The 144,179-nt window shown below is 42.9% G+C and overlaps 3 protein-coding genes across 3 annotated transcripts in view; all 3 read right to left on the bottom strand.

Annotated features, from left to right (window-relative positions):
• LOC134059790 (NLR family CARD domain-containing protein 3-like) overlaps positions 1-16,136 on the bottom strand; it is a 20,953-nt gene extending 4,817 nt beyond the window's left edge. The window contains exons 1-8 of the mRNA XM_062516293.1: positions 15,985-16,136; positions 13,632-15,426; positions 10,662-10,835; positions 10,482-10,519; positions 4,853-4,988; positions 4,137-4,174; positions 892-1,027; positions 45-101 (exon numbers count right to left, since the gene is read on the bottom strand). Of these exons, the coding sequence (XP_062372277.1) occupies positions 45-101; positions 892-1,027; positions 4,137-4,174; positions 4,853-4,988; positions 10,482-10,519; positions 10,662-10,835; positions 13,632-15,426; positions 15,985-16,045 (2,435 nt within the window). The 5' untranslated portion in view covers positions 16,046-16,136. The remainder of the gene's footprint in view (positions 1-44; positions 102-891; positions 1,028-4,136; positions 4,175-4,852; positions 4,989-10,481; positions 10,520-10,661; positions 10,836-13,631; positions 15,427-15,984) is intronic.
• A 17,453-nt stretch (positions 16,137-33,589) lies between these two features.
• Positions 33,590-96,250, bottom strand: LOC134059630 (NACHT, LRR and PYD domains-containing protein 3-like). Its single transcript, XM_062516072.1, has 14 exons — positions 96,182-96,250; positions 95,869-96,088; positions 93,932-95,714; positions 93,604-93,777; positions 85,386-85,559; positions 85,069-85,242; positions 84,617-84,790; positions 83,379-83,552; positions 46,937-47,110; positions 46,262-46,435; positions 38,213-38,386; positions 37,670-37,843; positions 37,234-37,407; positions 33,590-34,895 (listed from the first exon to the last, which is right to left on the bottom strand). Exons 1-14 carry the CDS (start codon positions 96,248-96,250, stop codon positions 34,712-34,714), a joined length of 3,996 nt encoding a protein of 1,331 aa, XP_062372056.1. The 3' UTR covers positions 33,590-34,711.
• Positions 96,251-119,461: 23,211 nt separating this feature from the next.
• The window catches only part of LOC134059629 (NLR family CARD domain-containing protein 3-like), a 130,091-nt gene continuing 105,373 nt past the window's right edge, over positions 119,462-144,179 (bottom strand). The window contains exons 16-28 of the mRNA XM_062516070.1: positions 143,386-143,559; positions 142,826-142,954; positions 140,590-140,763; positions 140,019-140,147; positions 135,800-135,973; positions 135,227-135,355; positions 133,497-133,670; positions 132,926-133,054; positions 131,198-131,371; positions 130,625-130,753; positions 123,484-123,657; positions 122,545-122,673; positions 119,462-119,645 (exon numbers count right to left, since the gene is read on the bottom strand). Of these exons, the coding sequence (XP_062372054.1) occupies positions 119,462-119,645; positions 122,545-122,673; positions 123,484-123,657; positions 130,625-130,753; positions 131,198-131,371; positions 132,926-133,054; positions 133,497-133,670; positions 135,227-135,355; positions 135,800-135,973; positions 140,019-140,147; positions 140,590-140,763; positions 142,826-142,954; positions 143,386-143,559 (2,002 nt within the window). The remainder of the gene's footprint in view (positions 119,646-122,544; positions 122,674-123,483; positions 123,658-130,624; positions 130,754-131,197; positions 131,372-132,925; positions 133,055-133,496; positions 133,671-135,226; positions 135,356-135,799; positions 135,974-140,018; positions 140,148-140,589; positions 140,764-142,825; positions 142,955-143,385; positions 143,560-144,179) is intronic.

Here is a 144,179-nt window from a genome sequence, read left to right as displayed (position 1 = left end):
CATTTCCTCTGAGATCAAGCTCTCTGAGGTATTTGGGATTTAACCTCAGGGCTGAAGCCAGACTAGCATAACCCTTCTCTGTGATACTGCAGTCAGAGAGCCTAGAAGGAAAGGATTTAGTCAAGCACCAGAAAAGAATAAGTAGTTTAACAAGTGTAACACTACGTTGTGCCAGTGTTGTTCACAATAGAGAATCTACTACAACCTGACAATCTTGTGTGAATATAATCTGCAACATCACTGCTATATGATAAGACCCCCCCACCCACAGAACAAATGCTCAACAGGCTACAGCGCCCGTGCCATGTACAGGTCCGAGTGCCCACGGGGTACAGCGCCCGTGCCATGTACGGATCCGAATGCCCACAGGGTACAGCGCCCGTGCCATGTACGGGTCCGAGTGCCCACGGGGTACAGCGCCCGTGCCATGTACGGATCCGAATGCCCACGGGGTACAGCGCCCGTGCCATGTACGGGTCCGAGTGCCCACGGGGTACAGCGCCCGTGCCATGTACGGATCCGAGTGCCCACGGGGTACAGCGCCCGTGCCATGTACGGGTCCGAGTGCCCACGGGGTACAGCGCCCGTGCCATGTACGGGTCCGAGTGCCCACGAGTGCCCAGGTTTGAGTCAGACCTGCGGTCATGTCCCGATCTCACTCTCCCACTAACTTCCTGTTTCTCTCTACTTTCCTATATGAATAAAGGCAAAAAGCCCCAAAAGATTATTGAAAAACAAATCAAATAAAGCCACATAACTGACTACTATGTGTTTGCCGTGTTACAGTGCGAGTGACAGACTGACTCAGTGGTGTGTTTGAATGAGAAAAAGAGTGGAAAACACACTGTCATTCACTGATAGCAACTCAGTATTTGGTCTTGTGATACTCACTGTAGTTTCTCCAGTTTACAGTTGGGATCCTCCAGAAGAGAAGAAAGATGCTTCACTCCTGAGTCTCCTGCTTTATTCCCACTCAGCTGCAGCTCTCTCATGTGTGAGGGGTTTGATCTCAGTGCTGATGCAAGAGCTCTGAAGCCTTCCTCTCCAATACTGCAGTTATCCAGGCTGTAGAGAGAAGTAGGAGAAATACTTAATCTTCATTTCCTTTAGGACAATCAACATAACTGTCACATTAACAATACTCTTTGAGTGTGTGTGTGTGTGTGTGTGTGTGTGTGTGTGTGTGTGTCTGTGTGTGTGTGTGTGTGTGTGTGTGTGTGTGTGTGTGTGTGTGTGTGTGCATGTGTGTGTCGTGTATGTGTGTGTGTGTGTGTGTGTGTGTGTGTGTGTGTGTGTGTGTGTCGTGTGTGTGTGTGTGTGTGTGTGTTCATGGGCGGTGCCAGGAGGTAGCTAGGGGGTGCTACAGCTTTGTGTTTTCTCTGTTGGTATGTCTGTCCCTCAGAAAACTTTCTTGAAATGGTGTATTTCGCAGTCAGAATGTATTATTGGTTTTTACTGCCAGAAACAAATCTCTAGCGCCGCCACTGTCTGCATGTGTGTGTGTGTGTGTGTGTGTTTGTGTGAGCGTGTGCGTGTTCTTGTGTGTGTTGCAAAGACTACTGCCAGGACGTGAAGTAGCATATAGTGTACATTCAGCAGTTTTTAATGTGATGTCATCTCATGAAAACAAATCTTATTTCCATTCAGTGAGATTCATCACTCACCCCCCTTTACAGCTGCTGCTACAGCTGCATTATCATCACTGATACACATCAGATTCATCACTCACCCCCCTTTACAGCTGCTGCTACAGCTGCATTATCATCACTGATACACATCAGATTCATCACTCACCCCCCTTTACAGCTGCTGCTACAGCTGCATTATCATTACTGATACACATCAGATTCATCACTCACCCCCCTTTACAGCTGCTGCTACAGCTGCGTTATCATCACTGATACACATCAGATTCATCACTCACCCCCCTTTACAGCTGCTGCTGCTACAGCTGCATTATCATTACTGATACACATCAGAGCATCTTACAATGAAACAGCCTCACTGTAGTGAACACACAACACTGTGTACATTTCACAAAACTGCACTTCTATATGGCAAAAGAAAGGACATGGAATAGTCTATTTATGTTGGTGTGATTAAGAAAACAATGATGATTGATTTTGTATCAACATCAGCAACACCACCTTCAACCCCAGCTGTGTTATGTGAAGTGAATGCACCAACAACCACTAACCGTAATGACTGCAGTGTGCAGTGGGGATCCTGCAGTAAAGCACACAGCTGAGTCACTCCCAAGACTCCTGGTATGTGTCCACTCAGATCCAGCTGAGTCATGAGTAAGGGGTTTGAACCCACAGCTGAAGCCACAGCAGCACAGGCTTCCTCAGCAGCACTACTCTTCAGGAACCTGGACACATTAGGAGGACAACACACCTTTTATCTCACCTGACATAATCATCACTGATGTGGGCATAGAAAGACACAAAGACTTTTGGCAAGTCAGGCAATCGAGTAATAATGAAATGACGACTGCTACATATGCTGTTGTCAGAAAGAGTGCATTATGTATGCTACTCTTTTGAGTGTGTGTGTGTCTGTGTGTGTGTGTGTGTGTGTGTGTGTGTGTGTGTGTGTAACTTATTTATCTGCTTGGCCTGGTGCTGCAGCTTTAAATCTCACAGGTTCAGTTTTCTCTGCAGGACCTTATCTTATCTGGTCTCTTCAAATATCATGTTCATTTCTGGATAGTAGAGACTGAATCTCTACACAATGTGCTCCACCACAAGACGGTCAATGGCACACAGTCTGAAGTTTCACAATCTTACAGTTTTTCTCAATTGTTTACACACAATTTCTGGTACTTGAGACACAATTCCAATAATATGTAGCTTATGCACCAACCTCCTGAACCGATTCTGCTGAACTATAAGCACAATTTCTGCTTTACACTCAAATTGGCGTTCTAAAACACACTGTTTTCAAAACACTACACACAATTCTCTGCATTTGACAATTTTCATGAAGAAAATGTCTTGTTCTCTCAAGGAACATACTGCCATTCAAATTCTAAAGCTAACTGCCCTACCATGCACACTGACTCATCAGATGGGCAAACACCTGTCACACAGTTTTATTATCAATCACAGCTTCAGTATACAGTAGTAGTACAGGCAGAGGCAGAGCCAGAGGAGTGAGAGTACTGTAAGAGGAGGAGGACGGGGAGGCCAATGACCATAATCTCCGTTAAGATCCGAGGCACTAGAACATTGCAGTGCTGCGTATCAATACAGTACAGTACCGTACAGTACAAGCTCAATGAGCACAGTAGTACAGTATTGCCTGTGGGCTGTTCTGTAGGACTGTAAAAATAAAGTATGTTTCAAGTATTTGGGGAAAGTATTCCTACACAGTTTACAGTATTTTACTATTTGTTTGGCAGCTGAAAGATTACCAACACAAGGGCTTCTGTCTCCTGAACAGGAAACTGAAATCATGAGCAAGAAAACGCCATAACATTATGGCAAATACAAAGAAAAATAATAGAAAACAATGAGATATTTAAAAATATTGATAGGGTAACCATATCAATTTACTGTATCAGCTTATCTACTGTTTGTAGTACTGTTTGTAGGGTAACACTGAACAAAAAAAGGCCCACGTCATTATGATGAATGGAGAAGAAGTGTTTTCAATTAATTGCAGTGTTTTACACTGAGCACATCAGTGTTCAACTGGTCCTTATAAATGTCTTGATATATGATGGTTTGTGTGTGTCTCTTGAGAACAAAAGAGCATTTTGAGGAGAAATTACATTGTTTTAAAGGTAAAGTGTCATTTTGCAGGAGAATTGCAGGGTTCTGCCTATTGTGTGTGTTGTTTTGGATTTGTGTGTAGAGTTCTGAGAGTATGAGGCATGTTTTCAGAAAATGTGTGTTAACAATCGAGAAAAACTGTAATAACATATCTCCATGTGAAGCTTTTGATAATCATTGACACACAACTGGACGGTAAACTGTTCTTCCAGAAATATACTTACTGGACATTTCTCAGTGTACACTGTGGATCCTCCTTTATGTCTAAAAGCAGTTTGACTCCAGATGTTCCTGGATCATTTCCTCTGAGATCAAGCTCTCTGAGGTATTTGGGATTTAACCTCAGGGCTGAAGCCAGACTAGCATAACCCTTCTCTGTGATACTGCAGTCAGAGAGCCTAGAAGGAAAGGATTTAGTCAAGCAGCAGAAAAGAATAAGTAGTTTTACAAGTGTAACACTACGTTGTGCCAGTGTAGTTCACAATAGAGAATTTACTACAACCTGACAATGTTGTGTGAACATATAATCTGCAACATCACTGCTATATGATGATAAGACCCCCCCACCCACAGAACAAATGCTCAACAGGCTACAGCGCCCGTGCCATGTACGGGTCCGAGTGCCCACAGGCTACAGTGCCCGTGCCATGTACGGGTCCGAGTGCCCACGGGGTACAGCGCCCGTGCCATGTACGGGTCCGAGTGCCCACGGGGTACAGCGCCCGTGCCATGTACGGGTCCGAGTGCCCACGGGGTACAGCGCCCACGCCCGTGCCATGTACGGGTCCGAGTGCCCACGAGTGCCCAGGTTTGAGTCAGACCTGCGGTCATGTCCCGATCTCACTCTCCCACTAACTTCCTGTTTCTCTCTACTTTCCTATATGAATAAAGGCAAAAAGCCCCAAAAGATTATTGAAAAACAAATCAAATAAAGCCACATAACTGACTACTATGTGTTTGCCGTGTTACAGTGCGAGTGACAGACTGACTCAGTGGTGTGTTTGAATGAGAAAAAGAGGAAAAAACACACTGTCATTCACTGATAGCAACTCAGTATTTGGTCTTGTGATACTCACTGTAGTTTCTCCAGTTTACAGTTGGGATCCTCCAGAAGAGAAGAAAGATGCTTCACTCCTGAGTCTCCTGCTTTATTCCCACTCAGCTGCAGCTCTCTCATGTGTGAGGGGTTTGATCTCAGTGCTGATTCAAGAGCTCTGAAGTCTTCCTCTCCAATACTGCAGTTATTCAGGCTGTAGAGAGAAGTAGGAGAAATACTTCATCTTCATTTCCTTTAGGACAATCAACATTACTGTCACATTTACAATACTCTTTGAGTGTGTGTGTGTGTGTGTGTGTGTGTGTGTGTGTGTGTGTGTGTGTGTGTGTGTGTGTGTTCATGGGCGGTGCCAGGAGGTAGCTAGGGGGTGCTATAGCTCTATGTTTTCTGTGTTGGTATGTCTGTCCCTATAGCCTGGCTAGCGCCTACAACTTCTCAAATGAGACGTGGTCTGGCAACCAGACGTTCATTTTCTCGTATTTGAAAAAATGCCCAGATCCGTTCATTGGGCGCCACGGATGTCCATCAAATGCGTCTGTGCATAGCTCATCATGGTCTTACTTTCTCCCCTGTTCTGTGATTGGTCGCCAACATCCGGCGAAAATGTGGGCGTTAGTTTCCAGACTGCCTTAGCAGCATGAAAGAAATCCCCGCGCAAGGCAGTATGGGAACACCCAGGCTACTTGTCCCTTAGAAAACTGTGTTGAAATGGTGTATTTCGCAGTCAGAATGTATTATTTGTTGAATGAATGAATGAATGATTTTATTTGACATTCTCAGTTCTTACATATAAAATAAATACATGATTCAGTTATTTAGTATACCATACCACATACTTAATCTAAAAAAAAACAGAGAGTCAGGATAACACAATAAAGCTTAAAAGCTTATTTCCATTGTGGTCCTTTGATGTTGTATGGCAGCAGATGTAAAAATGACAAGAATGGCACTGTGGCATTACTAAAACTGTAAAAAAAACAAACAACACTTACATTAACAGTATTCTTCAGCTATACATATTCTAAGTGCAAGCCCTACACTACCTGATCTCTAAGCCATGTTTTCGTAGAACGTTTAAATCCATCCAAGCTACTGCTTACCTTAATGTTACCTGGTAACTTATTCCACAGACTAGTCGCAACATATAAAAAGGAGTTCTTCCCTACTTTTGATTTCACTCTTGGAGGAACAAAATCTGTGGAACTCCCCCTAGTGGAGTAGTTATGAACGTCCCTCACTCTACTGAAGAAATTATTTAAATATTTAGGGACATCTCCATGTACAATCTTGTATACCATGCTCAACTCAATTTGAGAGACTCTATCCTCCACCCTCAGCCATCCCAGCCTCTCAAAATGATGACGATCAAGGTGAGTTCTTGGGGGCAGATCTAGAATGGTCCTGACTAATTTATTTTGTGAGGTCTGGAGTTTATTCTTGAGATACTTAGTGAGGCCATTATACCAGGAGCAACAGGCATAATCATAGTAGGGCTGAATTATAGCGCCTGCTAAGGTCAGCATAGCCTTCTTATTTAAATACTTGGAAATTCTGGCCAGAAAACGCACTCGTTGATTTATTTTAGTAATTACTTTCTGGGCTTGTCCAGCTCCAGACAACTGGCTATCCAGTACACACCCAAGATAGGTGACTGAATCCTTAGCAATAAGTACAGAGTCACCAGCTAATATTTCAAAACCTGGGTTTTTGTTTAACTTAATTCTTGACCCAAACAAGATGGACTCTGTTTTACCTAAATGCAGAGATAATCTATTAAACGATAGCCAATGGCTGACTTCTAAAAGCTCAACACTTAAGGTTGATTCCACAGTGCGTTTGTCCTTATGTGAAAACACTAGTGCGGAATCATCAGCAAATAAAAACAGTTCACATGAACAAACTGATTTAAGATCATTAATATATAAAAGAAAAAGAAGAGGACCTAAAACACTCCCCTGCGGGACTCCACATTGCACAGTTTGTGGCTGGGATAAATTACCCCCAACATCCACCACTTGCTTCCTTTCCCTCAGATATGAGTCAAACCATTTAACTGCTATGTTGTTAAAACCAATTGCCCTCAGTTTAGACAATAAGATACTATGGTCTACTGTATCAAAAGCCTTTTGCAAATCCAGCATTACCATTCCACAAAAATTGCCCATGTCAACCTCCTTCCTGATATAGTCAGATAGGTACAATAAACATGTGTCGGTTGAGTGTGATTTACGAAATCCTGATTGGAGTTCGTATAATAAATTATAAGATAAGAGATATCTATTCACCTGCTCCAAAACAAGTCTTTCAATTATTTTTGATAGAGTACACAGAATGGAGACGGGTCTATAGTTACCCTGATCCATTTTGCTCCCCTTCTTATAAAGTGGAATCACTTTTGCCAACTTGAGCTCCTTAGGGAAGTAGCCATACTCAATAGACAGGTTTATAATGTGAGTAATACTTGGAGTGATGTTCTCCGCAGCATCTTTCAAGAATTGAGGTGGGATATTATCTAGACCTGTAGCTTTAGAGCTATCTAGTTGTTTAAGTTTCAAAAGTACCTCTTCCTCTGATACCTTCTCTAAGAAAAATGAAGAGAAGTTTTTACTGCCTTTACTGTGTGTGTGTGTGTGTGTGTGTGTGTGTGTGTGTGTGTGTGTGTGTTTGTGTGAGCGTGTGCGTGTTCTTGTGTGTGTTGCAAAGACTACTGCCAACGACATGAAGTAGCACATAATGTACATTCAGCAGTTTTTAATGTGATGTCATCTCATGAAAACAAATCAGATTTCCAATCAGTGAGATTCATCACTCACCCCCCTTTACAGCTGCTGCTACAGCTGCATTATCATCACTGATACACATCAGATTCATCACTCACCCCCCTTTACAGCTGCTGCTACAGCTGCATTATCATCACTGATACACATCAGATTCATCAATCACCCCCCTTTACAGCTGCTGCTACAGCTGCATTATCATCACTGATACACATCAGATTCATCACTCACCCCCCTTTACAGCTGCTGCTACAGCTGCATTATCATTACTGATACACATCAGATTCATCACTCACCCCCCTTTACAGCTGCTGCTACAGCTGCATTATCATCACTAATACACATCAGATTCATCACTCACCCCCCTTTACAGCTGCTGCTACAGCTGCATTATCATCACTGATACACATCAGATTCATCACTCACCCCCCTTTACAGCTGCTGCTACAGCTGCATTATCATCACTGATACACATCAGATTCATCACTCACCCCCCTTTACAGCTGCTGCTACAGCTGCATTATCATCACTGATACACATCAGATTCATCACTCACCCCCCTTTACAGCTGCTGCTGCTACAGCTGCATTATCATCACTGATACAAATCCGAGCATCTTACAATGAATCAGCCTCACTGTACTGAACACACAACACTGTGTACATTTCACAAAACTGCACTTCTACTGTATATGGCAAAAGAAAGGACATGGAATAGTCTATTTATGTTGGTGTGATTAAGAAAACAATGATGATTGATTTTGTATCAACATCAGCAACACCACCTTTAACCCCAGCTGTTTTATGTGAAGTGAATGCAACAACAACCACTAACCGTAATGTCTGCAGTGTGCAGTGTGGATCCTGCAGTAAAGCACACAGCTGAGTCACTCCCAAGACTCCTGGTATGCGTCCACTCAGATCCAGCTCAGTCATGAGTAAGGGGTTTGAACCCACAGCTGAAGCCACAGCAGCACAGGCTTCCTCAGCAGCACTACTCTTCAGGAACCTGGACAAATAAGGAGGACAACAAACCTTTCATCTCACCTGACATAAACAACACTGATGTGGGCATAGAAAGACACAAAGGGCAAGATGTACTAAGATTAGCGATCGTAACATTTTTTGCGCCAAGGCCAACACACAGAAAGCACACGCTATGATACTTCAGTTTACGTCCTATTTACCAATCCTGAAATTCGCTGGGTAATCTGCGCCATTCTCCGCCCCTTAACGCAGTTTGCGAAGGACAACAACTGAACGACACTTCAATCAGAAGCGCAGTTGAATGAAGTTAACTGATGACAACATTAAAAGGAATCCAACGTTTAGTGATCATGAAATAATACAATGCATAATGTCAACAAGCAGGAAGATAATGAAAAGCAGTAGTTCCCCTCAAACTAGGCTTACTTGTGCACGTATGCTATGGTAGATTTATCAAATCTAACAAGCAGGAAAGTTTAAGCGGATGGCGTGAAAGTGAAAGTAAACATTTGAAAAGCCACCAAAAATTAAGGTTGCTTTTGATGTAGTACAAAGACACAAAACTGGTGGTCTAATTAGCGATTTTGTTGTCTTTGAATGATTCTCTTATAGACGCATTTAACAGCAAACTGCATTTAACACCTGCTTTTACAAGGCGGAAATATTTGGGCGCAAAATAGATGTGCGCTTTCATGGGCAGTTTTAGTACATACAGGGGAATACATAATTAGGCGCATTTAACACTTCTCCTCCCATCTTTTTACACAAACCTACTATCAGCTGACACTCCCCTAAATCCATATGCATGAGACGGAAAAGCGCAATTTGCCATTTTCAGCTCCCGCGACAGGCAGTCTGCGCCTTCACCTCATTGCGGCTTGTTAATACATACCTCGCCATCTTTCTATGCGCAGATTGCGAAATAAATCCGCCTGAAGTGGGCGCAAAAGCGTTAGTACATCTGCCCCAAAGACTTTTGGCAAGTCAGACAATCCAGTAATTCTTAAATGATGACCTACTGTACTGCATATGCTGTTTTCAGGGGAAAGGGTGTATTGCTACCCATTTATGTGTGTGTAATTCATTTATCTGGTTGGCCTGGTGCTGCAGCTTTAAATCTCACAGGTTCAGTTTTCTCTGCAGGACCTTAGCTTATCTGGTCTCTTCAAATATCATGTTCATTTCTGACTATTAGAGACTGAATCTCCACAGAAGGTGTTTCCACCACAACAGAGTCAACGGCACACAGTCTTAAGTTTCACCATCTTAATAAAATATCTCCACGTGAAGCCTTTGATAATCATTGACACACAACTGGACTGTCCACTGTTCTTCCAGAAATATACTTACTGGATATTTCTCAGTGTACACTGCGGATCCTCCTTTAGGTCTATAAGCAGTTTGACTCCAGATTTCCCTTGATCATTTCCTCTGAGATCAAGCTCTCTGAGGTGATTGGGATTTACCCTCAGGGCTGAAGCCAGACTAGCGTAGCCCTTTTCTGTGATACTGCAGTCAGAGAGCCTGAAAGGAAAAGGATTATTTAGTCAGTGCACCAGAAAACACACAACATGTAATTGTCCACGTATACCACTAAGTAATTATGATAAGACCCCCCCCACTGGTCAACAGCACTGCTACAGTATGTGATGATAAGACCCCCACCACAATAGACAACATCACTGCTGTATGATCTGTCTTATTGAGGAATACTGAAATGTCTTATTGAGAAATACTGAAATGTCTTACCTGAGTGTCTCCAGTGCACAGTTTAGGTTACCCAGTCCACTACACAATTCTTGGACACCATTATCTCCAATGCTGTTGGCACTGAGGTCTAGATGCTTCAGCTTTGAAGATGATTTGGCGAGGACATCTGCCAGACCTGCACAGCTCCTCTCAGTGAGCCCACAACTGTTGAGCCTTAAGAGGAAAACAAGAGTAAGTGAGTGAGACAGTGACTAACTAACTCAGTGGTGTGTTTACATTTGAGTGAGAAATGGAGATTAAAACACACTTTCAAATTCACTGATATCAACTCAGTATTTGGTTTTGTGATACTCACACTAGTTTCTCCAGTTTACAGTTGGGATCCTCCAGAAGAGAAGAAAGATGCTTCACTCCTGAGTCTCCTGCTTTATTCCTACTCAGCTGCAGCTCTCTCATGTGTGAGGGGTTTGTTCTCAGTGCTGATGCAAGAGCTCTGAAGCCTTCCTCTCCAATACTGCAGTTATCCAGGCTGTAGAGAAGTAGTAGAAATGCTTCATCTTCACTCTTTTTGGACAATCAACGTTACGGTCAATGTGTGTGTGTGTGTGTGTGTGTGTGTGTGTGTGTATTCGAGTGTGAGTGACTGGGTCAGTGGTGTTTGTGTGTGTATGTGTGTGTGTAAGCAAGTGACTAACTGAAAGAGTGAGTGGTGTGTGTGTGTGTGTGTGTGTGTGTGTGGGTGAGAGTGTGCGTGCATGCGTGTTTTGAACGTATTGCAAAGACTACTGTCAACTGAAGACGTGAAGTAGCACATTCAGAAGTTTTTAATATGTGATGTCATCTCATGAAAACAAATCGTATTTCCATTCAGTGAGATTCATCACTCACCCCCCTTGACAGCTGCTGCTAGCTGCATTATCATTACTTATACACATCAGAGCATCTTACAATGAATCAGCCTCACTGTACTGAACACACAACACTGTGTACATCTCACAGAAGTGTACTTCTATGTGGGAAAAGAAAGGACAGAGAATAGTCTATTTTCAGATTTCTCCAGTTTAATGTTGGTGTAATTAAGAAAACAATGATGATTGACTTTGTAACAAAATCACAGCAACCTTCAACCCCAGCTGTATTATGTGAAGTGAATGCAATAACATCCACTAACCATATTCTCTGCAGTGTGCAGTGGGGATCCTGCAGTAAAGCACACAGCTGAGTCACTCCCAAGGCTCCTGGTATGCGTCTACTCAGATCCAGCTCAGTCATGAGTAAGGGGTTTGAACCCACAGCTGAAGCCACAGCAGCACAGGCTTCCTCAGCAGCACTACTCTTCAGGAACCTGGACAAATAAGGAGGACAACAAACCTTTCATCTCACCTGACATAATCATCAATGATGTGTTCATAGAAAGACACAAATACTTTGGTGAGACAGACAATCGAGTAATAATGAAATTATGAGCTGCTACATGTGCTGTTTTCAGGGAAAAGGGTGCATTGCTACCCGTTTATGTGTGTTATTATTTTATCTGTTTGGCCTGGTGCTGCAGCTTTGAATCTAACAGGTTCAGTTTTCTCTGCAGGACCTAAGCTCATCTTGACTCTTCAAATATCATATTCATTACAGACCAACTGAATCTCTACAGAAGGTGTCTCCACCACAACAAAGTCAACTGCAAGCAGTCTGAAACTTCACCAGCTTGATGAAATACACTATATTGGCAAAAGTATTGGGTCACCTGCTTTGATTCACAAATGAACTTCAGTCACATCCCATTCTTAATCCATAGGGTTTAATATGATGTCAGTCCACTCCTTGCAGCAATAACAGCTTCAACTTTTCTGGGAAGGCTTTCCACAAGGTTTAGGAGTGTGTTCATGGGGACTACAGTATTCTTCCAGAAGCGCATTTGTGAGGTCACACACTGATGTTGGAAGAGGAGACTGTCTCTCAGATTCTGCTCTAATTCATCCTGAAGGTGTTCTGTTGGGTTGAGGTCAAGACTCTGTGTAGGCCAGTCAAGTTCAACCACACAAAACTCTGTCATCCTCTTTCTTTATGGACCTTGCTTTGTGCACTGGTGCACAGTCATGTTGGATCAGGAAGGGGCCATCCCGAGCTGGGCTCGGCCCCTTAGTTCCAGTGAAAGGAACTCTGAATGCTACAGCATTAACAAAGAGATTTTGGATAATTCCATGCTCCCAACTTTGTGGGAACAGTTTGGATGGCCACTTCCTGTTCCAACATGACTGTGCACCAGTGCACAAAGCAAGGTCCATAAACACATTGATTTCAGAGTTTGGTGTGGATGAGTTTGACTGGCCTGCACAGAGTGCTGACCTCAACCTGGTAGAACACCTTTGGGATGAATTCGAGCGGATCCTGAGAGCCAGTCTCCTCATCCAACATCAGTGTGTGACCTTACAAATGCAATTCTGGTAGAATGACCAAAAATTCCCATAAACACGCTCCTAAACCTTATGGAAAGCCTTGAACCAGTTCTAGCTGCAAAGGGTGGACAAACGTCATATCAAACCCTATAGATTAAGAATGGGATGTCACTGAAGCCTTTAGGGGGGCCAAGGCAAGTGACCCAATACTTTTGGCAATATAGTGTGTATCCATATGAAGCATTTGACCATCTTTGATGGACAACTGGACTGTCCACTGCTCTTTCAGAAATATACTTACTGGACATTTCCCAGTTTACACTGCGGATCCTCTTTCAAGTCTATAAGCAGTTTGACTCCAGTTTTCCCTGGATCATTTCCACTGAGATCAAGATCTCTGAGGTAATTGGGATTTAACGTCAGGGCTGAAGCCAGACTAGCGTAGCCCTTCTCTGTGATACTGCAGTCAGAGAGCCTGAAAGGAAATGATTATTTAGTCAGTGCACCAGAAAACATACAATATGTAGTTTTCCACGTATAACATTAAGTTATACGCTCCCCAATAGACAACTGCTATGTGAAGACCCCCCCAGACTGGACAACATCACTGCTGTATGATGTGTCTTATTAAGGAATACTGAAATCAATGTCTTACCTGAGTGTCTCCAGTGCACAGTTTGGGCTACCCAGTCCACTACACAACTCTTGGACACCATTATCTCCAATACTGTTGCCATTGAGGTCCAGATTGTTCAGCTTTGAAGATGCTTTGTTGAGAACAGATGCCAGACCTGCACAGCTCCTCTCAGTGAGCCCACAACTGTTGAGCCTTAAGAGGAAAATATTCCACCAGTTAACAGACTCTTGAGAAAGGACATTTCCCCCCCGCCGTGCCATTTTCTGCCCATTACTATTGCTATTCTACTTACAGAGCCTTTTGGGATTCCTCCACTACTGGCTGGAGCCTTAGGAGACATTCATCAGACATGCTGTACTTCTTCAAATCAAACACATCCAGCTTTTCTTCTGATGTCAGAAGCACAAACACAAGAGCTGACCACTGGGTGGATGAGAGTTTGGCTGCAGAAAGTGTCCCTGCACTCAGGAAGCTCTGGACCTCATCCACTAAGGAGTGATCATTGATTTCATTCAGACAGTGGAAGAGGTTGATAACTCTTTCTAATGATGGCATCTCCCGGATCTTTGTCTTTATGTAACTGGCTATTTCCTCTTTGCTTTCATGTTGTCCTTTTTTTATCAGACCTCTCAAGAGTCTCTGGTTGGATTCCAGAGAGAGGCCAAGAAGGAAACGGAGGAACAGATCAAAGCACCCATCTTCATGTTCCAATGCTTTGTCTACAGCACTCTTCTGTAAGGTGGTCATGGATTTGCCCGTTTTCGTTTTCAGACGTTGAAACACTGGTCTGGGGGGTTGTTGTGGGGATATGAGATCTTTCCCCTTAGTTATTAACATCAGGATCACATACAAAGCTGCAAGGTACTCCTGGATGCTCAGATGCACAAAGCAGTACAACTTTTCCTGATGAAGGCCTGACTCCTCCTGAAAGATCTGGGTGCAGATGCCACAGTGTACTGCTGCCTCTCTGACATCAATACCACTCTCTCTCAGGTCTTCTTCATAAAAGATCAGGTTGCCCTTGTTCAGCTGCTCGTAGGCCAACTTCCCAAGAGCAAGGAGACCAGCCTGGTTCCACTGTGGATCTGTGTCATAAACTCCTTCAAACTTCAGACTCCTCTGCTTGGTTTGAAAAACAAGGAAATACGTGTACATCTCTGTCAAAGTCTTTGGAACTTGCTGACTTCCTTTAGTCTTGAGAAGTAATTCAATAACAGTAGCAGCAATCCAGCAAAACACTGGTATGTGGCACATAATGTGGAGGCTTCTTGATGATTCTATGTGAGTGATAACTTTGCTGGCAAGATTCTCATCACTGATCTTCTTCCTGAAGTACTCTTCCTTCTGAGCATCGCTGAACCCTTGTACTTCTGTGACACGGTCAACACACTCAGGAGGGATTTGATTGGCTGCTGCTGGTCGAGAGGTGATCCAAACGAGAGCAGAGCGAAGCAGATCACCTTTGATGAGATTTGTCAGCAGAACACCCAATGAAGTGGCTGTTGTCACTTCAGTCAAAATTTCATTTTTCTGAAAGTCTAGTTGGAGTCGACACTCATCCAGACCGTCAAATATGAACAACACTTTGTATTTCCCCTGGCTGGGAAAAGTCAACTGCTTTATTTCTGAGAAAAAGTGGTGAAGAAGATTCATCAAAGAGAATTGTTTGCTTTGTATGCTGTTGAGCCCCCTAAAAGGCAGTGGAAATATGAAGTGGATATCCTGGTTTTCTTTCCCATCAGCCCAGTCCAGGATATACTTCTGAACTGAGACAGTTTTGCCAATGCCAGCTACGCCCTTTGTGATGACACTTCTGATTGGTTTGTCTTGGCCAGGTAAGGGCTGAAAGATGTCTGTGCATTTGATTGGTGTCTCCTGTCCAGCTGGTCTCTTGGATTTGGACTCAATCTGCCTGACTTCATGCTCCTCATTTACTTTTCCACTTTCTCCCTCTGTGATGTAAACCTCTGTGTAGATCTTTTCTAGCAAAGCAGAGCTGCCTTGCTTGGGTATTCCTTCAAACACACTCTGGTATCTTTTCTTGAGATTTCTTTTCAGCTCTCTCTGCCACACTACACAAAGTTCAACTACAGAAAATAATGTCAAAAACAAAATAATGTTGGCCAGCCACCAACACTAAAGACAATATGTCCAATGTGTCTTTTACACCATGCCTTTTAGTGCCGTATTGATGTTCAATTCAAATGGAAATAAATATCTACATATCTACATACAATGCAAAAACACTGACATCAGAAATAGCTGTTTTACAGTAAGACAATTTCTAAGACAAATCTATTCCCTACACTGGACTATTTGAACTTTATGACACTAAAAATGACCTTATTGTACTACAACTGACCCTAGGCAAATGGGCTGGGCCCTTGAGTCGTGGATCTGTCCGAGGTTTCTTCCTATACTGTATGTATCTCCAATTCTAGGGAGTTTTTCCTCGCTACTGTTACTCATGGACTCTCTCTGTTTGTTTAACACTCTGTAAAGCACCATGAGACATGTGTAATATTTTGGAGCTCTATAAATTAAATCAAATTGAAAAATTGAAATTATTTTCTGTTTCTCTAATGTAGCTCTCTGATTTTATTGATCAAAACCATAGGAAATGCAATTAAAGGAACATGTCTTACTTTCTTGCAGTTTGTCAGCAATACTATTCTGTTTCATGTTCCTCAGGAAGTGCAGTGCCATCTTAAGAGCCCCTTCTCTGGCATCACTCTCATTCTGCTCTTTACCCTCAAAGTGTTCTTGGTAATCTGGACTCAGAATCTTCTCAAATCTCTTCAGCTCATTCTTCACAAAGGTGATGATCTTCTCCTCAAGCACCTGGTGTACACATATCTGGTTATAGTTTACACTACAATACCCAGCTTTTCAATAAGACCATATTATTATTGTTCTGCATTGGGAATGTCAAATGTCATTGTGAATGTCATTTTGTCAAAGTGTGTATATCAGTGCAGCATGATATAGCTGCATCCAGACCTGGAATATGTGCTTGAGGTCCCCCTGGCTAAACTGGTCACTGACAGCATCTGGTTTGCATTCTTCCATTTGACCACTGAGTAATTAAGACAAAAAAAAAAACACAAACAGACTTCCATTAGTTGTGCATGCAAGCATTTGTAAAACACTGATATCTGCCCGATGCCTAAACTTCAGATTTTGATGATCTGGACCAGATATCTATCTACTGAAAGGAAGTTGGAATTAGCATTATAAGATGTATAACATCTGTATCCTACATATTGAAGACCATCCTGTTTGATTTAGTTTAGATTATGCTGTCAGTGGCACCTTATATTTCAGAAATGCTGATACTAAGGGCTGATTTGAGGGTGTTTGCATGACAGGCTTGTTAGGCTGTGGAACTGACCCACGGCATGAATACCCAATCAGGTTTGATGCACCTGTCTTATAGGGGTGTAAATCGGAGCCTTCATGCCGATTCGATAAGATATCGATTTCCTAGGCCAGCGATTCAATTCTTTTCGATTATTTAGAATTCCCACCGATACGATTCGATTCGATTAGATTTTTACATGATATCTATTAAGTTTATAAAATCTAGAAAAATAGAAATCATTTGCCTTTTATTGAGAATACAGAAACAGTAGCCTATTCTATTCACATGATGTGTATGTTACATTACATTAATATACAGGATTAGATGTTAAAATCCCTTGTGCCAAAATCCAAGGCAAACACACATTAAGAAGCCCCTGTCCAAAATTAGCTTAAAGAAGCAGGCTAACCACCAATCTGTTAACCAATGGTCACAAACACAAGACAGATGGCCAATCCCACAGCAGTATATGGTATACAGCATGTCATTGGAGTTATCAAGTGGGCACCCTCATTCACCGATGTTTCGTTAAGTTAGGCCCACGACACCTCATGAAGGCTTAACAGTGAAACCAGCGTCCTGGAGACACTCCCCTCCATGCTGCCACCATACTACCACATTGCAACAAACAAACCAGCTAGTTTAGCTTGTGCTACGCTACATGCTGCTACCACCACATGCTGCCTCCATACTACCACTAGTTTAGCTTGTGTTACGCTACATGCTACCCCCACATGCTGCCTCCATACTACCACATTGCAACAAGCCACCTTGCTTGTCTTAGCTTGCGCTACATGCTACCACCCCCATCACAAAATAACCACATACTCTTAACTATCCTAGGCATGGTCCGTCCCGTCGGTGTGGACTGAACCATACCCTTAAAACCATAAACCTAGTCACCGTGTCTCAAACACAGAACAAATAAGCCAGCTAACTTACCTTACCCCAGGGGGGTATTTCACAAAACCAAGATAGGGGATTTAGACAGGCTTACTGGGTTATCCTGGATGAACATAGCCTTGACTTGGTTTCACAGAAGAGATCACATATAAGTTACCATGGGAATTTATACTTGGAAGCTAGCTTCTTCTTCTTCTTCTTCTTCTTTTTTATTGGCGGTTGGCAAGCAACGAATGGTGTGCATTACCGCCACCTTCTGAAAAGGAGTGTGGGTCTGGAGTAACTACCCTCTTAAATCAAATTAAATTAAAAAGGGAAAAAAAAAAAAAAAAAAAAAAAAAAAAAAAAAAAAAAAAGGGGCAAATAATTATATTCTGCATATAAGACCTGTGTCTCTTAGAAACTGAAACAGATGACTAATGCATGCTTCTCCTGATTGTCTCTGTAATATTACCCTAAGTCTCAGGGGTACTTCCTCAGCTTCAAGGCACCTGGATAGTTCCTGTCTCTCAGGCTGGTACTTACTACAGGACTCAATGGCATGCTCTATGGTTTCTTGAGTATTGCATTCACTACAGATGCCATCAACATGTTTTCTCATTAAAAACAATGTGCTGTTCAAACCTGTGTGGCCTAACCTCATTCTAGACACCATGTCTTCTTCCTGTGTGCATCTACTTGTAGTTCTACACCATCCCACAGTCCTTTGAATACTATAAAATTGTCTCCCAGTGTGTTCACTGTCCCACATCTTCTGCCACTTCTCTCTCAGCTTAGCCTTAGCAATACTCCTAATTTCAGCCTTGCTGTACTTAATCTCCATGTCTACATTAGGATGTTCTGTAGCTTTCTTAGCATGCTGATCTGCCAACTCATTCCCTGTTACTCCAATGTGCGCTGGAACCCACAGGAGTGCAACACTGATTCCTGAGTTCTGCAGACTGCTTGCTAGTTGGACTATGTCTAAAACAATGTCCTGCCTTGACTGAGACTGAACATTCTTAATACTGCACAATGCTGAGGAAGAGTCAGAGGCTATAACTATATTTCTTGGCCTAGGCCTATTACTCTCACTCCATGAGAGAGCCAAGAGGATGGCAACCAGCTCTGCTGAGTATACTGCCAGGTCATTATTTAGCCTCTTCCTCACAGCTATTCTCAGTTTAGGGATGACAAAAGCTGCCCCCACATGTCTGTCCTCTCTTTTTGACGCATCTGTAAATATAATAGATCGGTCCCCGTATGAATCCTGTATAAACCCTTCCACATAAGCTTTATCTACTTCTTCGCCTTCCTCTCTTGCCTCTAGGAGGCCAAAGTCAACTGAAGGCAACTCAAGGGTCCACAGAGGCACTACTGGATAAGGCACTGTGGCACACACCGCTAACTGGTCTACCTCCACTTCTCTTGCTTTTCCTTGAATGATCCAGCCAAAGCTTTTGATTTTTGTGCTCACTCTCTCTTGACAGTTTACCAAGGTGTTCAAGCCTATGTGGCCGTCCTGGTGTCCCTTAAGGTTAGCCCAGTATACCAGAGCTAATTGATCTCGTCTGAGGTGCAAAGGCATCTCCCCCAATTCCACCAGTAAGGCTGCCACAGGAGTGGTTTTCATGGCTCCACTACATATTCTTAACGCTTGATGTTGCACAATGTCTAGCTTCTTTAGTGCCGTATTAGCAGCAGACCTGTACACAATACATCCATAATCAAGTACTGATCTTATTAACCCAATATAGATGGTCTTTAATGCAGGCCTACTAGCACCCCACTCTATACCCCGCAGACACCGCATTACATTCAGTACCTTTTTACACTTCTCTCTCATTTTTTGGATATGCACTGCCCACGTTAATCGCTTGTCAAACCAAATACCTAAGTACTTGAAATGGTCTGTCCTTTCCAGCTCTTGCCCACAAACTGTAATTTTTAGGTCCTGACTTATAGTTCTTCTTGTGAAGAACATAGTCTTTGTCTTCTCCACAGATATCCTAAAGCCCCATTCAAGAGCCCACTTTTGTACAGTGTTTACTGCTTCCTGCATCTTGTTTACAATATGATTTATATTCCTTCCTCTCTTCCACATTGCTCCATCATCTGCAAATAATGCAACACCTATGGAGCTATCTATGTTCTTAAATACACCGTTTATCATAATAGTAAAAAGTAGAGGACTTATTATACTACCTTGGGGAGTACCATTTTCAACCTCATACTCATTGCTAAAAACACCATTTATTTTTACTTTAATTTTCCTTTCTGATAGGAAGCTTTTAACCCATTGCAACATTCTTCCTCTTATACCAAGCTGAGACAGTTTAACAAGCAATCCCTCCTTCCACATCATGTCATATGCTTTCTCTATATCAAAATATACTGCTATAACAGACTCTTTATTTACCTGCGCCTTCCTTATGACATCCTCCAGGGCTACTGCTGGGTCCATAGTGCTTCTGCCTTTCCTGAAACCTGACTGATAGTTGTGTATTAAACCTTTGATCTCTAGAGAATATACCAACCTGTCATTCCTTGGAAGCTAGCCTGCTCCCGACCAGGCTAACAGCCAAGCTAAGTTAATTCTAATGGTAATTACATTATCTGATTGGTTCTGCTAGCTGTCATTCAAATCAGACCTCCATGCGATTTTTTCAAAGAGCTGTATTCCATTTATATATTATTTGCTACTTGCATTTACTCGCAAAACACAGCAGAATGTCTGCCTAATACCATATGGATGTTATTTAAATTATGGTGGCCTTATAATTAATAACATACTCGTTGTTTGCTTATTTTTTGACGGACTTTTGATGAATAGCCTAGTAGTTTATTGGAAGTGGAGGGGACATTTTTCAAAGGTGTTTTCAACTAATTCGACAAATTAAGATATATATAGTCATACTGTGTGCATCTTTGCGGTGGCAAAGCGCTTTCTTAATGACGTTGCGTGCCGAGACAAGGAAGCTCTCACACGTGGGTGCATACGTACATTTGCATTCACTTGGTCTGCCACACCTACTCCCGCTATGTAACAGAAATAATAATGATTCCCATCCAAAAAAGTACAACTTTACCTCGTTGTTAGTCTATATCAAAAGCGGTTGTTCACTTTGTGTGCAAGACGCTATTTTTCGCGTCTTTTTTATTCCAACCGTGAGTTATTTGGGGGAGAAACGAGAACGCGCACACATACCGAATAACTTACACCTGGCTTGACCTAGCCGCCTCAACTCATCTGCGCTCAGCATTAGTGAAACGTGTTTTGCATGTTTACTTTGACCAGGCTTGGTCAACCGCGTGTGTCGTCACTTATCTTGGATCTACTTACTCTGGTTTTGTGAAATAGGCCCCGGGAAGTAGAGTTTCTCCTTACCCACAACCATTCACTTGCTCGTTCTGCTGCCAAATACATGTTACTAACCACTTGCCTTAGACTTCGTCCACGAATGCCCAACTCAGACAGCAAGCCAATAGCAGATCTGGCCACAAACCCTCGTGCACCAATTTCAATAGGCCTTAATCTCACACTCCAACCTCGCTGCGCTGCCTCCTCTGCTATTTCAGTGTATTTTGCTCTCTTTAACTCATTGGCCTCTTCTACTCTGTCTTCCAAAGGAACAGTTAACTCGACCAGGATAACCACTTTATCTCTATCTGTCCAAAGCAGAAGGTCGGGTCGCAACCTAGTGCTCACTATATGCGAAGGTACTAAAAGGTACTATTAACTAAAGAGCCGTTTTTACACCTGGCCTTCGTGGAACGCTGTTGACCCCCCTGACGTACAAAGTTAATTTGCTTAACATCCTTACTTGCTGCTAATGAGTTAAGTTCTCTCCGCTTATCCTCAATTGCTGCTGCTAAGCATTTCAGTACTTGGTTGTGACGCCATGTATAGCGCCCCTGGGTGAGGCTTACCTTGCACCCTGATAGGATATGGTGGAGGCTGCCCACACACGAACAAAGTGTACATTTATCATCCTCACCAAACCATTGACTTAAGTTCTTGGGAGATGGGAGCACATCATATGTAGCACCTAACATAAATCTAATCCTGCCAGCATCCATGCCCCATAGATCTTTCCATTTAATCTGCTTTTTTTCCACCCCTTCCCAGTTTACCCACTGCCCTTGTCTTGCCTGTGATACTGCCTTGGTACATCTAACAGTCTCCTCCTGCCTATGCATTTCCTCCACAACCATTTTCCTCCTTTCTCCTGCAGAAGCCTTGCTCCACAAAGGTTTACTTATGTCTAAACCTAGACCCCCCCGCCCATGCTGCACATGACCCATTATGTCTCTATGCCTCAATGCTGATTGAGCTTGCTTAACTGCCTGCTCTGGATTCCACTTCCTCCCTGCCTTAACTGTAGGTGCAACTTTCCTCACCACTGGGTCCTTAGACTGAGTAAGAGTCATTTCCAATCTAGCCTTAGCACACTTAAATTCTTCTGTCAGACTAGATATTGGCAACTCTACAATGCCCTTCCCGTACAAGGCTACACTGCTTAAGCAGCGAGGCACTCCAAGCCATTTTCTCACAAAGGAATTGATCATTTTTTCTAACCTTTCAACCTTTGACAGAGGAACTTCATAGACTGTCAATGGCCACATTAGCCGGGGCAATAAGCCAAACTGCAAACACCACAACTTAAGCTTACCTGGTAGTCCTGACTTGTCAATTTTTGCAATACCTTGCCTAGTGACCTGTCTTAATTCTTCAACCTGTACCTTATCATTAAGGCTTGCATCATACCATCTTCCCAAACTCTTCACTGGCTTATCCATAACTGTGGGCATCACCTCCTTATCAATAACAAACTTCTTATCTACTACCTTCCCTTTGACAATTGAGAGACTCCTAGACTTACTAGGCTTCACCTTCATTCTAGCCCACTGCAGATTGCTATTTAGCTTATCCAATAACCTGTTGGTGCATGGGACGGTAGACGTCATAGTTGTCATGTCGTCCATGAAAGCCCTAACTGGGGGGAGGCGTAGCCCTCCCTGCAACCTCTCCCCACCCACTACCCATTTAGATGCCCTAATAATGACCTCCATTGCCATTGTAAAAGCAAGTGGGGAGATGGTACATCCCGCCATAATCCCTATCTCAAGCTGCTGCCACCCTGTGGTGTACTCCGAAGTAGTAAAACATAGTTGAATATCCAAAAAGTATGCTTTACAGTATAAACAGGGCCAAATTATCTTTCTACCAGCCACAAAACTTTTAGTGCAGTTTCTTCCTCCACACTCTGTGACAGAGGCTACCAGCTGACTGTGAGATAATCTAATACAAATTGTAGGCCCAATATATCTGCTATTGCATATGCATTTTGTGTGTAATCAATATTAGAAGATCAATTAGCTAAACGTTTAACTTTAGGTAATTTAAGTCATAGGCAGCCTTCACTGTATTGGCGATGTAAGATAAAATAGGTGTCTGTCACTTTAAGGACGTGAACTTGCGAAAACGTTCTGAAGTTGGAAAGATTTCCTGGCCGTGTCGTGTATCGGTACAGGCTGACAGTTGCAAGCTATAGATGTCACTGTTAAAAATAAATCAGTCCACAACTGGAGGACTTTTTGAATCTAAGGAACATGCTCAGCCAAGACAGTATGGGAAACAAACACAAATCATAATCTGAAGCTTGTTTAACGGGATAAACGTTTCCCCAAAACTTTAAATTGATTTGTTTGGACACTCGTTCTCCAATTCCACTTCGTCCTAATAACTGTTATTAAATAACACCTGCTACTCAGAACACAGAAATGTTCAGAACACGTAGCCTAACTTGTAAAACGACACAGTAACTAAAACATGATTAAAATCAAGATTGAGGTCTCTAGAATGCATTGGCAAAATGGCATTGCGTATAATAACTAGAAATGCAATTCCAAGGAATTACCAGTGCATGAAAATGCAAAAAAAATTATAGATAGATAATGTAGATATGGCTACTAAGGTGTAGCTAGGGTAAACATGGTGGTTGCATAGTTTAAACAGAGTTGATAGTGTTTAGGTAGACATTTTAAAGCTTAAACATTCCTGTTCTAACTTAACTAATGATTTCTAACAGGTATTCTAAAATGTTAACTATGCTAACAATGATAACCAGGTTGATTGGTTTACTTGGCTAATGATTTCTAGCAGTAATGCTAAAAATGCTAACTATGCTAACAATGCTAACTATGCTAACAATGCTAACCACGTTGATTAGCTAACTTAGCTAATCATTTTTAGCAGTTATGCTAAAAATGCTAACAATGCTAATAATGTTAACTATGCTAACAATGCTAACCAGGTTGATTAGCTAACGTAGCTAATCATTTTTAGCAGTTATGCTAAATATGCTAACTATGCTAATAATGTTAACTATGCTAACCATGCTAACTAGCTAACTTGGTACTGAGGACTTTTATTTTGAAACATTTGTTGATGGGGTATCCATGGCTGCCACTATCAGGAATAAAGAAGTTACTGTAGTAAAATCAGGTTGGTTGCTATGGAAACGGTCATAAACGCTTAATTTTGATGGTTGCTATGTTGGTTGCTAGGTGCATGGAGGTCTCATGTAGTTGACTGGAGGCATAGTTGATGATAACTGACAGTTGGAATGGTTGAACAGTTAAATAGTTGAGTAGTTTCAATGGTTAAATGATTTAATAGTGTATTATTGCAGTGAGGACTTTTATTTTGAAACAGTTGTGGAAAGAGGAAACAGTTAACAGGATATGTAGTCTTCACAGAGAGATGGTATGCTTAAAGCCTGAGAGAGAGAGGGCTGCTGCAGGTGGGGCTGGCCACCTGGCATAAGATTCTAATTGCTTAATGATCCGATTGTGATGTCATAGAGGCCAATGTTAAGTCTATGGGGAAATTTGTAATAGTTTTTAATTTATAGTTTAAAAAGTATAAAAGTTGCAAAGTTGAAAAATACCTAGCAGCATTCCCCTATTTAAGACCTACGTTGCGACGTTTGAATGAAGTTTCTAAGTTAAACGGTTCAAGCTGAATAGAAAAAATGAATTTGATCAGCGGAATAAGAAGAAGAAGAAGAAGAAGAAGAAGTTTTGGAAGAACAGTACAGTGCATTTTCATGCACTGTAATGAATGACTAGCGTCACTGTTAGCGTGCTCACTTGATCTGACGAATCCATCAGCTGTTTTCCACAGGGAAAAAACGTGTGCATCAGGTGAAGCTATGGTAGGCCTAACAGTGCGGGTCACTAAATGCAAAACGTAGTCCACCAACTTATGCGATGATGACAAAATTCGCAGCCTATAAACGCTTTGTTGCGGTGCAGAAAGTTTACAGTGAAGCATGTCAACAACCATTTGGCGAGTGGCAGAGGGTGCCAATTTTAAACCCCTACTATAAAGTAGAAGACAATAATGAGGAAAGCGCTACCCGCAGATTAGGAGTAGGTAGTAGGCTACGCATACGAGCGTATGCTGAAAATAAACAGACGGAAAAATACTAAAATAAATACATTAATCGATTATCTTGCGGACGTATCGATGCATTGAATCGTCGGCTGTAGAATCGATGCATTGATACAAATCGATTAATATTTACACCCCTACTGTCTTATGTCCATCATATCTGTACGACGCCTCACAGTCAAAGCAGATAATACAGTCTGTGACTGTGTCATCACATAGGACGACCAGCCCAAATCTCTCCCAAACCTTAATGATTTGGCCTACTTGCTGCACAGCTTTTGCAGTCAATACGACAGAAAGTCGTATGGTAGTATGGTAAACACATCATATAAACTATTGTGTGGCTCTTAAGGGAAAGGGAAAACACATGTTTGGTATTATGGCGTAAAATGTTTCTGACCCCTGATCTAAATAGAAGTACAAAGAGTGATGCATCCAGTAACTGAGTCTTTACCAGCACAAGAAGTGATGCATGATGGGGAAATAAAGCATGCATCTGATTCCATACCACCTGCTCTGTGTTAAGGGCTGTGTCCAGAAGTCAAGCGTGCACGCTGGATAGTATGATGAATCAATGATTGGTTTTGATACTTTTTTGGGTGTTTAGCCCTCCAGTATTCAAGTGCTTGTCGGATATTCAGCTCATTAACACAGCAGAACTCTATTCAAAATGCAGTTTTGTTTCTATAGAAGAAACTATATGAATTTAACCAGAAAATGGCACAGATATTAAATTGATAACTGTTTTGTTTCCATTATACTGTAAGCTGTGAACATTATCAACCACAAAGTGCTCATTGCATGAATGTTTTATGGACTTGCCTTGATCCAGCTGTGACATCATCATGTTGGAAGTTTATGTAGCGAACCTCTGACTCGTCACTCTTCATGGACACACAAGTGGGCACAGGTGATGGAGGCCTCTCATGATGGAGTGAGCTGTAGTGTGAAAACAACAATTATTTGCTATAGACATTGTAGGGATATTCTTAAAAAGTAGGATAAATGAAACAGTGTTAACTGTTTCATTTATCCTCTATCACACAGATGTGCAACGTGTTCATATACCTGTTGCACAAATAAACAATAGCTAAGGAACTACTGTATACAGTATACAGCTACCTTTAAAACACCACAAAATTACAGTTAGAAGTCTCTATGTTTTCTTTCTAAAAGTGACTTTAACACCTGTTTAACACCTTTAAACTAAGAACAGAATGGAACATCTTTAAGAAGCATAATTTATCATGTGCTAAGTAGCCTACCTTTGCCCCTTTAGACTGCTGTCCTGTTTTGTGTTGACTTGTTGTTCCATGTTCCAGCCACTCCTCATATCATTCAAATGAATCTCATCATGACAAGCTACAATACAAATAACACAAATTACTTCATTACTAAATTACAACAATTTCTCCATTTTGCTTTCTGTTGACTTGTTTTTCCATGTTTCAGCCATTTGTCAGAGCACCCAGATGAATCTGATCATGACAAGCTTCAATGAAAACAATCAGAATGTGTACTAACATTTGTCTCAATGCTGCTGCTGTTCTCACAGTATATTTCTAACGTACAGTACAACTCTTTAAACACTTTAGAGCTAAGACTAAGAGACATGTATTTTTGTATGCATAGTATCTTGGAAATATATCCCACTTCAAATGCACTGTTGTGATTTTCACTACATGCATTAAGATGACATTACATGGCAGTACAATGTACATTTTGTTCATTTCTATATTTGTTAGATAATGTGGTTTAAGTAGCTGTTGATGCAAAACAAGTTGTACACAAAATTAATATGGCATATTCTACAATAAAACCAAAATGACAGGCCTACAATCTGATGGCCTACTATACATACTAAACTGGATAATGAGAAGGACTAGAAGACCAACAGCCAGTGCAGAGTGCAACACTACTACTGCAGAGGTGAGGTGGACATCCCGGGATCAGAAAGAAGTCTTCAACCATTTAGTAAACCAGCTGATCCTAATTGGCCGAACTGTTCAGTCAGCTAATTGGTGATCACACAACAAAAAGTCGGGTCAGATTTCTTGCTCAGAGTCTAGTGGTGAAGTCTAGTGTCCCAAGGTATCGGACCTCATGTCACTATCATATTTTCAAACCACGGCGGATCAAGAGAATGAGAGGGGTGTTCTACAAAGCCAGGCTACTGCTTATCCGGCTCATTCAAAATTTGATTAGAGAAGATCAGAGAGAAGCTAGGCTACTGCTTAATGCAGATACTTACTTATGTAACCTCTGATATCTAAAACAACATTGCACTAAGAATCTGTTTTAGAAGACTCCTGAAGTTGGATAAGTTAAACTAAAAAAAAAACCTATAGCCCTCAGATTTGGTGTGTTATCACAACCTCTAGGATCATCTGAGGACATTTAAGTAATTTGAGTTACTATGGAATGTGAAAGTAGTCCATCCCCGATTCCCTGATGTACTGGCACATGTTAATCACAGATTCCAGTGCACAGAAGGAGCGCAACTTGGCCAACCTCCTCTCCAAGAGAGCTGTACAGACTACAAGTCAAACCTGTTCCTGTCCTTACAGAGAGGAGATTATGGCTTTAGATAGTGAACCACACATTCCAGTGAACCTGGAAACCGGTTAAACTTGAACTTAGGAAAAACAAAGAGACTGTCTGCATAAAGCGTATACCAGATAAGTAATCGCTGTAGATACAATTTAAAGTTACAATATTTTGGAACTCACAATTACACATCATAGGTTATCTTACATTTGTCAGAAAATGGAGAAAAAAGAAAGACCAAATGTAACTTACACTGTTCTACACGGACCACTTCACACACTTGAAATAAATTCAAAGTTAATTTCTTCCCTATTTGGACTATGCTTGCATTGGATATTGCGCTTATTCAGATAACTATGGCCTGACCATCGACAAAGATTCAAACAAACTTAACGCTAATGACTCACCTTTGTGTTAGAAGTTTTCTATTTGATTATGACACATCCCCACATTGCCTTCTTCAGGTGATCAGCGTCTTCTGTTTGCTTTCACTTCCCCCTTGGCTGGCTCATACCTATTCCCCTCCATCACACCTGTGTGCTGCTGCCTCACCTTGATGTGACGCAATTCTCCACATGACTTCATTCCATTATATCTGATGAATTATCAGAAATGCACATCAGTTCATAGTTTTTCATGCATGAACAAAGCATCAACTAAAGCATTATGTACGGAGGGTACATCATTATGATTTATCATTTATTAAGCAGTTACATGGTCAAACCCTCCACCTTTACACTTCAAAACTGTTAAGACAAATGCCCATCCTCAATATTTTTTTTTTCTTAAACTGGATTTTCAGCAAATGTTCACTGAGTCCACTGAGTTATGAAATCGTTTTGCTTCGTTTTCTTTTGTTTTGTTTTTATATTAAATGTAATCATGAATAGCTCTGGAGCTACAGTATCTGAGCTGCCCTGAACTCTGTATTTTCCATTGTTTGATGTATTGTGTAATAACTGCTATTGCGTTTGCTGGGCCAGTTCCTTTGTAGTAGACACCAGCAGTGAAATGGATGTGTGCAGTGCTCTGAGTGAAGCAGGTATTGTACAGTCATACACGCTGTCCATATTGTCTCCAGTATCTTACACTTTGTACGGTATCTGAGGACAGTGTTTGGTTTTGAGTACAGGTATAGCCTACACAGGTACAACTGCTTGGAGGTGATTCTTCAGTTTTGAAGAGGTTTTGTGAATGTAGCTCGAGAATTGGGGTTTGTGTTTACAGTTTTGATCAAAGGGTGGCAGGTTTCTAAACATGTGTCTGAACATAGAGCTGTAGATTCTCCTGCACTACCTGACTGGGCCAATGGTCTAAGATCAGTGAGTGTACATTTTGACATTGGAGACACACACACACACACACGTTGACATGGGAGGTTGCAAGGTGTTGGCAGGTGAAGACATAACCAAGCTGTGTCATATTCTCAAAATGATTGCAATATTCCAGCAATACAATTTGTTTCCTAAAATCGGAAATGGCAGTCAGCAGCTTTTCTCAGCAAAATGTTCAACGGAGCGAATGATCCTGCAGCCCTACAGCTACAAGCACCAGCACCACCTGCCACTGGGCAGCAACTACACCTACTCCTGCTTCTACTACACCTACTCCTGCTTCAACTACACCTACTCCTGCTTCTACTACACCTACTCCTGCTTCAACTACACCTACTCCTGCTTCTACTACACCTACTCCTGCTTCAACTACACCTACTCATGCTTCAACTACACCTACTCCTGCTTCTACTACACCTACTCCTGCTTCAACTACACCTACTCCTGCATCTACTACACCTACTCCTGCTTCAACTACACCTACTCCTGCTTCAACTACACCTACTCCTGCTTCTACTACACCTACTCCTGCTTCAACTACACCTACTCCTACTTCAACTACACCTACTCCTGCTTCTACGTCTGGGACACTACAGGGGTCCAGTGATGGTGCTGGGCAGCAACTACACCTACTCATGCTTCTACGTCTGGGACACTACAGGGGTCCAGTGATGGTGCTGGGCAGCAACTACACCTACTCATGCATCTACGTCTGGGACACTACAGGGGTCCAGTGATGGTGCTGGTGGTGACCAATGCAGACTTCAACACTGTGTGGGTTCAGCTCCAGCAAGACCAATGCAGAATTCAACACTGTGTGGGTTCAGCTCCAGCAAGACCAATGCAGACTTCAACACTGTGTGGGTTCAGCTCCAGCAAGACCAATGCAGAATTCAACACTGTGTGGGTTCACAGCAGCTCCAGAGAGACCTGTGTGTGTATATGTGTGTGCGTATATGTGTGTGTGCAGACTTCAACACTGTGGGTTCAGAGCAGCTCCAGCAAGACCTGTGTGTGTATATGTGTGTGCGTATATGTGTGTGTGCAGACTTCAACACTGTGGGTTCAGAGCAGCTCCAGCAAGACATGTGTCTGTGTGCAGACTTCAACACTGTGTGGGTTCTTCCAAAACCACGTAGCACCACAAAGCAACTCGCTCAGGGCATCCAAGTGGCCAGCAGCGTCACTGGGCGTTGAGCAGAGCGTCCACCCCAGGGCAGGCAGGCCCGTGTAGAAGCCGGTGATCAGAAACACACACACACACACACGCTTATCTGATCAGCCGTCAGCACACTCCCAGAGGTGTCTGTCAGGGGGTGGTTTTGAGCACAGATGCAGAGGCAGAGAATGATCAGAAATTAGTCTTTTATTCAGACAGAGGTGCAAGGCAAAAGTTCAATCACGTCAAAGAGTCACTAGAGCACAATCCACTAAAGATAAGTCCAAGCTTCAGGATACAGTTCAGCGCACAGACAGATATCCACAACAATAGCAGAGGGGCCACTTACGATGAGAATTCACTAGTCCACAGAAAAGTCCAGAGAGAGAAGTCACCAGGAAAACTCCATAAGAATTAAATCCAAAATCCAATAAAGTCCAGATGCAAAGAGTAATCCAAGATAGCTCCACATAGAAAGCCAGTTACGAAGAGTTCACCTTGTGAGCTTGCTCAGGCACAAGATCATGTCACAGCACTGAAGTCAGTTTCAGCTCAGCTTGTGACCACCAGGTGAATCCACTAATGAAATCACAGGTAGCTCAAAACTTTACAAAAGACCAGTGTTATATTCTGCATGTCCTACTAATGATCGCAAGGAAAATGATTACAATGTGTTGGATGCAGCCTGAGCCTCCTACGGTGGCTCAATGGAGACTGAGGTGTAATCAAATCCAAATGATGGAGAACATGACTGCCATCCTACAGCTAAAATTACCCCTATTCCTTAGGAGATGGACACCTGTTATTCTATATATGGGTTAAGCATATACTTATAATATATATTTATATAAAATTAATGTAATAAGCTCACAATCAAGGTGAACCCCCTTTTGTTTTATTTTTATGTATTTTTGTATTATTATTATTTATTCATTTATGTATTTCATTTTATTTTATTTTCATTTCTATGTATGTTTATATGTATATTAGTTGTATTGTTTCTTTGTGTGTGATATGTTTGTATGTATGATTGTGATTGCCTTTAAGTTCTCTATTGGCAATAAAGTTAAAAAAAAAAGAAATCACAGGTAGCTGAGAAAGGCAGGTAAAAGGTTCTTGAAAATAATGTCTCCCCCTAGTGGTGACTATGAGGAACTGTGTGAGGTCTGACAGTGTCCGAGTGGCTGTGAAGCTGATCCATCTCAAACAGGGAACACATGGTGATTGTAGCTTCTGCTTCTATTCCCTTCCACACACACTGAGCTGTCATAGAGCAGCGCACAAGAGGCTTTCAGCTGCTGATGTGAATGTGAGTGTGTGAAGGACAGCAGCATGCTATGGAGAAGGAGAGGACCAGGGCACTGAGGGCCTGTTGCTTTCTTTTCAGCTTTGTGCTGAAATTACACACACACACACACACACACACACACACACACACACACACACACTGAGCTGTCATAGAGCAGCGCACAAGAGGCTTTCAGCTGCTGATGTGAATGTGAATGTGAGTGTGTGAAGGACAGCAGCATGCTATGGAGAAGGAGAGGACCAGGGCACTGAGGGCCTGTTGCTTTCTGTTCAGCTTTGTGCTGAAATTACACATTTACAGGCCATGAGGTTCAGCTGCGCTCACACAACTTGCTGAACAGTCAGGCTGGTGACATGTGTGGAGTGAGCACACACACATACACACACAACACACACACACACACACACACACACACACACACATGCACACACACACACACACACACACACACACACACACACACACACACACACACACACACACACACACAAGCACACACACACACACAAGCACACAGTCAGGCTGTTGACATGTATGGAGTGAGCACACACACACAAACACACACACACACACACACACACACACAAGCACACAGTCAGGCTGTTGACGTGTATGGAATGAGTTTGCCCTCAATTGAGAGGACTTTTATTTTGCATTAAAGAATGATGGAGGTAAGAGTCAATAGTGTGTGTTAATAAGGGCACGTGATGCATGTGTATACAACCGTGTGTACACAACAATAAATTCTCTTTGCTGAACTTCCCACAAGTGCTGTTCCTCCATCATCAATATTGAACAGTTATTCTTCTGGGCTATTGGCATGAGTCTCCGTTTTATGAACTCTGTATTTGGTGAATGACCAGCAGGAGCCACAGCCAGCAGGGCAACAGCAGCATAGTGCTGCAGCAGCAGGAGGAAGAGCAGCAGAATGAGGGCATTGGTGGTGATAGTAGAGTACTTCCTACTCTTCTTACAGGTTCAACATCTCAATACTAATACATGAGGGCATTGGTGGTGATAGAAGAGTACTTCTCTTCTTACAGGTTCAACATCTCAATACTAATACATGAGGGCGTTGGTGGTGATAGTAGAACTTCCTACTCTTCCTACAGGTTCAACATCTCAATACTAATACATGAGGGCATTGGTGGTGATAGTAGAACTTCCTACTCCTCTTACAGGTTCAACATCTCAATACTAATACATGAGGGCATTGGTGGTGATAGTAGAACTTCCTACTCCTCTTACAGGTTCAACATCTCAATACTAATACATGAGGGCGTTGGTGGTGATAGTAGAACTTCCTACTCTTCTTACAGGTTCAACATCTCAATACTAATACATGAGGGCATTGGTGGTGATAGTAGAGTACTTCTCTTCTTACAGGTTCAACATCTCAATACTAATACATGAGGGCATTGGTGGTGATAGTAGAACTTCCTACTCTTCTTACAGGTTCAACATCTCAATACTAATACATGAGGTCGTTGGTGGTGATGTTCCTACTCTTCTTAGGTTCACTACTGCAATACATAACTGGGACACAAAGTCAGTGTATCTGTTCAATGCTGTCTAAATGTTATGTGGCTGTATAAGCAATTGTATTTAAAAAAAATAAATTGATGATAAATTACCATTTACCTTTGCAATTTGATTAGCCCATTTTACCTGAAACTGCTCGTACCAAAAAAGTTTTCACAGCTGATGTTTCAAGAACTGTAGGGCCTAAATACTTGAAAAAAGTATTGTCCCGGGAATCGTTGACCAAAACTTTAGGAAGTAAATGACGGGTGGGGGTGTTTGTGTGTGTCTGTGTGTATTTGTGTGTGAGCTCATGCATTGAATGTTTGCAGATCAGCCTTGCTCCAAACCATGTGGTAGAGAATGCAAGTGTGTGTGTGTGTGTGTGCACAGTGTGTATGTGTGTTTGTACAATGTGTGTGTGTGTGTGTGTGTGCGTTTGAGAGTTTGTTTGCACACCAGAGAGAGAGTGTGTGTCGTGTGTGGCGCAAAACTGTGGACCTGTCGTGCCATGTGTGCTATAAAAGTCTTCTTTCAAAGCAGGAGGGTAAGATAACTCATGTCTTCTGTGGTTCTATTCTGTGCATTAGGTCTTTATCTCAATCCAGAGCAAAAGCGTACAATACAACCACTTCAGCTGGCTTCTGAGACCGAAATACTCTGAGCGTTAGCCATCTGTCAAGTCAAGTCAAATTTTATTTTTATAGCACGTTTACAGACGGCTGAGCTGCACCAAAGTGCTTCACAGTAAAAAGTGCAGAGAATAAGTAAAAAGGCACAAAACACGAAAAAATGAATAAATAAAACATGAAATGAATACATAAATGGGCTCAGTGTACAGACAAAGACTGAAGGACTTAAAATAAACAAAGGGAGAGACCATAAGACACTATGCACAGGTGCTCAAAAAAGGGGAACCCTAATTAAAAGCAATAGAAAAAAGGTTTTTCAGTCAGGACTTTGGTGGATTACAAGACTTCTACTAATTAATTTAACATCTTCCTAGAATTCCCAGCGGAATACTGATCACCTTCCAAAGGACATTCTAGTAGTAAAAACATAAAAAAGTAGGGGTCTTAGGTTATATGCACTGGAGAGGGAAGACACTCAGCTTTGTCTGACAGAAGGTCTCTGCAGTTTACTCAGTGTAGTACATTTGAACTGCCTTGGGCAAGGGGTACAAACTTGATTCTGCCTGTCTACTTCCGCTCAATTTCTTTTCCCCACAGTTCACAGTTCTGTCTAGAATAGTTTGATCTGCCCTTGTTTACAGAGAGTCAGGCTACAGTGTACGACCTCATCATTCTTTATGACCACTAGGATGTGCTATAATCACAGCAAGGTGTACGACCAGAGAGAAAAACTAGAATCGTACAGGTCCCAGGGGCTACCTGCAGGGGGCGACACCACGTGTGTGTGTGTGTGTGTGTGTGTGTGTGTGTGTGTGTGTGTGTGTGTGTGTGCGCACGCGTATGCATGTGTGTGTGCGCATGTGTGTGTGTGTGTGTTTGTGTGAGCAGCGGGTCCAGGATGGAGGGCATTACCCAGCCGTCGTCCCATTGGTGGGCACCCTGCGCCCGCAGCGCCCAGATCACCGTGTGCAACCCCACGCCATGATTAATGATGCTTAAAGTGTTACCATGTTTTTATATTCAAAACATCCTTTATACAATATTACTTACAATTTTTGTATTTACGTAAGTCACTTTAAAACATTACTTCAAATATGAATGTGCTGCAACACTTATTTATGCACAGTGTAAAAACATGATTCAGGTGGAACACAACAGGATGGATTCATTAGGGTCCATATATTTCTAGATGTTTACAGTTTGGATGTGTCTTCAGTTCAGAGAGCAGCTGCTGTGTTGAGGGTCCAGGATGATTCCCCTTCAGCCAGAGCACTCTGAGGGCTGATGGGTTTGATCTCAGTGCTGATGCTAAAGCTCTGAAACCTTCATCTGTTATACTGCATTCCTGCAGGCTGTAGGAGAAAGAAGGGAACACTTCATCAGATCAGCTGAAGGACACACAGACCAATGAGGGAAGCAGTTATATCTCATGTGTTCTGTACATTTTGGACATACAGTTAGTGGTGAATCTGTGTGTGTGTGTGCTTGTGTGTGTGTGTGTATGTGTGGGTTTGATTGAGTGACTGAGTAAAGGAGTCGACGGTGTGTGTGTTTGTTTGACTGACTGACAGAGTGTGATCTGTGTATTAGTGAGTGAGTCAGTGAGCGTAAGTGGTGTACAGTATATACTGTATGGGGGGAATTCTCCCATTTGCGCGTAAATCGCGCGTAAGCTTTTTTTTACGCGGTTCTCTTGCGCGTCTCTCTGTTAAGCGGATTCTCCCATCTCAGCTCCTGTCACACCCACACCGTGCAAAGTCGGAATCAAGGCGGGCTTATGAAAGAGGCGTGATTTATTTAAAAAAAGAACCAGACTAATCTATGAAGGTATAATTGGGGCAAAAGTCACGAGCACATTTAACTGCAGATTTCGCATTCGCACACTAAAGTCACAAATGTGTAACCGTACATTTGAAGTTGTACATATTTTTTTCATACCTTGTTAACACAAAATAGGGCTACGGGTTCACGAATCCGTTTTACAAGTTCACAAAACCGTTTTACAGATACACGAATTCTCACCTGTGCATCACAAGTTCCTGGCCTCATCCCCTCGAGACTTTTGCCCCACTTACACTGCAACGATTGGGGCAAAACACATTCGCACATCCGTGTTTCATAGTCTGAGAACATGCACAACATTCGTGCATTTGTAAACCCAAATGTGAACTAATGCAACAGAAGTTGTGCATCTGTGAAATATTTTCTCATTAATAAAAGTCTTGCACGACTACAAGTGAATTGATAAAAGTGCTTGAGTCTACATCTGCGAGTTTCCGTCGCTGTTTTCCGGGGACGAATACTTTTGCACCAATTATTCCACCTAGCGATGTGCAAAACCGATTTGTACTTGTGCACACAGACAGCATCGATCGAAAACAAAACAAGGCGGCCGGATCTGGATCTGGATCGCGCCCAGACATCCCTGCTCATAAGTAGCCTAACCTCCGCTTGTTTCCTCATCAATATAAAGGACAAGGACGCACAATTTGTAGTTTTTCTTTTCACAGAGTGAGAAAACATATTTCGGAGTGATTATTTGCACCCGGGTGTAGCCTAAATAGTGATATGGAGGCATTTTCTTATTTGCACCCAAACCTGTAGCCTAATGCGTGCAGAAACAGATGGGATGGCCTACCTAAATCTAACAAGTTAGGATTTTTAAAAACAATCTTTTTGATGGAAACGTGGTGCTAAATTCCCATAAACTTGTTCAGTGAACGGGTAAAACCGTCCGTTTGTAAGCGAAATCAAGAATTACGAGTTTGTTTACCGTCACCTAGCAACCAGAAGATAGACAAATATTAGTAGTCCATCGTGTCAAAAATTAGAATTTGTGTAGGGAAGCGGGTAAATGCATACACCGGGACTTTGAGATTGGCAGTTCAAATCCTACCCAAAGTTTTCCCACTTGTTTTTTTTTTGCATGCCTAAATAGTTGAAAGAGTTGTTTTCTGTAGAGGAGTTGACTAGAAGCGTTCTACTCACAACGGTAGCCTTTCTATAACTAAAATAAAACTAGACCATTTTGACAGGTTCATTAAGCACTAACTCTTATTTGCCGCGAGGTAACGTCATCAAAGAAAAGAGAGTCGTTCGCACATACTTTCACAATATTTTATTTTGGCATGCAAAAAAAAAAAAGAAGTGGGAAAACTTTGGATGGGATTTGAACTGCCAATTTCAAAGTCCCAATATGCATTTACCCGCTACCCTACACGAATTCTAGTGAAACACCATGGACTACTAATATTTGTCTATCTTCTGGTTGCTAGGTGACGGTAAACAAACTCGTAATTCTTGATTTTGCTTAAAAACGGACGGTTTTACCCATTCACTGAACAAGTTTATGGGAAATTAGCACCACGTTTCCATCAAAAAGATTGTTTTTAAAAATCCTAACTTGTTAGATTTAGGTAGGCCATCCCATCTGTTTCTGCACGCATTAGGCTACAGGTTTGGGTGCAAATAAGAAAATGCCTCCATTCCACTATTTAGGCTACACCCGGGTGCAAATAATCACTCCGAAATATGTTTTCTCACTCTGTAAAAAGAAAATCTACAAATTGTGCGTCCTTGTCCTTTATATTGATGAGGAACAGTGGTGTGTGTGTGTGTTTGTGTCTGAGTAAGAAAAACAGGAAAAAAACACACTGTCATTCACTCAGTATTTGGTCTTGTGATACTCACACTAGTTTTTCCAGTTTACAGTTGGGATCCTCCAGAAGAGAAGAAAGATGTTTCACCACTGAGTCTTCTGCTTTATTCCCACTCAGCTGCAGCTCTCTCATGTGTGAGGGGTTTGATCTCAGTGCTAATGCAAGAGCTCTGAAGCCTTCCTCTCCAATACTGCAGTTATTTAGGCTGTAGAGAGAAGTAGGAGAAATACTTCATCTTCATTTCCTTTTGGACAATCAACATTACTGTCAAATTTACAATACTCTTTGTGTGTGTGTGTGTATGTGTGCGTGTGTGCGTGTGGGTGGGTGTGTGTTTGTGTGTGATACAAAATCAAGTTTGACATCTGAAATAATTTGTGAGTGCATGAGATTTTGTGTTAGAGAAAGACAAAAAACACACTGTCATTCACTGATAGCAACTCAGTATTTGGTCTTGTGATACTCACTGTAGTTTTTCCAGTTTACAGTTGGGATCCTCCAGAAGAGAAGAAAGATGCTTCACTCCTGAGTCTCCTGCTTTATTCAAACTCAGCTGCATTTTTCTCATGTGTGAGGGGTTTGATCTCAGTGCTGATGTAAGAGCTCTGAAGCCTTCCTCTCCAATACTGCAGTCATACAGGCTGTAGACAGAAGTAGGAGAAATACCTCATTTTCATTTCCTTTTGAACAATCAACATTACCGTCAAATTTACAATACTCTGTGTGTGTGTGTGTGTTTGTGTGTGTGTGTGTGTGTGTGTGTGTGTGTGTGTGTGTGTGTGTGTGTGTGTGTGTGTGCGTGTGTGTGTGTGTGTGTGTGTGTGTGTGTGTGTGTGTGTGCGTGTGCGTGTGAGTGTGTTGGTGGGTGTGTGTTTGTGCGTGATACTAATCCAAATTTGACATCTGAAATAATTTGTGAGTGCATGAGATTTTGTTTGAGTGAGAAAGAGAGACAAAAACTCTGTCAAATTCACTGATAGCAACTCAGTATTTGGTCTGGTGATACTCACTCTAGTTTCTCCAGTTTACAGTTGGGATCCCCCAGAAGAGAAGAAAGATGCTTCACTCCTGAGTCTCCTGCTTTATTCCCACTCAGCTGCAGCTCTCTCATGTGTGAGGGGTTTGATCTCAGTGCTGATGCAAGAGCTCTGAAGCCTTCCTCTCCAATACTGCAGTGATCCAGGCTGTAGAGAGAAGTAGGAGAAATCTTCATTTCCTTTTGGACAATCAACATTACTGTCACATTTACAATACTTTATCTCTCTCTCTCTCTCTCTCTCTCTGTGTGTGTATAAGTGATTGAATAAATGAGGGACTGACTGAGTCAGTGGTGTGTGTGCGTGTGTGATTGTGTGTTAGTGAGTGACTAAGTGAAGGAGTGACTGAGTGAGTGAATCAGTGGTGCATGTGTGTATGTGTGTGTGTGTGTTGCTTACCCTGTGTGTGTGGTGTGTGTGTGTAATGAAGTCTGTCTGTCTGTCTGTCTGTCTGTCTGTGTGTCTGTGTGTGTGTGTGTGTGTGTGTGTCTGTGTGTGTGTGTGTGTGTGTGTGTGTGTGTGTGTGTGACTTATACTGTGTGCGTGTGTGTCGCTTACCCTGTGTGTGTGGTGTGTTTGTGTAATGAAGTCTGTCTGTGTGTTAGTGTTGTTTTTGGCGGCCTGTTTTGGTTTTAGTTTTAGTCTAGTCTTTGTGTCAAGCTGTCATTTTAGTTTTAGTCACGTTCATACTCTTTTAGTCCAGTCAAGTTTTAGTCGACTAAAAGTATGAGCATTTTAGTCTTATTTTCGTCTAGTTTTAGTTGACGAAAACGAATGACATTTAGTCTTATTTTAGTCAATGGAAATTGGATTTTAGTATCTTTTCATTATGCAATACTATTTAAAGGGGTTGTTCCTCCATAGACTGGGTAAGACTGTTTTAGTGGCATTCTGGCAAATATTGTTGACTATAGCACCAGCAAACTCTGAAACTAGAAGGACTGGAGGAAATGTGCAGATAGCGGTCTCCACTGATAAATATCACCTGGAAATTAGGTCCTATATCCAAAATTCTGAACTACACCTTTAATAGGAAATTATACATTTTGGTTAATTTTCATGGATGAAAAAAATCAAAATATCATAGGTTAAATTATAGCACTGAACATTGACTGTGGAATCAGGTATGTTACACACAGTTTGGTCTCCCCCTGTCACCATGAAAGGAAACTAGAGTATTTGGAATATTCTGTAGACCTGCTGTTCCTTTTCTGAGAACAATTTAACTGACTGATCAAGTTTTCCTTAGGCTATTATATGCTTTAAATGTGGATGCTATTTCACCATTAACTAGGTAGCCTAAGCGTGGTTAGCCTACACACAGTTGTCATCTTAATGCAGTGTATAGCCTATGAAACACATTTCACGTTCATCACTCAGTTGTGGTACAGGGCTACTGTATGCCTTGAGTGATCGCTGCCCCTTTAAATGCGTGGGACTTTAAATTATGTTTTAACTCCATGCTGATTTTGTTGATGAACAGCGCCGTCTTTGATTCAATTTTCCTACCGTTTAAATAAACGACACACGTGCACTTGTATTGTTTGTAAGGGATTGCTTTCAATAGTTTTCTTGCAATTCCCACACAACATTAGATAGCCTACTAAGCCACGGTTGCATTAAAAATGTGTCCATGATTAGAACTTCGTTGCTGATCGTTTATTATCGATTTATTATTGTAGGCTAGTAGATGGCAGCGCCAGCATCAGCTGGACAGATGCTTACACACTAATCATATTTGCAGTTGTCTGTTAACATTTTCTTCTGAATTAGATCTACTGTACATGCGGAGGTGAGATAAGCAGCCTATGTAAAGTTGAACTGAGAGAGTTGCCTAGGCGGACTTAACGTAGCCTATATTTTCTTAGCTGCTATTAGAACGATAGGCTATACATCTACCACTCCTTTGCTACATGATCAAATATTATCAGATGAGTGACAGAAGCACCGGATATGACCAACAAGCCCACGCGAGAAACGCTGTTCCTCTGGTATAATAATCAGACCATGCAACCTGATGCGCCACTGAAGTGAGACGCAGGAAAATAGACTACTAAAAAATAATAACCGACTCAAAATAATGCTATGACATTCCTGTCCTTTTGGTCTTCGAAAATGAAAAGACATGATAGCATGGTTTTTATTTTGTAAACCACATTTAGTCTTGTTTTTATTCGTCAACGATATTGCATTATACATTTAATTATAGTCATCGTCACATGGCCAGCATTTACGTTGCGTCTCGTCTCGTTTTCGTCACGTGATAAAGGTTCGTTGACGACGATATTTAGTCACAATTTTCGTTGACGAAAGCAACACTACTGTGTGTGTGTGTGTGTGTGTGTGTGTGTGTGTGTGTGTGTGTGTGTGTGTGTACTGTATGTGTGTGTGTGTGTGTGTGTGTGTGTGTGTGTGTGTGTGTGTGTGTGAGAAGGAGTGCATGTTTATTGTGTTATACAGATGGTACGGGTTGAGAATGCTCCTTTCTTTCCCGCACATCGGGACTCCCGAAGCATCGGGACTTTAATTAAAAGTGCAACCGCAAGGGGGCAACATAAGACCGCCCTAATAAAATGAAGGTTCGGCTCATACCGGAAAACACGGAAAAACCCGAAGACACCGCGCTGGTGACAAGCAGAGAAAAGAGACATCACGCTCGGCATGTCAGATTGCAGTTTCAGAGTTTTCGAATGTTTTACAGCGTACCTCACAGCTGGCTCTCTCACTCGACGTAGCCTATAACTCAGTCAGTCCAGCAGAGATGCCAGAGCAACGTTTTGGTCAATGGAGAGGGAGAGAAATGCTTCGCATATCCGTCTCATTTAATCCGTCTCATTTAATCATTAAAATGAAGGTGATGACTGGCGAAATTATAATCAAACGACGTTTCAATAAACCATTGTTGAAATTAATGAAAATGGTTTTAGAAGCCTTCAATTCAACCTGAAAGACTCGATAGGCAACCTTAGATTAATTAATTAATTCATTACGGTTACAAGACCGCATTTCCGTGAATAGGCTATTATTGTCAAGGCGAAGACGAAAGAGATGGACAAGATGGACATTTAGGCTACATTTATGCTAGGAATACTTAGAAATGTGTAGGCCTATAGGCTATTTTAAAACGGAGGCATGTTCATTTTAACCGGCGACGCTGGGTAGCTTACCCAGCACTTTATCACAGATTTTGTCCCCACCACTTTTGACAACTGAAAATAAAATGTATTTAACAGAAATATCTTTAATAGGCCTACATGCCTATCATGTCACTTTACTTATAACCGTAGGCTACATGCATGGAGAAGATCGCGCATTTTGTAACATTGTAACAATGAATGGTCAGATATGCGATAGGGCAGTGAGGGTGATTCATTGTAACCATCGACTAGTAGGCCTAGCTCCGCAAAAGAAGTTTCTAGCAACTTAGAATATATGGATCTCGTTATGCATGTTCATGTTGATTCAGAGATAGACATAGACTACCGTGGGCTACTGTGCGTCAATATAACAGCATTTTATCATGTGGTGAATTAATGACTAACGTCAGTTTAACATGTCAGAACTTTTGATCGGCGTCTCAAGTGCATGCCGCGAATAAATGAACTCGACTGACTGAATCCTTTATATTTCTTGGCTAAGTGCGAAGAGATTGACATTCGAACTGTGGCATAACTGGTTGAGGCATCTTAATCATACGTCAGCGACCGGGGTTCAAAACTTACTCTACGAACCTCCGGAACCCATTAAGACAAGAGGCATTATTTTATTAAAAAGTTTTGATTGCGATGTCTGCTGAAAAGAAAAGTTAATATGTGAATTCGTGGTTCAGCGCGCGCACACACACACACACACACACACACACACACACACACACACACACACACACACACACACACACACACACACACATTTTTTACATTTACATAATAGGGCTCGGGCACACGCCTTGCATTCTAGGAATATCGCCGCCATTTGGTAGCGCACTGAACGTAATATCCATTCATTCAGATGCACAAGACAAGACGCAGAAATATAGTAGCGATTTATTCTTTTCCTCTTGCGATCGTGGGTTGCACTGTTACACCCCACTACACAGCAACATACTACCAAGAAGGCAAAAACTAAGTAACAGGAACACACTAAAAGGCGGGAGTAAATCCATAGTAATCCATAGTAAACTAAGGAGTGAAGCTGCCAATGTGGCTGTGCCCGCGAAGTTTTGATGTCTTGATCCCGAGCCCTAGTGTCAGGAAGTGTCTGTCGAGAGAGAGGGGGAAGGGAGGCAATCGTCCTCAATGCCGCATATAGGTAGGCTATAATGTCTAGTGAACTGGTTAGACAAGTGTGGGGGAGGGGGAATGATCGCACAAGACAATTGCTCTTCATGAAATGGGCAGTCTCACAGACGTTTGTCGATGTTTAAACGTAGCCTACTACATCCCTTGCGAAATCGTGAAAAGACGTGGCACATAGAATTATTAGGCTACTGGATTTAATATAGCAAGTCCATAGACTTTGTTCATCCTATATTAGCCTATATTAAAATGTAATGTGCTGCGGGGAAGCATTGGGGAAGTCAGTTTAAGTTGTCCTGTAACAATTTGCCTCTTATTATAATCAAGAGTATGCATGCAGCCACTACGCACATAATAGCCTAGGTTATTACCCCATGCAAAAGAAGGCCTTAAGTTAACGGACTGAAGGCCTGTTTACATGTCAAACATGCATTAAATCTAAGAAACGAAAAACACAAATATCATGTATTGTGTCGTAAACAGTTAATGACTTCGTGGCTGGCCACTATGCGCAACTGCATCGCGCAGTGAGCTGAAGGATAGGAGGACCGACACTTATTAACACAAAGCTTTGTAAAGCACTAACAACCACCCCTCAAAGTTCATTGTCCATAAGTCCAAACAATAAGTATAAAAATCCGACAATCCAAAACGATAACGAGATCTCCCAGAAACGAAAAACAAGTTTGTTGAGTAGCCTAGTCCTTCCAACAATCTCAGCTTTTGCGTTTGTTAGATAAAAGGCATTCTGTCCTGCTGTATTCCAATGAGAAAAAATCATCCACAAGGTAGGCTAAGGGTCACGGTAATGCAGCATGCAGGAATCTATATACGCACAAAACGAATGAATGGGTTATATCGGCCAAAACGAATGAATGGGTTGGGAGAGTCGTCTGGCTGTGTCAGCAGACTGCAGTCGGTCTCGAGGGGTTAAATAGCGCACGTACTTGAATTTTAATCTGAAGAAGACCACACGGTCGAAACGTCATTCCTTTGTGATAAAGAAAATAAAATCAAATCAAAAAAGAAGGATTTCAAGTGTGCGAACCTTTTTCCATTTTTTATGATTTAGCCTACTCTTGTTCTGCACCTTGCCCGGGGATGTGCACAAACTTTTTTACTACACTTGAATTTTAAACCAACTCTTCTCTAGCCTATATCCTATAGCCATACTTTAATAATCAGATGTTATGCTCATTTTTGTAGGCTACACCTCACCGGCAAGCACGCACGCAAATGCTGCTTTTGCACATCTATATTGGCCAGGCTATATAGAATAGGCTTTTAGGACTGTATTTTGCCTTCGTGCAACTTTAGTTGTGCTCGAAAATTATTTAGGATATAGAGTCGTGTCCATTACGCATGCAGTTATTTGTTAGGCTATTGTTTTATTTGAGTGTTTTTGTCTACCATGGCAAACATAGTTGAAACGTTCGCTCTAAACTTATGTATTTCCAATCGGCTTTCACAATCAGCTTCAGCTGCGCGGCGCGGCGCAGATGATCGCCATGAAAACTTGCAATGTCTTTACAGAACTGCTTTCACTTCCCCGAGCCGCGAACGCAACATGCACAACAACCGATATTTAGCAAACACATGTATTTCCAGCTCTCAAAACCGATGAGGTCCAGATCTCAGTGTCCTCATAGCTGCCTACAGCCATGCATAGTAAGCCTAATGATAGCCTAATATGACATTAATAGCCTATTAATGACCTCATGTCGGAATGGCACGTTGTTTGAAAAAAAAAAAAAAGTTAAATAGGCCTAGGCCTACCGCCGAGTGGGGATATGTCGGAATGAACAGCGGATACCAGCTGGGTTGTAAAACATTACTGTAGGCTATTCGTTGATCTTATCGATGCAGTCCTTGCGGCCACTTCTCCCCATCGTAGGAAACTTTCTGCTTAGTGTTGACAACACAAAGGCCTTCACGTTGTGTGGCAGTGCTTGCTTGCCCTTCGATCCATCCCAGTTGGTGGTTTTGCACCTGTCCCTGAGTTATAGTCTATATGAGTAAGCGCTTATGCTCTAACCGCATAATAAAAGAAGCACCTGCAGCAGTGCTTATGGCAAGGCTATTAACACCTGTCACTGAGCTATGGACAACCAGTTATGCTCGAAAATTATCATAATAACAGACACACCTAATTGTATGGCTCTACGTTTAAACACATCAAATTAGCAAGCATTTCCGCAGCAACGTTTGCTTTCTTTTTCTGTCGGTCCGCGGTTGCTTGGTCAATTGCGCAGCAAATTGACCATTACATTACTTATATATTTCTTATAACGAAACGCGAAGATAAAAAATACGAGGACTGACCATCTCGTTTCTCCGCGTTTCCCCCAATACCATGGCGACAAAGAGAAATAAATATGATTTGACATTTAAGCTGATTGCTGACAAATTTGCCACACAATTCGGGAGAAGCAGCGGACAGGAGCGCCACCACAAGCAAGCACTTCTAGCCCAAATTAACATGGCAACGTTGCCTATGACTAAAGTGTCTAAGTAGGCTAGTCCTACTAATATTACATTTGATTGGTAGCATGTTTGTAGCGCGCCAGTTTACCCATCCCCTACATCAAAACAGCTTAGAATCAATCAAAGAATCAGCTGTGTCGGCGTTAGGCTGTAGGCGATTTTCTATAACCATTTTCATTCATTTCAACAATGGTTCATTGAAACGTCGTTTGAATAATTTCGCCAGTCATCACCTTCATTGTAATGATTAAATGAGATTAAGGAGTTGACTATTGACGGATATGCGGTCTTCATCATTTTGAAATGCGGGATGAAACTTTCTGCCACCTGGTGGTTGTTTGGGTACATTGCCTTAGCCTCGAAAAAAATCGGCTTGACGGCCTGCGGGATCTCTTCGGGAGTCCCGCGGGAGAAGGTGCATTCTCAACCCGTACCCACTGTAGTGTCAGTGATTGGATACAGTAAGTGAATGAGATAGTGACTAACTGACAGTAGTGTGTGTGTGTGTGTTTGTGTGTGTGTGTGTGTGTGTGTGTGTGTGTGTGTGTCTAATAAAAAATCTAATTTAACATCTGAAATCATGAGATTTTTGTTTGAGTTTGAGAAAAAGAGGAAAAAAACACACTGTCATTCACTGATAGCAACTATTAGGGAAGCCTGGTCTAGCGAACCTCGTCATACGTCTAGGGAAAGTACCACGTTGCTCAGACCTTGAAACCCCCTAATCTGAGTGTATGCAGAGAACGTGTTAGTTTAAGTTTTTGAGCTAGGTGTGAATGCAAAGCCACAGGGGCGGCCAGCTTACCTTGTCCTCGGGCCACCTCGCGCTTGCCTTTCCAAGGCGTCCAGCTCGCTCTTGATATAACCACCGTGCGGGAAAACCCCACAGTGATGCAGGACGAAACCGAACAAACAAACAAACTAACTAACTAACTAACGAAACGATATCCCCGCGAACCCGCACAAACTCAGTCCAAGTGCGTTCGGTTCAGGTGTCGCACGGCGAAACAACTGAGAGGGTCACCACGTTGGCTCAGCAGCTGAGTTCCTCAGTTCTCCAAGCCTCCCATTGACTGCCATTCCACAGGTCTTATAGTCAATCATACAAGACCGGAAGTAGCTGGCGCCCCTTGTGGATGGAGGATGTTTGTGTATGTGTGAATGTGGGCTGTCTGCTCTAATGCAGGTCTGAGCAACCCCCCAATACATAACACAACTCAGTGTTTGGTCTTGTGATACTCACACTAGTTTCTCCAGTTTACATTTGGGATCCTCCAGAAGAGAAGAAAGATGCTTCACTCCTGAGTCTCCTGCTTTATTCCCTCTCAGCTGCAGCTCTGTCATGTGTGAGGGGTTTGATCTCAGTGCTGATGCAAGAGCTCTGAAGCCTTCTTCTCCAATGCTGCAGTTATTCAGGCTGTAGAGAGAAGTAGGAGAAATACTTCATCTTCATTTCAATTAAATTTTCAATTTCAATTTAATTTCACTTATAGAGCGCCAAAACATTACACATGTCTCATGGCGCAACATTCAAAGAGAGCCCATGAGTAACAGGGGCAAGGAAAAACTCCCTAGAATTGGAGATACTGTACATATAGAGGAAACCTCAGACATTTCCTTTTGGGCAATCGACATTACTGTCAAATTTACAATACTTTCTCTCTCTCTCTCTCTCTCTCTCTCTCTCTCTCTCTCTCTGTGTGTGTGTGTAAGTGATTGAATAAGTGAGAAAGTGACTGGGTCAATGGTGTGTGTGTGTGTGTGTGTGTGTGTGTGTCATGTTATAGTGTGAGTGATTGTGTAAGTGACTGAGAGAGTGACAAGCTGACTCAGAAGTGTGTTTGTGTTTGAGTGAGAAAAAGAGATCTAAATACACATTCACTGATTGCAACTCAGTATTTTGTCTTGTGATACTCACTATAGTTTCTCCAGTTTACAGTTGGGATCCTCCAGAGGAGAAGAAAGATGCTTCACTCCTGAGTCTCCTGCTTCATTCACACTCAGCCACAGATATCTCAATTTTGAGGGGCTTGATCTCAGTGCTGATGCAAGAGCTCTGAAGCCTTCCTCTCCAATACTGCAGTTATACAGGCTGTAGAGAGAAGTAGGAGAAATACTTCATCTTCATTTTCCTTTTGAACAATCAACATTACTGTCAAATGTATAATACTTTACTGTGTGTGTGTGTGTGTGTGTGTGTGTGTGTGTGTGTGTGTGTGTGTGTGTGTGTGTGTGTGTGTGTGTGTCATGTGATAGTGTGAGTGATTGAGTAAGTGACTGAGAGAGTGACAGGCTGACTCAGTAGTGTGTTTGTGTTTGAGTGAGAAAAAGAGATCTAAATACACATTCACTGATAGCAACTCAGTGTTTGGTCTTGTGATGCTCACTGTAGTTTCTCCAGTTTACAGTTGGGATCCTCCAGAAGAGAAGAAAGATGCTTCATTCCTGAGTCTCCTGCTTCATTCACACTCAGCCACAGCTCTCTCATGTGTGAGGGGTTTGATCTCAGTGCTGATGCAAGAGCTCTGAAGCCTTCCTCTCCAATACTGCAGTTATTCAGGCTGTAGAGAAAAGTAGGAGAAATACTTCATCTTCATTTCCTTTTGTACAATCAACATTACTGTCACATTTACAATACACTTTGTGTGTGTGTGTGTGTGTGTGTGTGTGTGTGTGTGTGTGTGTGTGTGCGTGCGTGCGTGCGTGCGTGCGTGCGCGCTGTTACGACTGGCTCTAGCCGCAACATAAACGAGGCAAACACGCAGATTCAAAAAAGATCTGAATTTTATTGTTAGTAAGAAATATGTCTAGGGAACACTATGTGTGTGTTGAGTGCGTGTGCGTGTGCTTCAGTATGTGAAAAATGTATGAATGGATGCTGGAGATGAGAGAGAGCGAGGGAGGAGTCCAAGGCCATTTTATGCCCTTAGTCACCTGCCGCCAGGTGAACCACCTAATGAGGCCTATCCACTGCCACTACCCCAACAACCACGGCACTGCCACCGCCGGGTTGAGGGGGGCGCAGGGGGACGTAACACCTCCTTCCCCAAATGAGACTCTCCCAAGAGTCTCAAGCCGGAAAAAAAAACAAGGCCATCCATCTCACGTCCACTCCATTCCTTCCACTGGAACCTGGGCCGTAGGAACATACAGGGAAAGAGGAAAAGGAAGAGAAAGAGAGGGAAAAAAAACACTTACATGGCTCTAGACAAAGTGTCTGCAACCACATTGTCCAAGCCACGTACATATTTAATAATAAGGTTGAAAGGTTGTAGGATTAACGACCACCTCAATTCTCTGGTTGTGATTTCTCATCCTATGAAGGAAAACCAGAGGGTTATGGTCGGTATGAACAATCACTGGTTGATGTCCCAAATAAATCTCAAAATGCTGAACAGCTAAGATAAGGGCAAGAGCCTCCTTCTCCACAGTAGCATAACGCTGTTGCCAACTGTTGAACTTTTTGGAGAAGTAGGAGACAGGGTGGTCTACCCCATTTTCGCCCACCTGCATAAGTACAGCACCGGCCCCAACGTCACTAGCATCAACTGCTAGACTGAATGATTTCCTAAAATCAGGAGCAAGCAAGACCGGTGCATTTGCCAACAAAGCTTTAATAGCATCAAAGGCATGCTGACAGGCAGGAGTCCATTGAAAAGCTAGCTTTGAGCTAAGGAGATCCGTCAAAGGTGTAACCACCGTGGCAAAATTCTGGCAGAAAGCAGCACAGACAGCCTCTACTTTGGCATTCACTGGGCGGACCTGACCACCTCCAACCACTTTCCCAAGGTAAGTGACAAGGGCCTTTCCAAATTCACATTTGGAGAGGTTGATGGTAAGATTTGCTTTCTCCAAACGTATAAAGAGCTCCCGCAAAAGGTCTAGATGTTCGGACCAAGAAGAACTATACGAGACCACATCATCCAAATAGGCCTCACAAGAACTCATTCCATGAATCACATGATTGACAAGCCTTTGAAAATTGGCATTTCGAACCCCAAAGGCATAACTTTATATTGTAAGAAATCATCCGGGGTCACAAAAGCAGACAGCTCCCTAGCCCTACTGGTCAACGGTACTTGCCAGTACCCTTTTAACAGATCTATCTTTGTCACAAACGTGGCAGACCCGACACGATCAACACAATCGTCAATCCTGGGTAGAGGATAACAGTCGGGCTTCGTTACGGCATTAAGCCGTCAATAGTCAGTACAAAACCTGTGTGACCCATCTGGTTTGTTGACCAACACACATGGGGAACTCCACGAGCTGTAGCTGGACTTCGCAAGGTCGTTTGTCAGGAGGTAATCTACCTCCTTCTTCAACACTTCTCTCTTCATGGGGTTTACCCGATAGGCATGTTGTTTGATTGGCTGAGCAAGCCCCACATCGTCATGTTCTATAACACTGGTTCGAGATGGAACATCAGGGAAAAGTGATGGAAACTCCCTAATCAAAGTCATAATGTCTTCCTGATTACTGCCATCTAGATACCGCAAGAATGATGGCAAATCAGAAAGAACTTGTGAGTTCCTAAATCTTCCCTCAACAACCCCCTCGGAGGGAACAACTACTCCATCACAGTTGCAGTCGGCCGTACACAAGGTGCTGGCAGGCAAATGGTAAGAACCTGAATTCTCAGTAAGAGAAGCAGTGACCAGGGCGACAGAAGTTTCAGAAGGAACATAGGCTTTTAAAAGATTAATATGGCATACCTGAACCTGATTACGGCGAGCAGGGGTATCCAACATATAATTCTGACCAGGCAAAGAACGCACAACAGTGTATGGACCAGAGAACTTGGCCTGAAAGGGCCTAGTTACAAAAGGCAATAAAGTAAGCACCCGATCACCAGACTTGAAAACACAAACTGTTGTCTTCCAGTTGTATAAGTTCTGCATTTTCCTCTGAGCTTTACCTAGCTTCTGCTGAGCCGCAGCCTTAGCCTCATACAAGAGGAATCGAAATCCACTAACAAAATCAAGAACATTCTCCGGAGGTTCGGACATCTTCCACTGATCTGCAAGAACAGCTGTTGGTCCACGAACAGTATGGCTAAACTCCAACTCATTAGGGCTAAACCCAGTATTTTCCTGGGATACTTCTCTGACTGCAAGAAGCAGCCATGGCAGTCCCTCTTCCCAGTCCGAAGCAAGCTCCACACAATATGACCGTAAGAGTGATTTAAGCGTTTGGTGGAACCGCTCTAAAGCACCTTGACTTTGGGGGTGATAAGCACTGGAGATATTGTGTTTAGCTTTTAGCTGTCGTAAGGCTCGAAAGAACTGTCGGGACATGAAGTTAGACCCTTGATCGGATTGGATGACCTTGGGAATCCCAAAGGTGGACATGAAGGCGCTCAAGGCTTTGAGGACTGACTTGGTGGTTATGGACCGCAGAGGATATGCAGCAGGATAATGTTTCGATTGACACATCACAGTCAACAGATAAGAATATCCGGACTTAGACCGTGGCAATGGTCCTACACAGTCGATCAGCAGATGTTCAAAAGGTTCAGACATGGCAGGTATAGGCTGCAACAGTGCAATAGGCAAGGACTGGTTGGGTTTCCCCGTCAATTGACAGACATGGCAGTTTCTCACAAAAACAGCCACATCACGTTTCATGTGAGGCCAGAAGAAAGAGCGTAAAACACAATTGTAAGTCTTACTAACTCCAATATGACCAGAGATACCACAATGAGCCAAACTTAACACTTGCTGTCTAAACATCAGAGGGATGACAACTTGGATAAAGTGACTAGTGGCAGTGTCTCTCTCACAGACCCACTTACGACACAACAATCCATCTTGAACAAAGTAATATGACCCACCCCCAACTTCCTGGCCTATTAAAGCAAATAAAGGTTTAAGAGAATCATCCAACCCTTGTTCCCTGATCAGCTCTTCACATGGGACGTCGAACAAACTAGACAATGTACTAATGCCCTCATCACCTTTAAGGTCATCCCCAAACTCATCAATAGCAGGTGAAACAGGACCAGTACATTTGAAGTTACTCTCAGGTTTTGTGATGGCAGAAGCATCAACCTCAGGAGAAACATTTACTTCAAACACAGACTCAAGACTGACTGGAACTGACACCTCTAGAACTGATTCAGCAGACACAGGAACTTTACAAACTGGAATATCTTGACCATCAACAGAGATGATAGAAGTCTGTCCAGTCTCAGACCTCTTTTCATTCAAGGCAGAAAGTTCCTTCATGGCCCGTGTGACTGCTCACGCTGGAAACACAGCTGGAAATTTCCGGCCACACTCATCAGGTCCTGACAAATCTACATGCACTGGACCTACAATGAGAGAAGGTCTGACCTCGGATGTCGCCCACACATTCCCCCCAGCCAGATCATTCCCAAGAATGAAAGTCACACCAGGCACAGGGAGTGAATGGTGCACACCTATGACCACATCACCCGTAACCAGATCAGATTGGAGATGAATTCTATGTAGGGGAACCTCCACAAAACCCATTTCGAAGCCTCTCACTAGTACATTCTGGCCAGTAGCAGTCTGTGAAGAAAGTGGCAAAATCCCATGAAGAATAAAGGACTGAGCTGCCCCAGTGTCACGCAGAACACACACTGGAGCACGCTCATCACTGCAGGGAAAAGACACAAAACCAGTTGCAAGAAAAGGGAAATATTCAGAAGAAATAACTTCATCTGGTAGGGTCTGGCAACCAGAGGTCGCCATGGGAACAACATTCCCATTTTCTTGTGGCACTAGAGATGGAACGCTACTAATCAAACCAATGGGTTTAGCAGACTTGCCTTTCTTATACAGAGACCACTCAGTAATCTTATGGCCTGGCTTCCTACAAAAGAAACAAACCATGTCAGGCTTCCTTGGGAAAAAGCTGGGACTAGTCCGTGAAGAGGACAAAGGCGGCGAGGGTGACCAAGTTGAAACAGCATCAGGAACAGTAGATTTCCACTTATTCTTTGCAATGACACTCTTATCATGCTCTGTATTCCCCCTATTCACAGAAGAACCTCGGTGTGTCAAGATGTACTCAACCGCCAGGACAGGCTGCATTGTTCAAAGAAGTCACTTTTTGTTCATTTAAGTAGGCAGCAACAGAGGTAGGAACACAATTCTTGAACTCCTCCAAAAGCATAAGCTCCTTCAGCTGTTCAAAAGTCCTAACCTTCTGAGAGAGACACCAACGACTGAACATAGTTTCCTTCTCTCGTGCGAACTCAACAAATGTTGAGGTATAAGCTTTCCTGAAATTGCAAAATCGTTGCCGATAAGCTTCAGGTACAAGCTGATAGGCAGTTAAGATGGCATTTATAACAACATTATACTGTCCACACTGATCGGTACTTAGAGCAGTAAACACTTCCTGTGTTTTCCCTGTTAGGACACATTGCAATAGCAGTGTCCACACATTTTCAGGCCATCTAAGAGTAGTGGCTACACGCTCAAAGTGTGCAAAGTATCGATCTAGCTCTTTGTCAGAAAAAGGAGGAACTAGCCTAATGTTCTTTGCAACATCAAAAGGAGGGACATGTAACGGAGCCTGAGGAGAAGCAGGAAGCGTAGGTAATTTGCTAATTCGGCATCTGCCCGCATCTTATAGGGTCTAGCTACCTCGGAGGGAGGGAGATAGAGAGAGCTATGCTGAGCAGGCATAGGCGCGAGAAGTAGCCTAATTAAAATGATGAGTGAAAGATAGGCTATTCTCCGTTTTGCAAATGTGTTTTTGCGATCTCTGCTGAAAAAAAGCTATAAAGGCCTATTGTTTCTACAATTTAAGCTAACTTTTATGTGAATTCGAGATTCAGCATTGACACACACGTTTTCAATTAGAAGTAACGCAGAGCTGTAGCCCACTGGTTAGAGCTTCGGCTTCTTACCCAAGGGTTGCTGGTTCGATCCCCGACCTGTTCATGGCTGAAGTTCTTTTGAGTAAGGCAGTGGTTCTCAAACTTTTCACAATGAGTACCACCTCAGAAAACATTTGTCTCTCCAAGTACCACCATTATTAGCAGCATTAAGAAATGTTAAATACATTTTACTACAATGCGTATCTAATAAACAGAAGGCCATTTTTATTCCTAACATTAAGCCTGTTTATTATTGGCTGTTATTCAAAGGCACAACTGCACTTACACACTTGATACTCATCAAGTGACAATGATAATAACTGTGATGTTACTGCACTAAAACAACTGCACTGAAGGTCATCCTATGAGCCCGACGGACACAAAGTGCGTCAAAAAGCACACCCATTCTTCTCTGTTATATTGCTCCGCGATTATTAGTCATAAGTCCCGGCATCGCAAAGACATGACAAGCATATCAAATGAAAGAGGAGAAACAGAGCTTTCCATTGATACCAAAGACATCGATCCTTTTGCTTTATGAAAACAGATGAAGTGACAAACAAATAATAATGTCATATAGCTACCATTACTCTCGTTTGATTTAGCCTACTCCTGAAACCGCTATCAGAAAGATATGGAACGCATGTCAGATGAAAGAGGAGAGCTGGAGCTATCCACAGATACCAAATACAACCTAACTAAGCCATAAAACCGACGAAGTGACAGCAAAATAATAACTTAATTTACCTCTTCCCTTCGCTTGCCATCACTGTGCAGTTTAGCTATCGCTCACGTTAAATCTCGGAAACTCCTGGCGTACCACTAGAGGGAGCCCGCGTACCACAGTTTGAGAACCACTGGAGTAAGGCGTCAATAAAGTAGGCTATAATCTATTCTATTCTTTTCTATTCACACAACTACATGCACGCTGGCGAATTCGAACATTCTGAAACGCGCATATGCGATGAAACATGATTGCGCATTCTTCCACGAGTTGCCTAAACAGTCTACAGCCCATGCAGGGGACAGAGATAGGCGGTGGGGGTGGGGAGGCAGTTAATTGTCCTCAATGCCGCGGTGATGTCTGTAGCCTAAGTAGCCTAGACGAGTGTATGGGGGAGGGGGAATGATCGGTTTCAAATAGGCTATGTTTGCAATGGATAGTGTGTTATGTATAGACCCCGAAGCCATTTGCTTTGAGAATAACGGCTGGCTGATGAAGTTGTTGGCTGACTAGCTGGCTCAGCAAAAACCTAAATGCTAGCAGCCGCCAACGTTTTCATGACTGAAAATGGCTTTAGTTGCCACTTCATATTACAGATGTCTATATTGTACTAGATCTCAACACACAATGCTATTGTATTGTTTTGGACAACGTTCTGCACGTTTCACTTCAATGTAGACTGCATGCGTTGTGAACAGCGCAGCAATCTCTGGAAAGGAAACGGTGGAAGTCGCAGTAGCCTAATAGCCAATCGCGTTCAAGCCTAAATCCGTCTGTTCCAGATTTGGTTCATATCATCAATCTTTGGTGTTTGTGCAACCGGGCCCTGAAGATTTAACAAAAGTCTGAGTAGCCCTACGTAGGAATTAGGAAAGTAGGTCTATGTAAGGCGAGATCAACATTTGGCTCCGTTGTTTGCTTCTTTCCCCCATGTCATTTTAATTGGTCGTCAACTCACTTTGAGTCCTGTGTATCGTAGCAACGAGCACAATACTGATGTGGTGTAGGCTATGCAGTGGGAAAATCCATGGGAAAATCTCATGTAGGCTAGGCCTAGTTTCTAGGCTATCGTTTATTTTTTGCGTGTGTCTCTATGATATAATTATTTTTAGATGCAAAAGGTCTAACTGGCTTGTCAGATGGCGGCTCAATTTTGCTCAGAAAATTATTGGCTGGCGAAATTATTTTTCGTTAATGGTAAACCGTATTGTGATTCATCCGTTTATTTCAGATAGTTTGTTATTAAAAACAATTAACAAAAAATAATTGTTCGTCAACGTTTAAAAACGGTCAATGAATTCATTTCGCTCGTGCCGAGTTGTGAACCTGGGTCTCCTGCGTCTTAGACGAGCGAGTTAACGTTGCGCCACTTACCGTTTTATAGACAATGCTGTTCAATTGGAAATAGGTAGGCTATTTGAAGCGACGCAACTCAGTTAGTCCAGCAATTATGTAAGAAAATGCTTATAGCCTACATTAATCTGAGCTTTAAAAGATAGCAAATAGAGGATAAGATATACAACTATGAATGTACGTAGGCATACGCGCCCTACGTACATAAATAGCTACGACAAACACACGTACACACGTTGGCCTGCCTAATAGAATAACGTCGCAACATTTTCAAAACTTGCATTTTACCACTGTAAATCGCCTCCATAGACTATGCCATGTAAATGAAAAATAGTTATTAAAATAAATCACATATAATACATATTGAACACATATAAACTATATGTTTTATGGTAAAATATTATTCTCATGCCCGACTGACAGGAAACCCTTGCGACATCTGCTGTGAGAAAAGAGAATAGCAGCCTGGACAAACATGGCCGAAAGTGAGAGAACATAGTGTTGTCACATAAGTGAGCGCAAAATAGCTCTAAACTAGCTTGTGCGGTGTGCTTTTGATCATGTAAAAATTCTGGGTGATAAAACACGCGTATTTAGGAAAAGTCGTGAACGTAGGGTCCTGGAATTTAATCGAGTGAAAAGACCGCGGCCCGGCAGTTCTAGGTATATCTAGGTCAAACCTACACGGCGCTTCTAGTAATACGCGTCAGCGGTCAAATGACTGGCGCTTGGCGCTTCTAGTGTTAACTTCCAGCTCCAGATTAAGTCTTTTTAGGTATAGTTCCTTTAAACGGACACTGTGTAAGCCTGAGAAAATGTCATTGTGAAATTCTCCCATCTAGCGGTTAGGGATTATATCGCAGTCTATAGAGACTACGGTAGCCATCTCAAGTCAAACACATAACTCAAAGATCTGCGACGAGACAAAACTGTTGCAGAGGTGTGAATTAAATGAAATTATCTTTTACTGTCTATGATTAAACGTTGCACATCGTTGCCAGCATTTGCAAGCCGTTGCAAAGCATTCAGGTTGTTGTAGCATAAGGTTCATCTTGTGAATCTACCAAGACAATTTCCCCTTGGGAATCAATAAAGTATCTATCTATCAATGGCCCTAGTTCCAGTCTCCTAGTTTTCTCCTACTTTTCTCTATTGTCGTTGCTTGTGTGTGATGCCAATAAAGCACACTTTCGGACACGTAAATTATTTCACTTTGCCTGTTGCTAACCGAGCTAAGCACAATAGCTAGCTAGCAGTAGCACAGTACATAGAAAGTTAATGTGAAGGGCTAGTCAGGCTGGCTAGCTAGGTAGCTAAGGACTGTGGTTAAACTTGTTGTTGCAAACTAACCTGAAATAACATAAAATCGAAACTTCCCCATTGTCGTTACTTGTGTGTGATACCAATAAAACACACTTTCAGACACAATAAACCATTTTATTTAGACTGTTAACCGAGCTAGCTAGCTAACGTTTGCACCAAAGGCGTTAGCAGCTAATGGGTAGGGATGTTCGCTAGCTAAGCTAGCGGTTTTGTACACGCAACCTTATAAGTTGGTTACAGCTCCTCGAGTCACGGTAAAATGTCATGTTTGATACATAGCTAATTTAGATACACTTATGATGTGGGTGCTTGCGTTTCTTTACGAATCTGCAGTCTTAATTTGTATAGAAATGGCCGTCTTCACGCTGCTTCTCTGTGCAACGTGAAACGCGTTTTCCCCAGCGGTATTAACAGGTAGTGTGTCCCTCTCGGCCGTTCATACACCGGAAAGACATGGAAGTCTTCCGGTAACGTCCCTTTCAATGTAAATGCCGGGAAGTGATTCTTCGGCCAGGAGGACAAGTCAGATCATTGGCATATGTTATTTTACACCAAAGAGGATCTTTTTATGAATGAAGACGTTGATTTGAGGTACTAAAACACTTAAAATCCTACATAATGTACCTTTAAGGCATATTCTGCTTCCCACTCTTTTACTTTCAATGCCATCTCTCGTTCCCGTAGAGCCAACTGTGCTTCACCATCAATCTTGTTTGCCTCTTTAGTCTTTACCACTTTTAGTATGCCTTTTGTCACCAATTGCTCCTGAATCACATTGAACACAGTCTTTCTAAGTTTCCTCTTATCACTGCTGGTCAAAACAATATCATACAGCTGCATTATCATTACTGATACACATCAGATTCATCACTCACCCCCCTTTACAGCTGCTGCTACAGCTGCATTATCATTACTGATACACATCAGATTCATCACTCACCCCCCTTTACAGCTGCTGCTGCTACAGCTGCATTATCATCACTGATACACATCAGATTCATCACGCACCCCCCTTTACAGCTGCTGCTACAGCTGCATTATCATTACTGATACACATCAGATTCATCACTCACCCCCCCCTTTACAGCTGCTGCTGCTACAGCTGCATTATCATTACTGATACACATCAGAGTCATCACTCACCCCCCTTTACAGCTGCTGCTACAGCTGCATTATCATCACTGATACCCATCAGATTCATCACTCACCCCCCTTTACAGCTGCTGCTACAGCTGCATTATCATCACTAATACACATCAGATTCATCACTCACCCCCCTTTACAGCTGCTGCTACAACTGCATTATCATTACTGATACACATCAGATTCATCACTCACCCCCCTTTACAGCTGCTGCTACAGCTGCATTATCATTACTGATACACATCTGGGGCCGGTTTCCCGATAACGTTCACTCTTAGCGAGCTACGAAAACTCCAAAGGTATAAATTACCAAAGTTGTTTACCTTTCTAGTCGTGGTTCCCGAACTATCACTTAGGAGTCTTCTTACGGAAAGCTCCTTACGTCCGACGTACAAGGCACTGTCCACCAAGTAGGTGCTGAAATTGGTTGACATCAATTGCTCAGAAATCGATTTCTCACACACGCGGAGCTGCTTGACAGCGTTAAGACAGTGCGCTCCTTGCACACGAAAAACATTGCAGAAATATCGCCCCCAGGAAAATGTCATTGAAGGTGCATAAACTTACATACGATGATTTATAATAATAATAATAATAATAATAATATGATCTACCATGAATTTAGCAGTAAAGTTTCCAGGAGGGGACGCGAACCCGCAATCTGCCGATGTGACCAGCTATAGATACCACTCTCTTTGCCTGCTACGCCATCCTTCATCACTTCCTACAATGAAAGCTAGGACATGATTTTAATCTGATTTCATAATAGTATTTAATCATCTTTAATCACAGCTGATTGACCAGCAGACTCAATTAATTACTGATGTAATTCAGTGTTTAATGCCATTGGTTAACATTATCAATATAAGCCACCCCCCCCTCCCCACACATTAAACATTGTAAAAGATGACAGAGAAAAAGAACAGGAAAAAGAGAGCACCAAGCTTCACGGTGGATGAGACGGAGGTTTTGTTAGAGGAGGTAAGCCTAAACAAGACTACCCTGTTTTCAAGCTTTAGAAACACGGTCTCTAACAAATCCAAAAGAGACCTATGGGAGGGAATAGCCCTACAAATGGTAGCCTCTGGCTCAGGCGCGCCAAGAGACTGGCACGAAGTCAGAAAAAAGTGGCATGATATGGCCAGCAACGCCAAAAACCGTAGTGCAATGGTCCGCCGGGAACGGGAGAGGACGGGTGCTGGGCCCAGTTCAGTACCCCAACTAACCTCCCTGGAGGAGAAGGCTCTCAGTATTTTGAATGAGGAGTCGATCCATGGGGTGTCTGGAGGGATTGATGTACGAAGAGGTGATGCTGAGCGTGCATCTTGCTCCCGGGCCAGGCCATCGACACCCCCAAGTGCGTCAACATCCCAGGCCCAGCCTGCAGCAGTCTCCCCAGCCAGCACGGAGTCGCATGGATTCACCACTCCTCCACTAGCACGCACGGCCTCGCCGGAACGCCGTGGGCGAAAAACACACAGGTTGGCACCCTGCCGATGCAGCGAGGAGTTGGTGGACATTGAGAAGGAGAAGTTGTTGGTGCTCCGTAACATTGACCAACAGTTAACGGAGGCGAATGAAATCGCGCGCCAAACGCTCCAGCTGAAGAAGGCGAAACTGGAATTGGCCCAACAGCAGCATGCACTGGCAGAGGCGCAGTTCCAAAGACCCTCCATCTCGGTCCCAATTATACTGTCAGCCAATGGTAAGTCTGTTGTTCGTTTATACATTCTGATGTGTTTGGTGTCCTCCCAGTTGCCAAACATTCACATTTCTTTTTTTTATTATTTCTACAGATGCTGAACAGCCATAGTGACACCACCAGTCACTGTGTGTGTGTGTGTGTGTGTGTGTGTGTGTGTGTGTGTGTGTGTGTGTGGGTGGGTGTGTGTGGGTGTGTGTGGGTGTGGATTCTAATAAACAGTCGAACATCAATGAGTTGTATGTCATTCTTGATCTGCTGAATATCTGATTCCCTTTTGCAACAAAACAAGTGTGTGTGTGTGCGTGACGTTAAATCTGCGCATTCAAATGGCAATCTAGGGGCACATTCATTTCTAACGACTGAATTTGCAAGAGTGTAGGACCTGCGTTTACGATATGTTTGTTGCTGAGCAGTGCGAGAAAAGTTAAACGTTAAGTTATTGCACATTTACAGACGGCTGAGCCAAAGTAACGTGCAGAAAGAGCGAAGAACAGATAAAAGCCCTTAAGGCACAAAACAAGGAAAAGGGCTACAGGATGATGAGTTAAAATAATACAAAAAGGACAGACCATGAAAAAGGTAACCAGAGGACACTGCACAGGCACTTAAAAAGGCAGATCCTTATACTCAGTAGAAGTTTAAAATCACGTGTAATCAAATGGAGCAGTGGAATGATGCGTGGACCGGGCTAATATGTTTGTGCTGTTTTGTACAGGTGAGAGAGTTGGGCGGCTGAGTTCTGTAAGGTGGCGGAGCTGAGATTGATCAGTGCCCGCTTCTAGAGCATTGCATTAGTCCAGTTGAGATGTGATGAAGGCATGGATGACTCTAGTGTAATCTGGAGCAGGTACAGTAGGCTTTGGTCTACTCTTAGCAAGGGTTCTTAAAAACTAAAAATATTTCCCTAACCACTGCACTGACCTGCTGCTCCAACTTGAAGGCACAAACTTGTAGTTCCAAATATCCATTACAATCATCTTTTTATATAGCACCTTTCCAACGTTTTATAACAACTATACATCACTTACACATAGAAAAGGGAAGAAGCTAAATATTCAATGTAAAAAACGATGCAAAGAATAATGCAAGTAGGAAAACTATACTTGAGTAAATCTTTCTTTCTCCACTCAGGCCTACTTCATTACAGCACTCACAGAAGCTTGAAAGACTGTGGGGTTTGAACTTGTACTTGTATTCATTAGTAGAATAATGAAATAAGAAAAACAAGGAACACGTGTCAAACACGATTAACTGAAGTGTGGCAGAGTTGATGAAGGCCAAAAAAAAACAAAACAAATTAACTAAAAACATTTTCAATAAGCAAGCGCCTTGCTTGAACCCCGGCAGCGTGGAGAGCAGCCCTGGGATGATTAACCCCAATGTGCTCCTCATCTTCCTCGTCCTGGTCCTCCTCCTCCTCCACCACCTCCACCACCTCCTCCTCCGGCAAAGGTGCACCTCTTCGAACAGCCATGTTGTGGAGCATGGCTGTTACCACCATGACTGCGCAACAGCTGTGTGGCTTCATCCGCAGTCCTCCTGCCGACTTGTGCAGGCACCGAAAGCGCAGCTTCCAGAGGCCGGTTGTGCGCTCTACCACGAGGCGGGTGCGGACATGAGCGGCATTATATGCCTCTTCAGCCTGTGTCTCTGGATTGGCGACGGGGTTGAGGAGGTAGGTTCGGAGGGGGTAGCCACTGTCCCCGAGGAACACGTTCTGGCCAAAATGCCCTCTTTCAGCTTCTTCTCCCACCGTAGAATTGGCCCAGACAAAACTGTCATGGGTGCTGCCAGGCCACTTCGCCACCAGGTCAAGAATCACACCCATGTGGTCCACCACCAGCTGGACATTAATGGCCACATATCCTTTCCGGGACATGTAGGTCTGGTCGACCACTGATGGGTTGGCGATGGGCACTAGAGTTCCGTCGACAAGGCCAATGACTCTAGGAATGCCAGCGATGGCATGCAAGCCCTGGTGCACCTCTTGGAGCTCCTGGCGTGTTGCAGGCATTCGGATGTACTCACTGGCGTGGCGCAGAAGGGTGTTGGTGACCGCATGGACGCATCTCCACACCGAAGCCTTACTGAGGCCGTAGCCATCGCCAACAACTTCGATGAAGCTCCCAACAGCGTAAAAACGCAGGGCTGCCAACAGCTGGACTTCAGGGGCCATGGCAAAGTTGCGATGGGTTGGTCTGGCAAGGGTCGGCCCGAGCAGATCGAGGAGCTGTATTATGTGCTGCCGTGGTAGGCGAAACTTCTTTAAAATAGCCACATCTGACAAAATATCCAAAGGGCAGAAGTTTTGCCTTATAAAATAATGCGCGTTAACTAAGCGGCTCCGCGGACGGCGCCGTCTCTGATTGAGCACAACAACACGTTGTATCGCTGCCATAGTTTAGCCTTGCTGGCCACCACCGTCATTGTTCTTTTATACAATGTCCCATTTAGACCCTAATTGTGAGCCACTTGAATCCCATTACGTTAAGCTTCTATTAATCAAGCTTTTTATTTGCAAATGAATGCAGATTATTATTTCGTTGATGTAAATAACTATTTGCAAATTAATGCAAGTTGTATTATTTGTGTGAACACATTACCAGAAACTATGTTGTTAATAAACCTACTTTTTTGCAAAAACAATGACGCGCAACAGAGATTTCCAAGATTGCTGTAAATTGGCGGCGCCTAGCGGCGCGAGCCGAAACATTACTAAGGTGCAGCTAAGAGAGCTCTGAGAGTGCTCCAGACCACTCTTACCAACGAACGACGTCCGAAAGACATTCGTAGCAAAGAAGCTTTCGGGAAATGCGTGAGGTACTTAAGGTACAGCTTAAGATAGAGGTTACGAACTACGTAGCGTTAAGAAGGCTTCGGGAAACCGGCCCCTGAGCATCTTACAATGAAACAGCCTTACTGTAGTGAACACACAACACTGTGTACATTTCACAAAACTGCACTTCCATATGGGAAAAGAAAGGACATAGAATAGTCGGTAACACTTTACATTACGGCTCACTAATAAGGTGGTAATTGTATAGTAATTTCTATGTAATTTCATGGTAACAATCCCTTGTTACCACTTGTTACCACTTATTACCAGTAATTTCCATGCAGTTTCTAGTGCAATTACTCTGCTGTTTCTAGGTAATAGCAATGCAAACAGGATTAATTAAAGTGGTAATTTCTATGGCATTTTGATATCATTTTATGAATAATCCTTTGTAGCCACTTATTACAAGTTATTTCCATGCAGTTTCCAGTGCAATCACTCTGCAGTTTTTAGGTAATAGCGATGCAAACAGCTTTCATTTTAAGTATAATAAAATGGTAATTATTTTAAACTCTACTTATTGTTTTTGTTTAATTACATGACAAACAAGGAGGTAATTTCCAGGGGCCGGTTTCCCGAAGCCTTCTTAACGCTACGTAGTTCGTAACCTCTATCTTAAAGGTTGGGTACGGAATTCGCAAAACGCCGTCAGATTTTGAATACATACAACCTCAAGTCCCGCCCTCCATGGACGCACATTCATGCACCAACGAAAATTATGCGCGAGAGCGAGCCAGTCTAAATGAAATGCCAGCCTGGCGTCTACAGCACTATGAGCTCTGGTATACATACAATCGCTCACATCAACTTCCCCAATTACATTCTTTATTCACCTCCAAAGGGTTGTAGGTAATAGTTCCACAAATCAGACAAGGTAGATGATTTTATAGCCTACATTATGGTAAAAGCACCTTAAAGGGATAATCCGGAGTGAAATGCACTTTAGATCAATTTTTCGGACTATTGGGAGTACATACGTTGAGTTGACACCAAAATCATGTCATTCGGATGTATTTTGAGAAAGTTCGAGTTCACCGTTTTTAGCCAAAACTCGTTAGCCTGTAAGTGACCGGGGCAGGTCCTTTCGCCACTACAAAACGCTATTTTTATACCTCTTCTACTGTTCCAAACAACACTACACTTACGTGGTAGTGAGTAGAGGGTCCCTAAAGCCAAACCGAAGTATCCCCACGTCTTTATGTGGTCGGATAGAGAGTCCAGAATGAATTTAATCGAGTCAGTACCTTTCCGGAAATGTTAGTAAAGTGTTGTTGAAGCGTTGCGCAGCTGCCGCCGCGACATTTCCGGAAGGTACTGACTCGATTAAATTCATTCTGGACTCTCTATCCGACCACATAAAGACGTGGGGATACTTCGGTTTGGCTTTAGGGACCCTCTACTCACTACCACGTAAGTGTAGTGTTGTTTGGAACAGTAGAAGAGGTATAAAAATAGCGTTTTGTAGTGGCGAAAGGACCTGCCCCGGTCACTTCCAGGCTAACGAGTTTTGGCTAAAAACGGTGAACTCGAACTTTCTCAAAATACATCCGAATGACATGATTTTGGTGTCAACTCAACGTATGTACTCCCAATAGTCCGAAAAATTGATCTAAAGTGCATTTCACTCCGGATTATCCCTTTAGTTTGCCAGCCCTTTCGTGCGGAAATTCTAAAACAACGATGCATTTTAATACACCAAAATAACATTTGATATAGCCTACCTTACATCTTTCAGTAGCCATAGGTGTGAATATTTGAACAGAATCTGGTTTGGTTCTTACCAGGGCGTTTATCTTCTGAAATATCCGAGTTTAGTGCTGGCCCGTTGGTTCGCCTATTCCACTGTAGCTCCAAGCGGTTAAGTTTCGGTTTCATGTTTACAACACTCTTCGAGTCACGGTAAAATGTAATTTTTGCTACATAGCTTATTTATTGCGTGGGTGATTGAGTTTCCGTAGGTATCCGCTGCCTTATTATGTATAGAAATGAAGTGTGACACATACAACTTGAGGGGAACATTATGGGACATGTAGCAGGCCTAGTTAGTTTCGTTTTAGCACTGACTCGCGGTCAACAGCTTTCTTACTATGTGCACGAAAGGTCGCGCGTGCGGGGGGGAGGGGGAGGAGGAAGAGGAAGACCGTTTGATTGACGAATGAGCTGTGAAATGATGGTATGGGGTTTAAAATACTATTGGCTGGAGTTTTTCGAGCCCTGCCCGTTCCGCAGATGATTGACGTGTTTAATTTCCATTTCAGTGCTTCCAACTCAGTAGCTGAAAGTGGGTTAGGAATAGGATTTCAAGTGATTTTGCAAAAATGACCAAAAAAGCTAATTCCATACCCTACCTTTAAGCTCTACCTTAAGAACCTCACGCATTTCCCGAAGACGAATGTCTTTCGCGCGTCGTTCGTTGGTAAGAGTGGTCTGGAGCACACTTAGATCTCTCTTAGCTGCACCTTAGCAATGTTTCGACTCGCGACGCTAGTCGACGCCACTGTATCCTACAGCAATTTTCGTTACGCATGCAACTCATATGATACAAAATCACTATTTTGGTTCGCCAATGATTTTATGTAAGTATGCTAATTTAGAAAATAGTTTCTGGAAATGTTTTCACACAAATATGAAACGTGCACGCATTTGAAAATAATTAAAAGCGTTTTATTTTTTGCTTCCCCCCACCGTCCTACAATGTTTAGGCCTAATGTGCGGGTTTGCTTTCATGTTTAATGTTAACCAAAGGCACACAATACTGAATGAGGATGTTGGTCAATCAGCTGTGATTAAAAAAAGTCTACATAGCCTATTTCAACTAGAAAAGCACAATCCTCCCCCAAGCAAACACATGTAGCCTACGCCTCCTGCATTCAGACGGTGATACGAATCACTCACAAAATTAAATAGTTTCTTCCTTGGGTCATTTCAGATCTTCCCTGGAAATTTAATCAAAATCCATCTTTAAATTTTAGAGTTAGCCTATCTTGCAAACAAACAGACAGACAAACAAACAAACAAACTAGAAAAGCACTCAGAGAGCGCAGACCTCTGCTTTCAAACATGAAGCGTTCGAATCTTTTTATCCATGCGGGAAACAAACTAACACACCAACAAACAAACCCAGATGAAAACATAACCTACTTGGCGGACGTAGATCATTACATTTCTAGACTACTTTTTTATCATTGTGTGCTAATAAGTTCATCCACGTTGAAGTTGCGTGAATGTTATGGGGGCGATAGGCTATTATAAGCAATGTTTTTTGGTGCAAAGAACGCTTTCATAAGACTGTCAAGCCTCCGCGTGAAATAAAAAATCGATTTCTGAGCAATCGATGTCACCTAATTCAGCACCTTCATGGTGGACAGTGCCTTATACGTCGGACGTAAGGAGCTTTTCGTAAGAAGTCTCCTAAGTGATAGTTCGGGAACCACGACTATAAAGGTAAACAACTTTGGTAAGTTATACCTTTGGAGTCTTCGTAGCTCGCTAAGAGTGAACGTTATCGGGAAACCGGCCCCTGGAAAATACACAGCATCAGGGCCGTAAAATACATTATCACTTATTTCCACCCAATTACTTGGTTTGTCTCCTTCTTAGTAGGCTAATAACTAAGTCATTGTCGTTGTAAGCTGGTAAAGAAGACATTATGTGCCTGTAACTAAACTGGAACAAGTAATTTTATGGAAACTATATGGTATCAGAGCTGTAAAATGCACTATTGCCTCTTCCTATTTAATTACCTAGCTGTGTTGATGAACCCATCAATTATCCTTGTAACATTTTTAGTGTTGTTTTTGTTTAATTACCTGAAAAACAAGGAGGTAATTTCTAGGAAAATACACAGCATCAGGGCCGTAAAATACATTATCACTTATTTCCACTCAATTACTTAGTTATTAGCCTATTATCTCTGATCTGAAATAGGCAACACACAAACACATATTGAGTACGACCTTTATAACTTTGTTCTGCGAAAAAACATTGTTAACATTTAACATAAAACATTTAAAGTATAAGCCTGGCGAAATTTTAACTAAGCCGTGGAAGAAGCATTTGTCGTTGATCACGCTATTGAAGTAAGAAAATTAAGTATCAAGCAGACAAAGGCAGTTTCAGAGATTATAAAGCATGTTAAGACATTTATTAGCTAACAAACAGTTCAAGACTACGGCCGGAGACCCAGCTCTGCACACCGCTTAGGGCAATGGCATGTACTGGGCCTCCCGATAAGTGTGTTCTCTCTGCATTTAAAGGCCTTGCCTCCTCTTGATTGAATCAAGAAGAAAGGCCTCATCAACAATGATCAGTCACACGGTCACAAGGTTGCATCATCAACATATGTTCAAAAGGTCACATGGTTAGTTGGTTGACAAGTTTTGGCGTGAACAGAAGCTGATGTTCATGTTTAAAGTAAATGATAAAATATTTCTACTACATTTCCCCCATTTGAAAGTTTCACACTTTCACACAATACGTAAATCAAATGCAGGTTGCATGAAGCACAATAATGACAATACATTGGTGATATTTAAAGCAATTCAAACATAAAACACAGGATAGCTTACATGTGGAAAATAAAACTGGTTAAAATAAAAGCTAATGTGGCTTATCGATAGAGGCGACCGACCCCTCACAGAGGAGTTGTGTAATAACACATACAGCTATTTCTAGGACACAAAAGCAATTCTCCTCACTCAATGTTTTGTCAAAAAATCGGGGAAGCACGTCTGTGTCCACTATTAAAGTACGATTTATGTCAAAACGTTTGGATCCTTGCTGTTTGTTCCACAGATATCGACTAGGAAAGATGATGCATTTGTACAGTACAAAATCACTGGCAATTGTCAGAATTGTTGCCCAGTTATAGAAAATCAAAAATCAAAACCCTAACTTCTTCGGCAGTTCTTCTGTTAAGAATTTGTCCCAGGCCACGGCTAAAATAAACAAAAAAACAGAAAATAAACAAACGTAGCGTTGTTCCAAACTTGAGCCTTGTGAGTGCACAATGTGAACGTGTAGCCTTGATGTTGAAATGTTCATGCAATGTTGCGATCCTTGATGAATCTGCAGCGTGACAGTTAATTCAAAAGTCTCTTTCTGTGATCCGCACGGTCGTTGGTGGTTGATGGTTTCATGGCCCGCGTCATCTTCCTTGATTCCAGTTTTCAACTCAAGTCTTTCACGAGCGCTCAAGCACTTGGGTCAACTGGGTGTGTTGTTGGGCAACGCCAACCGTCGCAAGTTGTCTCCTCTTCGTGTGGTGCATACTGTAAATGTGGAGAACGTGTATAGGAGTGGGAACATTGTGTTTGTCTCTTCCTCTTCGTGTGGTGCATACTGTAAATGTGGAGAACGTGTATATGTGGGAACATCGTGTTTGTCTCTTCCTCTTCGTGTGGTGCATACATGTGGAATGTGTATGTGTCAAATCAGTGTATTTGTCTGAAAACCAGGGTAGACCACCTGGCTATCTGGATCCTTGCTGTTTGGGGTTATTCTGCCCACAGCAAGTCCACTACTGTAAAGTAATCCAATCTTTCTTGTGATGTTGTGTCCAAGATCCTTTGTGGAGAGGTAAACAGAACTTCCAAATGTGTTGCAGCTCTCCCAAGGATACGGTGAAGTGTGATGAGGTCTTCAGGGTGTTGTTTGGGATCAAGGGTTTCGTCCTGTCCCCCTTTTGATAAGCTGTGCCTTTCACCATCGTACTTCTCTTCCAGCCATGAGGGGCCAGCGGAGGAGGTGGGATGTGCGTCCAGGACGTCCCCGGGTCTCTGGCTTTGCTGAATGTCTGGAACAGATCTTGAAAAATATTCTGGAGCAAAAGGTTTTAACTGTAACACTTTTTCAAAGCCGACCTCAGCTGCAGTTAGGCCCTTCTTCTAAGTTATCTAAAATTCTAAAACACTCAAACAATACACTACATGAACTTTGAGGCTTGTCCTGCCTCAGGTTATAATAGTATTATTTAGTTAATTTAAATTAAATGGTAATAATGTAAACACTCCCTGTGATAGTGGTAACAGTTCTAGTGATGGCAGTAATAGTGTAAGCATCTCATTAAGTTAAAACATCTCATCCATATTATCTTGTGAAGCAACACTCCTTGAGGAGCCCAAGTCCTCAATACTAATTCAACAGGCAATCTAAACACGTCATTGTTATCAATTATCAACCATCCCCCTTCGGATCTGCGGCACACTCTTGTCCGCCAGATCCGCTTCTGAATTGATAACAAAACAAGCAAGTATATAACAATGTCGTTGTGTGAAAAAAAAAAATAGGCCAAACATTGGGAGGTTCTGGTTGTAGACATTAAATACCATCAGCTTGTAAATGAAATAAAATAATCACAAAATAACAATCAATCAAAGAAACGACATAACACTGAACTGTTCAATTGTTTTCCAATGAAAGTAAAATAAATCAGCAGTTAAAAGGGGCTTGCCCTGGTCAGGATGACAAGGACACATGAAAGGAAAGGCAAATGGGACAAGTGTAAAAAAAAAGAAAAAACAATTGTCAGTCCTCAAACAAAACCTGCTTTGACATGGCAGAGATTTATAAAAAACAGTATTCAAACCCATTATAGAAAAACAAAACAAAAAACGTGATTGTAGATCACTAAAGAAATTAAATCCGTGTTACCCATTTCAAACTGTACCCACGGTAGCCTAATTGAAAAAATCCCTTTAGTACAAAACTGTGTATTACTATTTTAAACCAAATTTCCACATACACATGTTCTGCACAAACACTCACACATTCACACACCCTGGGCCCATATTGACAAGAAAAATGACAAGACAACAAGACAAGACACACTTATCATGTTAGTTGCAACACATAACACTGAACATAGAAAACATCAGGCAATAAAATAGAAAAGATGGAATAGATGTCTATGGGAAATAGAAATCTTTAGTCAATGTGTTATGTGTTTGTTGAATAAAATGAATGTGTTGTGCATTGCTCTGGTGCTATTCACCTATGTTCTCTCTCTCTCTAAAACTAAATATTTTCCATGTTAAAATTATTGCTATCATTCTCTAATTTAGGGTAAACATGGCAGTCATAGAGCAATTGACATTAAATGGCTCTGAGTATGGGTATTTTAACTCTAAACTATAAAACAAAAGGTGAAACAACAGTCTGAGTGCTGACGCGCAGCATTCAAAGGTGTTAAAAAAAATCGCTGTCATAAGATGATTGAGTAAGCTAATGAGCTATCAGTAGTGATACGATGACGCAATTGTGTTTCTATTGACATAGGCTGACAAGTTTCATCCACTCAAAGATGTCGTGTAGTTACAATTCTCAAAAAGCTTTTGAAGTAAAAAGAAGATTAGCGCTAAAAGTGAAACTTGATGTGATCAGGGCATACTCAATCAGTGGCTAGAAGACCCATACCCAGAACAATGCCACTCTGAGTGATCTCTATCACTCACTAAATTAATCTACGTGTGGTCCACAATTACAACAAATTAATCAGACAAGGTTTGGGCTATAGCCTACTGTTGCAGCATAGTTTGTTTATGCTTGCAAACTGTTTGAAATATGTTAAAAAGGGTGAAAAAAATATAGGTTACCATCGCACAGTGTCAACATTCGAAAAACTCATATCTGAATCAAACTCTCGTCTACATTTCCCAGAAATGTATGGGCACAAATCACAGACACTAAGCGTAACGTTACACACACTCACACACGAACATACACCGGTACACTCTTTCTGTGTCTTAATGACACAAATGCCCGTCGGCATTACACTATTGGCAGTCATCAATGAAAGCCACAATATATAATAATAGTTGATAATAATATTAGAAAAATCTATTTCGCTCGCACGAGCATGACGTCGGAAAAGTGCTACAACAGATCAGTTAGGCCTACACAAACACCATCAACATCTGCACAGCCTAGATGCTTAGAAGCAAAAAACAACCTACTACGTTAATAGCTTACACACAACACAATGCTTACACAAAACCAAACTTACTGTACATAGCCAAAACAAAACATGCGCGCTAGGTAACTGCTACAATTCTCGTCTTCTGTCCCCGCATTAACAGGCATTTTCATCTGTCCCCGCACGAACAGGCATTAAGTTCCTCTGTCCCCGCACGAACAGGCATTTAGTTCCTCTGTCCCCGCACGAACAGGCATTAAGTTCCTCTGTCCCCTCACGAACAGGCATTTTCATAATTTCCCTCTCTCTCACGGAAATTATCTTCTGCAGGACCTAAATTCTCTATGGAATAGGAATTACACTTTGGACAATGTAAAGTCCAGTGTCCGCTACACAGGCATTTTACTGAATGTGTAGGACACGGATTAAGGCCTATCCGTCTAAGGATAGGGCTGAAGGCCTTTTCTGAATTATAAACACGACTTGTGTAAATTCAGTATCTTACCACACTTTAGGTCCCTTGACTGCCATCTATCTGCTCATGGTTCGTATGTCCTGCTTCCTGACGATGGGCCCCAAACGCCGCCAGCAGACCAAGTTCTCTCTCTCTCAAAAAAAAATCTGACTCTTGTGGCCTCCATGGCGACGTTTGGTTTCCATCCGCTCAGAGATTGAGGACCCTTGCTCCGCAGCGCCAAATGAAATAAGAAAATTAAGTATCAAGCAGACAAAGGCAGTTTCAGAGATTATAAAGCATGTTAAGACATTTATTAGCTAACAAACAGTTCAAGACTACGGCCGGAGACCCAGCTCTGCACACCGCTTAGGGCAATGGCATGTACTGGGCCTCCCGATAAGTGTGTTCTCTCTGCATTTAAAGGCCTTGCCTCCTCTTGATTGAATCAAGAAGAAAGGCCTCATCAACAATGATCAGTCACACGGTCACAAGGTTGCATCATCAACATATGTTCAAAAGGTCACATGGTTAGTTGGTTGACAAGTTTTGGCGTGAACAGAAGCTGATGTTCATGTTTAAAGTAAATGATAAAATATTTCTACTACACTATAGCCTACAGAGCTAGCGCGGGCAAGAGCTAGCCTACAGCCCAAAATCGCTAACAGTGGCATAGGGCTAAGAGCCATAGGCTACGCTTTCAAAATCACATTTTTAAACCACTAACATTGCTCAAAACAGTGCAAAACCTCGTAAGCAGTTAACTCGAGGTGTCTACACATAAAACAAAGCACCAGTCAGTCTGTAAAATTTGGAATAGTCTGTATACACGTAGAATCCGTTCAAGACACAGTTCGAGACCGCAAACCTATCTATAGCACAGAAATGTCACGGGAGATGGGAGTGGTTCATGTCTGTTCCGGCAGCGAAACAAAAATTAAAAGTTTACAATCCAGCAAGTTTTCATCAGCCGTCATGTGGACATTGACACCTCAATCGAAACGCTAAAGTGATGGATTACCGTGTCTGCTGTCATAATTTTGAGAAGGACGACTTCGTTATTCCGAGAGGAGCTTCTGACCCAAAGAAGTCAACGAAATATTACAATATTTTTAGGGCTGTCCGCAAATAATCGATCAATCGATGGTCGACCAAAAAAAAATGTATTCGACCGAATTCCGTTGGTCGATTGGTCGTAGGAAAAAAAATGCGTCAACTTTTAATTTGAAGGGCGTGAGTCGTTGTGACAAGGAAGACGTGACACGACAAGAACAGAAGGCATCCACTTATTTGACCATGTCTGGAAGACTATCTAAAATATGGGAACATTTCCAAAAGGACAAAGATGACCCAAAGAGGATTATTTGCAAACTTTGCAGTAAATCATTTGCCTATCACTCGTCCACGACGAACATGCATTACCACCTCAATACTGTAAGTAGCGTTGCCTGCTAGCCTAGCTATGTTGCATTGCTTCATCATGAACAGGAGGCGTGTGGCACGTAGGCCTACTTTAAATAAATATTCAGAATGTTCAAAGTTCGTCTGTCTTTTCTGATTATTTTTGTGACACATTCAGAATTTCAAAATCTGAAATCATTTGCCCGTGTAAAGGGGACAGGTTTAGGATTATGGTCCTGCTGTGCGCTTGTCTGCTGTGCGCTTGTCATAATGTCACTGACGTCGGGTTTTTTCACTCTCCGTCTGAGAGAAGAACTAAGCTGTTGACCTTTCGCCAGGAGCGTTCTAATTACGCCCCCCTGTATTGTGGGAGAATTCTGCTGTCAAGTCCGACATTCTGTCCGACATCCTGTCCGACATCAGCTGATTTTTGTCGATAGTCTTACTAGCGGATAGCTAACTCTTAACGGCCTAGCAGCATATTTGTTTACATTGTCATCATGATTGAAGCAGAACCTTTCTGACAATGTATGTGGGCACAACATTAACGTTACATGCACAATCAGCGTTAGGGGAGAAGTTTATCCCAGCCAAAGAAAATCTGACGCTCGTCTAGTTAGCGGATTCGCACTAAAAGTGTCAACAAGGGTAGTAGCCTACATACATACGTTGATATTAGCTTAAACTAACTGTAGGCGTCTGCTGACTATCCTGTCATAAGTATCGCAGGCGTCACGCATAGCCTAATGACCGTCAATGCATAACGATTTTGCTATATCAGCTATATCAGATATGTATGCTTTTTTTTTTTTTTTTGGGGGGGGGGGGGGGGGGGGCGATTAATCGATTAGTCGGAGTAAATGACAGCCTCTGGTCGACCAACGAAATCCTTGGTCGTGGACAGCCCTAAATATTTTCATCTGTAACAAACACGTCACCTCTGTACCTGTATGAATGTTTTGGTAGGTTTAGGGTGCACTGCAAATAAAATATTTAGCCTACTGTTTCAGAATTTGATTATGTTGTTTTATTATCGCAGAACATGTTAAATGTGTGAAAACAATGTTTTTTTGCAGAACAAAGTTAAGGTTGTGCTCAACATGTGGTTGTGTGTTGAATGTCAGTACACGGTAACCTATTTCAGATCAGAGATGGTAATAACTAAGTAACTGAGTGGAAATAAGTGATAGTATATTTTACGGCCCTGATGCTGTATATTTTCCTGGAAATTACCTCCTTGTTTTTCAGGTAATTAAACAAAAACAATAAGTATCCTGGACTATCATTTCAAGAACTAGATTCATTTTAAAACATTACCATTTTATTAAACTTAAAATTAAAGCTGTTTTTAACACTATTACTTAGAAACTGCAGAGTAATTGCACTGGAAATTGCATAGAAATTACTAGTAATAAGGGGCTACAAAATATTATTACCATGAAATTACATAAAAATACCATAGAAATTACCACCTTAATTAATGCTGTTTGCATTGCTATTACCTAGAAACTGCAGAGTAATTGCACTAGAAACTGCAATAATAAGTAATACTGTAATAAGTGGTAACAAGGGATTGTTACCATGAAATTACATAGAAATTACCATACAATTACCACCTTATTAGCGAGCCGTAATGTAAAGTGTTACCGAATAGTCTATGTTCAGATTTCTCCAGTTTAATGTTGGCGTCGTTACAGTAAGAAAACAACGATGATTGGTTTTGTAACAACAGCGGCAACACCACCTTTAACCTCAGCTGTTTTATGTGAAGTGAATGCAACAACATCCACTGACCGTAATGTCTGCAGTGTGCAGTGTGGGTCCTGCAGTAAAGCACACAGCTGAGTCACTCCCAAGACTCCTGGTATGCGTCTACTCAGATCCAGCTCAGTCATGAGTAAGGGGTTTGAACCCACAGCTGAAGCCACAGCAGCACAGGCTTCCTCAGCAGCACTACTCTTCAGGAAGCTGGACAAATAAGGAGGACAACAAACCTTTAACAAACCTTTGATCTCACCTGACATAAGCAACACTGATGTGGACATAGAAAGACACAAAGACATTGGCGAGACAGAAAATCGAGTAACTTAGAGTGTCTTCAGAAAGGGTGTATTGCTACCCATTTATGTTGTGTGTTATCATTTTATCTCCTAGGCCTGGTGCTGCAGCTTTAAATCTTACAGGTTCAGGTCTCTCTGCAGGACATTAGCTTATCTGGCCTCTTCAAATATCATGAAGGAGAGGTGCAAACGCACACCAAAATCGAGCTGCAGGCAACTGATATAAACTTATGGAGAGAGAGATGCCGCACACTCTGAGTTTCAACAGACTATTTATTACAAAAGTGGTAACGTTTCGGCCTACGGCCTTCTTCAGATCGCATACGCATAGTCTGTTGAAACCCGGAGTGTGCGGCATCTCTCTCTCCATAACTCTTCAAATATCATGTCCATGTCTGGTCATTAAAGACCAACTGAATCTCTACAGAAGGTGTCTCAACCACAAAAAAGTCAACTGCAAGCAGTCTGAAACTTCACCAGCTTGATGAAACATATCCATGAGCATTTGATAATCTTTGATACACAACTGGACTGTCCACTGCTCTTCCAGAAATACTTACTGGACATTTCTCAGTGTACACTGTGGATCCTCCATCAGGTCTAAAAGCAGTTTGACTCCAGATTTCCCTGGATCATTTCCTCTGAGATCAAGCTCTCTGAGGTGTTTGGGATTTAACCTCAGGGCTGAAGCCAGACTAGCGTAGCCCTTCTCTGTGATACTGCAGTCAGAGATCCTGGAAGGAAAATTATTATTTAGTCAATGCACCAGAAAACACACAATATGTTTTCCAAGTATAACACTAAGTTGTGCCAGATAAGACCCTCCCCCCACTAGACAACATCACTCTTACAGTATGTGATGATAAGATGTATAAAGTCCTCAAAACCCATAAATATTTCAATCGATGGGCATAAATTATATGTCATGGTTACAAGTAGCTAAACTACGTTAAGAAAACAAAAAAATAACACTATTTACGTGGAGAAAAAATAAACATTTTGATAAGAACAATTAAAAACACACCCAAACTCATTAAAATATATTGTCGGATTTATTTAAATATTTGACATATAATCGTTTCATAAAAAAAACTGTGACTTTTGGCCGTTTTGATGGTTTAAAATGGGAGATGAGTTCATGACGCCGTCAGTTCTGCCACTTCGAACGTTACCATTTCATTACTACAGCAAGCTGTCTGACAACCAACATTCAAATGGCGGCATTTGACAACAGTAAGAGGAGACAGATCATACGGATATCGTTTGACCAGTGGAAACTTTTGCCTTTACATGACTCCAGAAACTTTTATGCTTAACAATTCAATTGGGCAAAGAAATTGACACTTTTCCTGATGTTATCCTGCCCTGGCTGCTTACGTTACATTATGCTATGGCAGCAACAAGCTAACAGGTAGGCTAACTTACTTTCATAAAATTAGACAGGTTAAGACTGTATGAATACTATTATAATAAAGTGACTACATAAGTAATGTTACGTTTCAGAATTAATTTGCCTTCAATTCACAACGAAACCATAGTTAACTGACGTGAAATTAGCCTTGCCACACTAGTCAGTACTATTACAGCCAACTCAAAACTTGTTCTCTACAGGCCTTTATAGGACTGTCAAATACAACAACAGAAAACATAAACGTGCGATTTTACATGTACAAGGCCATTACCATATGTTAAGAAGGTGCTAAGATTTGTACAAAGCCCACAGGGTCTGTACTCCGATCATTTCCACTCAGAGACACCTGTTTCTCCATAGGCTTCCATTGATCTATCGGTCGATATTGCCCCTAGCAATATGGCGGCGCTCTTCAATTCAATTCAATTTGAGGAATACTGAAATGTCTTATTGAGGAATACTGAAATGTCTTATTGAGGAATCCTAAAATGTCTTATTGAGGAATACTAAAATGTCTTATTGAGGAATACTGAAATGTCTTATTGAGGAATACTAAAATGTCTTATTGAGGAATACTAAAATGTCTTATTGCACTGAGGTCCAATTTTTTTAATCTTTGAAGATGCTTTGGTGAGGACAGATGCCAGACCTGCACAGCTCCTCTCAGTGAGCCCACAACTGTTGAGCCTTAAGGGGAAAACATTCCACCAGTTACTAAACTCTCTGGAAAGGACTTTGACGAAGTACATTAGTATACCTGTAGTCGTCAGATGGCGTCATAGACAAATCGAGATCCGAATTCGTCTATTGGATGCGCGCAATGACTGTTTAACGAAAACACCTTCCTGTTCAAGTGAAATCCTCTCTCACACACACATATGAAATCCTCTCACACACACTACTGAAATGCTCTCACAAACACATATGAAATCCTCTCACACATACATATGAAATCCTCTCACACACACACACACATGAAATCCTCTCACGCATACTACTGAAATGTTCTTACACACACATATGAAATCCTCTCACACACTAGTGCTGTGCGATATGGACAAAAAGTTATTTCCCGATATAGGCAATTCTATATCACGATAACGATATACTGTATATCCCGATATAGTATTACTTAAATATATTTATATCCACACGTGAATGTAATTTTTCTTATCTTTTCTCCTATTATTAAACTTTTTTAACAGTTGTGGTTGTGTGTACAGTAGGTGTAATTGAGTGCCTGTCACTTTAAGAAATATGTGAGTGTAATTAGCTTACAGTCTCATTGTTTTAGGCTAGTGAATAATAATAGTTGCGCATAGCGCGTATATGCAATCAGAGGTGCAATTCTTTGTTTTCTATATCATTAGATTAAATAAATGTTCAAAAATGTATCAAGTCGAAGACAATCTTTTTAGGATCATAGAACTTCTAAGAGATTGCATAGCCTATTTCTAAATGACGTTAAACCCAATAGTAAGCCTAAATGATCTAAATCCCATAGCCTAGATACTGTAGGTTAGCAACACACATTTGAGAGATGCAAGTGAACAAATCACCTTGATATTATCCTATTATTGTGTGTTACAATAGCATCACTTAAACTAGCAGTCACGTCTCGCTGTTAATAGCACTGCTGCGCATACGAGTGTGTGAGGGGGGAAAAGACGCACAGCCACAGGCTAGCTTTTATGGGAGACCTGCCTTGCGCACACCGCACGTTAGGCTTCTTCAGAAGAACACAGTCATTCTTGAAAGTATTGTAAACATTAGGTGTTGTGGCATTTTTCATTTCAGGGTATTGCAATACTATTGTAGTATCGGTGCACCGTGCAACACTAGTCTTTATGCCAACTTCAAAAAAAGTTTAATTTGTTTACTAGCTGCGTTCATATTTGCCTGGCCACCCGAGTCAGAAAATTAAGTTTACGTTGCCCGCTGCGAGAAGCAGCAACACACCTGCAGTTAAATTATCTGAGCAGTCACAGCCACACGCGTTTAAATTACAATATAAACGGTAGAGGACTGTATCGTACGATAGACATTTTTCGTTGTACAACGATATATACCGTAGTATCGCACAGCACTATCACACACACATGAAACCAGTTGTGTCTGAAAGCAGTTCACTAGTGTGTATGAGAGGTTTTCAGTATAATGTGTGAGAGGTTTCACATGCGTGTATGAAAGCATTTCAGTTGTGTACAGATGGTACGGGTTGAGAATGCTCCTTTCTTTCCCGCACATCGGGACTCCCGAAGCATCGGGACTTTAATTAAAACTGCAACCGCAAGGGGGCAACATAAGGCCGCCTTAATAAAATGAAGGTTCGGCTCATACCGGAAAACACGGAAAAACCCGAAGACACCGCGCTGGTGACAAGCGGAGAAAAGAGACATCACGCTCGGCATGTCAGATTGCAGTTTCAGAGTTTTCGAATGTTTTACAGCGTACCTCACAGCTGGCTCTCTCACTCGACGTAGCCTATAACTCAGTCAGTCCAGCAGAGATGCCAGAGCAACGTTTTGGTCAATGGAGAGGGAGAGAAATGCTCCGCATATCCGTCTCATTTAATCCGTCTCATTTAATCATTAAAATGAAGGTGATGACTGGCGAAATTATAATCAAACGACGTTTCAATAAACCATTGTTGAAATTAATGAAAATGGGTTTAGAAGCCTTCAATTCAACCTGAAAGACTCGATATAGGCAACCTTAGATTAATTCATTAATTCATTACGGTTACAAGACCGCATTTCCGTGAATAGGCTATTATTGTCAAGGCGAAGACGAAAGAGATGGACAAGATGGACATTTAGGCTACATTTATGCTAGGAATACTTAGAAATGTGTAGGCCTATAGGCTATTTTAAAACGGAGGCATGTTCATTTAACCGGCGACGCTGGGTAGCTTACCCAGCACTTTATCACAGATTTTGTCCCCACCACTTTTGACAACTGAAAATAAAATGTATTAAACAGAAATATCTTTAATAGGCCTACATGCCTATCATGTCACTTTACTTATAACCGTAGGCTACATGCATGGAGAAGATCGCGCATTTTGTAACATTGTAACAATGGATGGTCAGATATGCGATAGGGCAGTGAGGGTGATTCATTGTAACCATCGACTAGTAGGCCTAGCTCCGCAAAAGAAGTTTCTAGCAACTTAGAATATATGGATCTCGTTATGCATGTTCATGTTGATTCAGAGATAGACATAGACTACCGTGGGCTACTGTGCGTCAATATAACAGCATTTTATCATGTGGTGAATTAATGACTAACGTCAGTTTAACATGTCAGAACTTTTGATCGGCGTTTCAAGTGCATGCCGCGAATAAATGAACTCCACTGACTGAATCCTTTATATTTCTTGGCTAAGTGCGAAGAGATTGACACTCGAACTGTGGCGTAACTGGTTGAGGCATCTTAATCATACGTCAGCGACCGGGGTTCAAAACTTACTCTACGAACCTCCGGAACCCATTAAGACAAGAGGCATTATTTTATTAAAAAGTTTTGCGATTTTTTTATGATTGCGATGTCTGCTGAAAAGAAAAGTTAATATGTGAATTCGTGGTTCAGCGCACACACACACACACACACACACACACACACACACACACACACACACACACACACACACACACACACACACACATGTTTACATAATAGGGCTCGGGCACACGCCTTGCATTCTAGGAATATCGCCGCCATTTGGTAGCGCACTGAACGTAATATCCATTCATTCAGATGCACAAGACAAGACGCAGAAATATAGTAGCGATTTATTCTTTTCCTCTTGCGATCGTGGGTTGCACTGTTACACCCCACTACACAGCAACATACTACCAAGAAGGCAAAAACTAAGTAACAGGAACACACTAAAAGGCGGGAGTAAATCCATAGTAATCCATAGTAAACTAAGGAGTGAAGCTGCCAATGTGGCTGTGCCCGCGAAGTTTTGATGTCATGATCCCGAGCCCTAGTGTCAGGAAGTGTCTGTCGAGAGAGAGGGGGGAGGGAGGCAATCGTCCTCAATGCCGCATATAGGTAGGCTATAATGTCTGGTGAACTGGTTAGACAAGTGTGGGGGAGGGGGAATGATCGCACAAGACAATTGCTCTTCATGAAATGGGTAGTCTCACAGACGTTTGTCGATGTTTAAACGTAGCCTACTACATCACTTGCGAAATCGGACGTGGCACATAGAATTATTAGGCTACTGGATTTAATATAGCATAGACTTTGTTCATCCTATATTAGCCTATATTAAAATGTAATGTGCTGCGGGGAAGCATTGGGGAAGTCAGTTTAAGTTGTCCTGTAACAATTTGCCTCTTATTATAATCAAGAGTATGCAGCCACTACGCACATAATAGTCTGGTTACGGGCGGATGCGAGCAACCCCATGCAAAAGAAGGCCTTAAGTTAACGGACTGAAGGCCTGTTTACATGTCAAACATGCATTAAGTCTAAGAAACGAAAAATACAAATATCATGTATTGTGTCGTAAACAGTTAATGACTTCGTGGCCACTATGCGCAACTGCATCGCGCAGTGAGCTGAAGGATAGGAGGACCGACACTTATTAACACAAAGCTTTGTAAAGCACTAACAACCACCCCTCAAAGTTCATTGTCCATAAGTCCAAACAATAGGCTAAGTATAAAAATCCGACAATCCAAAACGATAACGAGATCTCCCAGAAACGAAAAACAAGTTTGTTGAGTAGCCTAGTCCTTCCAACAATCTCAGCTTTTGCGTTTGTTAGATAAAAGGCATTCTGTCCTGCTGTATTCCAATGAGAAAAAATCATCCACAAGGTAGGCTTAGGGTCACGGTAATGCAGCATGCAGGAATCTATATACGCACAAAACGAATGAATGGGTTATATCGGCCAAAACGAATGAATGGGTTGGGAGAGTCGTCTGGCTGTGTCAGCAGACTGCAGTCGGTCTCGAGGGGTTAAATAGCGCACGTACTTGAATTTTAATCTGAAGAAGACCACACGAAAATCAAATCAAATCAAAAAAGAAGGATTTCAAGTGTGCGAACCTTTTTCCATTTTTTTTATGATTTAGCCTACTCTTGTTCTGCACCTTGACCGGGGATGTGCACAAACTTTTTTACTACACTTGAATTTTAAACCAACTCTTATCCTATAGCCATACTTTAATAATCAGATGTTATGCTCATTTGTGTAGGCTACACCTCACCGGCAAGCACGCACGCAAATGCTGCTTTTGCACATCTACAATATTGGCCAGGCTATATAGAATAGGCTTTTAGGACTGTATTTTGCCTTCGTGCAACTTTAGTTGTGCTCAATCTAAATTATTGTCAGTAAGGATAGGTCATATTACCAAATGGCGAACCTCGAAAATTATTTAGGATATAGAGCCGTGTCCATTACGCATGCAGTTATTTTTTAGGCTATTGTTTTATTTGGGTGTTTTTGTCTACCATGGCAAACATAGTTGAAACGTTCGCTCTAAACTTATGTATTTCCAATCGGCTTTCACAAAACCGATGAGGTCCAGATCTCAGTGGCCTCATAGCTGCCTACAGCCATGCATAGTAAGCCTAATGATAGCCTAATAGTTATGACATTAATAGCCTATTAATGACCTCATGTCGGAATGGCACGTTGTTTGAAAAAAAAAAGTTAAATAGGCCTAGGCCTACCGCCGAGTGGGGATATGTCGGAATGAACAGCGGATACCAGCTGGGTTGTAAAACATTACTGTATTCGTTGATCTTATCGATGCAGTCCTTGCGGCCACTTCTCCCCATCGTAGGAAACTTTCTGTTTAGTGTAGATGATTGTTTATTTCTTATAATGAAACGCGAAGAAAAAATACGAGGACTGACCATCTCGTTTCTCCGCGTTTCCCCCAAAACCATGGCGACAAAGATAAATAAATATGATTTGACTAAGCTGATTGCTGACAAATTTGCCACACAATTCGGGAGAAGCAGCGGACAGGAGCGCCACCACAAGCAAGCACTTCTAGCCCAAATTAACATGGCAACGTTGCCTATGACTAAAGTGTCTAAGTAGGCTAGTCCTACTAATATTACATTTGATTGGTAGCATGTTTGTAGCGCGCCAGTTTACCCATCCCCTACATCAAAACAGCTTAGAATCAATCAAAGAATCAGCTGTGTCGGCGTTAGGCTGTAGGCGATTTTCTATTACCATTTTCATTCATTTCAACAATGGTTCATTGAAACGTCGTTTGAATAATTTCGCCAGTCATCACCTTCATTGTAATGATTAAATGAGATTAAGGAGTCGACTATTGACGGATATGCGGTCTTCATCATTTTGAAATGCGGGATGAAACTTGATGAAACTTTCTGCCACCTGGTGGTTGTTTGGGTACATTGCCTTAGCCTCGAAAAAAATCGGCTTGACGGCCTGCGGGATCTCTTCGGGAGTCCCGCGGGAGAAGGTGCATTCTCAACCCGTACCCACTGTATATGAGAGCGTTTCACTCGTGCGTGTGAGAGGTTTCAGTATAGTGTGCGAGAGAATTCAGTATAGTGTGCGAGAGGTTTCAGTATAATGTGTGAGAGGTTTCAGTATACTGTGTCAGAGGCAATTCTGAATAATGTCCTAAAGGGCCCCTCATATGTGTGCGCATGCGCGCGCACTGAAGTATGTGAATGTGTGTGTGTGTGTGTGTGTGTGTGTGTGTGTGTGTGTGTGTGTGTGTGTGTGTGTGTGTGTGTGTGTGTATGAAACAGAGAGAGAGAGTGCATGTTTTTTGTGTTATAGTGTCAGTGACTGGGTAACTGAATGATATAGTGACTCACTGACTCAATAGTGTGTGTGTGTGTGTGTGTGTGTGTGTCAAGCTGTGCCAAGCTGCCACACACACACACAATAGTGTGTGTGTGTGTGTGTGTGTGTGTCAAGCTGTGCCAAGCTGCCACATACTGTAGCACCGGCAATGTGCCAGCCACTGTGTGTGTGTGTGTGTCCTTGCGTGTGTTGCAAAGACTACTGGTCATCTCATGAAAGCAAATCTTATTTCCATTCAGTGAGATTCATCACTCACCCCCCTTTACAGCTGCTGTTGCTACAGCTGCATTATCATTGCTTATACACATCAGAGCATCTTACAATGAATCAGCCTCACTTTAGTGAACACACAACACTGTATACATTTCACCAAACTGCACTTCTATATGGGAAAAGAAAGGACATAGAATAGTCTATTTTCAGATTTCTCCAGTTTAACGTTGGTGTAATTAAGAAAACAATGATGGTTTTGTAACAACATCACCAACACCACTTTTAACCTCAGCTGTTTTATGTGAAGTGAACACCATCCACTAACCTTAATGTCTGCAGTGTGCAGTGTGGATCCTGCAGTAAAGCACACAGCTGAGTCACTCCCAAGACTCCTGGTATGCGTCCACTCAGATCCAGCTCAGTCATGAGTAAGGGGTTTGAACCCACAGCTGAAGCCACAGCAGCATAGGCTTCCTCAGCAGCACTACTCTTCAGGAACCTGGACAAATAAGGAGGACAACAAACCTTTAATCTCAACTGACATAATCAACACTGATGTGGGCATAAAAAGACACAAAGACTTTGGCGAGACAGACAATCGAGTAATAATGAAATGATGACCTGCATGTGCTGTTTTCCGGGTGTATTGCTACCCATTTACCGTATGTGTGTGTACAGTATTTTATCTGCTTGGCCTGGTGCTGCAGCTTTGAATCTCACAGAGTTTTCTCTGCAGGACCTGAGCTCTTCATCAAGCTCTGGTGAAACTTCACCAGCTTGATGAAATACAGTATATGAAGCATTTGACAATCTTTGATACACAACTGAACTGTCCACTGCTCTTCCAGAAATATACTTACTGGATATTTCTCAGTGTACACTGTGGATCCTCCTTCAGGTCTAAAAGCAGCTTGACTCCAGATTTCCCTGGATCATTTCCTCTGAGATCAAGATCTCTGAGGTGTTTGGGATTTAACCTCAGGGCTGAAGCCAGACTAGCGTAGCCCTTCTCTGTGATACTGCAGTCAGAGAGCCTGAAAGGAAATTATTATTTAGTCAATGCACCAAAAAACACAATTTGTTTTTCCCCCATCAACAAAATCACTGTATTGAGAAATACTGAAATGTCTTATTGAGGAATACTGAAATGTCTTACCTGAGTGTCTCCAGTGTACAGTTTAGGTTACCCAGTCCACTACACAGTTCTTGGACCCCATTATCTCCAATACTGTTGTCACTGAGGTCTAGAATTTTCAGCTTTGAAGATGCTTTGGTGAGGACAGATGCAAGACCTGCACAGCTCCTCTCAGTGATACCGCAGTCAGAGAGCCTGAAAGGAAATTATTATTTAGTCAATGCATCAGAAAACACACAATGTAGATCTCCAAGTATAACACTATATATATAAGGCTGGCTTACATTGCACGATTTTGGTCTGTTTTAACAGTCGGCGACTAAATTTCCACAATCGGGCGGAAATCTTGGGAGTTGTACTGAAATCGCAGCGCGCTCCCGTCATCTAAATCGTTTAGTGTAAGGTGCCAATCTTAGCTGTTTTAAGTCCGTCGGAGGCAGTCTTTTTCTAGTTTTGCCGTTACGACAATATCAAACATGTTTGATATTATCGGAAGTCTTTTCAGTCGTGGCTCATGCAAATAGTGACGTGAACATTAAAAACCAATAGTAACCTTGCGCGAACATGAAACAGGAAGGGGCAAAATAGGCGACAGCTGTAGCCTTTATGATTATTTGTTATTTCATTTCTTATAATTTATTAGCCGGCTGTTCTACGTGACAGAACAACTCTATATCTGTTAGTGATGTCACACATCAAACAATGCTGCAGAAACGCGAAAAAAATTACTTTGATATGAGTAGGCTATCATGTGATTTCCTGTGAATGATGAGGTGTAGCCTATTGCACGATGGAAAGAATTTGAAGGAATCTAGCAGCAGTCTTGTAAATAGTGACCCACAGTCTTTGCAAAATCCTAATATGAGACTGGCCTGTGACTAAAAACTCAATGAATTGTCTTTAGATGTGAGAGGGTCTGAGACTGTAGTCTTTCAAAAATCTTTTCCAAATCTTTGCAAAGTCTGGCAATGTAAGGTAGGCTTTAGTCGCCGACTGTTAAAACAGGCCAAAATCGTGCAATGTAAGCCAGCCTTAAGTTGTTGTGATAAGACCCACCTCCCCCCCTGGACAACATCACTGCTGTGTGAAGACCCCCCCCCCCCCCACACACACACACACACACTGAACAACATCACTGTTATGTGAAGACCCCCCTCCCCACACACACACACCCCCACACTGGACATCATCACTGCTGTATCATGTATCTTATTGAGGAATACTGAAATGTCTTATTGAGGAATACTGAAATGTCTTACCTGAGTGTCTCCAATGTACATGTTGGGTTACCCAGTCCACTACACAATTCTTGGACACCAATATCCCCAAAACTGTTGGCACAGAGGTCTAGATTTTTCAGCTTTGAAGATGCTTTGGTGAGGACAGATGCCAGACCTGCACAGCTCCTCTCAGTGATACTGCAGTCAGAGAGCCTGAAAGGAAATTATAATTTAGTCAATGCACCAGAAAGCACGCAATATGTACTGTAGTTTTCCAAGTATAACACTAAGTTGTTGTGATAAGACCCACCTCCCCCCTGGACAACAACACTGCTGTGTGAAGACCCCCCCCCCACACACACACACACACTGAACAACATCACTGTTATGTAAAGACCCCCCCCCCCCAACACACACACACACACACACAAACACTGGACAAAATCACTGCTGTATCATGTAGCTTATTGAGGAATACTGAAATGTCTTACCTGAGTGTCTCCAGTGTGCAGTTTAGGTTACCCAGTCCACTACACAATTCTTGGACACCAATATCCCCAAAACTGTTGGCACTGAGGTCTAGATTTTTCAGCTTTGAAGATGATTTGGTGAGGACAGATGCCAGACCTGCACAGCTCCTCTCAGTGAGCCCACAACTGTTGAGCCTTAAGGGGAATACAAGTGTGAGTGAGTGAGAGAGTGACTGACTGACTCAGTGTGTGTGTGTGTGTTTGTGTGAGATAAAAAGATAAAAACACACTGTCAAATTCACTGATAGCAACTCAGTATTTGGTCTTGTGATACTCACTGTAGTTTCTCCAGTTTACCATTGGGACCCTCCAGAAGAGAAGAAAGATGCTTCACTCCTGAGTCTTCTGCTTTATTCCCACTCAGCTGCAGCTCTCTCATGTGTGAGGGGTTTGATCTCAGTGCTGATGCAAGAGCTCTGAAGCCTTCCTCTCCAATACTGCAGTCTGACAGGCTGTAGAGAGAAGTAGAAGAAATACTTTTGGACAATGAACATTACTGTCTAATTTACAATACTCTTTGTGTGTGTGTGTGTGTGTGTGTGTGTGTGTGTGTGTGTGTGTGTGTGTGTTAGGGAGAAAACTTCATCAGCCACACTGTATGCCCACTTACTTATGCTCTGGTGTTCTTCCCACGTTTGCAACATCACTACCCCCCCCCCCCCTTCCCCTACACCCCTGTCATGAGCCTACTCTGTCACACTGGTCGGGTAATATTCCACTGCACTCACCAATTACTAGCCACGCCCACACTCACTCATTCAATCAGTCACCACACCTGCTGTCACTCTTCACTCATTGACTCTGCCACCTGCCCCTTGTTACTTGCTACTCTGCTCCTGTATTTAAACCCCAGATCTCCAATGGCTCAGTGTCGGATCGTCTGCAACCCAAAGCTCTACTGTTTGTCGGCTATCACAAATCTGACTCCTGTCTTCGACCTGGACCTCATTTCTGTCAGCTCTTCAGGCCTGGTAAACCATCCTGCACTCTGCCTGTCATTACCATTACCTGCCTTTCTGTCTGTGCTATCACCTAGTGATGGCGAACTGAAGCTTTCTGAACCAGTGAGGCATTCAATCCAATTGTATCGAAAAAAGGTTCAGTACTCGAAGCTTCAGAACTCTATGAGGACATCTAGTGGTGAAAGTTTAGGATAGCCTTGTGTCACAGACTGTTTCGTAGTTATTAGCTATGAATGTCTGTGAGTCAAAGATGAATACATCTTGAACATGAGTTAATGGATAAATAAATAATAACATGGATAATTAAGGTTATTTAGGGATCTTCTAACTTGTTTTGTGTTGAACCTGCGCGATTCAGTCGCGCCTTGCACACGCCCGGACTCGAACTCGCAAAACAGTAGAGACTCATCGGGGGTCGCGCGTGCTCACAAGAAGGCCACGAGTCCAGACACTTCACTTGTGTGCCATCAGCAGACTTGATGCGTCGGCAAGTCAGTTTGAGTCAATTGATTGCCGAAGTGCTTTTACACAGTGAACCTAAACCCCCGCCCAGTGTCGCGCTACAGCTTTGAATCAAACTTCGAAGCAGTCACATGGGTGTGTGTGAAACGAAGCTTCGGACGTCACTGGTCACGTGATTATCACCAAACGAATCAAGCTCCGATACAAGCTTCATCTCAAATTGGTTCATGTTTTCGATACACGCATCGAAGCAGGGGGTTCACGGATAACATCACTACTATCACCAGTGTTCCAGCTCGCCTGCTTCTGCCTGCCTGCCTACCTGCCCGCCTGCCTGCCAGACGTGCGTGTGTTCCCTGAAGCCTTCCTATCCGTGGAAACTACCACCAACCTCTGCCTGCTGTCTGCTCATCCCTCTCACAAGTGCTCTGAGCCTGAGACACTCCTCCAGCCGCCCAGCGTGTGACAAACTCATTCAACCAACAGTTCCAGCTCTACATTCACACACTCCCTCTTCCCCTTTTCCCAAGTTTTCAATAAACAGCGGTTCGCTGATGAGATGTTAAAGGTTTTTGATAATGGGTTCTCAACAGCAGAGGTTTCCCGGTCCCTGATGAGTATCCGCCAGGGAAACCGAACAGTGGCAGACTTCTCCATTGACTTCCGCACCCTGCCACGGCGAAGTGAGTGGAATGCAGCAGCAGTGGTAGACGCCTTCTTCCATGGATTGGCCGACTATATCAAAGATGAGCTGGTTTCCCACGACCTGCCCCAGACATTAGATGAGGCAGTAGCCCTCGCAGTCCGCATTGACCGGCGTGTCCAAGCCCGCAGGCGGGAGAAGGGACGCCAGAGCCAGCCGTTCACCCGCACCCGGAGCAACGTCTCTACCTCCTTGCCTCCACCCAGCCATCCACATGACCTGTGTGACCAGCCCGAATCCATGGAGATTGGCCGTGCCGTCCTCTCCCCTGAAGAACGGCAGCCTCCCGTCTGTGTCTGTACTGCGGGGGAGAGGGGCATCGAGTTGCAACCTGTCCAGTAAAAGCCAGAGCTCACCGGGAGTAGGGGGGGTCCGGTTGAGCTCAATGAATCTCCAGTCTCCCCTAAACCGTAAACCCCTGCTTCAGGTCCGCCTCCGTCTTCAAGATTCAACCCACACCATGGCGGCCTTGCTAGACTCTGGCGCTGAGGCCAACATTATGGACACCGAACTGGCTCGTCAGCTGGGGTTGAGAAACCATCACCTGCCTTCCCCAGTTCCTGCCCGGGCATTAGATGGACATGTTCTGGGCACCGTTACTCATCTCACTACCCCCATCTCGATGATGCTGTCAGGTAATCACCATGAAACCACCCAGTCAGCACAACCCTCATGTTGACTGGGAGACTGGAACCATAAGGGAGTGGGGAGACGCCTGTCACCAGTCCTGCTTGAAAGCTGCTGCCCTGCCACTCCATCCCAAGACTGCCAGTTCTGTCCCGACATCTCAAGCGTTCCAGTGTGCTATCATGGGCTCCGGGAGGTGTTCAATAAAGTCAAGGCTACTTCACTCCCTCCTCACCGACCATATGACTGTGCCATCAACCTCCTTTCAGGAACCACACCACCGAAGGGCCGTCTTTACTCCCTGTCCGCTCCTGAAAGAAAAGCCATGGAGGATTACATCAACAACTCCCTGGCGGCTGGAATTATTCGTCCGTCCTCTTCACCTGCCGGAGCAGGTTTTTTCTTCGTGGGTAAGAAAGACGGGTCTCTTCGGCCATGCATTGACTACCGGGGCTTGAATGAAATCACAGTCAAAGATCGTTACCCTCTGCCATTGCTCTCCTCTGCCTTTGAATTACTCCAGGGAGCCACAGTCTTCACCAAACTGGATCTGAGAAATGCTTACCATCTGGTGCGGATACGGGAGGGCGACGAATGGAAGACGGCCTTCAACACCTCAACTGGTCACTATGAGTACCTGGTCATGCCGTTTGGCCTCACCAACGCACCAGCAGTTTTCCAGGCTCTTGTGAACGATGTTTTACGGGATATGCTGAACAAATTTGTCTTTGTTTACCTGGACGATATTTAAATTTTTTCTAAGACCCTGTCCGAGCACGTCCGTCATGTCCAGCAGGTCCTTCGTCGACTCCTCGAGAACTCCCTATACGTCAAGGCAGAGAAGTGTGAGTTTCATGCCAGCTCCGTGGCTTTCCTGGGGTATATTGTGGCAGAGGGAAGCATCCAGATGGATCCAGCCAAAGTGTCGGCGGTGGTTACGTGGCCCATACCGGAGAACAGGAAGAAGCTACAACAGTTTCTGGGGTTTGCCAACTTTTACAGAAAGTTTATATGTAATTACAGTGTAATTGCATCCCCTCTCACTGCTTTGACCAGCACCAAACAACCATTTGCCTGGACCCCGGCAGCCAACAAAGCTTTTGACACCCTTAAGGCTCGGTTCACCTCTGCTCCCATCCTCCAGATGCCTGATGCGGATCGCCAGTTTGTGGTGGAGGTGGATGCCTCAGATGTGGGGGTCGGGGCAGTGCTATCTCAACGGGCAGTGGAGGATGGCAAGCTGCACCCCTGTGCATTCTTCTCTCGCCGGCTATCTCCGGCGGAGCGTAACTACAACATTGGCAACCGTGAGTTACTAGCTGTTAAGCTCGCCTTGGAAGAGTGGCGTCACTGGCTGGAGGGTTCCATGGTCCCGTTTCTGGTCTGGACAGATCACAAGAATCTGGAATACATCCAATCCACTAAGAGACTGACTTCCAGACAATGCCGCTGGGCTCTGTTCTTCACTCGGTTCAACTTCACACTCTCCTATCGACCTGGATCATGCAACACAAAGCCCGACGCACTCTCCCGAATGTTCCAGGGGGACAAAACATGTAAGGAGGATCTGACGCCCATCCTTCCAAGCCCCTGTGTCGTCGCAGCATTGACCTGGGACATTGAGAGACAGGTGCAAGAAGCCATACGAGACCAACCTGCCCCCAGTGCTTGCCCCACTAATCGTCTCTTTGTTCCAGAGAACTTAAGGTCTCAGGTCATCCAGTGGGGTCATGACTCTCGCCTTGCCTGTCACCCCGGAACCACACGCACCCTCCACCTCCTCTCCCAGCGCTTTTGGTGGCCCTCTTTACGGAGGGAGGTCCAGGAATTCGTGAGAGCCTGCCTTACATGCAACCAGCATAAGTCCTCCAACCAGCCGCCATCTGGGTTTCTCCAACCTCTGCCTGTGCCCTTGCGGCCCTGGTCTCACGTCTCCCTGGACTTTGTAACTGGACTACCCCCATCTGACGGACACACAGTTATCCTCACAATAGTGGATAGTTTCAGCAAGATGACCCACTTTGTGCCACTTCCCAAACTACCATCTGCGAAGGAGACTGCCCAATTAGTGCTGGAACACGTATTCCGAGTCCATGGTCTGCCCAGGGATGTTGTCTCGGACCGGGGCCCGCAGTTCGCCTCGGTCTTTTGGAAAGAGTTCTGTTCCCTTTTAGGGGCCACAGACAGCCTCTCTTCGGGCTTCCACCCCCAGTCTAATGGCCAGACGGAGCGCATGAACCAAGAGTTGGAGAAGGCCCTCAGATGTACAGCTTCACGTAACCCCCGGGCTTGGGCTCAACACCTGCTGTGGGTGGAATATGCCCACAATTCGCTCACCAGCTCTGCCACAGGCCTCTCTCCCTTTCACTGTGTTTATGGATACCAACCACCTCTGTTCGCTAGTCAGGAGAGGGACATCACCTGCCCATCTGCCCTCGCCTATGCTCGCCGTTGCCGCCGCATCTGGTCCCAGGCCCGTGCCACTCTCCTTAAGTCTGTCGCCAGCTACACTACTGGGGCTAACCGGCGGAGGACTCCAGCCCCGGCCTACTGTGTGGGCCAGAAGGTCTGGTTATCTGCCCGGGACCTGCCATTACGGGTGGAATCACGCAAACTGGCACCTCGTTACATTGGGCCCTTTCCCATTCAGAAGATCTTCAGCCCGACTGCAGTTCGGCTCCAGTTGCCCAGGTCTATGAAGGTACACCCAACCTTTCATGTCTCTAGGCTAAAACCTGTTCACGAAAGCCCCCTGGTCCCGCCCGCGCCACAACCGCCTCCTCCGCGCCTCATTGAGGGGGGCCCAGTCTACACTGTCCGGCGGCTGCTCAAGTCACGAAGACGGGGCAGGGGCATCCAGTATCTGGTAGATTGGGAGGGTTATGGGCCTGAGGAGAGGACGTGGGTTCCTGCTGGGAGGATTGTGGACCCGACGCTCATCTCCGACTTCCACCGTCTACATCCTGACCAGCCCTCTCTCCGGCGGGGTCGGCCAAGGGGTTCTCGTTGTGTGTCCTGCCCTCTGCCTGAATCTGAACCTGATCTTGACCTGGCCTCAGAACCGGGGTATCCTGATGACCCTCCAGCTGAGGATGATGAGGAAGTACAGGCATTCTCTGAGGACGAGGCCATGGAGACTGACCGGTCCGAGGAATTCTGATCCTCCGCCTGGTTCCCCCTCCTCCAGTCCTGTTTGGTGGGGCCTCTAGGGGACTTCTGGGGCCGTCCCTTAGTGGGGGGGTTCTGTCATGAGCCTACTCTGTCACACTGGTCGGGTAATATTCCACTGCACTCACCAATTACTAGCCACGCCTAGTGTTGTTTTTGGCGGCCTGTTTTGGTTTTAGTTTTAGTCTAGTCTTTGTGTCAAGCTGTCATTTTAGTTTTTATCAGTTTTAGTCACGTTCATACTCTTTTAGTCTAGTCAAGTTTTAGTCGACTAAAAGTATGAGCATTTTAGTCTTATTTTCGTCTAGTTTTAGTTGACGAAAACGAATGACTTTTAGTCTTGTTTTTGTCAATGAAAATTGGATTTTAGCATCTTTTTATTAATGCAATTCTATTTTAAGGGGTTGTTCCTCCATAGACTGGGTAAGACTGTTTTTAGTGGCAGGCAGCACCAGCGAACTCTGAAACTATAGGACTGGATGAAATGTGCAGATAACGGTCTCCACTGATAAATATCACACTGGCTAACCTGGAAATGAGGTCCTATGTCCAAAATTCTGAACTACCCCTTTAATAGGAAATGATACATTTTGGTTAATTTTCATGGATTAAAAAATTACAAATATTACAGGTTACATATACACTGAACATTGACAGTGGAATCAGGTATTTTACACAGAGTTTGGTCTCCCCCTGTCACCATGAAAGGACTATTTGGAATATTCTGTAGACCTGCTGTTCCTTTTCTGAGAACAATTTAACTTAAGATCAAGTTGTCCTTAGGTTATTGAATGCTGTAAATGTGGATGCTATTTCACCATTAACTAGGTAGCCTAAGCGTGGTTACACACAATTGTCATCTTAATGCAGTGTTTTGTAGCCTATAAAACGCATTTCACGTTCATCACTCAGTTTTGGTAGGCTACAGGTCTATGCCTTGAGTGGTCGCTGCCCCTTTAAATGCGTGGGACTTTAAATTACGTTTTAACTCCATGCTGATTTTGTTGATGAACAGCACCGTCTTTGATTCAGTTTTTCTACCGTTTAAATAAACGACACACGCGCACTTGTGTGGTTGGTAAGGAATTGTTTTCAATAGTTTTCTTGCAATTCCCACACAACATTAGATAGCCTACTAAGTTTCCATTAAAAATGTGTCTACGATTAGAACTTCGTTGCTGATCGGTGGAATAATGTTATTATTGTAGCCTAGGCTATATGACAGCGCCAGCATCAGCTGGACAGAAGCTTAGGCTACACACTAATCAAATCTGCAGTTGCCTGTTAACATTTTCATCTGAATTAGATCTAGGCTATATGCGGAGGTGAGATAAGTAGCCTAGTGCAAAGTTGAACTGAGAGAGTTGCCAATCTAACGGACTGAACGTAGCCTATATTTCTTAGCTTATATTAGCGATAACGATAGGCTATACATCTACCGCTCCTTTGCTACATGATCAAATATGATCAGATGAGTGACAGAAGCACCGGATACCAACAGGCCCACGCGAGAAACGCTGGTCCTCTGGTATGATAATCAGACCATGCAACCTGATGCGCCCCTGAAGTGAGACGCAGGAAACAGAAATAGGCCTACTGCAAAATAATAACACGACTAAACGACACAAAATAATGTTATAACATTCATGTCCTTCTGGTCTTCGAAAATGAAGAGAGATGTTAGCATGGTTTTTATTTTGTAAACCACATTTAGTCTCGTTTTTATTCGTCAACGATATTGCCTTATAAATTTAATTAGTCATCGTCACATGGCCAGCATTTACGTTGCGTCTCGTCTCGTTATAGTCACGTGAAAAAAGTTCGTTGACGACGATATTTAGTCATAATTTTCGTTGACGAAAGCAACACTAGCCACGCCCACACTCACTCATTCAATCAGTCACCACACCTGCTGTCACTCTTCACTCATTGACTCTGCCACCTGCCCCTTGTTACTTGCTACTCTGCTCCTGTATTTAAACCCCAGATCTCCAATGGCTCAGTGTCGGATCGTCTGCAACCCAAAGCTCTACTGTTTGTCGGCTATCACAAATCTGACTCCTGTCTTCGACCTGGACCTCATTTCTGTCAGCTCTTCAGGCCTGGTAAACCATCCTGCACTCTGCCTGTCATTACCATTACCTGCCTTTCTGTCTGTGCTATCACCAGTGTTCCTGCTCGCCTGCTTCTGCCTGCCTGCCTACCTGCCCGCCTGCCTGCCAGACGTGCGTGTGTTCCCTGAAGCCTTCCTATCCGTGGAAACTACCACCAACCTCTGCCTGCTGTCTGCTCATCCCTCTCACAAGTGCTCTGAGCCTGAGACACTCCTCCAGCCGCCCAGCGTGTGACAAACTCATTCAACCAGCAGTTCCAGCTCTACATTCACACACTCCCTCTACCTCTTTTCCCAAGTTTTCAATAAACAGTGGTATAACGCAACTTGGTCTCCTCGTCTGTCCAGGCCCTGACACACCCCCCTCTACACACACACACACACACACACACACGCACACGCATCATACTGCACAAATGAAGCCACAGAACTGATCATTATGGGATACGAAAATGTCTTACCTGAGTGTCTCCAGTGTACAGTTTGGGTTACCCAGTCCACTACACAACTCTTGGACTCCGACATCTCCAATACTGTTGCCACTTAGGTCCAGATGTTTCAGCTTTGAAGATGTTTTGGTGAGGACAGATGCCAGACCTGCACAGCTCCTCTCAGTGAGCCCACAACTGTTGAGCCTTAAGTGGAAAACATTCCATCAGTTAGTGAACTCTCTGGAAAGGACTTTGACGAAGTACATTAGTATAGCCGTGCTTCAAAATCATATATAATATCAACTTAAATGTGAATACTTCCTCATTTTCATCCAAAACATATTGTCATTCTACTTACAGGGCCTTTTGGGATTCCTCCACTACTGGCTGCAGCCTTAGAAGACATTCATCAGACAAAATGTACTTCTTCAAGTCAAACACATCCAGCTTTTCTTTTGATGTCAGAAGCACAAACACGAGAGCTGACCACTGTGTGGATGAGAGGTTGGCTGCAGAAAGTGTCCCTGCACTTAGAAAGCTCTGGACCTCCATCACTAAGGAGTGATCATTGACTTCATTCAGACAGTGGAAGAGGTTGATAACTCTTTCTGATGATGGAATCTCCCTGATCTTTGATTTAATGTAGATGCATATTTCTACTTGGCCTTCATATTGTACTTTCTGCAGTAGGCCACGTAGGAGTCTCTGATTGGATTCCAGAGAGAGGCCAAGAAGGAAACGTAGGAAAAGATCAAAGCGTCCATCTTCGTGTTTCATGGCTTGGTCCACAGCATTCTTCTGTAAGGTGGTCATGGCTCTGTGCTCTGGTCTGTGGACTTTTCTGGAGGCTTCCTGTGGGGACATGAAATCTTTCCCCTCAGTTATAAACATCAGGATCACATATAAAGCTGCAAAATACTCCTGGATGCTCAGATGAACAAAACAGTACAACTTCTCCAGATGAAGGCCTGACTCTTCTCGAAAGATCTGGGTGCAAATGCCACTTTGTACTGCTGCCTCTCTGACATCGATACCACTCTCTCTCAGGTCGTCTTCATCAAAGACCAGGTTGCCTTTCTCCAGCTGGTCGTAGGCCAACTTTCCAAGAGCAAGGACACTAGCTCGGTTCCACTGCGGATCTGTGTCATATACTCCATCAAACTTTAGGCTCTTTTGCTTGGTTTGAAAAACAAGGAAATATGTGTACATCTCTGTCAAAGTCTTTGGAACTTGCTTTCCGCTTTCATTCTTGAGAACGATTTCAAGCACAGTAGCAGCAATCCAGCAAAACACTGGTATGTGGCACATAATGTGGAGGCTTTTTGATGATTTAATGTGAGAGATGACTTTGTTGGCAAGAGTATGATCACATATTCTCTTTCTGAAGTATTCCTCCTTCTGAGGGTCACTGAATCCTTGTACCTCTGTGACCCGGTCAACATTCTGCGGAGGAATTTGAATGGCTGCTGCTGGTCGAGAAGTGATCCAAAGGAGGGCAGAGGAAAGCAGATTACCCTTGATGAGATTTGTCAGGAGTACATCCATTGAAGTTTTTTTTGTCACTTCAGCCAATATTTCATTTTTCTGAAAGTCAAGTCGGAGTCGACACTCATCCAGACCGTCAAAGATGAACAACACTTTGTACTTCCCCTGGCTGGGAAAAGTTAACTGCTTTGTTTCTGAGAAAAAGGTTTGGAGAAGATCCATCAAAGAGAGCTGATTTTCTTTCATGCTGTTGAGCTCCCGAAAAGGCAGTGGAAATATGAAGTGGACATCCTGGTTTTCTTTTCCTTCAGCCCAGTCCAGGATGTACTTTTGAACTGAGACAGTTTTGCCAATGCCAGCTACTCCCTTTGTGATGACACTTCTGATTGGTTTATCTTGGCCCGGTAGGGGCCTAAAGATGTCTCTGCATTTGATTGGTGTCTCCTGTCCAGTGGGTCTCTTGGAGATGGACTCAATCTGCCTGACTTCATGCTCCTCATTTACTTTCCCACTTCCTCCCTCTGTGATGTAGACCTCTGTGTAGATCTTTTCTAGCAGAGCAGAGCTGCCTTGCTTGGGTATTCCTTCAAACACACTCTGGTACTTAGTCTTGATATTTCTCTTCAGCTCACTTTGACAAACTACATCCTGTTCATCTAATTCACAAAAAATAAAATAATATAATTATGTTTATCAAGCCATCAACAGCAAAGACATCAATTTCATCATTCACTGCAGCAAGGTTCTGTTTAGGTAATGTACCGTAGCTTCTTAGTGACTTGTAATTGCAAATAAAGGAACATTTCTTACTTTCTTGCAGTTTGTCAGCGATATGTTTCTGCTTCATGTTCCTCAGGAAGTGCAGTGCCATCTTGAGAGCCCCTTCTCTGGCATCACTCTCATCCTGCTCTTTACCCTCAAAGTGTTCTTGGTAATCTGGACTAACAATCTTCTTGAATCTCTTCAGCTCATTCTTCACAAAGTCAATTATCTTCTCTTCAAGCAGCTGGTATACAAATATCGCGGTTAGCTTTGCATTACAATACCCAGGTTTTGAATAAGACCATATTATTATTGTAACATCATATCAGTGCAGCATGATATACTGTAGCTGTATCCAAACCTGGAATATGTGCTTGAGGTCCCCCTGGGTGAAGTGGTCACTGACGGCATCTGGTTTGCATTCTTCCATTTGACCACTGAGTATTTAAGGGAAAAAAACACAAATAGACTTTCATTAGTTGTGCATGCACATCTTTGTTGGTAATGGAGATCCCCACAGTTCTTGTGCCATTGGACTCTATGGCATCCCCCACTCTGTGGTAAAACATTCTGAAATGCCGGCCAATAAGGCTTTGATCTATCAAAACCAAACTTGGTCAAACCCATTATGAGGAGAGCACATACATTTAGCATATTTCTACCACTACTGTATGTGGCATTTGTAATTGTCCCTAAAGAAATAATCTTGTGTCTAGTTGAGAGGACACTGTCTGTGTCAGTCCAATGTAAAACCCCCAGGACAGCTAATACTTTCCTAAATATAACACCACATGCGGCACTAGTTATCCTATAACAGCATGTTAACTGCAAACTCTTGAAATTCTCTCAGTGCACTCTCTGTGCCCGTACTATTAAAGTGCTCAAACAATGTGCATGAGTGAATAGAAACATCAAAAATATTTGCTAATTAACGTTCCGACCCGACGTGAACCAAGTCAATGGCCATGTATATCTGTTGTAGTCCATACTATTGAGGTAGAGAGTGTTTTCTCATTAGCTTGAAAAAATGAGAATTTGCAGACTATGCTTCAGCATAGTGCAATTGTTGCACTAACCATCAGTTTAAAACACTGACACTGACATGCCTAAACTTTAGATTTGGATTGAACCAGAAATCTGTCCACTAAAAGGAAATTGGAATTAACATTATAAGATGCATAACATCTGTATGCTGTAGACTATCCTGTTTGATTTAGGTCATCTGTTTGGCTGCACTATGTCAACAGATAATGGAATCCACCATACAGAGCACCAGAAGTCCAGTAGTTTAGATTCTGCTGTCAGTAGCACCTTATATTTCAGAAATGCTGATACTAAGGGCTGATTTGAGGGCGTTTGTGTGACAGGCTAGTTAGGCTATGGAACCGACCCACGGCATGAATGCCCAATCAGGTTTGATATACCTGTCTGACTGTATGTCCATCATATTTGTACAACGCCTCACAGTCAAAGAAGATTATACAGTCTGTGGAAGTGTCATCAGATAGGACGACCTGCCCAAATCTCTCCCAAACCTTAACGTTTTGACCTTCTTGCTGCACAACTTTTCAAGTCAGCCATAGTGTCAGTGAAAGTGGAGTATAGCAAACACATCAAATAAACTATTGGACGGCTCTAAAGGGAAAAGGGGAAACACATACTTGATATTTATGACCAAAAAGTTTCCTGACCCCTGATCTAAATAGAAGCACAAAGAGCCATACATGATGGAGATCCCATCCAATAACTGAGTCTTTCCCTGGGGAAATAAAGCATCTGATTCCTGGTCTGTTTGAAGGACTTGCCTTGATCCATCTGTGACATCATCATACTGGAAGTCTATGCCACGATGCCCTGACTGGTCACTCTTCATGGACACACAAGTGGGCACAGGTGATGGAGGCCTCTCATGATGGAGTGAGCTGTGGTGTAAAAATAAAGTCTGTGACAAAAATATGCTGTGTCCCATATAGAGCTGGGATACCCTTTATAGTACAAATACCTACATCTAAATGTATGCACACAGATACAGTAGATACTGTAGGTAGCACAGATAGCATCATGCTAATGTAGTGAAGAACATCTGGCAATGCTTTCATCCAATAACCAATTAAGTAATCATCAATGATTTGCTTTGCTTTAAACTATTAGAAAGATGTTTAACAAATAACAGATTTGCAACTTCTTCAAGAAACATAATTTATATTATGTGCTAAGCAGCGTACCTTTGCCCCTTTAGACTGTCGTCCTGCTTTCTGTTGTCTTGTTTTTCCATGTTTCAGCCACTGAAATGAATCTCGTCATGACAACCTACAATACAAATAACAAAACCCCCTAAAGACAGCACACATTGGGGCAGCCGTGGCCTACTGGTTAGGGCTTCGGACTTGGAACCGTTGGAGGGTTGCCAGTTCGATCCCTGACCAGTCCACGGCTGAAGTGCCCTTGAGCAAGGCACCTAACCCCTCACTGCTCCCCGAGTGCCGCTGGTTGGGCAGGCAGCTCACTGCTCCGGGTTAATGTGTGATTCACTTCACTGTGTGCTGTGTGTGTTCACTAATTCTGTTAAATTGGGTTAAATGCAGAGAAACAAATTTCCCTCACGGGATCAAAAAAGTATATATTCTATTCTATTCTATTCTACATCACATATGAATAGCAGGCAGTAGGGTCGACGTGTTATTATGCTCATCAGGGCCGACGTGTTATTATGCTCATCAGGGTCGACATGTTATTATGCTCATCAGGGTCGACGTGTTATTATGCCCATCAGGGTCGACATGTTATTATGCTCATCAGGGTCGACATGTTATTATGCTCATCAGGGTCGACATGTTAAACTATTAAATACATTTCAAAAAAGTATATATTCTATTCTATTCTACATGAATAGCAGGCAGTAGGTTCGACGTGTTATTGTGCACAGCAGGGTCGACATGTTATTATGCTCATCAGGGTCGACGTGTTATTATGCTCATCAGGGTCGACGTGTTATTATGCTCATCAGGGTCGACGTGTTATTACGCTCATCAGGGTCGACGTGTTATTACGCTCAGTAGGGTCGACGTGTTATTATGCTCATCAGGATCGACGTGTTATTATGCTCATCAGGGTCGACATGTTATTATGCACAGCTGTCTTGAACAACAGCGACAAGTACGACAACAAGTTACAGACCACATGGTGTCTATGGTAACAGTCCAACCGCATCCTACATCATATATGACATATATAGCCTACTGTAACACCCCCCTCTGCACTGCTGCTCTTACAATACTGTACTGCTAATCCTTACTATACTCCACCCAGGAAAATAGGAGTGACTTTTACAGTTCAACTACTGTCAGTGTTGGGAAGGTTACTTTAGAAATGTAATGTGTTACAGTTACAAGTTACTCTGTTTAAAATGTAATAGTAGTGTAACTATTTGAATTACTTTTTCTGAGTAACGTAACTAATTACTTTTGATTACTTTTTGATTACTTTTCCGATTTTTGAATGATATATATAGTCCCCAAATCCATGCGAAGATTTCGGCCTTGGTCTACAGGCTGCCGAGCAGTTCTGTACAAGCGCACAAGGCAGCAAGGGCATTCAATACATGAATTAGCATCACATTTTTTGTGAAGATAATATAATGATAATCATAACACGTTTACAGGCAGGCATGTAGGCCTACGATGATGGCGCTGTAGACGTGATAGAGCCTATCAGAAGGTCCCGTATCAAACTATGGCTGTGGAGGGAAACAGTTCTTTTTACATACAATATTTTTTGCAAAGTTTTGCTGACAATTTTGATATGTAATTCAAATTGTAATTTTGAAAAATTTCAAAAGTACCTGTAATTGAATTACATTTTTTTCTACAGTAACTGTAATATATTACTGTTACATTTATTTTGTAATTAAATTACGTAACTCAATTACATGTAATGCGTTACTCCCCAACACTGACTACTGTATGCTATGTTTACATTCTCACATACTAATACTCCCGTTGCTTGTTATGGTTATGGGATTTGGCAGACGCTTTTGTCCAAACTAAGCGAAATAAAAGCAATACAATAACTAATTTAGCCAAACCGAAGCCAAACCGAAGTATCCCCACGTCTTTATGTGGTCGGATAGAGAGTCCAGAATGAATTTAATCGAGTCAGTACCTTTCCGGAAATGTTAGTAAAGTGTTGTTGAAGCGTTGCGCAGCTGCCGCAGCGACATTTCCGGAAGGTACTGACTCGATTAAATTCATTCTGGACTCTCTATCCGACCACATAAAGACGTGGGGATACTTCGGTTTGGCTTTAGGGACCCTCTACTCACTACCACGTAAGTGTAGTGTTGGTTGGAACAGTAGAAGATGTATAAAAATAGCGTTTTGTAGCGGCGAAAGGACCTGCCCCGGTCACTTCCAGGCTAACGAGTTTTGGATAAAAACGGTGAACTCGAACTTTCTCAAAATACATCCGAATTACATGATTTTGGTGTCAACTCAACGTATGTACTCCCAATAGTCCGAAAAATTGATCTAAAGTGCATTTCACTCCGGATTATCCCTTTAATGTCACTGATAATACTGCTAATCCTTACTGTAGACTACTCCATAGTCAACTGTACATAATATTTTAATATCATAAAGAACATACCCATTTGTACTGTATACTGCTCTTGTAATGCTACTATTAGTGTAGGCCTACTGTATATCATTACTGTACTTAGCCATACTTATACATACATCTGTCTATAGCCTACTGTTTATAGGCCTTTTTTTGCACTTCTGGTTAGACGCTGCTTTTAGTTGTCTCTGTAGGCTGGGCCTACTTATATTCCGTTTAACTACAATATCGTTTCATCTAATTCAATCTAACATGCACATCCACACATAACACTTAGCTGCCACATACAGTAGGCTAGGCTATGACGCATCTAGTGACGCTAGCAAAAAAAAAAAAAAAAACTTTTTACCTCTGAGCCTATAGACCTCTGAAGTTCGCCTACAAAAAAGCCACCATCTTTGCCCAAATAAGGAGATCCGGTATCTTGAGATTTTTTCTATCCTTTTTGTAGGCGAACTTCAGAGGTCTATTCATCCTAAAATGGAGGAGGCCTGTGCACCTGTGCGCTAAATGGTTTCCTCATACGGTATGCAAATAGGCTACTGTGGAACGCGCACATGATAAAGACTGAACGCCAAGGTCATGAAAGACAAAAGTTGTAAATGTTAAATCCTAACTCATTTATCAAATGCACTCTTTTTAAACGCGTTAGTGCAACACTGCTGTTGATTTATCCATAAAAGAAGCCATCACCCACCTTTAGTTCGTCTTGTTCTGCGCCATTGGAAATACTAAGACACCCATGTCCCGATAAGAAGAAAATGTGTTAGCCTACATTTTAGGTTCGTTAGTAGCCTCACTTCGCAGATAAACTGATAATGGCCATGTTTCATAACCTAGGCTATATTAAAAGCTGTACTTGTTGAGCAGGGTGTTGACTTCGTCTTCCTTCCAGGTATTCCTTCCTGGTATTCCGATCGTTCTGTTGTTTATACTTTCGCTTCTAAATCTCTATTCCTCTCTCGCACACCTGTTATATTCTCACCACTAAGGGGCGCTATTAGGATTTATATGCACAGTGGTGGCCTCTCCACAGACCTCAAGGAATCCAGGCTACAAAGTAATTTGTATAGGCTACCACCACATTCTGGAAGCGCTGCAGTGATTCACTAGTCTGGCTATCACTATACTAAGCTCAATCTTTTAGGATTGAACATTAGTCTGGGGAGTCTGTATTTTATTTCTACTGCACAAGAGGCGTGATCGATGGGCATAGTTGAAATGATGCTGTATGCTTGTCAGTTTGTTTCCAATTATCTCCAACACCTAGCTTGGCACGCCCTCCCAGTGACGCAACGCCTTCAGGCTTTTGCTGCTGGTCTGGTCAACTGCTCATTGAGAAGGATTTCTGAGTTCCCGAAATCTGCGGAACTGCCCCCTTTGGTCGAGAACCAATCAACTTTGAGCAGCTCCAACGTCTCTGGGTAGAGGCGTGTTCAAGGCAGCGGAAAGAGTGTTGTTATTGGTTTAAACTCGGCAATCCGCTTTCTGACATCTACCAGTAGCAAATCGAGGCACTTAAAGGAGGCGGGTCAACCAGCGCTTGCAAGAAACCGTGTTAGCACAGGCTGTTGGTCAGACTAAAGTCTCGCAGAGCCTTTGAAAGTCGATGGTAATCAGGCTATCCAACACCATCCCCTATAGCAACTTTTATGTATGTGAATGAGTGTGTGCATGTGTGCACTTGCTTGTGTATATGTGTTCTCTGTCTGTTAGTTTTCACTTGTGAGTGTGTGTGGTGGGGGTAATGGGACGTGTGTGTGTGTGTGTGTGTGTGTGTGTGTGTGTGTGTGTGTGTGTGTGTGTGTGTGTCTGCTAGCCTGCATGTGGAGAGAATATGCAGGACTGTGTGGCGGTCATATTTTGCGGTACATCAAGTTTTGTAAAATGTGACCACCTATTTTGAATGGGATAGGCTACCTGGCAAAGCAAGTGAGACAGCAAGGATGAGTGTGTGTGTGTGTGTGTGTGTGTGTGTGTGTGTGTGTGTGTGTGTGTGTGTGTGTGTGTGTGTGTGTGTGTGTGTGTGTGTGTGTGTGTGTGTGTGTGTGTGTGTGTGTGTGTGTGTGTGTGTGTGTGTGTGTGTGTGTGTGTGTGTGAACTGCATAGAGTAGTGGGCCTACTTGGAAGAAAGCCCAGGGCCTTTTTTTAGTCTCAGTCCGTCCCTGACGTGTGGTGTGTGTTGGTGTACAGTATATGTGTGCACAGGTGAGTGCAAGTACAGGTGTGTGGGTGTGTTTGTGTGTATTCGGGAGGGTGAAGGCATGTATCTGTATCTGTATGTCAGTGTGTGAGTGTGTTTGTGCAAAGCATGGAGAACTGGTCCAAATTCCAAATGAAAACTCCAGGAAAAGTTGGCAAAACTGCCCTGCGCAGACCACTCCGTGTCCCACACCATCTACAGTAAGGGCACCATCGGAGAAGAGATCCTTACCTTCTGTGTAAAAGCCCGCCTTCAAGTTCTCCCCACAAAGTACAAACTAGCGCTAAGTTTCCCTCCAATCATTCACCCTTTTGCATGCTGCATGACCCCCCCCCCCCCCCCCCCCCAACATCTGGAGTCAGTAGCCCACATCATGAACAGCTGTAGCTCTCTTAAAGGGTTGTATATCACCAGACATGGCAGACTGGTGGACCTCATAGCTGCTCAGATCCCACGTATAGAGGGAGAACAGATCTATAAACACACCACTGTCCACTCTGAATAGTTTAATTCAGCTGCAAACACCTTCTCTGGAATTGCAAACACAACGGACATTTTTTTAGCCCAAAAATATTTTAAGCGTGCTTTTGATCTATCAATTGGAGGACTCATACCAGAAGTTGATTTCTGCCATTGGGAATCTAGGATGCAAAGGCCAACAAGGATGCAAAGGCCTAGGTCATGTACAGTACATACTGTAGGTTCGTGGTGCATGGTCTTTGCGTTGGGAGGCTACAGTATATGAAACTAAGGCCAAGCAGCTAGTGAAGTACTGTTCCATATCAGTAGCTATAGTTACACTGTACATTAAACCCCTGAACCTGAATTCATGATACAGTAGGTTGCTGAACTGCTTTAATCTACTGGATTATTTTGATTCCTAATGTAATTTGACTTGCAAAGTGGAATAAAATAAAGTATATAAAATGTTTGCATGTAATTCGATTAGAGGTCACCTACTGGCCAACGCTTCAATAATCAAGGGCCCAGGTCCCTGCAGCACAAACCCAACAGACATCCAGCGCAGCCAAGGCAGTCTTCACAACAGCGTAGGACCCAGCACAGCAGCACAAACCCAACAGACATCCGGCGCAGCCAAGGCAGTCTTCACAACAGCGTAGGACCCAGCACAGCAGCACAAACCCAACAGACATCCAGTGCAGCCAAGGCAGTCTTCACAACAGCGTAGGGCTCCAGGACCACAGGACAGCAAGGCTGGACGAGAGCACCAAGAATGACCAGCAGCACCCCAGGTAGCAGAGGACACTCGCACACTGAGAGACAATAAAATATAGATACGGCCCTTCCAGCAGCAGTGGTGAGCGTAGAGGAGAGTTCAAGGCAGAGGTGGAAAAGTCCAGCTTCAGAAAGTAAAAATCCAACCATGTATTGGTTCTACCTGTGCACTTAACACAGGTGATCTCACAAATTAGCTGCTCTGCCTAGCTGAAGAGTTGTGCTAGAATCAGAATCAGCTGGTTTAAATGAATGGTTGGCACAGATGTGTGGAAGGACTTTTACTTTCTGAATCTGGACTTTTACACCTCTGGTTCAAGGGTAGCCACAGTCTTCAGTCAAATATAGTTACGGCCCGTCCAGCAGCAGTGGTGAGCGTTGAGGGAGGTTCAGGGGCAGCCACAGTCTGCAGGACAGCATGGGACACTGGGACCACAGGACAGCAGTGGTGAGCGTTGAGGGAGGTTCAGGGGCAGCCACAGTCTGCAGGACAGCACGGGACACTGGGACCACAGGACAGCAAGAGAGCACCTCAAATGACCGGCACCACAGATAGCAGAGGACACTCACAATGATGCAGTGCAATAGTCACGGCCATTTAGGCAGCAATAGACCTCAGTCAGAATGAAGCCGGTAAGTGCTGTACTGTGTGTGTTCTCATCCACGCAGTCCCCACACAGAGATATGGCCTCAATTGTACAAAGAGGACTTTTATTTTGTATTAAAGAATGATGGAGGTAAGAGGCAATAGTGTGTGTTACATGTAATAAGGGTGTGTGATGCATGTGTATACAACCGTGTGTACACTTTGTGCTGAAATGACACATTTACAGGCCATGAGGTTCAGCTGCGCTCACACAACTTGATGAACAGTCAGGCTGGTGACATGTGTGGAATTGAGTTTGCCCTCAATTGAGAGAGGACTTTTATTTTGCATTAAAGAATGATGGAGGTAAGAGCCAATAGTGTGTGTTATTAAGGGCACGTGATGCATGTGTATACAACCGTGTGTACACACACAACAATAAATTCTATTTTTGCTGAACTTCCCACAAAGTGTGTGTCAAGTGCTGTTCCTCCATCAGTTTATTTAGTCAATATTGAACAGTTAGTCTTCTGGGCTATTGGCATGAGTCTCCGTTTGTATGGACTCTGACAACACACACAGGCCAATGACTTGCTGCTTTAAACGCTCTGCAGCAATTTGATGCTTTCCGAGGAGGCTTTTGCATGGACAAATGATTCTGGTGTCGTCTGATGGTATGTGGTCATGTGAATGTCACTTCTACGGGCTGTCAGGCAAACTATATGCACTTTGCTAAAAAGTCCAAGAACAGCTTTCGTACCAAAGGCCTTTATCAATTCTTGCCCCTCATCTTTGAGGTAGTTTGTATAGGACCAAAACTCCTTCCTGCAGCTTCCTGAGTCTTTTGAGTTATTTCTAAATGCCAGTAGATGGACATCAGCACGCTAAAGAAAAGCCCTCGTGTGTGTGTGTGTGTGTGTGTGTGTGTGTGTGTGTGTGTGAGTAGCGGGTCCAGGATGGAGGGCATCACCCAGCTCTGGTCCCGTTGGTGGGCACCCTGCGCCCGCAGTGCCCAGATCACCGTGGGCAACCCCACACAAAGCCCCGGGATCACCAGCGCCACCGTATTACTGATGCCAATGTGCTTGTGTACAGTATGTGTGTGTGTGTGTGTGAGCAGTGCCCAGATCACCGTGGGCAACCCCACAAACAGCCCCGGGATCACCAGCGCCACCGTATTACTGATGCGGATGTGCTTGCTGCCATGGAGACAGTTTTCACTTTAGAACAGGGAGCCCATCTCCCAGTTGGACAGAGCTGTGTGCCACAGCATCCTGGGAAGTGACATATTGTGCTGAAGTTTGGCAATATCAACTTATTCTACAACTATTCTGCAGTTATAACTTATATATTCAGACAGTATGTTACCCTCACATTGTCAGGAGGCTATAAACACTCTGTTTTGATACTTATCATATTGCAATAAGTTTAGATCAAGACCTACTAGTTTGTTATGAAGGTTATGAAAGAATAAAGAGTACTAATGAAGAATACTGAATTGGTGAATAGAGGCCTAATAAATGATTAATAATGCTGAACACATACCTTAAAGTGTTACCATGTTTTTATATTCAAAACATCCTTTATACATGTAGCGCCCTTTACCTGTAGTTTCACTTAAGGTAAAGGCCTGAGTTAGGCTATGTTAAGTGGATCTCTCCTAACTTGTGTCAATACTTTTAAGAGCGTAGTTATATCAAATGACAGACTATAAGTATTTCTCAAAGAATTATACAGATCCCCTCATCAAGACAAAGAATACAGTTTAGATACAAATGGCTGTTAATTTATTGTCTTCGTTTAAAAGGCAAAGGTATCGTAAAGTTATATAAATAACAAGAAATATATTAATATGAAATATAAATACTGTATGTTTAACAAGGAAGATATTGATTACTTACAAAGTACAATCAGTTATATTGCAAAACATTGCCTTAAATGAGGTAAGTGTGACTGGTAACAGGATTAAACAATCAATAAATAGAATATAAACTTGGTGGCAATAACTTGACCAGCAAGTGTTATTGAATGTAAACACACTTCTGTTAAATATATGTTGCACACCAGAATAAAAAGGTTTTAAAAGTGTATAATACCAGAGTATAATTTTAACTGTAGGTTTAGAGTATGGTTAAAACGGGTGTATATTTGGAAATACTAGAGTATGAATAAATAGGCTAGGTTTAAGTTTAGAAGTACTAGAGTATGAATAAATAGGCTAGGTTTAAGTTTAGAAGTACTAGAGTATGATTCAATATGTATATATTTAGAAATACTAAGTGAATAGATACGTTTAATGTATAGTCAAAGTAAGGCTATACAAGTCAGTCGCTACAATGCTAAAACCTTTAGCTTGGCTGAATGCCAGTCAACAACTACCCAGCAAACAATTAACGTTCTGCTAACTTTCACTAACGTTAGCTTTTGGTTCCCCTATGGTTCGTTTTTCAGCAACCTACTAATAACGTTTAGAGAACGTTATCTCCAGGTTGTCAAAACAAATAACGTTCCCCTAACGTTTTTACAACTAAAGAAAAAAACGTTATATTCTGGTTGAATCCCAGCAAGCAAATAACGTTAGCCGCTGGTTCTCCTGTGGTTAGTTTATCAGTAACCTTCTCATACCCTGGAGAGAACGTTAGCTCCAGGTTATCAAAGTTTCCCGAACGTTATTACAACTAAAGAAAAAAACGTTATATTCTGGTTGCATTTCTCTTTTCACACAAAGTTGCTACTTAGTTGTTTTTTGGTATCTTATTTGTATATCGGTATTCTCTGGTTATGTGCGTGGGGTTGATTATTGTTGATGAAAATCGCCCCAGAGTTTCTATGAGTTTCCAATTGAACACGGCCAGCAGCCACACTGCAAAGTCGGAATAATTTGTTGCAAAATCGACATATAGCCCTATTCTATTCTTCCCCCCTCTGTTGGATTGATATTCGGCCGACCAGCCAGCCCGTCAGCTAAAGGGGCCAGCGCGAGAAGCTGAAAAACTTCCATCTCCGGTCCGTGAAAAAAACAGCCAGTTCTGGGGTGTTGGTGTTTTAGCAGACTCAACCTCGCTAACTTTAAGACATTTGGCACAGAGATAAAGTTACTCACGTAGGCTACTGGCTGTATGGTATCGATCACATTCTTCACATCGTTCTCCATGCACTTATTCCATTAAGTCCAACAGGCTTTTAAAAAACACTGTACAGGGTAAACCGGGTGGAAGAGCTAGCTAGCCATAGTCCCAGGCAGGCACACAACGATTTCATGCTAACTAATCTGACGAATAGTGTTGGATTAATCCATAATCGATTAGAGTGGCACCTGAAATGCATTCATGTTTTTAAAGCTTTATTTGTTATGAAAATATGATGATGAGGACTCCAATGAATTCTTTCTCAAACGTTGAGACTGCATCTTAAACAGCACAATGTTCCCGGGGGAGAATTGTTTTATATTAACACGTAGTCCAAGTTATAGCCTGTTACAGTGCTGTTCACTCAGCCTATCCCACAATTCCCAGTCCCAATTTAAAACAAAATAAACCAAAATCCATCATAATTCTGAACCGAGGACTTTTAATGGCATACGATGCAATAAAAACAGCCAGTTTTGAATGTTGAAACAGTGTGTTAGGCTAGCGCCTGCTCTGCTTATGTTTTGATAGTAATCGTTTATTATAGGAAAAGACACCGTAGACAAGAAAGTCTTAGACCTAACCGCATTTAAATACTTAGCTGACACAAATTCATGTTAACGAACCGTATTCGTCGCAGTTCAGCAAACAGTTAATGGTAAGTGTAATTACATACGTGTAGTAGCCTATAATGTCATTGCCTTAGTCATCAGAGACGTTCGCCCTCTCAGCTTGCAGATAGGCTGTAGCCGCAGATGGAGAGAGTACAGCGGAGCCATGCCTGGATGTCACGATAATTCTACATATTTTTTCCCCCTTTACACTTTGTTGCTGGGAGGTTAGGGGAACGTTAATGCAACCAAATATAGTAAAGTTCCCTAAAGGGTAGGAGAACGTTCTGCTAACCAAAATAAACAACCAGAAAAAAACGTAGTATTTTCGTCAAGAAAACTTTCCTGGGGAACCTTGTGGCAACTTTCGCAACTTTCAGGCAACGTTTTCCTAACCAGGAAAAAAACGTTCTAAAAACGTTCTCCTAACCAGAAGTTGTTAGCTGGGTACCCGTTCAATTACATTAAATCAATATAAAACTCACATGAAGACAAAGACAACGTGGGCCCGCCCACACACACACACACACACACACACACACACACACACACACACACACACACACAGTATCGAGAGTTCCCTTATTGTTGCAGGCCTGTGTCGCTGCCGTAGACTGTAGCAGCTATATAGAACTATAGTCTATATATACAGTCTATGGTCGCTGCTTGTGCTCGGTGAGGCTACAAACAAACCAGCCGCTTCACTCAGCTGAGCCTGAAAAGTAAAAGGGTAACGATACCTCCATTAACGTTCGCTCGCGCCGGCCGGCAGACCCCAAGCAATGACAGTCCGGCGGCGGGGTGACAGCATCCAAACAGGAGGAGTTGAAGAGACAGATGTCCAGCGTTGCCAGAGGAAGTATTAGGCACCCGGAAGCCTAAACCGCTATCTGGTTTCCCTTCAACGTCGTCCGGCAAACAGTACTCCCGAGAAGACACTGCACTGATCTTGTTAGTGTGGTGAGACGCACGGCCTGAGCCCTTCCTAATGATTAGGGCGGTCACAGCCAATGGTGTGCGTTGCCGTTCTATTTAGTCTGGAGTAGCCTTATGTTGGCAGACGCCGTGATTGGTCTCCATGCGACTTCCTGTTTTGCCCCTCCAGTCAACTTTCTACCGGTATGTACACTCTTCCTCTGTATGCTCGGACTATGGTTAAATTGTTTTTAGTATAGTGACTGATGCTTTGTTTACTTGCTGTGGTGGCTTTGCAGCGCTTTCATCTGTTGCTTGGCGGTGTTCGGTCTGGGTTAGTGGTTTTGGTGCTGGTTGTCAATGTCCGTGGATTGTAGAGGCAAACATTCAGCGGAGCTTCGTGAGCTCGCCGCTGACTAAGTGGGAAGCTGTCAACTTCCTGGTATGTATTCCTTGCATGGATTCCTATTGCCCTTGTTTTTAGCATTGTGTTTAGCAATAATGAGGTGTCCTGTATGCCTTTTAGGTACTTCGGGTCGTATCTGTGTCTCCTGCTGTTTTTGCCATATTCGTTGCTTACACCGAGGCGATATCTGCCCTGACCGGGCCACTACTCTGAAGATAACGGCGAAGACGTCGGCAACCACAGTTCGATACAAATGTTGTCTTGTCCGTGTGTGTTGTAACTTGTCGGTGTCATTAACGCATGTCTGTGAGTGGATTTATGTGTACGTGTGTGTGCGCGCGAGTGTATTTGTGCCCTGGGGAAAACGTGGGTAGCTTCAGGAATCTGGCTTAATGTTTTGCCTTAGCCTTGTATTACCTACATGTTAAACCCCTGGCAGGAGGCCCGTCATAGCTGTGGATAGCCAGTAGGCCATCACGTATGTAACCATTGAAGCCTGATTTATGTCTGTCTGTTGGTTTTCTTTGTTCTTTATTTTCTCTACTTGTATGTTGGTCATTGTCTTGTTCTCTTTTGATTTATGTTTTTGACACTGGTGGGAGGCCTTCTGTAACTGCTGTAGATCGCTAGTGATCCCATTGCAGGCCACCCTTTGTCCTTATATTTTGGTTTTCTTTCTTTTTGTTTCTTCTGATTTGCTGCATGCTGTGCGTTGGATACTAGCACTGGTGGGAGGCCATCTTGAATTTGCTGCGGATCATCAGTGGTCCGCTTAGCCGCCCAATACATCTATCCTTCTGGCATTGTGTTCGCGTGTGGGTCGTGCATGTGTTTGTTGTGCATGTGTTTGTTGTGCATGAGTTCGTGTTGCATGTGGTTGTGCATGTGTTGGTTGTGCATGTGTTGGCTGTGCGTGTATGGTTGTCTGGTTTTCACCTCTTCTCTGTTCTTAGGTGCTGAGTGCTCCAGGCAGGGAGGCAGTTACATCCTCTAGGGGGAGGTGTCCCCTTTTCCTTTGTGCGTGTGGTTCACGTGTGCCCCTTGAATGGGATTTCTACTTATTTTTGCTATTGTGCTATATCTTGTTTTTTGAGGTGTGTATGTGCAAGCACGAGTGCCTGGCTGGTGTTTTTGGGATCCATCTCCTGGCATTTCGCCCCCTGCTGGTAAGCCTCAGCCCTGATAAACTTGTCTATGCTCCTCTCCCATGGTATGATTGAAACTTGTCTTGTTTGTTGTCTTGTATGTTTGTGACATTTTTATCCTTGTAATAAAGACAACCTATTATTGGAACTCTGCCTCTGGTGTCTTAGTCAACGAACTTGTGTGCTAAATTCTAATTGTGTATTCATTGGTTGATATCTCCCTGGGTGCAATTCCCAGGGTGGCGTAGTCTGCTACCCCCTACTGGTAATGCCACATTTGGCGTAGTCAGGGCAGGATCGACTTCCAAACACCAGGGGCGCATGTTCTGATAATTGTTGTCTTTACTGTGGTTGTTGCCGTAAAAGCTTATTTTTCACTTCAGGCATTTTGATTAACCTGTTCTCTCTATATGTGGGTAGGTGTGTGTTGGCAAAAACAGCAGGAGGCTTAGTTTGACCCTTGCAGCGCTTGCATCTCCTTGACAGTGGACATATTGGTAAGTCATTCTTTTTGTTGTAAATATGGAAGCCGAGTTACAGGAGCTTAGGGAGATGGTGGCTCAGCTTAAAGCTGACAATGAGAAGTTGAAGCAGAGGCCAATTCCAGGATCCCTGGGTGATGCAGGCCCATCCTCTCCCTCAAATGTACCTTTGCCTGGTGAGCCTGGGCCCCCGGTAGCACAGAGATTAATGTTTGTTCCCCGTGATAGAAAGTGTCCCATGTTTAATGGCAAGTCAGGGATGAAGGTTACTGAATGGTTTGAAGAGGTGGAAGCTTGCATGCGGGCTCGGCACCTTTCCGTAAATGATCAGGCTTTCTTTCTGTACGACCATTTAGAAGGGGAGGCCAGACAGGAGATAAAGTATCGGCCGAGTACTGACCGAAATGATCCTAAAAAGATCAAAAATATTCTCCAGGAACTGTATGGGTGCTCCCAGTCCTATGTAGCCCTGCAAGAGGCCTTCTTTTCTAGAAAGCAGCAAGATGGCGAAACCTTATTGGAATTCTCTTTGGCTTTAATGAATCTTATGGACAAAGTTAAGAATCGTGCACCCTCTGGTTTGGCGAATGCGGATGTTTTGTTGCGAGATCAGTTCTCAGAGCATGTTATTGATGGTACCTTACGGAGGGAACTTAAGCAGCTTATAAGACGCCAGCCAACCATGACCATGTTAGAGCTCAGAGCAGAGGCTATCAGGTGGGAGCGTGAAGGCATGCCAGGTGGCACAAGGGGTCGCAGTCAGTCGGTTCCATCTATACACGGTGTCCAGTATGCAGTACAGGGAGGCCCTATGCCCGTTCCTAGCAGCTCCACTCAGGGATCTGAGTTATCAGAGCTGAAGGACATGTTGAGACGTCAACAAGAGCAGCTCAATCAGCTGTCCCAGAGTGTGGCTATGTTACAGCGTCCTCAGCACAGGCCTCGGGGTAACCCCGTCATATGCAGGCGGTGTCAGCAGCCTGGCCATTTTGCCCAAGATTGTGATGGGCCTCGGGCCCCCCCTCGCGCCCAGGGCCCCATGGCTGGTCACTCTAGAGGCGATGGACAGTCTTCTCGTCAGTTGGCGGGAAACTGGCACCCACCGAACTGCTGAGCCAAAGTTCAGGTGGGGGATTGCCTGGCTCGAGTAATTTGTCCGTCAGATCTAGCTTAATGTCATCATGTCCCCATTTAAATGTACTTATGGGTGGAGTCTCTGTACAATGTTTAATAGATACTGGGTCTATGGTGTCCACCATCACCGAGACATTCTTTGTAAATCACTTTGAGCCTTGGGGCTCTGACCGTTTACGTTCCTGTCAATGGCTACAACTCCGGGCCGCCAATGGGCTGGCTATACCCTATGTAGGCTACTTAGAACTGGACGTTGAACTTTGTGGAAAGTCTGTACCACGCTGTGGTGTTCTAGTTGTTAAAGACCTGCCTGGGGGGGTTGGCCTCCAGGCACCTGGTGTGGTTGGAATGAACATCCTGAACAAATGCTACTATGAGCTCTTTGGGCAATATGGTCCTGCCCTTTTCAGTCTGCCCTCTGTCTCTCAGGCCCACAGTGCCGTTGTTGAGGCCTTACAGCAGTGTCATTACGCAGAGACTCACCCCATTAGGCCAGGGAAAGTGAGGGCTCGTGGAGGTTGAGCCCATCGCATCCCAGGTGGCACTATGGTGATGGTAGCAGCTACATGTTCAGCACAGTTTTCCAACACACCTGTTTTGTTTGAACCCACTGACAGAGGGCTCCCTGCTGGCTTGTTGGCTTCGCCATCTATGATTAGAGTGACCCATGGTACTAGCTACATACCGGTAGTGAATGTAAGCACGACAGATGTATTGCTATATCCCCGCACGGAGTTGGGTAGCTTGTGTGGTGCGCAAGTAGTGAGTTTGTCAGAGAATATCACTGAGGTCAACACTATGACTGCCACCGTTTCCTCCCAGATGGCAGCACCTTCAGTACAGGCGCAGCTTGAGGAGGTTGACCTCTCTGTCTTGCCAGTTGCAGATCAGGAACAAGTCCGTGCTTTGTTACAGCGGTTTAGTGGAGTCTTTGCCAGCCATGATGGTGACCTGGGTTGTACAAACCTCATCTCTCATCAGATCCCACTAACTGACGATGTGCCAGTTCGACAACGACACCGGCGCATCCCACCATCAGAATATGAAATGGCTAAAGCTCATATCAATGGGTTGCTGGAGGCACAAGTTATTACTGAGAGTTGTAGTCCGTATGCATCCCCAATAGTGTTAGTCCGAAAGAAGGATGGTAGTCTCCGCATGTGCGTTGACTACCGTCAACTCAATGCTAAAACTCGGAAAGATGCTTTCCCTCTTCCCCGTATTGAGGAATCCCTCGATGCCCTGGCAGGAGCCCGCTGGTTTTCTACCATGGACTTAGCCAGTGGGTATAACCAGGTCCCGGTAGTGGTAGGTGATCGTGCCAAGACTGCCTTCTGCACACCGTTTGGCCTTTTTGAATGGCAGAGAATGCCATTTGGTCTCTGTAACGCGCCAGCGACCTTTCAAATGTTGATGGAAAGGATTTTTGGAGACCAGCAATGTCAAACCTTATTACTATATCTGGATGACATTGTGGTCTTTTCTTCATCTGTTTCCCAACACCTGGAAAGATTAGAACTTGTTCTGGAGCGTCTACAACATGAGGGCCTTAAGGCTAAGTTGAGCAAGTGTGCATTTTTCAAACGGGAGGTTGGCTACCTAGGTCATGTAATTTCCAGTCAGGGTGTGGCGACGGACCCTCAAAAGATTGAGGCAGTGGCTAGCTGGCGTTGCCCCAGCACAGTCTCAGAGGTACGGTCTTTCCTGGGGTTCGCTAGTTATTACCGCCGCTTTGTAGAGGGGTTTGCCAAGTTGGCGGCTCCCCTCCATAAGCTGGTGGCAGTGCTGGGTGGCAACAAGTCAAAGCGGAGCCCAAGCCAGAGTATCATGTCCCTGTGGTCTGAGGATTGCCAGCAAAGCTTCAATGCACTAAAACAAAAACTGACTACTGCTCCCGTCCTGGCATATGCTGATTTCAGTTTGCCCTTCATCTTAGAAGTGGATGCGAGCTACAGCGGGTTAGGAGCTGTCCTCTCTCAGGAACAAGGAGGGAAGGTGCGTCCCATAGCTTATGCCAGTCGTGGTCTTCGGCCCACTGAGCGCAACATGTCCAACTACAGTTCTATGAAGTTGGAATTTCTTGCGCTCAAGTGGGCCATGACCGAAAAGTTTAGGGAGTACTTGTTAGGGCAGCACTGTGTAGTTTATACGGACAATAATCCCCTAAGCCACTTGTCCTCTGCGAAATTGGGCGTGGTAGAGCAGCGCTGGGTCGCTCAAATGGCTCCTTTTCACTATGAGGTCAAATACCGCTCTGGCAGACAAAACCGCAATGCGGATGCTCTGTCGAGGCAGAATCCCCCGGACCCCTCTGATTTGGCTAATATGGCTCTGGGTATGACCCTTCCAGCCTTCTTACAGCAGGCTGTGCAAGCACAGCCAGTAACTCTGGTGACCCAAGCGGTAGTTACAGCTTTGCCTGAAAATAATCTTCATACCTTGCGCTCCAGCCAGGACCAAGATTCCATTCTCCAGGAGGTTTTGCCACACTGGAGGCGAGGGGTTAAACCTGGGCCCTTTGAGCGACAGGGTATGTCTAAGTCGGGATTAGCCCTGTTGCGTCAGTGGGATCGGCTAGTGGAAAGGGAAGAGGTTATGTACCGTAGGGTGTTTCGTCCAGACGGAGCAGAGGAATATTTCCAACTATTACTCCCGGCTAGTATGAAGTCTGATGTTTTGACTCAGCTCCATCAGGAGCATGGCCACCAGGGGACTGAGCGTACCCTGGAGTTGGCGCGTAGACGGTGCTACTGGCCTAGCATGTCATCGGATGTGGCTCGTTGGTGCCTTGAATGCGAGCGATGCCAAATAGCCAAAGACACTAAACCCCCAGCACGTAGCTTCATGGGGCATCTGTTGGCCTCACGGCCTAATCAAGTGCTGGCTATAGATTTTACGTCACTAGAACCTTCTCGGTTGGGAGTGGAAAACGTTTTGGTTTTAACGGATGTGTTTAGCAAATATTCTCTGGCCATCCCCACCCAGGACCAGCGTGCCCCTACTGTGGCCAAGGTACTGGTCAACGAGTGGTTTTATAAGTTTGGTGTCCCCGCTCGCATTCATTCCGACCAAGGTCGTTGTTTTGAGGCAACGCTCATCCAACAACTTTGCCAGCTTTATGGGGTTGAGAAATCACGCACCACGCCCTACCACCCGGCTGGCAATGGCCAGTGCGAACGCTTTAATCGCACCCTACATAATCTCCTTCGTACCTTGCCCGCGTCTCGAAAAAGAGATTGGGTTGCTTGCCTCCCACAACTACTGTTTTGTTATAACACTACTCCGCATGCAGTAACTGGTGAATCCCCTTACTTTCTGTTGTTTGGCCAAGAACCCCGCCTGCCGCTTGACTTCTTGCTAGGAACAGTACCAGACCCGGTGGCAGGGACAGTGCATGATTGGATTGAGGAACACCAAGCCAGGTTGCAAGTTGCCTTTCAGGGAGCTGAAGGCCGGCTTCAGGCCGCAGCTGGTAAACGTAAAGAAGCCCATGATCGCCAGGTTAAAGACCTAGCGCTGGTAATAGGCCAGTTGGTTTACCTCCGTAACCACAGCATGAGAGGCTGCCATAAGATTCAGGACCTTTGGAGCCCGGTGGTGTATGAGGTTATCAGAGCCCCCCCAGCCAACGGGGCTGTATACACCATTGCCCCTGTGACTGATCGGAGCAAAGTGCAACAGGTACATCGAGGTCTCCTTAAAGCCCGTGTGGGAAGCAATGCACCAGTTGGCCCTCCTCACATTAGTCCACCGGTTGAGGAGACTGTTGTGGCGAGGGAGGAAGACTTTGATAGCGACTTGGCATTATTGCCCCCGGCACTGATGCTGCATCCAGTGGAGACACCCGTTACCTCCGCCAGCCTACCCCCCCAGGCTGAGCATACTGATCCCCCAGCAGGGGAACCACTAACATCACCTGCTGGACAGAGCCCCACTACGTTAGACACCTGTATCCCAGTAGGTCCCTCCCCTACTCTAGATGGTCAGCCTAGTACTAGCAGGGATGCCCATACTAGTCCTGGCAGTGGATAATTTAGAACAAGCAGAGACCAGTGTGTCCGTGCCATCCCCAGTGGTCCCAGCCACTTCCTGTCCACGCCGGACAGAGAGAGCCAAAGCAGGCCAGCATTCAAACCTCCACCATTTACCCCAGGCAGCAAGCCGGCAGCGGATATGTCCTAGCGGCCCGGATTCAAGTTTAGTCAGTGCTGCTCTTCGGCCTGAGGGTTCTGATGTAGCTGCTAGCCTGCCTATCGTCGGGACGCCGACTGAAAAGGTGGGGGTAGATTGTGGTGAGACGCACGGCCTGAGCCCTTCCTAATGATTAGGGCGGTCACAGCCAATGGTGTGCGTTGCCGTTCTATTTAGTCTGGAGTAGCCTTATGTTGGCAGATGCCGTGATTGGTCTCCATGCGACTTCCTGTTTTGCCCCTCCAGTCAACTTTCTACCGGTATGTACACTCTTCCTCTGTATGCTCGGACTATGGTTAAATTGTTTTTAGTATAGTGACTGATGCTTTGTTTACTTGCTGTGGTGGCTTTGCAGCACTTTCATCTGTTGCTTGGCGGTGTTCGGTCTGGGTTAGTGGTTTTGGTGCTGGTTGTCAATGTCCGTGGATTGTAGAGGCAAACATTCAGCGGAGCTTCGTGAGCTCGCCGCTGACTAAGTGGGAAGCTGTCAACTTCCTGGTATGTATTCCTTGCATGGATTCCTATTGCCCTTGTTTTTAGCATTGTGTTTAGCAATAATGAGGTGTCCTGTATGCCTTTTAGGTACTTCGGGTCGTATCTGTGTCTCCTGCTGTTTTTGCCATATTCGTTGCTTACACCGAGGCGATATCTGCCCTGACCGGGCCACTACTCAGAAGATAACGGCGAAGACGTCGGCAACCACAGTTCGATACAAATGTTGTCTTGTCCGTGTGTGTTGTAACTTGTCGGTGTCATTAACGCATGTCTGTGAGTGGATTTATGTGTACGTGTGTGTGCGCGCGAGTGTATTTGTGCCCTGGGGAAAACGTGGGTAGCTTCAGGAATCTGGCTTAATGTTTTGCCTTAGCCTTGTATTACCTACATGTTAAACCCCTGGCAGGAGGCCCGTCATAGCTGTGGATAGCCAGTAGGCCATCACGTATGTAACCATTGAAGCCTGATTTATGTCTGTCTGTTGGTTTTCTTTGTTCTTTATTTTCTCTACTTGTATGTTGGTCATTGTCTTGTTCTCTTTTGATTTATGTTTTTGACACTGGTGGGAGGCCTTCTGTAACTGCTGTAGATCGCTAGTGATCCCATTGCAGGCCACCCTTTGTCCTTATATTTTGGTTTTCTTTCTTTTTGTTTCTTCTGATTTGCTGCATGCTGTGCGTTGGCCTCCCACCAGTGCTAGTATCCATCTTGAATTTGCTGCGGATCATCAGTGGTCCGCTTAGCCGCCCAATACATCTATCCTTCTGGCATTGTGTTCGCGTGTGGGTCGTGCATGTGTTTGTTGTGCATGTGTTTGTTGTGCATGAGTTCGTGTTGCATGTGGTTGTGCATGTGTTGGTTGTGCATGTGTTGGCTGTTCGTGTATGGTTGTCTGGTTTTCACCTCTTCTCTGTTCTTAGGTGCTGAGTGCTCCAGGCAGGGAGGCAGTTACATCCTCTAGGGGGAGGTGTCCCCTTTTCCTTTGTGCGTGTGGTTCACGTGTGCCCCTTGAATGGGATTTCTACTTATTTTTGCTATTGTGCTATATCTTGTTTTTTGAGGTGTGTATGTGCAAGCACGAGTGCCTGGCTGGTGTTTTTGGGATCCATCTCCTGGCATTTCGCCCCCTGCTGGTAAGCCTCAGCCCTGATAAACTTGTCTACGCTCCTCTCCCATGGTATGATTGAAACTTGTCTTGTTTGTTGTCTTGTATGTTTGTGACATTTTTATCCTTGTAATAAAGACAACCTATTATTGGAACTCTGCCTCTGGTGTCTTAGTCAACGAACTTGTGTGCTAAATTCTAATTGTGTATTCATTGGTTGATATCTCCCTGGGTGCAATTCCCAGGGTGGCGTAGTCTGCTACCCCCTACTGGTAATGCCAGTAGGGGGTAGCAGAGGGTAGTCAAAGACAGAGCTCTGGCCTTGGGTGTGGCTTAGGGACTCTATAGCGCCACCTAGCGCATTGTCTGTTGTGGTTGACACGTACATTCACGAAATTGAACCAAATTTGGTGGGCATGTGTTTTGCTATAAATATTCAGAGACAGAGCTCTGGCCGAGGGTGTGGCTTAGGGACTCTAATAGCGCCACCTAGTGTGTTACCTGTTGTGGTTGACATACATTCACGAAAATGAATCAAATTTGGTGAGCTTGTGTGTTATTACTGCTGCAAGTCAGAAACAGAGTTCTGGCCTAGGGTGTGGCTTAGGGACTCTATAGCGCCACCTAGCGCATTGTCTGTTGTGGTTGATACATTCACGAAAATTAACCACATTTGTTGGGCATGTGTGTTATTGCTACTGCTAGTCAGGGATAGAGCTCTGGCCTAGGGTGTGGCTTAGGGACTCTATAGCGCCACCTACTACATTGTCCATTATGGTTGACACATTCACGAAAGTGAACCACATTTGGTGGGCATGTGTGCTATTGCTACTGCTTGTCAGGGATAGAGCTCTGGCCTAGGGTGAGGCTTAGGGACTCTATAGCGCCACCTAGTACATTGTCTATTATTGTTGACACATACATACACGACAATTAGGTACGCTTGTGTGTTATTGCTGCCACTAGTCATAGACAGAGCTCTGGTCTTGGGTGTGGCTTTGGGACTCTATTGCGTCACCTAGCTTGTTGTCTGTTGTGGTTGACACATACATTGATGGAAATTAACCCAATTTGGTGGGCATGTGTGTTGCTCATGCACATGCCCACCAACAAGTACGTGTTGCTTTGTTAGATTCCGCAAATGTCACGGGTCCGCACCGCAGGTGCTCGGGCCCGCCATCGCCGCTTGCGGCTATATTTATCTATTTAACTTTTGATCATAATATTTATTCCCCTATTTTCCCTGTGGGTTACATACAATATTACTTACAATAGTTGTATTTACATAGGTCACTTTAAAACATATTAGTTCAAATATGAATGTGCTGCAACACTTATTTATGCACAGTGTAAAAACATGATTCAGGTGGAACACAACAGGATGGATTCATTAGAGTCCAAGTATTTTTATATGTTTACAGTTTGGATGTTTCTTCAGTTCAGAGAGCAGCTGCTGTGCTGAGGGTCCAAGCTGATTCCCATACAGAAGGAGCTCTCTGAGGGGTGATGGGTTTGATCTCAGTGCTGATGCTAAAGCTCTGAAACCTTCATCTGTTATACTGCAGTATGCCAGGCTGTAGGAGAAAGAAGGAAACACTTCATCAGATCAGCTGAAGGACACACACACACCAAAGAGGAAGCAGTTATTGCCTCATACTGTATGTTCTGTACATGTTGGACATACAGTTATTGGTGAATCTGTGTGTGTGTGTGTGTGTGTGTGTGTGTGTGTGTGTGTGTGTGTGTTTGAGTGAGATAAAGAGATGAAACACACTATCATTCACTGATAGCAACTCAGTATTTGGTCTTGTGATACTCACTGTAGTGTCTCCAGTTTACAGTTGGGATCCTCCAGAAGAGAAGAAAGATGCTTCACTCCTGAGTCTCCTGCTTTATTCCCACTCAGCTGCAGCTCTCTCATGTGTGAGGGGTTTGATCTCAGTGCTGATGCAAGAGCTCTGAAACCTTCATCTGTTATACTGCAGTATGCCAGGCTGAAGGAGAAAGAAGGAAACAGTTAATCAGATCAGCTGAAGGACACACACAGACCAAAGAGGAAGCAGTTATTGCCTCATGTGTTCTGTACATGTTGGACATACAGTTAGTGGTGAATCTGTGTGTGTGTGTGTGTGTGTGTGTGTGTGTTTGAGTGAGATAAAGAGATGAAACACACTGTCATTCACTGATAGCAACTCAGTATTTGGTCTTGTGATACTCACTGTAGTGTCTCCAGTTTACAGTTGGGATCCTGCAGAAGAGAAGAAAGATGCTTCACTCCTGAGTCTCCTGCATCATTCCCACTCAGCTGCAGCTCTCTCACGTGTGAGGGGTTTGATCTCAGTGCTGACGCAAGAGCTCTGAAGCCTTCCTCTCCAATACTGCAGTATGTCTGGCTGTAGAGAGAAGCAGGAGAAATACTTCATCTTCATTTTCATGTGTGTTTGTGTCAGGAGTGACTGAGTGAATGGATCAGTAGTTTGCCTACAGTTAGTGGTGAATCTGTGTGTGTGTGTGTGTGTGTGTGTGTGTGTGTGTGTGTGTGTGTGTGTGTGTGTGTGTGTGTGTGTGTGTGTGTGTGTGTGTGTGTGTGTGTGTGTGTGTGTGTGTGTGTGTGTGTGTGTGTGTGTGTGTGTGTGTGTGTGTGTGTGTGTGTGTGTGTGTGTGTGTGTGTGTGTGTGTGTGTGTGTGTGTGTGTGTGTGTGTGTGTGTGTGTGTGTGTGTGTGTGTGTGTGTGTGTGTGTGTGTGCGTGTGTGCGTGTCTGTCTGAATGCATATGTCCGTATATCTACTACCGGAACTTTTCCTGCTGCCGACCTAGTCACGTTTCCACAATGTTGCCGCCACAGCTGCTATGTGAATGCAATCGCGGAAAAAATCTGCACTTGTCAGTGATGATCAAGTGAATTTGTACGTGTATTTAAAGCGCCCAGATGTCGCTGAAGAGTTCCATCTCTCTAACACGTTGCAGGTAATGCAGCAAGGTTATAGCCTCGTCCATAACCTATCCCGGTGTAAAAACTACATTCTTCCGCTGTCAGGCATTCACAGCTTACAGCGCGGCCGCATTTATAAGGCATCATTATCTGCCCAGCGAACTATTGACGGAAATTCTACATTAGATGTGAACAACATGTGGCCATATACATTGCGCATATATGCTTCATGTCTGAATGTCCGCTACTGTCAGAAAAGCGGCAAGCAATAATCGCAGAATGTGCGTCTGAAAAAAGCTAGTGATTGGGTAAGTGAATGAGATAGTGACTCACTGACTCAGTGGTGTGTGTGTGTGTGTGTGTGTGTGTGTGTGTGTGTGTGTGTGTGTGTGTGTGTGTGTGTGTGTGTTAGTGATAAAAAATCTAATTTGACATGTTAAATAATTTGTGAGTACATGAGAAAAATGAAAAGAAAAAAAACACATACTGTCATTCACTGATAGCAACTCAGCATTTGGTCTTATGATACTCACTCTAGTTTCTCCAGTTTACAGTTGGGATCCTCCAGAAGAGAAGAAAGATGCTTCACTCCTGAGTCTCCTGCTTTATTCCCTCTCAGCTGCAGCTCTCTCATGTGTGAGGGGTTTGATCTCAGTGCTGATGTAAGAGCTCTGAAGCCTTCCTTTCCAATACTGCAGTGATACAGGCTGTAAAGAGAAGTAGGAGAAATACTTTATCTTTCCTTTTTGGACAATCAAACATTGTGTCTTTGCGACTAGTGCAAAGACTAACTGTCAACGAAGTGAAGTAGCATACTGTACATTCAGCAGTTTTTTAAATGTGATGTCATCTCATGAAAACAAATCTTGTTTCCATTCAGTGAGATTCATCACTCACCCCCCTTTACAGCTGCTGCTACAGCTGCATTATCATCACTGATACACATCAGATTCATCACTCACCCCCCTTTACAGCTGCTGCTACAGCTGCATTATCATCACTGATACACATCAGATTCATCACTCACCCCCTTTACAGCTGCTGCTACAGCTGCATTATCATCACTGATACACATCAGATTCATCACTCACCCCCCTTTACAGCTGCTGCTACAGCTGCATTATCATCACTGATACACATCAGATTCATCACTCACCCCCCTTTACAGCTGCTGCTACAGCTGCATTATCATCACTGATACACATCAGATTCATCACTCACCCCCCTTTACAGCTGCTGCTACAGCTGCATCACCATCACTGATACACATCAGAACATCTTACAATGAACCTCACTGTACTGAACACACTGTGTACATTTCACAAAACTGCACTTTATGGGAAAAGAAAGGATACAGAAAAGTCTATTTTCAGATTTCTCCAGTTTAATGTCAGTGTAATTAAGAAAACAATTATGATTGATTTTGTAAAAACATCAGCAACACCACCTTCAACCCCAGCTGTTTTATGTGAAGGGAATGCAAACATCTACTAACCGTAATGTCTGCAGTGTGCAGTGGGGATCCTGCAGTAAAGCACACAGCTGAGTCACTCCCAAGACTCCTGGTATGTGCTCACTCAGATCCAGCTCAGTCATGAGTAAGGGGTTTGAACCCACAGCTGAAGCCACAGCAGCACAGGCTTCCTCAGCAGCACTACTCTTCAGGAACCTGGACAAATAAGGAGGACAACACACCTTTCATCTCACCTGACATAAACATCACTGATGTGGGCATAGAAAGACTCAAAGACTTTTGGCAAGTCAGACAATCAAGTAATAATGAAATGATGACCTGCTACATATGCTGTTTTCAGGGCCAAGGGTGTATTGCTACCCATTTATGTGTGTGTAATTAATTTATCTGGTTGGCCTGGTGCTGCAGCTTTAAATCTCACAGGTCCAGTTTTCTCTGCAGGACCTTAGCTTATCTGGTCTCCTCAAATATCATGTTCATGTCTGGCTAGTAGAGACTGAATCTCTACAGAAGGTGTTTCCATCATAACAGCCCGCAGTCTAGACCCCGAAGCCGCCGCCACGCGCCGCCATTTGCGCCATTTAGAATTTCAGCCGCCGCCAGCCAATAATTTTGTAAGCCAAATTGAGCCGCCATCTGATAAACTTTGGCACAATGCATGCTTCAGTCTACATTGAAGTGAAATGTGCAGAACTGTGTTAAAAATGATATAATAACATGGTGTATTGAGATACAACATAGACATCTGTAGGCATGAAGAGGCAATTTAAGCCATTATCAGCCATTAAAAATTTGGCGGCTGCAGCAGCCATTTAGGTTTTGGCTGAGCCGGCTAGCCAGCCAATAACTTCATCAGCCAGCCGTTATTCTCAAAACAAATGGCTTCGGGGTCTACCGCAGTCTGAAGTTTCACCATCTTCTTAATAACATATCTCCATGTGAAGCCTTTGATAATTATTCACATACAACTGGACTGTAAACTGTTTTTCATGCACATACACTTACTGGATGTTTCTCAGTGTACACTGTGGATCCTCCTTCAGGTCTAAAAACAGTTTGACTCCAGATTTCCCTGGATCATTTCCTCTGAGATCAAGCTCTCTGAGGTATTTGGGATTTAACCTCAGGGCTGAAGCCAGACTAGCATAGCCCTTCTCCGTGATACTGCAGTCAGAGAGCCTAGAAGCAAAGGATTTAGTCAAAGCACCAGAAAACAATGGCCCAATCCCAATGTCCGGACTCACAAACTCACGGACTTTGGTGCGCGTTCTCACGAAATTCGTAAGGGTTTAGGGCTGTCCCAATGTCGAATTACAACGGGCGTGAGGGTTTGAGTACACACTTACCGAGCCCTTTCCGTGAGTCTGCATCGGTGCAGACTTACTGTAACCTAAGGGAATTACCCACAGTTCAAAGTGTTGTGACGTTTACCGCCGAGATCATAGAAAAATCCGGAAATGAAGGTTAACAACAGCACGCACGACACACACGTGCATGGTGCAAATGTTAGCAACGTCTTTGTTAGTAAACATCACCAAGGTACATGTGATCTTGTGAAGTGCTGTCCCAATCCCAAAATACCTATCTGAGCCCATGTGGCCTCACACACTCACTCACTTAGCACCTGAAATCAATTAAAGGAATAGTTCGGATTTTAAGACACGAAGTTGTATGGGTTCCCTGTCAGCAACGTAGTGCATCAGCACTGACTTACCCCCGACAGCGTCCTGTGAGCCGAGATCCAGCCGGTTTTTGATCGTTTTTGATGCCGGACTATTTTCTTCAGCAAGTTTCTGGGGTCACGAAAGTAAAGTGTTTTTCTTCTCAAAACCATATGCGTTCAACAGAGTGATATATTTGCACCACAAAAACGTTGTCCAGCTGTCAGTAGCGCGCAGTGATAGGAATCGCGAAAAATAAGTAAGTGATAACGAGGTTTGAATTTTTCCTGGACAACGTTTTTGTGGTGCAAATATATCACTCTGTTGAACGCATATGGTTTTGAGAAGAAAAACACTTTACTTTCGTGACCCCAGAAACTTGCCGGACTACTTTTTTCAGCATCAAAAACGATCTAAAACCGGCTGGATCTCAGCTCACAGGACGCTGTCGGGGGTAAGTCAGTGCTGATGCACTACGTTGCTGACAGGGAACCCATACAACTTCGTGTCTTAAAATCCGAACTATCCCTTTAAGTCTGTGAGTCCTTAGTCCTAGTCTTTAGGGCTGACATTGGGATTGAGCCCATATGTAGTTTTACAAGTCTACTGTAGTGTGTAAGTGAGTGACAGAGTGACTGAGTCACAGTTTGAGTGAGAAAAAGAGATCAAAGAGATCAAAACACAATGTCAGATTCACTGATAGCAACTCAGTATTTGGTCTTATTGTGATACTCACTGTAGTTTCTCCAATTTACAGTTGGGATCCTCCAGAAGAGAAGAAAGATGCTTCACTCCTGAGTCTCCTGCTTTATTCCCACTCAGCTGCAGCTCTCCCATGTGTGAGGGGTTTGATCTCAGTGCTGATGCAAGAGCTCTGAAGCCTTCCTCTCCAATACTGCACTTATCCAGGCTGTAGAGATAAAGAAGAAATGTTTCATCTTCATTTCCTTTTTAAAGATGACTGTCCATTCTAAAACTAGATGTACCGGTTAGTAATGTCAATGCATGTATCCTGTCTTATGTTGTGTGTGTGATTGAGATATGGTTATGTTCATAGAATATAACAAAGATATCAGCTATTCAGTTCATTTAGACTATCTTTATGAGACAGTAAATTGCCAATGAGCATTGGATGCAAATGGGGTGCTTAGTTTAACATGTGGCCTGCCTTGTTTATTAGACAGTGATTATGTGATACAGTGACCGTATTACTAATGATGGCTTCTTTGGTTCCTTACAGTCCACACATACCTTTATTGCTCTATGGCAATTGTTGAAGGCAACGCAATAAAAGAAATTAAAGGAAGAAACTGCTTCGATCACGGGTGTGCTAACCGACGCCACTTAGCCTAATCAACTCCATCCAAAACCAACATTTCCATTTCCAAGTCCTTTCCTCATTAACACTTTCTGTCTTTCTCTCTTTTTCTCACTCTCTGGTTGAACCCACTCGCTCTTTCTCTGTTTATTTAATATTGTATACATTCTGTTGTCATTCTAGTCAATCTTTTTTGATCAGTTTAACTAGGCCAATCATTGACTGCGTTTACATGGTCAGTGTTCCAGGAGACCATCAGGTTAACCATCAGTGGTCAGTGTTTCAGTAGAAAACAAAAAGCTATTTGAGAGTTCTTTGACTTTATGAATAAAGTATTTTCATCCTCCTTCCCAACAATGTGTGCTGAGATCCAGTGTTGGGAGTAACGAGTTACAAAAGTAATGTAATTACTGTAATGTATTGCTTTTTGCTGTAACGCGGTAATGTAAGGCATTCTAAAATCGAAATGGGTAATATGTAACTCGGTACAAAGGTCAGTAACGCAAGTTACATTGCAATTAAGTGGTGTTTTGTTTTTATACAATCGCCACGCAAGATCAGTAGAGGAGAAACAATCCACGCAAATAAAGGCCTAGAATGTTTTTTTCTTATTTGTAAAAGATGGCTGAAGCTGAAGCAGGCTCGACGTCGGACAGTATTGTACATGTTCAAGATGGACATACTTTCATTACTTTCAGTTTGTTAGAGACAAAGATATGAGGATGGGACATATTAAGTGCACTATGTGCGAAACCAAAAGATCTACCGCAATAGCACAAGTAATTTCACGAAACGTTTAGAGCGATACCAGGCTAACATTACGTGAGTAAAAAGAAAGCAAACGAGAGGAGACTATACAAAGCAGGTATAAATTATTCCATTCTGCGATACCACTTGAACCTCAAGAAGTAAGGAGACTTGTGGAAGAGTAGCCTATGGTTGAATATATGCATCCGCTGTCAGCAGTGGAGTCACCAGCTTTTAGCAAGACCCCCGTCCAGACTAGCAATGACAAGGTAAGGTGTTGTTGCCTCAACAGGTTGTCACTGCTGTAAATAACAACATCATGTCAATCTGTCATCCAAACAAAAACGTCTGTTAAACCCAATAAACATTGCAATAAATAGTAGCTGCCACAAGTCTCCTTACTTCCTGAAGTGTATCTTGTCAGGTCTTTGACTTTAGGTTATAATCAGTGTTGGGAAGGTTACTTTAGAAATGTAATGTGTTACAGTTAAAAGTTACTCTGTTCAAAATGTAATAGTAGTGTAACTATTTGAATTACTTTTTCTGAATAACGTAACTAATTACTTTTGATTACTTTTCCGATTTTTGAATGATATATATATAGTCCCCAAATCCATGCGAAGATTTCGGCCTTGGTCTACAGCAGGGGTAGGCAACCTATGGCACGGGTGCCACTGCTGGCATGCCGAGGCATAATCACTGGCACGCGCCACCAGTATCAGCAAAAAAAAAATAATCTCAGACTGACAAAGTGACAAACTACGAACCCCAGATAAAAAAGCTCAGCCAAGAAAAGCAAGGACAGGGATCACACTGACTGGTAGGCAAGATATACCTTGTAATTGAGACATATAGCCTATGATTCATTTTAGCCTCAGCCCACACGGTTTAGTTAAATAGGCCTGCTGTTGCCTATAAAATGTTGTGGCCGTTTCGTTTGTTATGCATGGCTATAATAATAATAATAACAATTACATTTTTATTTTATTAGCACATTATCAATGTAAAGTAAAATTCCAAATTTGTAGAAGTATATTCCCGTGGTTTGTGTGTGTTTTTTAACCATTATTGTTGATAGTGGCACACTCATTGACTAGAAATTTTGAAGTTGGCACTGGAGGTCTCAAAGGTTGCCGACCCCTGGTCTACAGGCTGCCGAGCAGTTCTGTACAAGTGCACAAGGCAGCAAGTGCATTCAATACATGAATTAGCATCACATTTTTTGTGAGGATAATATAATGATAATCATAACACGTTCACAGGCAGGCATGTAGGCCTACGCTGATGGCGCTGTAGACGTGATAGAGCCTATCAGAAGGTCCCGAATCAAACTATGGCCGTGGAGGGAAACAGTTCTTTTTACATACAATATTATTTGCAAAGTTTTGCTGACACTATTGAGATGTAATTCAAATTGTAATTTTGAAAAATGTCCAAAGTACCTGTAATTGAATTACATTTTTTTCTCAGTAACTGTAATATATTACTGTTAAATTTATTTTGTAATTAAATTACGTAACTCAATTACATGTAATGCATTACTCCCCAACACTGGTTATAATATAGTGGGCACTGATTTTAATGAAGGCTAGGTCTAAAGTTACCGTATCTCTAGTGCAATTTATCAGACTAACCCTTTGTCGGTTTAAAAAAAATCTGCCTATGATTAAGCTGGATCAAGCATAATAAGCTACATAAAAAAATATATTTATATATATATTAAAGTTTTATATGAAAGTAACTCAAAAGTAATGCAGTAGTAGTGTAATGCTTTACAATTCAAAGACAGTAATATTGTAGTGTAACACATTACTTTGAAATGAGAGTAACATGTAATACATAATATATTACGTTTTTGAAGTAACTTGCCCAACACTGCTGAGATCATTCATTTCCAGTGAGAGAGATCCAGTGTAAAATTTTTGCTATCATTGATAAATGTTATAAGAAATATTTGTAAATGATTAATAATTACTGTTCCAACTTTATTATAAGGGTCCCCATACTGATAGTTATATATTACTAATGTATTCATTAAGCTTAACCAACTTTATTATAAGGGTTCCCCATACTAATAGTTATATATTACTAATACATTAATTACGTTTAACCAATTTTATTATAAGGGTCCTCCATACTGATAGTTATATGTTACTAAAGTGTTAATTAAGCTTAACCAACTTTATTATAAGGGTCCCCCATACTAATAGTTATATATATACACTGATTCTTGAGAATTTGCCTAAAACATGTCTCACTAAGAAAAGTGCTGATTCTGTTGGAAATTAATACCATTTCCATGAACAAAAAGAATCAAGGTTATAATCAGGGGGTCCTTTGCACAAATGTGAGGTTCTTTTAAAGGTTTATTTTATTTTTGTATTAATTTAATGATTATATGCTGGCCCATACCCTACAAAATCAGTTGTCCTCGAATAGGAGATAATCATTTTGACTTGATTAAAAACACTAAAAGCAATCATTTAATTTAATGATATCTTTACCACATGAAAGAGTACATTGTATTATGTATTAGAAACTCCAAACAGTACGTTTTGAGCAATATTTACTATTATTTCGTGGCTGCTCAAAATGTGTCCCACATTTTCGTCACCACCGTCAGATATTTATAAAAGGCAATAAAATCAGGCAACTACAAGGTCAACTACATTCTTGAGGACCTCATTTTCAAACCTTCAGCCGTACTGCATGCTTTAAGATCACTCAAGCTCCCATTAGTTTGCTATTTTCTCTTAAAGTTGTTCATATTTTTGGACACTGCTACTGTCACAACCATAACATGTCAACACCGTCTCTTTTGTATACAAAATATTAGATTAGATTATAAAATAAATGTTTACTTTTTAAGAAGAGGTTTGAAGTAGCCAGCAATAGGATGCAAACAGGGTGGATAATGTGAACAATTCATGCATATCATGTGAAAGAGTAGATTTTTGTCACCACCGTCAGATGTCACCCACCGTCAGGTTTTCTGCTTAACGGTGGTGAAAAAAGCCTCCAAATGGTCCTCAACGGAGGCTTTTTGGACCAAATAGTTAAATAAAGTTGTCAAGCAAGACTTTAGTGGTACTCATTTTGGAATTTTATGTTGTAATGAAACCACTGTCAACACCGTCAGATTCATTTTTTTATTTGTTTTAAACAAATATGCTTACAATATGTTTCTTCAGTGGTGTAGTTATTAAAGTAATAGTCTGTTTTAATTCAAAAATATGGTTGTTGGATTAAAAAAGCATACTTTTTCTATTTAGGCCTAAAAAAACGTTGTATAAGTACTGGAAAAATGTAGCCTGGGTTTCCCATACTGCCTTGCGCGGTGATTTCTTTCACGCTGCTAAGGCAGTCTGGAAACTAACGCCCCCATGTTCGCCTGATGTTGGAGGCCAATCACAGAACAGGGGAGAAAGCAAGACCATGAAGAGCTATGCAGAGACACATTTGATTGACATCCGTGGCGCCCAATGAACGGATCTGGGCATTTTTTCAAATACGAGAAAATGAACGTCTGGTTGCCAGACCACGTCTCATTTGAGAAGTGGGAGGCGTTAGCCAGGCTAGGAAAAATGCCTATTTTATGAAAAAAATACAAAAAGGGGAGGTTGCACCGGTACATTGCTGAACAGCTAAGACCTTGGTCTATAATGACATACCTTCAGATTTTGTAATTTAACTAACTTTTTTTTTTCAAAATTAAAACCTGTTTTAGGCAAATTCTCAAGAATCAGAATTCTTAATTACACTTAACCAACTTTATTAGAAGGGTCCTCCATACTGATAGTTATATATTACTAATATATTAATTAAGCTTAACCAACTACTACAAGGGTCCTATAAGGAGTGTGGTTCATATTGGGTAAGGCAGAAACACAGTTTAATAACAATTAGTTAAATAATAATATGTCATTAACTTTCATATTAACATATAGTTTTTAAATAAACATTTAACATTTAATGATGTAAGAACTAACTACATTTGTGCCAAAAAGACATTTAGTTAACTATTAACAAATATTATTACAATATTAGTTAATAGATTGTTTTCTATTTGTGAAAACATTAACATACAGAGTATATGCAGACAACTAATATTTAATTAATGATGAAAAAACATTAACTTGTGACAAATAGATATTTTAGTAACAATTAACAAATATTAACAAAGGGTTAGTTAATGATTAGTTTGCTATTTACTAAGAACCCTTATTATGGAGTGTTACCGAAAAGTCTATTTTCAGATTTCTCCAGTTTAATGTCAGTGTAATTAAGCAAACAATTATGATTGATTTTGTAACATAAGCAACACCACCTTCAACCCCAGCTGTTTTAAGTGAAGGGAATGCAAACATCTACTAACTGTAATGTCTGCAGTGTGCAGTGGGGATCCTGCAGTAAAGCACACAGCTGAGTCACTCCGAAGACTCCTGGTATGCGTCCACTCAGATCCAGCTCAGTCATGAGTAAGGGGTTTGAACCCACAGCTGAAGCCACAGCAGCACAGGCTTCCTCAGCAGCACTACTCTTCAGGAACCTGGACACATAAGGAGGACAACACACCTTTCATCTCAGCTGACATAAACTACACTGATGTGGGCATAGAAAGACTCAAAGACTTTTGGCAAGTCAGACAATCGAGTAATAATGAAATGATGACCTGCTACATATTCTGTTTTCAGGGCCTAGGGTGTATTGCTACCCATTTATGTGTGTGTAATTCATTTATCTGGTTGGCCTGGTGCTGCAGCTTTAAATCTCACAGGTCCAGTTTTCTCTGCAGGATCTTAACTTATCTGGTCTCTTCAAATATCATGTTCATGTCTGGCTAGTAGAGACTGAATCTCTACAGAAGGTGTTTCCATCATAACAGCCCGCAGTCTGAAGTTTCACCATCTTCATAAAATATCTCCATGTGAAGCCTTTGATAATCATTCACACACAACTGGACTGTAAACTGTTCTTCCAGACATACACTTACTGGATGTTCCTCAGTGTACACTGTGGATCCTCCTTTAGGTCTATAAACAGTTTGACTCCAGATTTCCCTGGATCATTTCCTCTGAGATCAAGCTCTATGAGGTATTTGGGATTTAACCTCAGTGCTGAAGCCAGACTAGCATAGCCCTTCTCTGTGATACTGCAGTCAGAGAGCCTAGAAGCAAAGGATTTAGTCAAAGCACCAGAAAACAATATGCAGTTTTAAAAGTCTACTGTAGTGTGTAAGTGAGTGACAGAGTGACTGAGTCACAGTTTGAGTGAGAAAAAGAGATCAAGAAGATAAAACACAATGTCAGATTCACTGACAGCAACTCAGTATTTGGTCTTGTGATACTCACTGTAGTGTCTCCAGTTTACAGTTGGGATCCTCCAGAAGAGAAGAAAGATGCTTCACTCCTAAATATCCTGCTTTATTCCCACTCAGCTGCAGCTCTCTCATGTGTGAGGGGTTTGATCTCAGTGCTGATGCAAGAGCTCTGAAGCCTTCCTCTCCAATACTGCAGTGATACAGGCTGTAGAGATAAAGGAGAAATGTTTCATCTTCATTTCCATTTTAAAGATGACTGTCCATTTTAAAATAATCTTAGTGTGTGTGTGTGTGTGTGTGTGTGTGTGTGTGTGTGTGCGCACGCATGCATGTTCTTGCGTGTGTTGCAAAGACTACTAGCAACAAAGTGAAGTAGCATACACTGTACATTCAGCAGTTTTTAAATGTGAGGTCATCTCAAAACAAATCTTATTTCCATTCAGTGAGATTCATCACTCAGTCACCCCCCTTTACAGCTGCTGCTACAGCTGCATTATCATCACTGATACACATCAGATTCATCACTCACCCCCCTTTACAGCTGCTGTTACAGCTGCATTATCATCACTGATACACATCAGATTCATCACTCACCCCCCTTTACAGCTGCTGCTACAGCTGCATTATCATCACTGATACACATCAGATTCATCACTCACCCCCCTTTACAGCTGCTGCTACAGCTGCATTATCATTACTTATACACATCAGAACATCTTACAACAAATCAGCCTCACTGTACTGAACACACAACACTGTGTACATTACACAAAACTGCACACTGCAAAACTGCTTACATTTTGTACTGTACATATTTATTGCTGGTCACTAGAATGTAATCTTGCACTGTTGCACTGTGGAGTTTTTTTTTTTTTTTTTTACTATGCTTACATTTTACATTTTGTACTGTACATATTTATTGCTGGGCACTAGAATTTAATCTTGCAGTGTTGCACTGTTGGACTTATTTGCACTACCAACTTGACACACACCTTATACTGGATCACAGTACCAATCCTCAGTACATTCATGCACATCTTATCAATAGTATTTTACTGCTCCTTAAGTCATTTTGATTTGTTGATTTGCTTTGTATTTTCCTGTTTACATTGTATTGTATGTTGTGTGTGGTGTCTTAAGCTGCTGGGACCTTGAATTTCCCCTTGGGGATCAATAAAGTATCTATCTATCTATCTTTATAGGAAAATAAAGGATACAGAAAAGTCTATTTTCAGATTTCTCCAGTTTAATGTCAGTGTAATTAAGAAAATTATGATTGATTGTGTAACAACATCAGCACCACCACCTTCAACCCCAGCTGTTTTATGTGAAGTGAATGCACCAACATCCACTAACCGTAATGTCTGCAGTGTGCAGTGGGGATCCTGCAGTAAAGCACACAGCTGAGTCACTCCCAAGACTCCTGGTATGTGCTCACTCAGATCCAGCTGAGTCATGAGTAAGGGGTTTGAACCCACAGCTGAAGCCACAGCAGCACAGGCTTCCTCAGCAGCACTACTCTTCAGGAACCTGGACAAATAAGGAGGACAATAAACCTTTCATCTCAACTGACATAAACTACACTGATGTGGGCATAGAAAGACTCAAAGATTTTTGGCAAGTCAGACAATCGAGTAATAATAAAATGATGACCTGCTACATATTCTGTTGTCAGGGCCTAGGGTGTATTGCTACCCATTTATGTGTGGGTAATTCATTTATCTGGTTGGCCTGGTGCTGCAGCTTTAAATCTCACAGGTTCAGTTTTCTCTACAGGATCTTAGCTTATCTGGTCTCTTCAAATATCATGTTCAGATCTGGCTAGTAGAGACTGAATCTCTACAGAAGGTCTTCATCATAACGGCCCGCAGTCTGAAGTTTCACCATCTTCATAAAATATCTCCATGTGAAGCCTTTGATAATCATTCACACACAACTGGACTGTAAACTGTTCTTCCAGACATACACTTACTGGATGTTTCTCAGTGTACCCTGTGGACCCTCCTTCAGGTCTAAAAACAGTTTGACTCCAGATTTCCCTGGATCATTTCCTCTGAGATCAAGCTCTCTGAGGTATTTGGGATTTAACCTCAGTGCTGAAGCCAGACTAGCATAGCCCTTCTCCGTGATACTGCAGTCAGATAGCCTAGAAGCAAAGGATTTAGTCAAAGCACCAGAAAACAATATGTAGTTTTAAAAGTCTACTGTAGTGTGTAAGTGAGTGACAGAGTGACTGAGTCACAGTTTGAGTGAGAAAAAGAGATCAAGAAGATAAAACACAATGTCAGATTCACTGACAGCAACTCAGTATTTGGTCTTGTGATACTCACTGTAGTGTCTCCAGTTTACAGTTGGGATCCTCCAGAAGAGAAGAAAGATGCTTCACTCCTAAATCTCCTGCTTTATTCCCACTCAGCTGCAGCTCTCTCATGTGTGAGGGGTTTGATCTCAGTGCTGATGCAAGAGCTCTGAAGCCTTCCTCTCCAATACTGCAGTGATACAGGCTGTAGAGATAAAGGAGAAATGTTTCATCTTCATTTCCATTTTAAAGATGACTGTCCATTTTAAAATAATCTTAGTGTGTGTGTGTGTGTGTGTGTGTGTGTGTGTGTGTGTGCGCGCACGCATGCATGTTCTTGCGTGTGTTGCAAAGACTACTAGCAACGAAGTGAAGTAGCATACACTGTACATTCAGCAGTTTTTAAATGTGAGGTCATCTCAAAACAAATCTTATTTCCATTCAGTGAGATTCATCACTCAGTCACCCCCCTTTACAGCTGCTGCTACAGCTGCATTATCATCACTGATACACATCAGATTCATCACTCACCCCCCTTTACAGCTGCTGTTACAGCTGCATTATCATCACTGATACACATCAGATTCATCACTCACCCCCCTTTACAGCTGCTGCTACAGCTGCATTATCATCACTGATACACATCAGATTCATCACTCACCCCCCTTTACAGCTGCTGCTACAGCTGCATTATCATTACTTATACACATCAGAACATCTTACAACAAATCAGCCTCACTGTACTGAACACACAACACTGTGTACATTACACAAAACTGCACACTGCAAAACTGCTTACATTTTGTACTGTACATATTTATTGCTGGTCACTAGAATGTAATCTTGCACTGTTGCACTGTGGAGTTTTTTTTTTTTTTTTTTACTATGCTTACATTTTACATTTTGTACTGTACATATGTATTGCTGGGCACTAGAATTTAATCTTGCAGTGTTGCACTGTTGGACTTATTTGCACTACCAACTTGACACACACCTCATACTGGATCACAGTACCAATCCTCAGTACATTCATGCACATCTTATCAATAGTATTTTACTGCTCCTTTAGTCATTTTGATTTGTTGATTTGCTTTGTATTTTCCTGTTTACATTGTATTGTATGTTGTGTGTGGTGTCTTAAGCTGCTGGGACCTTGAATTTCCCCTTGGGGATCAATAAAGTATCTATCTATCTATCTTTATAGGAAAATAAAGGATACAGAAAAGTCTATTTTCAGATTTCTCCAGTTTAATGTCAGTGTAATTAAGAAAATTATGATTGATTGTGTAACAACATCAGCACCACCACCTTCAACCCCAGCTGTTTTATGTGAAGTGAATGCACCAACATCCACTAACCGTAATGTCTGCAGTGTGCAGTGGGGATCCTGCAGTAAAGCACACAGCTGAGTCACTCCCAAGACTCCTGGTATGCGTCCACTCAGATGCAGCTCAGTCATGAGTAAGGGGTTTGAACCCACAGCTGAAGCCACAGCAGCACAGGCTTCCTCAGCAGCACTACTCTTCAGGAACCTGGACACATAAGGAGGACAATAAACCTTTCATCTCAACTGACATAAACTACACTGATGTGGGCATAGAAAGACTCAAAGACTTTTGGCAAGTCAGACAATCGAGTAATAATGAAATGATGACCTGCTACATATTCTGTTTTCAGGGCCTAGGGTGTATTGCTACCCATTTATGTGTGTGTAATTCATTTATCTGGTTGGCCTGGTGCTGCAGCTTTAAATCTCACAGGTCCAGTTTTCTCTGCAGGATCTTAACTTATCTGGTCTCTTCAAATATCATGTTCATGTCTGGCTAGTAGAGACTGAATCTCTACAGAAGGTGTTTCCATCATAACAGCCCGCAGTCTGAAGTTTCACCATCTTCATAAAATATCTCCATGTGAAGCCTTTGATAATCATTCACACACAACTGGACTGTAAACTGTTCTTCCAGACATACACTTACTGGATGTTCCTCAGTGTACACTGTGGATCCTCCTTTAGGTCTATAAACAGTTTGACTCCAGATTTGCCTGGATCATTTCCTCTGAGATCAAGCTCTCTGAGGTATTTGGGATTTAACCTCAGTGCTGAAGCCAGACTAGCATAGCCCTTCTCTGTGATACTGCAGTCAGAGAGCCTAGAAGCAAAGGATTTAGTCAAAGCACCAGAAAACAATATGCAGTTTTAAAAGTCTACTGTAGTGTGTAAGTGAGTGACAGAGTGACTGAGTCACAGTTTGAGTGAGAAAAAGAGATCAAGAAGATAAAACACAATGTCAGATTCACTGACAGCAACTCAGTATTTGGTCTTGTGATACTCACTGTAGTGTCTCCAGTTTACAGTTGGGATCCTCCAGAAGAGAAGAAAGATGCTTCACTCCTAAATCTCCTGCTTTATTCCCACTCAGCTGCAGCTCTCTCATGTGTGAGGGGTTTGATCTCAGTGCTGATGCAAGAGCTCTGAAGCCTTCCTCTCCAATACTGCAGTGATACAGGCTGTAGAGATAAAGGAGAAATGTTTCATCTTCATTTCCATTTTAAAGATGACTGTCCATTTTAAAATAATCTTAGTGTGTGTGTGTGTGTGTGTGTGTGTGTGTGTGTGTGTGCGCACGCATGCATGTTCTTGCGTGTGTTGCAAAGACTTCTAGCAACGAAGTGAAGTAGCATACACTGTACATTCAGCAGTTTTTAAATGTGAGGTCATCTCAAAACAAATCTTATTTCCATTCAGTGAGATTCATCACTCAGTCACCCCCCTTTACAGCTGCTGCTACAGCTGCATTATCATCACTGATACACATCAGATTCATCACTCACCCCCTTTACAGCTGCTGTTACAGCTGCATTATCATCACTGATACACATCAGATTCATCACTCACCCCCCTTTACAGCTGCTGCTACAGCTGCATTATCATCACTGATACACATCAGATTCATCACTCACCCCCCTTTACAGCTGCTGCTACAGCTGCATTATCATCACTGATACACATCAGATTCAGGGGCGGAGCTATAGGCGGGGCAGGCGGGGCAGCTGCCCCTGGGCCCGGGCCCTTACCGAGGGCTCAAAGGGCCCTTTGCACTTCGTCGAAAACGCGAACTCAATCTCCCCGCAGCGTAATTTTTCTCTCACCTAATGTGTTGTAGCGCACATCACTCCTTACTGCGTGATATAGGTGTCTAGCCTATTTATATATCTAGCATTTTAGATCTACTATTTTCTCATGGTGGGAGTCATGACTCAAACAATACCAGTGAAATCCCTAAAGCTGTCTTGTAATGTAATAGTTAGTCATGTTATTTTAAGATAAGCTATGTTGTTATGGCTTGTATTTTTTTTTAAATCATGTTTGTGTAATTTTTTAACAACTGCAGTGCATGATGGGTATGATATCTGAAGACTTGTTGAACGTGAACAACGTATATAATAGGCTTGGACTAGGCTACGGGAAGTTGGTAATACCTGGTTTAACTTGTTCTTATGCCAAGCATCAGCCCCGGATCATTCTCACACAATTAACGCAGAATGTATCGTTTTTATGAATGACAATTCTAATAATCGATCAAACGAGAAAGATCATTATACTTTGTGGGCTCTCTCCATGCTCGTGACTTCTACAAACTAAGGCATAATTTGGAACGAAATTATGAGCATGCAGTAGAGACAGAGAGGCAGGTTCCAGCTTCACTCTTCCGCTGTCAGACCGCATAGCCTATATTTAGGTGTCATTATCTGCCCAGCTAACGACGGAAATTCGAAATAATTAAGCAATATAGCACGAGTGGGAGTGGGTTGTTGCTGGATATTCCCACGGGTGTTGTTCGGCCGTAGCCTCGAGGCCGGAGGCCGAGTGGCGCAGGCAACAACACCCGTGGGAATATCCAGCAACAACCCACGACCACGAGTGCTATATTGCTTTTATACAACAATTCTACCACTTGTTTTTTTGTCTAATTTCCCATTATAATGTAAACGTTTAAATCGCTAAAACTGTCTTGTTTGTAGAACTACTTCTCTCCGCCACAAAAACTGCCATTACTAGTTCTAAATGGATGGTTGCTATGGCCAAAGGCCAGTCGTTAGTTCTAAAAGCACGTTGCTATGGCCAAAAGCCAGTCGTTAGTTCTATCTCTCCCGTTGTCAAGCAATGTAGCCTAATGAACGTTAGCTCACATTGCGTCTGGTTAGGACATGCTTTTAGCTTTGAAACATCACTAGTTTGCTTAGCCTACATGCCATCCAACTAGCTAATATCCACCTCCGTCATATTCTACGTTCTGAGCGTCTGTATTTCAGCTTGGATGCAACGTGACAGTACACTTCACAACTTGACATTGTATCGCGGAGTGATTTATTATTAGCTGTGAAAAGTCCGAGTGGATTATCGTGGGATATTTCAACTCATGGAACGTCTCTCGGCCAATCAGAAACAAAGAAACAGCTTCTTAGAACCCAATTGTTGTATAAGATGTGATATGAACAGCAAGTGGCCGCTTGACGTGATGTCCGAAATTCGGCAAGGAATTATCGCAAAATGTGCAGAACATTTGAAAACAGCTAATAGGCAGGTTCCACCTATAGCTTGTCATTGTTGACATCTTCTGCCATAAGAATCGTTTTAAGAAAGGTGGCTAATGATGATGGCAGCAAAGACGAGGGGAGGCTAAAGGAGGTGGCAGATCAGGTTTCCAGTGATTCACCATTTGTAAGCTCAGGTTGGTAAACTATTTTACATTGGCTGCACTCACTGTGAGTAACTTAGCCAATTTATTTATTAGCTAGCCTAATATCTACCATCTGAAGAATGGAGTCACAAATTAGACTATTCTTGTGAATGCATTCCACTCAGATAGCTAAGTGGCTACCAGGTTCAAAATGCACGTTTAGGCTAGGCTAGCTTGCAAACAGAAATATAAGCTTGGGACCCTCCATTTCCAAAGCAACAAATGAAGGCTGCTTGTAATAATACAAGTATTGTGATATCAATATGGTGCAATCAAACGAGCTACAGCTGGTAGAGCCTTCAGCCTTGAGCATGACCTGCAAAACTGCATTGTGAGAACCGTTCAGACTCTTCTTAAAGTGACTGCACCATTTATCAATATCAATATCACAATTGATCAAAATATCAAATAATACATAAGCAATTTGCATTACTTTAGTTGCTTGTGTCACATTCTTGTTATCATTCAAATCTTACGATGCGTGTTGGGGGGCGGAGCGGGGGGGGGAGCGGGGGGGGGGGGGGGGGTTGGGCGTATGGAGAGGGGGGGGGCCATCAACCATCTCTGCCCCAGGGCCCTGTGTGCAGTTGTTCCGCCACTGATCAGATTCATCACTCACCCCCCTTTACAGCTGCTGCTACAGCTGCATTATCATCACTGATACACATCAGATTCATCACTCACCCCCCTTTACAGCTGCTGCTACAGCTGCATTATCATCACTGATACACATCAGATTCATCACTCACCCCCCTTTACAGCTGCTGCTACAGCTGCATTATCATCACTGATACACATCAGATTCATCACTCACCCCCCTTTACAGCTGCTGCTACAGCTGCATTATCATTACTTATACACATCAGAACATCTTACAACAAATCAGCCTCACTGTACTGAACACACAACACTGTGTACATTACACAAAACTGCACACTGCAAAACTGCTTACATTTTGTACAGGACATATTTATTGCTGGGCACTAGAATTTAATCTTGCAGTGTTGCACTGTTGGACTTATTTGCACTACCAACTTGACACACACCTCATACTGGATCACAGTACCAATCCTCAGTACATTCATGCACATCTTATCAATAGTATTTTACTGCTCCTTTAGTCATTTTGATTTGTTGATTTGCTTTGTATTTTCCTGTTTACATTGTATTGTATGTTGTGTGTGGTGTCTTAAGCTGCTGGGACCTTGAATTTCCCCTTGGGGATCAATAAAGTATCTATCTATCTATCTTTATAGGAAAATAAAGGATACAGAAAAGTCTATTTTCAGATTTCTCCAGTTTAATGTCAGTGTAATTAAGAAAATTATGATTGATTGTGTAACAACATCAGCACCACCACCTTCAACCCCAGCTGTTATATGTGAAGTGAATGCAAACATCTACTTACCATAATGTCTGCAGTGTGCAGTGGGGATCCTGCAGTAAAGCACACAGCTGAGTCACTCCCAAGACTCCTGGTATGTGCTCACTCAGATCCAGCTCAGTCATGAGTAAGGGGTTTGAACCCACAGCTGAAGCCACAGCAGCACAGGCTTCCTCAGCAGCACTACTCTTCAGGAACCTGGACACATAAGGAGGACAACAAACCTTTCATCTCAACTGACATAAACTACACTGATGTGGGCATAGAAAGACTCAAAGATTTTTGGCAAGTCAGACAATCGAGTAATAATAAAATGATGACCTGCTACATATTCTGTTGTCAGGGCCTAGGGTGTATTGCTACCCATTTATGTGTGGGTAATTCATTTATCTGGTTGGCCTGGAGCTGCAGCTTTAAATCTCACAGGTTCAGTTTTCTCTGCAGGATCTTAGCTTATCTGGTCTCTTCAAATATCATGTTCATGTCTGGCTAGTAGAGACTGAATCTCTACAGAAGGTCTTCATCATAACGGCCCGCAGTCTGAAGTTTCACCATCTTCATAAAATATCTCCATGTGAAGCCCTTGATAATCATTCACACACAACTGGACTGTAAACTGTTCTTCCAGACATACACTTACTGGATGTTTCTCAGTGTACCCTGTGGATCCTCCTTCAGGTCTAAAAACAGTTTGACTCCAGATTTCCCTGGATCATTTCCTCTGAGATCAAGCTCTCTGAGGTATTTGGGATTTAACCTCAGTGCTGAAGCCAGACTAGCATAGCCCTTCTCCGTGATACTGCAGTCAGAGAGCCTAGAAGCAAAGGATTTAGTCAAAGCACCAGAAAACAATATGTAGTTTTACAAGTCTACTGTAGTGTGTAAGTGAGTGACAGAGTGACTGAGTCACAGTTTGAGTGAGAAAAAGAGATCAAGGAAATAAAACACAATGTCAGATTCACTGACAGCAACTCAGTATTTGGTCTTGTGATACTCACTGTAGTGTCTCCAGTTTACAGTTGGGATCCTCCAGAAGAGAAGAAAGATGCTTCACTCCTAAATCTCCTGCTTTATTCCCACTCAGCTGCATCTCTCTCATGTGTGAGGGGTTTGATCTCAGTGCTGATGCAAGAGCTCTGAAGCCTTCCTCTCCAATACTGCAGTGATACAGGCTGTAGAGATAAAGGAGAAATGTTTCATCTTCATTTCCATTTTAAAGATGACTGTCCATTTTAAAATAATCTTAGTGTGTGTGTGTGTGTGTGTGTGTGTGTGTGTGTGTGTGTGTGTGTGTGTGTGTGTGTGTGTGTGCGCGCGTAACATCCCCAAAACATAATGTTGCCCCCACCATGCTTCAAAGTAGGTATGGTGTGTTTTGGGTGTGTTTGGGTGTGTATACTGTGTTTGGTTAGCGCCTGGAGCTCAGTCCAAAAACTTCAATTTTAATCTCCAAAAAGTTCGATCTTAGTCTCATCTGACCATATAAGCTTTTTCCACATGGTAGCAGAATATTCCAGATGTGTTTTTGCACTAATCTTAAAGCGCAATGTTTGGCGAAAACCAACACAGTACACCACCCAAAACACACCATACCTAGTGTGAAGCATGGTGGGGGCAACATTATGTTGTGGGGATGTTTCTTTTCAGCGGGAACTGGGCAATTGGTTAGGATAGAAGGGAAAATGGATGCTGCTAAGTACACCCACATTCTTAAGGAAAACCTGCGTCCCTCTCCTAGACAGCTGAGTATGGGGAGGTCATTCGCCTTCCAACACGACAAAAATCCTAAGCATACTGCCAAAAGAACAAAGCAGTGGCTTAAGGATAGGATGGTGAATATCCTTGAGAGGCAAAGTCAGAGCCCTGACTTAAATCCTATAGAAAATATGTGGATTGACTTGAAGAGAGCAGTCCATCGCCATTCCCTACAGAATTTGACTAAATTTTAACATTTCTGTACGGAAAATTGGGCAAATATTCCCCTATCTAGGTGTGCAAAGCTATAATAGAGACATATCCAAACAGATTGATGGCTGCAATGAAAGCAAAAGGAAGCTTTACAAAGTATTATGTCAGGGGTATGATGACTTTTCCAACCCTGTTATTATAGTTTTTCATTTTTTATTAATTTTCAGAACTGTTTACTTTTTTTTCATTATTTTGATGTTGTACAGCTAAATTTGTTAATAAAACTGGAAAAGATTTTTTTTTAAATGGGTTTTGATTTCAGGCTGTAAGACAAAAAAAGTAACTATTTCAAAAGGGTATGATGACTTTCTATAGGCACTGTATTTATTGCTGGTCACTAGAATGTAATCTTGCACTGTTGCACTGTGGAGTTTTTTTTTTTTTTTTTTACTATGCTTACATTTTACATTTTGTACTGTACATATTTATTGCTGGGCACTAGAATTTAATCTTGCAGTGTTGCACTGTTGGACTTATTTGCACTACCAACTTGACACACACCTCATACTGGATCACAGTACCAATCCTCAGTACATTCATGCACATCTTATCAATAGTATTTTACTGCTCCTTTAGTCATTTTGATTTGTTGATTTGCTTTGTATTTTCCTGTTTACATTGTATTGTATGTTGTGTGTGGTGTCTTAAGCTGCTGGGACCTTGAATTTCCCCTTGGGGATCAATATAGTATCTATCTATCTATCTTTATAGGAAAATAAAGGATACAGAAAAGTCTATTTTCAGATTTCTCCAGTTTAATGTCAGTGTAATTAAGAAAAATATGATTGATTGTGTAACAACATCAGCACCACCACCTTCAACCCCAGCTGTTTTATGTGAAGTGAATGCAAACATCTACTTACCATAATGTCTGCAGTGTGCAGTGGGGATCCTGCAGTAAAGCACACAGCTGAGTCACTCCCAAGACTCCTGGTATGTACTCACTCAGATCCAGCTGAGTCATGAGTAAGGGGTTTGAACCCACAGCTGAAGCCACAGCAGCACAGGCTTCCTCAGCAGCACTACTCTTCAGGAACCTGGACACATAAGGAGGACAATAAACCTTTCATCTCAACTGACATAAACTACACTGATGTGAGCATAGAAAGACTCAAAGACTTTTGGCAAGTCAGACAATCTAGTAATAATAAAATGATGACCTGCTACATAGGGCCTAGGGTGTATTGCTACCCATTTATGTGTGGGTAATTCATTTATCTGGTTGGCCTGGTGCTGCAGCTTTAAATCTCATAGGTTCAGTTTTCTCTGCAGGATCTTAGCTTATCTGGTCTCTTCAAATATCATGTTCATGTCTGGCTAGTAGAGACTGAATCTCTACAGAAGGTCTTCATCATGACGGCCCGCAGTCTGAAGTTTCACCATCTTCATAAAATATCTCCATGTGAAGCCTTTGATAATCATTCACACACAACTGGACTGTAAACTGTTCTTCCAGACATACACTTACTGGATGTTTCTCAGTGTACCCTGTGGATCCTCCTTCAGGTCTAAAAACAGTTTGACTCCAGATTTCCCTGGATCATTTCCTCTGAGATCAAGCTCTATGAGGTATTTGGGATTTAACCTCAGTGCTGAAGCCAGACTAGCATAGCCCTTCTCCGTGATACTGCAGTCAGAGAGCCTAGAAGCAAAGGATTAAGTCAAAGCACCAGAAAACAATATGTAGTTTTAAAAGTCTACTGTAGTGTGTAAGTGAGTGACAGAGTGACTGAGTCACAGTTTGAGTGAGAAAAAGAGATCAAAGAGATCAAAACACAATGTCAGATTCACTGATAGCAACTCAGTATTTGGTCTTGTGATACTCACTGTAGTTTCTCCAGTTTACAGTTGGGATCCTCCAGAAGAGAAGAAAGATGCTTCACTCCTGAGTCTCCTGCTTCATTCTCACTCAGCTGCATCTCTCTCATGTGTGAGGGGTTTGATCTCAGTGCTGATGCAAGAGCTCTGAAGCCTTCCTCTCCAATACTGCAGTCATACAGGCTGTAGAAGTAGGAGAAATACCTCATCTTCATTTCATTTTGGACATCAACTGAGCAACTCAGTTGGTCTTGTGATACTGTTGCGGTTTGTGTCTACTCTGGTGAATACAGGGCTACTATAATCACAATTGAGATCGCTACTCCGTGGGTGTGTGTGTATTTCTTCGAAAATCAGCGAGGCTTTCGCTTTTTTAAGAAGAGAAGTGTGGTGTATTTGTTTTGGATTCTGTGGTTTTTTCACACCTTACCAAAGAGTGTGCGC

The sequence above is a fragment of the Sardina pilchardus genome, chromosome 16 (assembly GCF_963854185.1).
Source record: "Sardina pilchardus chromosome 16, fSarPil1.1, whole genome shotgun sequence".
Classification (NCBI taxonomy): domain Eukaryota; kingdom Metazoa; phylum Chordata; class Actinopteri; order Clupeiformes; family Clupeidae; genus Sardina; species Sardina pilchardus.
The sequence above is the reverse complement of the archived record's forward strand: the minus strand, read 5'-3'. Positions and strand labels throughout refer to the sequence as shown.

Coding starts and splice junctions, on each gene's coding strand:
- LOC134059630 (XM_062516072.1), bottom strand. CDS start 96,250: ATGGAAGAATGCAAACCAGATGCCGTCAGTGACCACTTCACCCAGGGG. Junction 93,778..93,931: donor GAGGAATCCCAAAAGGCCCT/GTAAGTAGAATG, acceptor TTTCCACTTAAG/GCTCAACAGTTGTGGGCTCA. Junction 47,111..83,378: donor TGTACACTGGAGACACTCAG/GTAAGACATTTC, acceptor TTCTCTCTACAG/CCTGTATAACTGCAGTATTG.